This window comes from Lagopus leucura, unplaced genomic scaffold, assembly GCF_019238085.1.
Source record: "Lagopus leucura isolate 7727_CA_CO unplaced genomic scaffold, USGS_WTPT01 Super-Scaffold_73, whole genome shotgun sequence".
NCBI lineage: Eukaryota > Metazoa > Chordata > Aves > Galliformes > Phasianidae > Lagopus > Lagopus leucura.
In genome coordinates, this window is record NW_024962252.1 from 80,802,829 (window position 1) to 80,947,007 (window position 144,179).

Genomic DNA, 144,179 nt, shown 5'->3' on the forward strand with positions numbered 1-144,179 from the left:
GCTGCTCATGTCAAATATATGTTAAATTGTACATATTATTTTGCTGTTGTAGCTGAATGGCTCATTTTTCCTATTTTGCTGAAGTTGTGTTGGATGTTTGCTAGTATTTGAAATTATTAGCCTGATTTCCCAAGCAAATGAAGCTTATGTGAATGTGTTTGCTTTGCCAAATGCTTCTGCCTGTCAAAGCTGAGGGGAGCCTCAGCTTTCAAACAGTTGATCTGGTTCATCAAGATCCCAGCGATAATTAGGTTCCTTCTAGTTTCATGGAAATGAACTTCCATGCGGAGGAAAGAGAAAATGAAGTTAGTGCCCCCATTGAAGAAAAGGCCAAGAGAATCAATCTGTTGTGACATTTCATCATTTATACTTTTTGTTTGGCAGCTTCATGACTGTCCAAACAGCACACGCAGAGCCCTGGAATAATTGCAGCATGTGCTGCTGTCTCTGAGGGTGTGATGGGGGTGGACTAAGGATATTCCTCTAAGGAGGGAGAGAGGTAACTTGTCAAGGTCTTTCTCTGCAGGAATCCTCCTTCTTTCATTCTGTTTCTCGTCAAAAAACAGGTATGTCCACATGGATTTTGGATTATTTCTAGCACTGGAATTTTGCACAGAGTTTTAGTTTATATTTTCTGTTGTTTGCAAGACACAGCAGTTTGCTAATAGGCACATTTTCTTTGAAATTTCCTTGCATTTCTTTTCTTAATGGTACCAACTGTGTCTTCATTACCCTTTTGTTTCAGAACAGTTCAGGGCAACACAGCAGAATTCTGTTTGCCTCAAGTAACCTGTGCTGGTTGAGCTCTTAGTGAGTTGTACCATTAAAAATCATTGTCAAACTTATCTGGCCCTGAAGTTTGCACGTGACACATGCCTAATTGAATGACAGCAAAAATAATAGGCATCAAAATCCATTTTTTAATTTACATTTTCAGTTTTTATTTCTGTAACAGATGCAATACCCATAGATCAGCAATGTGAAACCGAACAAAATCTTTGCACTTTGCCATAGCTTACTGGTCTCTTTCCAACAGTATTTAAGTTGGAAATCTGACCTCATGGAGCCTTGTATTTGACAGAAGGAAGGTACTGCTTGAAACATTGAAACATTCTTTTTGAACTTCTCAATCATTTATTCATGAACATGAAGTCATATGCTGAGTGGTATTTGGCCAGATCATTTGCTTCAAGAGTCAGGTTTATGATCCTCATCCAACAACAGCAGACTTGAGGGTATGTGGTTTATTACTCTTACAGATATAGTGAGGCAGTTCCTGACAGAGTCTTTCCTAATCTTCCTCTAAAAAACAGTGAGAAGCTAAGGCTGAGAGTCGCAGATTGTTTGCTTAGTGCCAACAACCTGATTGTGCAAACCTTAATATTAAAAGGTCAGGTATTTAATGTTCTAGTAATGAGCACTTTGTGTGAAAAACTAATCTGAACAGACGTAAGTTGTTAATTTGATTGGCACTGTTCACAAAATCGCTGCCAAAATTCTTATGGAGAGATGCAAACTGATATCCCAAATCAATTAAGGGAACAGCACTGTATTATAAACCTTAGCCATCTTTTCAGCTGTTGGAGCAAACATAGCTTTGAAAGCTAACAGTTGAAGATACCTCAGAGGTCAGCTTTTAACTTCAGTGTTCTGATTTAGAGCTTTTGGGATTGTCTGTTTTGATGTTGCTGCACCAGATATTTTTACACACCTTTAAACTGCAAGGGTAAAATGCCCTAAAACTGCACGTCATTCTACTTCTCACTGGAACTTTTGTAAGATCCCTGGTTTTAAAAAACAACCAATGAAATAAACAATTCAAAAACCCCAAGAAACAGAAGTTTTCATCAGTTCTTTCAAAATCTGTTTTTATTCCATACTGGAAGACAACCAGACAAAAGGAACACACACACAAGCGTATGCACACATGTGCATATAAATACAATCTTAGAACACCCCATTAAGGAAAATTTCAGTAAGAGGTTGAGTTTTCTAACAGAAAGAGTTTATTTTGATAACATTAAGATGGTACATTTAAATTTCAATGTTATCTTAAAATATAATAAGTAAAAAGACTTGGAAAAACAAGCTTTTTTTCTGAAATGAAATACCTTGCATATGCTCTCAACGTTGTCCCTCCCACAAGGATTTCAGTGAAATCATATATTTGCAAAGTAGCTACAGATCTGGTTGAAATGGCAATGTCCCAGTGAAAAATGTATGTCCAGCTGTTTGAAGATTTCTTCTGCTGTTTATTTAACTGTGACCCCATTTTGTACACATCATGACAGTTATGGGTAGGATATCTGCCTGGCATTTTGATGAGCAGATTATTAATCCAGGTCTGCTACCTCTGTGGTTACTCATAGTCTGTGTTTTTTAACCCTTTAGTTAGACTTTTCATTCATACACTCTATATTTTCATTAAGCATAGGCTCTTTAAACATATATTTTCTAATACTGTGATGGGTATGGCTAAGGCAGTAGAGAAAATCTGGATAGGTTTGTTGTTGATCATGCCTTAAATGTGCAAAGAATCAATTTATAACGAGGGTCAGATAACTCAAAATTCCAGGGTAATCTCCCTGTAAAATAAAAACAAGCTGGTTGTGAGAAAAATAGTTGCAGAATTCTACTTAGAAAGATCAAATATTTTTGTGTAGCTCACAAAGATTTAAGTAAATGACAGTACTAAGATGTAAGATTGTGTCACTATACCACATCTATAAAACTATATCATATCATATATATATCATATATATCACTATATCGTATCATAAAGGCCGCAGACAGAGGGTGGTGGTCAATGGCTCTATGTCCAGGTGGAGGCCGGTAACAAGTGGTGTCCCCCAAGGGTCTGTCTTGGGACCGGTGCTCTTTAACATCTTTATTAATGACATCGATGAGGGAATTGAGTGCACCCTCAGCAAGTTTGCTGACGACACCAAGCTGAGTGGTGCGGTTGATACGGTGGAAGGAAGGGATGCCATTCAGAGGGACCTCGACAGGCTGGAGGGCTGGGCTCGGGTGAACCTGATGAGGTTCAACACGGCAAAGTGCAAGGTTTTGCATTTGGGCCGGAAGAACCCCAGGCACCTGTACAGGCTGGGAGGAGCGGTCCTTGAGAGCAGCTCGGCAGAGAAGGACCTGGGGGTCCTGATGGACGAGAGACTGAATATGAGCCAGCAGTGCGCTCTGGCAGCTCGAAAGGCAAATGGGATCCTGGGCTCCATCAGGAGAGGGGTGGTCAGCAGGGACAGGGAGGTGATTGTCCCTCTCTACTCGGCTCTTGTGAGGCCCCATCTGGAGTACTGTGTCCAGGTGTGGAGCCCTCAGTACAAGAAAGACATTGAGATTTTGGAAAGGGTCCAGAGGAGGGCAACTAAGATGATCAGGGGGCTGGAGCACCTCCCCTATGAGGACAGGCTGAGGGAGTTGGGCTTGTTCAGCCTGGAGAAGAGAAGGCTGCGGGGTGACCTCATGGCAGCCTATCAATACCTGAAGGGAACCTACACCCAGGAGGGGAGTAAACTCGTCAAAAGGGCTGACAATAGCAGGACTAGGGGAAATGGTTTTAAGTTGAAGGAGGGAAGATTTAGGTTGGATGTTAGGGGGAAGTTCTTTACTAGGAGAGTGGTTAGGCCCTGGAATGGGCTGCCCAGGGAGGTTGTGGATGCCCCGTCCTTGGACGTGTTTAAGGCCAGGTTGGACGGGGTCCTGGGCAACCTGATCTGAATGTGTATGTTTGGTGGCCCTGCTAGGCAGGGGGGTTGGAACTACATGATCCTTGGGGTCCCTTCCAACCCGGGTGATTCTGTGATTCTGTGATATCACATATGTATACTTAGATAATAATGTATTACTGTCCTTGTTTTCACAGTATCTGAGACCTTCATGACTTTTAATGGATTTTTGCTCATGCTAGAGTTTCCAGCAGCTTTTAATATTAATCACCAAAGTGGCTTCATGTCAGTGCAGTGGGGGAGCTTCTGTGTAGGCAGTTTGTTGAAAGCTTTAGGGTTTTCAGGATAAAACTTGTATATGTACATCGGTTAGCGGGTAAACCTGCTGTTGGCAAATATGTTGTCACAACAGGTGATGTTCTTCCCTTTGACAGGAAAATAGTGGCAAGCTGCAAATCATTTGTATGCCCTATTGATTTACTGAAAGTCACCCTTTGAGCTGTGAATATCACACTTTTTTGCAAATTTTTGCACTTCTGTACAGCTGGCAGATGAATAGCAGCACATGAAAGTACCTTCAGCTAAGAGTTGCCCCTGGATTTTGTAGAGAGTCTCTGACACATTTAGAACTGATTGGCTGCATTCTCTTATGAGGGGAATGGGTGAAGCTACAGCTTGCACTGCTGCAATTGTACCAAAACCAAAATAGATTTGGTACTTTGTTCAGGATTTTTCCCTCTTAGTAACAAGTAAAAAATAAGACTGGTATGGTAGTGGGCAATAGTGTCTGATGTCTAGATTTTCAACGTATCCTTATAGAGCATTCCAGGATGTTAATTGCAAACACAAGCCACATAAATGTGACAACTCGTGAGGATCTCAAACATTTTTACAGTACTATTTTACATCTTGCAAACTGATCCCACATTTTCTACAGGTGTGTGGCTGGGATATTTTGCTGATGTTCTGACATCTGTAACTGGTAGTTCCTTTGTCCTGGGATACCAAAAGGGGAGGAAAAAGGGAAGAAAAAATAAATAAAGGTGAGAAGAACAACTCAATTCTTACATACTCAGTCCCACAAGAGTCTTGGTTCTTGTGCTGAACACAGTAATGCTGTTAGAAATATAGTGAACAAGACAAATTGTGCAGAAAACTTTAGGGCTGGAATGCTTTCTAGGAAAGAATAGGAAATTTTAGGGTAATTTGAGGTAAATGTCAGTGCTGGTACGGAGGACTGTATTTGCTCGTAAGCTTTGCTGGCATTTTCTTTTAAAATCCTTTTTACGGTTGCTTTAGTCTGGACAAACGCCTGTCCTTTGGGACACGTGTTTGCTGAGATCACCATTTTGCTCAGTCTGACTTTGCTTTTTGGCTCCCAAGTTGCTTTTTCTAGCTTTGGTGAGGAACAAAATTGAGAAAATGCATTCAATTTCCCATATGACAAAACATCTCTGAAGGTGGTTAGGCTGGAGGAGATTAATGTTTCCATGGTTTGAACAGCAAATTAACATTTAGGAGAACAAATAAATCGATACCAAAGATGCTCCTTCTGATGGTCTTAGTGAAAATTTCCCTGTTTGGACAGTTTATACATGAAAGCTGCTTTCATATATGAACATGTTCCGTTCCCTAACAGCTCCAAACAGTAACAGCACTGTACAAGCAGCTTTCCTGTGTAGCAGAGGAGTTTTGCATATGTGCTGCTTCCTCTCGTTTTTATCCACAACACAGTCCAGCCCTTCTGTTTGCCCTGTTTATCACAGGAGCTACTCAAAGATCTTCCTTCTTATTCCAAGCACCCCATGTTGAATGCTGCGTGATGGGGAGCAGAAAGACTGCAACTTTTGTTGCTTCTTTTGTAGGGGAGTTCTACAGGGTTAGAAGCAGAGCACAGAAGGCATCTGGGGAAGAACAGCATCTGCAGATCCTCGGAGGCTGCTCCGAGTGCAGGAGGTGATGAAGGTCGGAAGCAGCGATGAGGGAGACGAAGGACCTGAGACAGGTGGGACAACGCTCTCAGGAATAAGGTTTGAATTTTGTGTGGTCCCGTGGGTTGGGCTCCATGATCCTTGTGATTCTGTCAGAGGAAGGAGCAACCAGCGGGGCAGGAGCTGGAGGCAGGAAGGCGTGAGGGGAGGATGTGAGCCACAGCAAAGAACCTCCACGGTCCAATTCCCACCAGTCAGCAACCTGCTCCCCTCAAAAAGAGCTATGTACAGTACCACAAGGTTAACCCCTTCTAAATTCATCTCATCCCTTTTAGCATTATGTTTACTTCAAGCATTTGTGGGAGATAATTATGAATGTGAAGATGTCACATTCGTCTGAAGATGCCTAGCATGCTTGTGAACATGATTACCGTTTTACGCCCCTAAAACTGTAGGAAATAAGACACTATGGTTACAAAATGTTACAGTGGGAAACAAAAGGCACTAAAAAGTGAGAATTCCGGTGTCTTTATTCTCTACAAAACCGGATTGACTCTCAGACGCCATCTGCCATGTGCACCCAGTCAGTCAGAGGTGCGACAGGAGGGAGCAGCCTCAGTGATCATAATGTGATCGTGCAGTGATGGTGCATCGCAGAGCAGTGCAGAGGGGTAACTGGTTCTGATGTATGCTGTCTTGCAACAGCTTTGCTTAGGAAAAGGAGGAGATTCTCAGCACTGTCTCTGGAACGTGCAGCCATTCACACCTGCACAGGCAGGAGTGCAGCACACCTGGCTCAGGTGCTGCACGTGGAGTCGATGGAACCACGATCAGATGGAAACTAACACTTCAGCGTCGTTTGGCTCGACCAGCTATTGGGAAAATAATAATTTTCCCCCAGATGAGGAAATCGCGTTATTTGTCGGGAGAAGGAATCAACAATCTTTTAACTCTACAGCTGTAAGGGCGGAGGGAAGTCACGTGTACCCGCTACTCCACCTCAATCACTTTGGGAAGCCCCCCCCGGGCAGACCGTAGCGGGCGGGGCGTCCCCGCAGCCTGGCCATCGCGCACCTGCCGCCGGGGCGGGGCCGTTGGGCTCTCACGGGCGCGCGCCTCGCCCGTTCAACGGCCGCCGCTCGAGCGCCCGCGCGCGCGCGCTGGGCGGAGGGAGGAGTCACGCGCCCCGGCCCGCTCCGCCGACCCGCCCCCCTAAACCCGCTCCCCGCCACCCCCGCCCGGCCCCGAGCGGCGCTCCCGTCTGGCAGCCGCGGCGCTCGGCGGCGCCTCTCCTGCGTGCGCTCCAGTTGGTACGGCCCACCGCGGGGATCATGGCGATTGATGGTAAGTAGGCCAATAACGGGCTCCCCTCGTCCCCGCTCGCTCCCCTCCTCCCGCGGCCCACCTCCCCTCCCCCCGGGCACGAGGAGGGGGACGGCTGGGGGGGCGCAGCCGGGCTGAGGGGAGCGAGGGGCGCCTCCTCCGCGTCCTCCCTTCTGCTCAGCCCGGCGGCCGCGGGAAGGAGGACGGATGCCGGATGCCGGGCGGGCGCCCGTGGGCGCTGCGGAGGCGGCGGCGTTGTGGCCGGAGCCTCCTCCCGCTGCCGTGAGCCGCCCTCGGGGTGGCGAGGGCGGCTGCTCCGGAGCTCGGCGGCCCCGCCGGGGTCGGGGCTGGCGGGGAGCTGTGCCGGAGGGCTCTGAGAGCAGAGAGTGCCTGCGAGAAGCCCCGGGGGTGGGTGTCGGTCGCGTTAAGGTGTAAACGTTCCTCTCCCGGGGGACTTGGTGGGCTGCTTTACAACTAGCCTGCCCTTCCGGCCTCTGCCCGTAGCTCGGGAGTGCAACAAAGGAGTGAGATGCGCTCGGCACTTGTTGGGTTTGCTTGGAGATGGTCGCCGGGAAAGGAAGGGCTGTGTTTTGAAGCCTTCCTTCTCCATCCTGAGAGTGATTGTACGCTTCGCTTCGTCACATATCCTTAAAAAAAAAAATACCTTAGAACTTTAGTTTCAGGAAAACAAGGCTTTAAGATATGCTGCTGTGATCGCCCCAGCGCTTGGTTTTGAAAGCCTCTGATGTCTTAGCCTAAAGATTCTAGGGAAACTGTCGGGAAAATACACAAGCTGCTCCCCTTTGTTTTGCACGTCAGTTGCCTTGCATTAGTGAATCAGGCCTCGGGAAGGAGAAGTTGCGCTGCGCGGGCAGGGCTGCCTGTTCAGCTGCCTCGGAAGCTGTGCGCACCGGGACCGGAGCTGTCCAGTGCTGAAAAGCCGTTCTCGTGTTGGCGTGAAGGTAGCAACAAAGCCTGCTGGAGGTGGAGTTTTTAAGTAACTCAAGCTTAGAAAAACAATTGTCAGACTCTCAAAATCTCTGTTTCCCTCTTGTGCTACGTTATTCCAAAAGTCTTCAAGAACGTTTTTTAGAATGGAAAATATTCACGACAAATAAAAATTTGCATTTTGTATTTTCAGAGGATTTGGGATATTACTTCCTAAAAATTAAAATAAATGCTCATGAATGATTTAAGCAATCTAACTTGTATGAAAAGAATGAAGCACTTTTCAATGGGACCAGACTACAGAAGTAGAACAAATGTCTTGCAGAATTGAAGCAACCATCATAGGACGTAAGCTCTGGGGGTGCTCAAGGCCAGGTTAGATGGGGGCTTTGGGCAGTCTGGTCTGGTGAGAGGGGTCCGTGCCCACGGAAGGGGGTTTAGAACTGGATGGGTTATATAGTCTCTTCCAATCCAAACCATCCCGTGAGTCCAGAATTTGGCTTACAGTTTATGCAATTAAAGGTGAGGCAGGGATAAAAGTATCCGATCGTGAAACTGATCTGCTGGCTTTTTTCTTAATTCTCTTTCCTGGAAACAGAAAACAAAATGTATTTTCCTGATGTGTTCTGCAGCAGGAATCCTCCATGTTCTCAATGGAATAGCTGACTGCTGTAGGTTTGTTAGTAGGTGTTCCAATTTTTATTCAGTATACTCCTCCTCCTGTTTGTGTTACAGTATCCACCTTTGATGAACACTGATGTTTACTGCTCAGCAGTGTTTAAAAACATGAGCTTGGTTTGGGTGAATACTGACTTGAAGTCAGGATCACGCTCAAAGAAGTCAAAATATATAATTTATTTAATGACCAAATAAATATGAAAATATTTTTAATCAAGTAGATAAAATACTTTACATGAGTTTGAAGACTGTGCAGTTGCATAGATCTTTTGGAGGCAGAGAGGAGGATGTTTAATTTTTGGTGAAGCCATGTGAGATAATATGTGAGATATGCTTGAGTATAAACTTCAGATTGAAAAATAAATATATTTCACAATTCCTTTAGAGCCCAATGTATACGTTTTGTGAAAAGTGCATAAAATTAAAAGAGCTCAAATTAAAATATGATTCTATGATCTGCAGGAAATGTACAGCTTTTACTGCTTTTAAAAGTCTGTAAGCACTTTTTTCATTGTTGCTCTGTGAGAATACCGGTTTACATTGGTTCTGACACTAAAAACAAAAAAAGGCTTTTTGTATCAAGTGTTTGAGAGAACCAAGGAGGCATTGGCCATGGCTAGGGGCCTTTATCACTGTCAGTGACAATACTTAGTTACTTTTTTACATTATGGTTAGTGGTGGGCCTTTAAAAAGTAAGGACTCTTCAGGTGACCAAGCTCAAACCACTAATTTATCCATTGCCAGAGAAGTTAAATCTTTCTCTTTCGACAGTTAATGTCATGTAAAGTAATGTTTGTTTTCTTTGTGTGTTTGTTTTGTTTTGCTTGTGTTTTACAGGCATCAGGTACGTCATTTGCATAGTTTAGGCAATCCCAGATTTGCTAGGAAACAGCAGAGGGGAACCTAATGGGAAGATTGTGAATGTAAATTATATTAAACAATTTTATTTATGGTTCTTATTTCTGATATATTTCTCTTCATAAATGAAATTAGTGTTAGTATTTGGTAGCAGGTGTATTTTGAGATACAAGGTGATTTATTGCTTAATATTCCCACAAATTGTGGAAGAAGTAAATTTATTCAATGCAGAGAATATCAGGATGGGGAGGATGGCAAGTAGAGTGGGGAGTCAGACAAAACCAAGAAGAGCAGTGAGACAGAATGGCCAACAGTTTCATAGAGGTTGTCTTACTTACAGCTGTCTGGGCCTGGTGTCCTGTGGCTGTTTGTTGGGGTTGGGAAGAGTAAGAGTTAGGGGGCTGTTTCTGAGAGTCCTTCAACATCATCACGGTAATGTTCCTTGTAGCAGCAGTCATTTGGTTTTTTTTATCCTGTTCTGAGTAATAGCAGGACTTTGGTACCTGATTTAAGAGTTTTGATTTGATTCTGGGTAAGGAGCTAGCAACAGAAATCATATTGCAAGGAGGATGGAAAAGAAACATAAAGATCACTGTGGAGGCTCTATAGCCTGAGACAGAACTGTGTACCCTTGTAGATTTATTTCTGCTGCATTTGGACTTCACTTGAATAGGTAGCGTGGTTTAGGCTGTACAAAACAGTGCATTTTTCAAGGAATGGAATACAATTTAGAGGTGAAGCATTTCAGGTTGTTATTTTTCCTCGTGAGATTAGTGCTAAGAATTCAGATGTAGCATTGAAGAGAATAGTGAGCCATACAGACAAATTGATTTAGTAGAGAAGAAAGAGTTATAGCATAGTGCTCTAATTTATAAATTATTGGTTGAGTAATGAGACTAATGAAGATGGCTTTTCATATTTTTTCCTTGAGATCCCACCAGAATAATACTTTCCCACCTGTTTATGGTTCCTCCTGTAGTACATGGAGGTCGTCCTCACATGTCTAAGCTTTTGAATACCTTTCACTTTGTTCCTGCACCTCCTGAGTGTCTCTGGAGTGCCCTCAGCTCTCCAGTGTTGGCAAGCTTGTTTTCCCTTTCATTCCTCATCTGCCAGCTGTTTGATTGGCAGCAGGCTGGCTGCCTCTGGGCTTGGTAAGATCTGTGGCTGTGCTGTTGATGGTTGCTGATTTTTATGAAACTTCAAATCCTAAAACAAAGTTGTGTTCTGACAACTTTGTATCAATGTTAGCATTAATTAGCTAAATTCATCAACAATGGAAGTATGGGGTGGGAAACCAAAACCAGACTTTTTGGTTATGTAACTCTCACTTTCTTGAAAAAGAAGGCCCAAAGTACCAAGTGAAGCTAATTTTCATTTATGAATATAAGGAGAGGTGTTAGAACCCTGCTTCATAAGGATTACACTGAAACTATACATAGTCACAAGTTTCATAATCCAGACAAGAAACCAAGGAAAGAAGAGGGAGCTGCATGCAGCGCCTACATAGGGGGCACTGTGTGTGACCCATGGGTTGAATCTGCCTTAGGGAATAGCTTCATCTTGACTGCTGCTTTACTTGGGGGTATTGCTGCAATAGCCATATTGTGAGGGTGTAAGATGGCAAGGAGATGCTCAGGTTAGTGCTGACCTGAACAGGCTAACTGCTGAATGGGATTGAGTTGTGCTTCTGAATCTAAGCTGGTCCAGCCAAGGGAGATATCAAGGAGAAGCAGCTGTATTAGATAAAGCCTAAATGTAAGAAAGCCACATTTTTTACACGTTAGATCCACTTTAAATGCATTTGTTAAATGTGGAGTGGAACGATTGTTGAGGTATCTGGTTTTATCAGTCACACGGAATCTGTTTAATATTTTTTTATGTTCATTTGCTGTTCATAGTGAAAACTATTCAGCGAGAGTTATCAGGAGTTAATTTTTTTCATTTTTAGTATGGTTCCCTGCACTATTTGCTGATGACAGTAAAACCTTGCCACGTGCAAAATTAACAATTTCTTGGATGGATTTGTGTTACATCATCACCATTGTCCTATTGGGCCAAGTGAAATTAAAAAGCCGTTAGTTCTTTATCTACTTTAAGGTAATACAGTGGGGTGCTTTTTACAAAAAGTCCAACCTGTAATGCTCTGCAGACATCTTTTCGACGTACTTGCCATGGGCTGAGATAAAACTGATGTACTTAGTACAAAAAGAGGTGATCTGTTCAGAGTGAAATTCTGGAATCCAGTTCATTTTGAATGCTTGGCACTATTGCAAATTGAAGCTCTTGGCATTCAGGATGGACATGCAGGAAAATAAACACCCATTGTCTGCCTGATTAAAAGTGCTGGCTTATGCTGTCCATCAAAATACAGATTTATAACTAAGAGGAAAGAGTCTTGCTGTCTTCTGGAGATCTTTCAACTGCTATAACTCTTCGGTCAGACTTTCTCGTCTTGTTATTTCCCAGCCAACTCACTAGACTTCTTCCAGCTTTTTTAATGAAGGGTGGGAGTGACCCAGAGTTGACTCTCTCAGGCTTTCTCCTGAACATTGTCAGTTCTCGTGCTGAAGAGGGCAAAGGTCTTACACTGTGTGTCAAACTAAATGTGCATCTGGGGATTGGAGTGGGGATTTCAAGTTAGCTTTTAATCCTTGCCATTTCTGATCTTTGGGTATTTAACTCTTGGAGGTGAGAGATGTTTTCTGCTGTCTGTGTAAATTCATCTCTCGAGTGATATGGAGAAACTTGGGCATAATTATTTGTAAGACAGCAAATGAGTACTGAGTTTGTGGGCAAATATGTTACATTCTGCAGGGGAACATCCTCTGATGTGGGAAATGATAGGTTCGGAATGATTGACACATATCTTACAAGTATTTTTGTTTTGTAGTCTAAAATAAACATTTTTCTTTCTAACTGGAATCTTTTGAAATACAAATTTTTGCTAGCAATCTCTCTTTGTATCACAAGCTTACTGTTTAATCTGAATTATGAAAAAGCTGGTTACACAAGCTATTTCAATGAGCGTGTTTTTCTTGCAATTTCTTTGATTAACTAATTTATTACAACGTATACTTTTAAAATAAATTATGCATAAGTCCATGGATTATTAATCATAAAGATATGTTCCTTGGCTTGATTTCTGAAACTTTGCTCTAGAGTGTTGATTCAGTGGTATTAACTAACTAAAAAATGGTAAGAATTAGCTGAAAGTCATACTAATTTTTTTTATTTTCTTTAATTTTTATTATTTTGTTACTATCAGTTCTCATTGTTGTCATTTTTTATTTCCAGTGCATCTGATGGTAGTGCATGTGGATTGGCAGTGTTTATTCTGTCTTATTGTCATTTGCAGTGAGGTAACCATTCTTCCTATAGCTGCTGGTTCATTTTCTATTCTCATTAAAAAAAAAAAAAAAATGGTTTTATATCAGGTCTGACTGAAACCGTTTATATGGAATGTTAGTTATATATCCCCTACCTCTTCATTTCTACTAATAAGTCTTATTGGAAAAAGTACTTGACTGACAACAAAGTAAAATTGTATTTCAGTTGTCAGAGAATGAGAAAAGTGTCTTGTGATTGTGGGTAGAAAGGAAGCTGAGATAATATTTTCATGTTCTTATAACCAGTGGAGATATTTCAATTTGTTTCACTGTGGGTAGGATTGGACACACAGCTTCCATTTATTTTCAGTGTGGGTAGAATTGGACACACAGATTCCATTTGTTTCGGTGTGGGTAGGATTGAACACGCAATTTGTTTGGGAAACAGAAATGACCATGCTATTCTTAATTAATTGTCATTGATTGCTAACTCGTTGGTTATTGGCATTGGTGCTGTTGAATAGAATATCATTAAAAATTAAATATTTTCTCTGTAAAGAAAAAAAGAAAAAAAAGAAAAAAAAGAAAAGATGTCTCTGCCTTCATGGTCAGATAAAAAAATATGCTTAAGTCAGTGCAGACGGATGACCTTATCTACAGGCAAAGGAATTAATAGATACAGATTTTAAATGTTGCTAGCAGAAGAGAGATCTTTACAGTAGAAGTGGGGAATCAGTCTCCTGCTTTTATAATACATTTACTCTTGAAAACTTCTTATCTTGAACACCTCTGCTGCTGATTTAATCAGATACTTATTTCTCCTATTAGTGGGGTAGGCAGGGAATAATCATTCTTTATTTACTTGTGAATGTTCCCCATCCGTTTTTTGTTTTTTTGCAAGTCCAAGAATCTTCTTTATAATGTTACTCTGCATATGAAAAGTATCGTGTGTTTGTATGGATTTTCTTTTTCTGTTCATTATGCCTTCAGTGATTCTGTTTTATCCTATGAGGTCGAGTGATAGAGAGGAGACCCAAACGGCACAAAATATGCAGGGTGTGAGCATGTAATAGTTGCATGAAGTAGAATTTTTTTTTTTGTATTTGATGTCTCTTTACTAATAAATTCTAATGTTGTTTGCTTTTTAACCTATAGAGGCATTCAATTGTAAACATTTCATTTTTTTACATTTGCAGTATTGTAGACTTGTAGACTAAAATTTTAAAGAGTGCCACAGGAATGCAAAGGTGATTTTACACTGTGGGTGAGATGGGTTGATGAGTCCATGTAATTTTTTAAGGAAAAACACCATGCTGATACCAGCAATAGAGTTACCCTTCTGTGAAGTGTTTTTGGCTCTTTTTATTGTTTTTCTGTGGTTAGCTATCCATTCATTTAATACAGGATTTTTCACCAGTTATGCTGTTTAGCAAGCATGGCTTTGTAATTCTCCACTGGGAGATCATGGGTTAAAAGAAACAATTGTCTAATGTTGAGTAAAATATTAAGTGAGTGATTGCTGAAAGTTGTCCAAACTTACGAAAATGCTAATGAAAATGCAAACCTCAATCGGGAGGTTGTCACATAAAAAGTCTGCCTCTGGAGTCACACCTGATGACACCTGATGACAGACTTCAGTGACGTGATGTAATTCTACTGCAAGTACTAATGTGTGGATTTGCTACTAAACTGAAGAATAACTTGTTTTATATACAGCGTCCTGACTCGCACCACAAAATTGATTCTGGAATTGAGACTTAGACATATTTGTCAGAGGGATGGAATGTATCTTTGCTGAGTTTGTGTGGATGACAGCAGAGAGGGGAACAGTTAGTATGCAGGAGGGCAGGGATGCGATAAGGCATATGCTCAGCAAGCTGAAAGAATGGGCCATATGAAACTCAGCAGACAAATGTGAAGTCCTTCACCGCTCAGGACTGGCAAACATAGGCATCACTGCAAGCTGGCGGAGGGCTGGCAAGAGCACTTCTGCACAAAAGAGTCTGAAGTTCTGGTGATCAGCAAGTTAAAGATGGATCAGCTGTGTGCCTCAGTGTTAGCTGTCTTTGTAAAGGGCTGTAAACCCAGTCTGAGAGATACCAGCAAAGAAGTTCCAGCAGAGTGCTGCCAAGCTGGTGGAGGCTGTAGTACTTGGCATGTGAGGAGAGGTGTGCAGTGAAAGCATGAGGTAACTGGTGTGAGCTACTAAACATGAAATGCCAACTGAGAGTAAGGAAGGCGTTCAGAGAATTTCTTGCCGAGCTTGGTTGGCCCTGAGAAACATACTGGCAAGATGATCCTGCTCTGAAATCCCTCACAGAGCCAGAAGTCGCTCCCAATCTGATTACCTCCATGACAATGGCAATGCAACAAATTTTACAGTTTAATTGATGCATAATTCTGGTGTGGTTTTATCTGTGGTGTGTCTTTAATGCACACCTTTTCACGTTTTTGGTGTAATAATTGTGATAGTTGTATTTGCAAATAGAGACTTGGTGTACAAACCCGTATTTTAAATTGAGAAAATTAAAGTTCATCAAATGTTTCAGCTGCCTTTTGCTGTGCTATGTAGTTTCATATGCAAAATTGCTTAAACTTTAAATTGTTAAATAAAATATGATGCTCATAGTCAATATGGAGTAGAATTAATAACAGTTTATATCTAAATCAGACTATGAACTGTAGAACTGTGGTGACCTGCCACGGTGTTAACATCAGTTACTTTTACATTCAAGGACTGAAAATTTCCGAGGGTCATAGCATTGATAAGAGATCTATGAGCTAACCAAGACAAAAGCAGGCTACACCAATCTTTTCAGACTGCTGGAATGCTGAATTAACAGTTGACTTCATACAGTCATGCAAAATATTTTCATATTTATGGTTTAGTTTCTTTCAATCGCTGTTCATTATTATTCAAAGCTGAGAGCCTTCTTGAGAGCTTTAAGGACAGGAAAATTGTATTCATTTGTTAAACTGTGAATAAAAGCAAGATGTCAAATATGTATTAGTTCCGCAATTTTGAAGTACGCAAGGGAAAAGAAAAATCTTCCCGACTCTCTTGAGGATAATGTTTTGCATGTTTAATTAATTGCTTAAATAAAAAAGATGCTTTCTTTGACTTTATTTACAAAACATGTAGGTCACTTTATTTTTATTTAACAATCAGTTCCCATTTGAAAGCAATTTAGAAAAAGAGTAAAAGATTAATTACTTATTAGATGTGATACAGCATTTGGGAGTTTGCAGGAAAATAAACAGTCAAAAATTTAAATAACGAATTAAATTTTGTAAATCTTCCACATAATATCATAGTTGATTTAAAAGGCTTAATGCAAAGGCTTTATTTAGTGAAACCTCATCATGTCTTAGTATGTAAACAATTGAAAAAGATACCTTTCTTTATAAAACAGAAGGTACCAATGCAAAATCCATAACTAACATTAGTATTTTATGGGGGGATTTTGTGCTTGTTGAATTCAGTGACTGCAGCATACAATGAAAGTCTAATGCTGCTCACTGGTCTTCTCACAAACATTTCTAGGTGGATATTTTATGAAAAAATATTTTTTTATTAGTTTTTTTTTGTTCACTTCTGAATTTTTGTCTACTGGGAAGAGAAAATCTGGGGAGAAGTGTTTTGAAGTCATGGCTGCAATGACTTCAAAGAACATTCTGATCTCCTCAAATTTGATTTCTTCAATGGCATAAGCCAAGATTCTTTTAAACCTATTTTTTCTTATTCCAAAAAGGTTTTTGAAAGGCAAACATAAGAATGGCACTGGTCAGTCCTTAATAATACTCTCCTTTCAGTGTCTTCTAAATTGCTTTATTTTGTAATGATGATGACTACACAAGACTTGTGGTTTAGATTGCTGAGTATTAAAAAAACCAAACAAACAGAAACTCAAAATGAGGATGCTTTCTAACTTCATACTTCATAGGCATTCTGTTGTAGAAGAGTTATGTTTTATTCCACTTATTTGATCCATTTTATCCTTTTTCCTGTAATAGATGGATTTCTTACAGTTGTTTGTTTAGAATGTGAATTTTACTACAAGACATGTGTCCTCTCAAAACTCTTATTGTTATAAGCAGTTGGCACTTTTCAGTTATGAGATTTAAATATCAACTGATATTATAAAATCCTTTATTATATGGCATCAGTTCTTTATGGAATGAAGGAAGTGTTGTATAGCACACGTTTTTATGAGATGGGAACAATTTTGTTACCTACAATTTGTATTTGAATATTTTTGATATTGTATCATAATGTCCTTTTTCCATGTTTTCGTCAGGTGAAAAGTATTTTGTTACCTACAGCTTGTTTTAGAGTGTCTTAAAGCTTTTGGAGCCCTGTAGTGATTACTACATATGAAATAGGTTGTTTGTGGGTTTTCAGAACAGTTCTGTGTTTCTGTAAAGTTTCAGAGCACTGTGCCTAATTACGTATGTGAACAGAATCCTTCAGTTCTGTATTCCATGTGTCCTGGGATGTGTCCAGAGAAGGGCAATGAAACTGGTGAGGGGTCTGGAGCACAAGTCTTATGGGGAGTGGCTGAGGGAGCTGGGACTGGTTAATCTGGAGGCTCAGAAGAGACCTCATTGCACTCTACAATTTGCAGAATGGAGATTGTGATGAGGAGGAGTTTGGCCTCTTCTTGCAGGCAAGAAACAGGACCCGAGGAAACGGCCGAAAGTTGTACCAGAGGAGGTTTAGGTTAGACATAAGGAAGAACTTTTTCTCTCAGAGAGTGGTCAGGCACTGGAATGGCTGCCCAGGGAGGTGGTGGAGTCGCCGTCCCTGGCGGTGTTCAAGAGGAGTCTGGATGAGGAGCTGTGAGATATGGCTTAGTGCTTGTGGTAGCGGTGGTAATGGGAGGACAGTTGGACTAGATGATCTTTCAGGTCATTTCCAACCTTGTGATTCTATGATTCTATGATGTTCCTATTAAAAATTATTATTTTGTAGTCAGTGAAAACAGGCTTAGTAGGCATTAGGGTGTGGTTAAGGTTTGACTTTCAGGAATATCATTCCAAAATATGTCAATTTAAAAGAGGATAAGATCATGAATAGTGTAAATGTATTCAATATAAAGGAATCATAATAAAAATAAACTTTTTTCAGGAGTTTCTCAATATCATTAAAATAATCTCTTCAGCAGTTTTGCCAGTTCCTCCTTTAGGAGGATTTAGGAGTAGGTCATTTTGGCTTCTCTCCCACATGTGTCATGGGTGACATGAAAAGTACTGCTCCTTCAATATAATTGAAATGTATTCTTCCAATATTGTTCCTTTAGTGTCCTTACTAGGTATATCATGTGTTGTTTTCCTCTGTACTAGTTCTAACATTAAAATGCTTTGGACTAAAGTTTAGTATTTCTAGCAACAGCTTTGCTATTCCCTTATACATATCTCAAATTATTTATAGCTATTGTTTTGTTGTTGCTGTTGAAGTTCATTAAAAACAAAACAGCAACAACAAGAAACTTCTTGAAGAGAAATTCCAAGTTAGCTCTGCCTCTCCTATCTGTTACAGGCTCTCTCTCTCTCTCTTTCTTTTTTTTAATTTTTATTCTTCAAAATACTGCTGAAATTATTTTGGCATTTCATTGTGTTAGAAATATTTCTGATCTTTTGAGAATTTTTGTGTAGATGGTGGTTCCTTTGAAATGGGAAATTATGCTTTGTGCATCATAAATATTTTTAGAAGTGTTTTTGCTAATTTGATTGTGTTTTTAATTTTCTCAGTATTAATTTTCTGTGAAACTCTTACAACTGGATTGTCATTCACAACGCTAAGCCAAAGATACATTTACTTATTTAGCAAGTCTTCAGTTTATATAGAATACTCTTTGAATAAAACAATCATTTGCATTTTCTTAAATGATAGATTTTGCTGCTTTTTCCTTTCCACTGCTTACAAGTTTTATTAAGAAGCCAATTACTTTTAATTCATCAACATTTTCTAATGTTTTATTTTCAAATAGGTGGAGAACGAACCTGTGGTGTACATGAGCTAATCTGCATTAGAAAAGGTAAGCAACATTTTGTAAAAACTACTTTCCTAGCTTATGAATTGCATTTGTGAGTTATCTGCTCCTTAATGTTAATGCCTTATTTTTTTTAATTTTAGTGTTGTGTATTTGTATTGCAAAATCTTTTGATGCTGACACCGTAAATTAAAAAAAAAAAAAAAAAATCATGAAATAAAGTAGAATTTTGAAATTGCAAAATAAAACGTGTTGTCACAAAAAGGAAAGTATTTCCAATACTCACTGAGTTTCATGGGAGTTGTCATCTTTGTTCAGCAGTGGTAGGAAACCACAAAATACATAAACTTTAATCTCTGCCTTTTACTGTCGGAGTTTTGTAGATTGGTTTGATTTCAAGTAATGGTTGGATGTTGTGAGGATATTTCAAATAAGCGATGTAGTGGGCTGCCTGTTTCTTCCTATATTTTCTTGAGATCATAATGACTCATTCTATGAAAACAGCTTTATCAGTTATAAAACCTGTAATTGATAGAGTATGAAATAGGACTGTGCTCAAGAGAAGGCTTTTATGGGTTTAAAGCTATAGAGCTAAAATGACCAAAGTTGCAGTTTGATGGTAAGTTCAGTTCATAGAATGACTAGATACAGTTCTATGTTCTGCCCCACCCTTTGCCAGCCAAACACTCGTTCATGCCTCCTTTGCAGTGCTGTTGCTGTTGAGTTTTGTGTTCTGATCTGAAAGCTAATCTTATTTAAAAAAAATAAAATAAAATAAAATAAAATGTTTCTTCAAGGATTAGTTTGTTGAATTGACTCACCATTAGGTCAGAAGAATGTTTCCGTTGTAATTACTTAAGTAAAAATATTTATAAAAAAACCAAACTCATGTACATACTTTTTTCTACCCTAGAAGTTAAGTCTACCAGTTAAGGTAAAAAACAGCTTTATGGCCACAACTTGTCTTTTCCAAATAATTTATTGAAGGAGTGATATAGAGTTGTATGCCATTTGATTGTATTGCAATTAAAAATGCTTTTCTTTTAAGCTCTAAGTTATTCCATTAAAAAAAAAAAAATTAGAAACAACAAAACATCAAAGCCTTTATTGCCATCTCTGTCTTTCCATTGATGGATAAATCAGTGCCCATAGTGCTCTTTATTCCTTCTATAATAGGTTCTGTTTTTCTTTCTGAATAATGTAACTCATTGAACTAGAAAGTTCAGAAAGCCTGCTGATGGAGTTGCAGAGTCCATCAATCTTGCTCATCGCTATTTGTTTCAGGGTATTGTACTGAGTTAAGAAAAATGTTTTCTGCATACTTGGAGGCAGCAGTTGTTTGTTTTTTGTTATAATTGCTGAGAAGATCAATTGAAGGGATGGCATTTTTTCTTTTTAAGGTTTTAGATATTTTAAACTTTTAATAATAGTTCCCTGGAATGTATTTTAGCATTGGCGATTACTGGTTTACCTAAAGATAAGTGTGATTTAAAGAGAAGCATCCTGATAGTGCCATTTATACTTGTATTATGTTGGGTTCCTTTTTTCTTTAGACCAGTTTCCATGTGTATTCTTGTAGCCTTCTGTGCCCATATGCACAGCTAGCTTGCAGTGCCCATATGCGCAGCTACCTCACTGACAAACTTCTTGTAATGTGGGAACAGGTGCATTTTTTAATCTGTCCTTTCTCTCTGCTTAACAAGTAGCAAGTAAAGCATAATGCACTTGCCATCACACTGCATGCTTTTCAGTTGTGTAGTGTTTAGATTCCTTGCTTTTACTAAATTGGTTACTTTATCTACGACTTCACATCATCTGGTATGCATTCAAGATGTTTTGCTTTGTTCTGTCTGACACATGGCCTGGCCTACGGATGAATTTGTGTGCCAGGTGTCCAGGGTCTGGATCAGGATCTCAGTGCATGCTCCAGATTCATACTAACTACTCAGAACATGAAGGCCTTTCCAAACTGAGCACTTGTTGGAGTCTGGAGCAGGTCATATTGGGACCTTCTAGCTCTGTCCCTAATGCCCGGGATACTCATTTCAAGCTTATGTAGAAAAGAGCTGAAAAGTGCATATTTTGTGGCATAGAAATCTTCCACTTTGCAATATCTTGACCATGCTGTGAAAGCCAAGGCTTCTTTGGTTCATGAGCTCACTGTTAAAGTTTGATGGACAGTTAAGTTTTCAGACATAGGAAAAATCCCTGCAGTCTTGACTTGTTTGTGCAAAGTCATGTCTCCACTCCCTTTTCATTGGTGCCCGTGTGACTGTGGTACCAGGGGTGTACTCTCAAGCATTATTAGCATTTATTTATTCATTTTCCTCCGTACATTTGACAAAAATACTCTGCATTTGCTATTTGCTTGAACTTTCTAGTGCTTTCTGCCTGGTAGTGGTACCGGAATACAGCTACCCAGTGACTGTAGTTACAGTACCCAAGTGGAACCCCTGAAGGAAAGATTAGTGGTAAATAATAACCAGTGTGAGTAACCCAGTACCTTGTGCTTCATTTGCCCTGATTCTCATAGCCCTTCCAAATATTTTGTCAAGAAGCAACTTATTTGTCCTGTACTGAAAAGGGAAAAGCAAGCAAACCTGTCTTCAATGAATAATGCAAAGGAAAATCATTTTCAAGTGATGTAGCGTAATTAGAATTTATGCAAGGATTATAAAACTTGAAATACAGCTGTTAGTGGTGATTAATTTTTCATTCTGATTAGGAAACTAGCCTGTTCCTGAATTGTCTTTTTTTGCCAACTGATTTTTGCTGGGGAAGTAGGAACCTTGGGGTGACTGATGCTTAAATGGGGAAAGGGACCATAAATATTGTCAAGGCTAAGTGTGGCCACACTGTTTAGCTCAAATTATTCAGTTAAAACTTCTTTATATGTATATGAAGACATAACTGTAAAAATAAAGACCCAAAAAGAAACCGCTGCCTTTGAGGATATTCAGTTGTTAAAATTAAAATTATATGAAATTTCACTTTTTATTTTTTAGAGCTTGCCTTCATTACTTTTATTTTCTTAGATACTCCATGCTGCAGTACTGAGGCTGGAAACAATGCAGGAGGGTTGACTTCTCATTTCAAAACATCATAAAAGCTTCTTTGAAGTTAACAATTCTTCCACTGAAATAAAACTAATTTTGGTGGAAGATTTATTTTTAGCTTTTAAGACTTGAAAATTTGCCAGTACTGATTGTAATGCTTACTGAATGTCTGCAATTATCTGAATCCTGGTGTGAATATGATGTCAGTATGGTGCCAGTACAGAACTCAGATTTGCTAACCAATGGTGTTGTAATTGTCGTCTTTAGGACTTGCTCCCACTTCACATAATGTTGTTGTGGTTTCGTAGATGCACAAGATGGACTCTGTGGCAGGTCTGTTTCTAATCTGCACAAGAGGGTTTGCGGTACTTTTGCAGTGTCTTGCTTGTATGGTTCCCTTTTGCAGATTCATACATATTTGAGAAGCATGTCTAAAATATTGATGGTGGTAGGAAGACTTTTCTGGAAAACCTCAAAAACTAATTTGCATGTATTTTAAAATGAATGCTCATTTGAAGTATGTAACTATACTACACGTGTCTTGAAAATGTGCATATTTGGAAGCAATTATGTGACATCCAGTGGCTGCAGAATATAGAACCAGGTACTTCCCAGCTACAGGAAGTGTAATCAGTTTTTCAGAAATCTGGCATTGCAGCACTGAAATTTGTGACTTCTGTGTGCAATGTAGCTTAGTGGTTGCAATGTTTGTATGTCTTCAAATGGACACACTGTTGAATTCTGGAAGCTGAAAAATTGGAAAATGTATTTTTCATTGTATTAGAGAAGTAAACAAGACATTCATCTGTTTTTCATTTAATGCCAGTACATATACTTATTTTCAAGTTCTTATCTGTTTGACAGTGTGAGTTCACAGTGTGTCTAAGGAAAGAGGAGCCCTTCTTATCTCAGCAGTGGACTAATTTGCTTTGTTCAGCCTCTTACAATTCCTGAAGTAGCAGAAGAGAGGAACAAAGTTTTCTGAAATACATACATCTGCTGTTTATTCTAATATGGTGGAAGGTTTGCTTTTTTTTGGCTGGTAACACCCAAATATTTTTAAGAGAGTCATAAGAATTGTGTAAGCTGTTCCTTTGGTTATTTACCATGGACATGAAAGAGTCTGGGGAACTTGAGAACAGCCCAGAAAAATATATCTTTTTTTTTGTCTGTCCAGTGCTCTGTAGCTAGGCTGCTAGTTCAGCTTGGAACTGGCTGTTGTTAGATGTACTAGTGTTTTAATTGAGGCTGTTTTTCAAGTTCTGTTTGCACAGGTGAGAGACCGGTGATGAGTTTTTACAATATTGACCTGTAACTGAAGGGCTCTTCAATGTATTCTGATATGTACAATGTTCACTATATGATATAGAAGTTATATTAAAGCAAAAAATTAACGACCACAGTATCATTAGGTCTCTTTCACCTTTCCCTGTTCATTTATGTAGTTTTGAAGAAATGTAAAGTGATGCTTCTAACTCAGTAATGTATTTTGTTTAATTGATGGAAATGTGCATGAGTATGTGACTGAGGTCTGAGTTGCACAGATTTTTTTATAATTATTTTAGTAAGACCTTTTTACTTTTGCAAGATGTTCTTTCTATTGTTGTAGCAGTCTTACAAACAAAGGAAATTATTCAGCAAACTGTCTTTGTGACTAATAATGGAACAGAAGTGCTCTTTAATATGCAAAAGAAAGAAGTTACAAGGAGACTCTGTCTTTGGCTGACAATGTAAGATGTCACTTTTAATAATAATTTTGAAAAGATAAGAAGGTATGAATTTTTGTTTTGCCAGAAAAATATTCTAAGTAGAATGATGTACTCTTCAACTTTCTGCCCAACTATCCTCATCTGTTCACATGTATCTGAATGTTAAGTTGCCAATTGCATTTCACTGAAGTGGTAAAAATTAATGAGATTCCCTTTGTAACTAGAAACATACAACTACAGAAGTTAGAAATGGAAAGCACAAAGTTGACTATTTTATTTTTATTTTTTTAAATAGAGATAGAATTGATATCCTTGTATTAAAAGTCTAAACAACCCAGGCTACTTCTGTAATATACTCAGAAAATAGTAATTAACCCACTTGTTATCGTGTTGAGAAACATATCAAATTTCATTTGTTTCTAGCCTGAAAAAATATGTATTTTGTTCCAGGAGTCCTAAACTTAACACACTTAGGTGATACAAGCGTAGCTACACATTCAAAAAATGAAAGTAATGGCATTAGGATTAACAACACTAGAGTAAATGCTAAATCTTATTCTCTGTGGAAGGCTAACTTGGATTTATATATTTTGGACTAGTGAAAGTGTAATATGCAATAACTATTTTATCTGTGAGGTGATCGATGGCCACACAGGAAGCAGAGTATATTTCTGTTTCTTCTCCCATGCTTTTTAGTCTTCTGCAAACCAGCATCTACTGGGTTCTTGTAATTCAACTATCTCAGCTTCTTTTCTTCCTTAAACACAAAATAAACACAAAACCTGCTAAGAACTTTGCTATATCCAAATTCTAAGTTCCCAGCATTTTTTTTCAGATAACATGTTCACATTGTAGCTTTAACTGCACAATACTTTGCTATGTGTTCTATTTAGTTGCTGTGCTGTCTAGTGATTCTGGATTGTCTCACACTTCATTGTAGAGAATTTTTGGAAATTTTTCTTTTTTAAAGACTTTTATGTTGTAATTCTTTTACTGCCAGTATTGGTGGGTTCCTCTGTGGTAACTGTGAGGGCGTATACCACAAGTCTCTAGACCTGTGCAGCTCTTTTGGCTTTTGAACGAGGAGATTATTTGAGAGCTCCATTAAGTGTCTGTAAGCACTGCTGTTCTCTCATCCACCATGGGGAGAATACAGGCATCTAACCTGCTGTGTGATTGCAACAGATTAATGGGATTTGAAGGTAATCAAGTCTATTCAGTATATTTTTCCTAGGAGCAATAAAATGTTTCTTTTCAGAGATTTCTGTAGAGGTACTACTTACAAGGCAATGGATTCTGTACTGGAGGGAAAAGATACTGAGGGACTGGTAAATCAGCGAGGGTGGCAGGCTGAGCACTGGTCAGGATTTAGGAATGACAAGATTTCTGTCAAAAGTTTAAATCTGCCCTTTAGACTGTGGCTTCTGCTATTTCTAACATTTTTCTTAGTACAGTGATATTTTGGAGCCCAAAATTCTCCTTTTCTTACAGTGAAATTTATCTTTAAAAGACACTTTTAGCTTGGTGATTTAGAAGAACCAGGAAAAAAATTCCTGTAAATGACAATCTGCAAAGACAGCATGAAAGTTGCTATAAGTGTGTGGTGTTTTGTGTGAATGTGTGAGCAGTTAACTTTGAACCAAAACCTTGCTAACGCTAACTTGCAAAGTATGTTGAACAATATTTGAAGTAGATGTTTAGTCAAGTGATGTAATGAAAATTACCTGAATTACTTTTATTTTTCAAAGTAAAGTATATTCCGAATTTCTTCCCATGTAAAGGAAATCCTGGGGTGTAGACAATAAAACTACTATTTTCACAGTAGTGCTTGTAATTAGATGCTAAGAAGAAGAGGGGAAAAAAAGTCAGACATTATCTCTGTATCAGTGCAGACAGTATGAAGTGACATAAGCCAATTGGTGATAAAGCTGCTGTTATTCCAGATGGCTTTCCACTAGAATAAAGATGACACTTGTATTATGGCAGGGTAGCTGTCATGATACTGTAATTCTAGTAATGCTTTTCATGTAAACAAGCACGTTTCATTTTTTTCTTAATTTTTGTGTTTGACTTCTTTTTCTTTATAAATTGCCCTTTAAGTTGCATCTTATATCACTTCAGATACTGTCAGTTTTCTGTTTTACACAGAATTACTTTGAGAAGTATATAAATGGAATTTTTAAAGGATATTGCTATTCCAAATAGAGAATTAAATAAGCACTCTCATCCTGATTTCATTCTGTCTTTCAAACTTCTTAAAGGTTAGTGTTACCAAAAAATGTTAATAATTTTCTTATTAAGTACTCTTTCCAGTACTGCATTGAAATTCAGTTGTTTCATGTTTATCCTCACTTGGAGCTGCGTAATACTGGGTAACATGCTGGGCATAGAAATTTGAAGTGTTGAAATACAGGTATGTTGTGTTGCATATGCTTATAATTTGTGTGTTAAATTGCTGTATAATGAGATGGAGGAGAAAGAAATGCACAGGAAAGTATGGACTAAGACTGGCATTATAACATGCATTATCATAATCAGCTGACAGCCATAGTAAATGCCTAAATTAGGAAGTCTGTACTCCAGAAGGAAGGCAAATTCAGGTTTGAATTGAAGGGAGCAGGCATGATCTTTATACAGAAAAAGGTTGTTTTGTTTTGTTTTGTTTTGTTTTTAAACAAGTAAACAACAACAAGAACAAACCACAACAAACACTTTGATAGATGGAATTTAATTGCTTGTTTTGTTTTGAGATGTGCTCAAATACTTTTCCTGATGCTTCTTTTGGTGAAACGTGAAAGGAATCAGTAACTCTTAGAAAGGAATTAATACAGCTTTGGTGTCTCTGATGAGAGAAGAAAGGTTAACACAACTTGACACAGAAAACATGGGAGGTGTGTTTTGACTTTTGGCAAGTTTAGTAAAAACATCTTCTTAGATCTCTGAGTCTTTCAATGAGTTTTGCAGAAGCATCAACTACTCAGTTTTTGTGGTAAAGTTGCTTCTGGTTTTTTTTTGGTTTGTTTTGTTCTTTTAATACAGGGAAGTATTTTAATAACATCAGCTGCCACATAGAGTTTGTCCTGTTTGTAAAACAGTGCATATAGTTAAGAATTCCAGGTCTTCTAACACAACACTGTGTAAAGTATTTCCCTCTACGATTGTGTTTAGCCTAGGCTAGCTAAATTCTAGTAGGTTGCTGCCTTTCTAAATAAAAGATGAGCATACCTTTTTTTCATTTCAAATGCTTTTGTGCTACAATCTCAAAGGCAGTTGAATTTCTTTGCATCGTCCCCTAGTTACTTTAATTTGTGCATAGGAAGGATAGCATTGCATTTGTAAATGAATAATTAAAACATCTCTGGCTTTGTGCTGCACTCGCTAGGTGAGCAGCATGATGTGGAGTGAGAGGTCTGAAAACAACTGACTGGACAATACAGATATTAAATATAGTATAAGTTAGTGCATGTAGATATGTGGTAATAACCCTGCATCTTTTTTAGTATATCTGAGGGTTATTACTGGTGTTCTATGACATTTATTTGAAGATGTTCATGTTTTCTGAAGAGTCTGAAACTGTTTTTTTTTTTTAAAGAAAAATCATTAAGTGACAGGTAATATTTTTCTATTTGAGAAAGAGATAGTAATTCAGTATTTAGGATGAAGACATGGTAAGTTTCTGTTTTCTAATAATTATCATTCTAGTGATAATAACAAAAGTAAATTAAAGTTAATTTAATACTTCTGCAATGAGTATAACTTACGTCATTTCCATAGCCAGCAATTCAATTAATCCTAATAGCTTTGTAGTATGACATTTGTTCCTTTCACATTTGTAAAGCTCTGTTATGTTATAAATTTAAACATTCATTGCTGTTTTTCCTTAAGAGTTGAGGATGATTATGAAGTCCAAAAAGTAGGATGTTTTTTAAATTTGAATGTGAAAGATGACGAATGAAGAATTGCCCTTCTGCTGCTATGTGGTTCTAAAAGAAACTGTGGGGAATCTCAGAGCATTTTAAGAATGCTTTTCACTCTACAGTCATTGCCCAAACCAATTTTGAATTGATCACAAAGTGTTTTGGATCAGCCTAATTGCTGTGATGAGTGTGGCATGGATGGATTTTGCATGGAAGCATATATATTTTTTTCTTCTATTTACATAGTATAACTGGTTGAAATGTAACTTCAATTGGGAGAAATTAACTGAAGGGTTAGTGTGATATATAAAAAACATTTGTTCACAGAATCTGTACACATTTATATGTGGAAAATTGAAGTACAATTTTTTTCCTGGCTACATAATGGTATTTTTCTGGCTATATGTGGTATTATAGTAAAGGCTTTGACTTGATGATATATTTAATCTGTGAACAAGCATTTTAAAGATTCTTTATGTGGAATCAAATTGAATCTACAACATAATTTTTAAGTCTTATGTTCATGCTGATTTACATGCGCTGTTAGTGAAGCTGCAGCTAAAGTTACATCCTTTCCCTTTTACAAAGTATCAGCCACTGTTTTATTTCACTCCAGAAAGATGTCATCAGATACAGTGTTTCCATAGAGAGCCACACAGTTTGTGTACAGACTGCCTTTTAACTAATTTGTATCCAGGAAGCACTCAAGAAAAATTAAAAAGCATTGTGTTTTCAAGCTACTTTTCTAATAAGGTAACAGTTAATCTAATTAAAGAAGAACCTTCCTTGCCCTTTATTGTGAGTCATAGGCTCATGGAATTATTGGATTACTGTTGTCTCCTGCTCGGTGCATCTCTGGTGTTGAATTTGGACAATGTTGCTTAGAACGACCTGCTTCAGTAACAAAGCAGTTGTATTCACGGATAAATTTCTGTGGTCTCATTTGCTTTATCTTTCTCTTCCACCTGATCTGTCTGTTTTCACTTTTCACTTTCCAACTTTTTCTGTGCACTCCATGCTAACCTTAACTCATACCTTCTATTTTCCTGCTAGGCCTCATTAGCTTGCGCCTAATTGCCTCTTTTCGCTTAATTTTCACTTCTTTTGGTGCCTGGTTTCTTGTGTATTGCAGCCTCCTCTGTCTGCCTCTGTCTTTGATAGATATTAGAACTGGAAATTACTGAAGAAAGGTGCTCTGCTCTCAACCCACTCTCTAGTCCTGTAAGGGTTAGAATCAGTAACTCAAAGAAATTGAATGTCATTCTGTCAACCCTGGGCATTATCAGTCATCCATATACTGCCTTGGGAAGGAATGGAGCACGTTTCCTCCCAGCACAATCTTGGGAGATTTTATCTGTTAGACTTAAAGGCAAAACTGGAAGATAGCAAACTGAGGTTTTTTTTGTTTTTGTTTTTCTTCAAAATTTCAAAGCTTTTCCATATTTAGGAAAGCTTCTTGAAGATGATAAAAGGATGCCTGACATGGGCCAAATTTACCTTGCTCTCAAACAGGGAACACTAGGGTATTTTTTTAATTATTATTTTTTAAAAAGTCCTTATTTTCTTCTCATTCTTGGTTATAACACAGTGATTTTTTGAAACTTAAACAAAAAGAAAAATCCTTCAGTTTGAGGCAGAGTTGCCACTGACTTAAGCTGTAACAAGTGATTTTAATTAAGTAATAACTCCAATCTTTGAATAGAGTAGCAGGTGATCCAAATAGAAAGTACTACCAAGACCTTTCATAACTCAAAGTATTTCTCTATTTGTTCAGATTAATGAAAACATAAATATAGCCTTCTTTCCTCTCTGGTCTGGACTGGAATCCTACCTTTTACACCTTGATGCTCTGTGTGATAGCAGAATGTCTCATCTTGAAGTACTAATGGGGAAATTTGTAGCTCTGTAAATCTCTATTTCTGTTATGCTATCTGAAATTGTAAATATGTCACACCCGCTCTCCCCTGTTGCACTGTTTGTTTGTTTGTTCTACTCTACTCCTATTCAGCAGTCATCCTTTCTTCTTATATTTCTTGTTTGTCTTGGACTTTAATGGTTTGAAAGGTGAAGGTCAAATTTCAAAGCTTTCCAATCATTTCTAGCTTTGCCTTCAGTTTTTCACAAGACAGTGTTCCCAACTTAATCGACTTAATTAAGAGTTGCTCGTGTTTTTCCTAACTCTTCTTATATAATCTAATAAAACATGAAAAGCACTTACTGAAGTTTGACTAAATAGAGTTTGACTAATAGAGTTTTAGTTTAATCGGGGTTTCTACTTCATTCCTTTGGGACTATTTTTCTTGACATTTTGGTATTTTTTTCAGAAATTTTGCCCAGTTGGGTTCTTTGAAACTATTGGGAAGTTCATTCTCTTCTGAATTTGTTAAGTAGAAAGGCAATGAATTTAAGCACAATATTACACAATCCCTTTGATCAGAGATAGCAAATTTCTTTCTTTTTTTTTTTTTTCCCCAATGTTTCAGATAGGCCTGGATGTCCTGCTCAAAGTTTAGTCAAAGTTCAAATCAGACCAGTTCATTTTAGATTGTGAAAGGTGCATTTTTTGTATCTTTTGTTTTTGTGTTTTTGTTGCTGTTGTTTTTTAAAGAAACAACGTGACAATAAAAAATGGTCCCTATCATCTTGCAAATGACACTGCCAAACACTGTCAAAACTGAGGGGCTGGTGGAACTGTTTGTGTTTCTCAGTCAGCACTTTTGCAGAGATGAGTAAGCTCAGATTTACTAAGGTCATAGGCAGATGCAGAGAGTAATTTAATTTGGAAGACTCCTGGGAAAGGCACGTGCAGTTCAGCCTCTGACTCAAAGCAGGACTGACTTTAAAGTTAGGTTCTGTAACCTGTCGAGGGCATCTGGTCCAGTGCTGAACACCTCTTATTCCGGGTTTTCCCCCATCCTATATCCAACTAGAGCTTTCCTTGTTTCTTCTACTTGTCCTTTTTCAGTACATCTCTGTGAATACAGTCTGCTGGTAAGTTTTCTTTAATATTGTCTCCTTCTATATAATGAAAGATGTTGGCACACTCCTAACATGAAATGCTAGGGACTTCACCAATGGAATTAATAACCCTAATAAATCCTTATAAGTCTTCTCTAACTAGCAAAAGGCTCCTACAAATAATCAGATTACTCCTAAGTACTTTTGTCCCCATTTGTCCCATTTGGTACATCCTTTCCCAAATTTTGTATTTCTAAAATATTTTCCTAAGTAATCTTGGCCATTATGTCGTTACTGATGTACTTAGGTCCTGATGGACTTGCAAGATTCTGTCCCTGCAAAAGGTGCCCTGAAGTCTCTTTCAGTTATCTGCTTCATCGTGGTTACATATTTTTTATTTTATACAGTGAGACGTGTCAGTCAACTTCAGTCTTGATTCCACTACCTATTTCAATGAAGTATGCTTTATCTCCATCTGCCTTACCTCTTTCTCATTTTATATAAAGTGGCACAAGTACCATGTTAAAGAACATACTGTTACGTGGTTGATTTGTTTTTGGGTTGGTTTGTTTGTGTTTTTTTTACTTTCTGCTTTCTTGCTCCCATAGAATCCTGTTTGTCAGGGAGTGATGAGGTCCAGCTGGCTCTTAAGGAAGGAGGAGCCAGAAGCTGAATATAGCAAAGCTGGCAGAGGCAATGGCCTTACCAGCAAGGACACAGTCCCTTCCCTTTTTCATTTTCCTTTTTTATCCTATTGTGCTGTCTCCAAATCTCCAGCCCCTTCCAGGGAAAGGGAATGCTCTTGAATCCCGTATGCTGCTCTTCCTCAAGTGCTCCATAAAAAATTTCAGCTTGGTACATGCTAACAATATCCTCATTTTCTGCAGAGGCCCAGTCTTATTACTGGGGTCCAGTAGTGCTGCAGATCCTCTAGCAAGCTCTTACAATGTCAGTTGTCCCTTACTAAGTCTGCATATTTTCTGTTCTTTGAAAAGATGACTGGAAGAAGAAGAAAAGCTGTTGAGATTCAACAGTGTTAAATATGTACTGAAACGGAAAAGCTGATATTTCAGTTATATCATATGTATTTTGAATGTTAGTAGTATTTACTAATAACCAATTCTGACAAATATAAAAACTTCTGCAAGTTGCACTTACAATAGACTGGTTTTTTATAATGTGTCCTTCTCTGTTTCTTTTAGTATCTCCTGAAGCAATTGGATTCCTGTCTGCAGTTGGGGTATTCATTATCCTCATGTTGCTACTTTTCCTATATATTAATAAGAAGATGTGTTTTGAAAATGTTGGTGGTTTCCCTGATCTTGATTCAGGATACCCTACGAGAAAGAATTCACAAGATAAGCTTTGTAAGTATCTGAAATAGAATGTATTGGACATCAAGTTATAAGAGCCTGAGAACATTGTTGTGGAAATACACAAGTAATCACTTGATTGAAGTGATGAAATAATGCAGTGTTGACTTTTCCCTGTGATTTTGCACTACGTAGAGGGGAGGAAACCTTTATAATCACAAACTGGAGAAAATCAACAGATTTATAACTGGAGAGTTCACATTTACTTATGGGAAGACATTTCTTTTGTGCTGTGTGAATACTCTTGAATGCATTTTTAACATCATTTAATTATGTACAATTAAATCTGAAGTAAGTTTGTGACTGGAATTTGTTTTTTTTCCATTAAGCTTTTTTGAATTCTTCGCTGACTTTTTGTATAAGGTGTTTACTCACCTGGAAAATAATTTTAAAGATGTAAAACATCAGAAAATAAATCAATCAAACTAATAAGTTTTTTCTATACTTTTTAAATATTGTCCTTGGAAATAGTATTGATAAATGAGAGAAGAGCAGACCTACTAGAATATATTGAGGGTTAGTAAAATAGCCCCATCTGTACTTCTGGGCTGCAGATACTGAATTGGCTTTGTTAGCTGTCTTGAGTGGAAGATACAGGCACTAGAGAAGAGAATGGGAAATTTGAGGCTTTTTGTCTTCTGCCTTTTTGAAAGGCACAGCTCAATTTTCGAGGTTTGGTGGTTTTTTTATTTTTATTTTTATTTTTATTTTTATTTTTATTTTTATTTTTATTTTTTTTTAGACAGAAGTAATTGTTGCCCCTGAAAGTCAAATATTCTTTCTTAAATTTCTTTTTGCTGCAGAACAAGTCTTCATGATTTGATATATGTTATGTAAAACACAACAATAATTTTTGGGGTCAGGAAGTCTCCGTGATGTGAGCTTTTATGCAAATAGTGTGTTAAAGTGTTATTGTACTGTGAAAAGTGTATTGTTCTTGAAAGGGCATCATTAAATGTCTCACAACTTCTTCTTTGCAGGTTAGAATAAAAATACATGTTCCTTCCTCACACAGTTGTCTTACTTTTGAGAATAATGGATTTTATTATGGCTAGTTGATGCTGCAGATGATGAAAGACTGTCATTTTGCTGGTTGATTATGGATTCATTTCAAGATATTTATTTATGCTGCTTTCTGATTATTTTCAATGCATATTGAATGGAAAACGCAAAGCAGCAGCCTCCCCTGGTAAACATAGTGAGTTTGAGGTAGCAAAAGAAAATAGCTATGAAATAGAACTCGAAGAAATGGAGTTGATCTGTTTATGAAACAGAAGATCTTCCTGTGCAATTTTTTTTTTCTTTTTTTCTGCTGAGTAGATTGGAAAAAATGGCATTTTTCAGAAACTTCCACCAAAATCTGAGCCTTCCTTCTGTGTCTTCTCTGGTGGACACTCTTAGCAGTGCTGTGGATGATCTGACCAGTGTTGTTGGAGAAGTTGGCTATAGTGTAGCTGATTCAGTAACAGAACAGGTAACAAACATGATAAATGGCCTTCGTGCAGAAGATGAGAGCTCCAAAATGCGGAATGATAAACCAGCAGAAGATAGAGAAGAAAATGCACCATGGTTAACTGAGCCTAAGGAAATTAATATTAAAGCCAAGAGGGATATTGCAGAACAGAAGGAGATTCAGTATTCCAATTCCTTTGAAGACAGAAATCAAGATGGAGTATTCAACCATGTTGTGGGTGAAAACCAGTACCTATTAAAAGGCAAAGATAGTGATGATTGCTTAGAAGATACAGAAGTACCTTGGTATTTTAAGAATGCGGGAAGACCTCTTAAGAGGGAAGTAGTAGGAGGAAATGACTATTTAGAAAATGATAAGTTACTGAAGGATAGTAGCCTGAAAAGTAATAAATTTACAATGCAGGAGTCTATTGAGAATCAAGGCAGTTGCCTACATACAATACCTAATAATTCTAAGAATCACTGGCATAACAAAATCAAGCCATGTTCTCATGGAATTGATTGTAATGACTCTGAAGAAGTGCATGGTATGAATGTTCCTCGAGATTTAGAAACAAAATTTGTTGAAGTACAGAAGCAAAAATTATCAGACTCCAGTTTGAAGATATACAATAATCTCCCCAGTTGCATTAATGAAGTCAAAGAGAAGTCTGAAGCCTTTTCTGACAGAAAAGAAAAATCTGAAGGTGATGCGTCACCTACTGTTGCAAAAGTAGGTAACAAGAAAAACTCAAAGAAATCAGAAAAGAAATCACGAGGGCTGTGTAATAAGAAGACAGCAGGAAAAGGTGAGAAGTCTGTCAGGAAACTGCATTCTTCAGCCTTTCCTGAAACTTATGGTACTTCCTACTTTTTTCACCTAACTTACACATTTCACTTTAATATTGATGTTTCCCATGGATGAAAGTAGGTCTGTTTTGTCAGGGCTTTATTCTGTAATTATACTGATATCTCTTGGAAGTTAATTACTCTTCAAGTATTAGTCGAAGGAACTGACTAAGAAATGTCTTTCCTATATTCTAACTTTTTCTGTATACAGTTTGTCTTGCATTTCCTCAGTTTTCTTGTGTGATTTCTGATGAAAACTAGGGATTAATTAATACTGGAAATTAAGACCTGTTCTGTTGCACAATTTGTTTTGCATATTTTAAAAACATTGCATAAAATGTGAAAAGATGACAGAGGGGAAAAATTGAACTTCTGTTACATTGGCATTATACTGGATCTTCAGAATGTATTTCCAGCAAATGTAACATAATTTTGAGGCAGAATGAATGACAAGTGGCAATTAAGTGATTTTAAGTCAAAAAGGAACTGAGCAAGGCTTGTCTTAAAGAAAGTTATAGTCTTACAGAGAAAACCTGTATATTGTTGATATGGATGCCGTGTGTGCTGTCTTCAACATCTAATTTTAAACATTATGACGAAAGGGTTGTGATGAAAGCTCATGAGCAAGAAGTGAAATCTTACATTTTTACAAAACTCTTTTACAGGCCGTGCAATGAAATTTTAGAACGGAACGTAAAATGTCTGGAGATATTTTAGCGGAGAAATGAATAAACTGATCAGGAAAGGTTTTTTTTGTTTTTTTTTTTTTTAGTGTATGTTTGTTTCTTTGTCTGAAAACTTCAGCTATTAATTTTTTGTTTGCTTGATTTAGTAGGTGATTAGTGTATTTGTATGATAAACTGTGATGCTATCTGTTGATACCTCATGAAACAATGTTTGTGAAGTAGTATGTTCTCTATTGAAAGTTGCCTTTGCTGTAAATAAATAGGTGTCAATAGTTTAATAATGGTATATGTACTATTAGCCAAACGAATGAAGGTCTTTAATAAGAATATGCAGTCTATTTAGGCAGCTTTCCAACTAAGATAAAAATTGTAGGACAAGTGGCAAGGAGAGGCGTAAAACCTGGAGGATTTTTTATTTTCATGTTGCAGTGAGCTAATTTTTTTTTTTTTTAAAGAAACTGAAACATCTGCATTGTTTATTTAAAAAATGGTTCCATGAATAGCTTGTGTCTTAACTCTAAGTGGGTTCTTAAGTCCTCTGAAGAAGTCTTTTTTCACGTCCTGTATTAGTAGTATACATCCTCTCCTTTTTTGTTCTGTTATGCTGCTAACTGGAGCAAAAAGTTTCTGATATCACTGATAACCTCTGGATGCTTACAAGCTTTGATGTAGTTTTAGTGGTGTATCTTTCAGCTCTTGTTTTGAATATGCCGCTAACATCTTTTAAACTGTTCAATTTTTGGTACTTTATTTTGACTAATGAACCAATTTTCATATTTGCAAATACGATAAATGATGTACCTGATACTGATGACTGGCATTATGTCTGAGTCTTGGCATGCCCTGTTTTACTTACAGCAACGGAGATCCTCATGAGAGTCATATGAGATACAAGATTTTACTCTGTGTAGCATTGAAGGAGGTGCTTTCTTCTGAGCAAACTGGTAGTGGATCTGCCAGCTAGAATATATCCAGCTTGGAGTGTTATTCTCAACAAATGAACAGTGGAATGGAACTTGCTTATAGAGCTGTCCATACAGTGGGAATCACTGTACTTGTCAGACTTGAATTGAAATTGATAGCCTGAAGTCTTTTAAGGCATCGGTTTTCCAACAAATGTTGAATTAATATACATACATTGTATGTGAAGTTGGTGGCACCATCTGCAGTTAAGGTTTCCTGACATTTTCCATTTCATGACATTAATTCCAGTTGCTTATAATTATGTTCCAGATCTGAAAGACTTGGGGTGAAATTTGGCATGCTTTCTCTCCGAGGTGAAGCTGTTGGGCTTTTTGTGTGTGTGTGTATGTGTGTTTGTGTTGGTTTTTGTTTTTGTTGTTTTCTAATTTTGCTTTGCTTTGCAAGCCATAGTTGAAATAATTTAGCTGTTTCCAGTATGGAAAAACAGCTTTGGCACTCCTGTATACTGTATGACTTGAAATGTGGGAATTTACTTTTCCTGTATCAAAGGCGTATCTCTGGGAAGTGATCTTGTTCATCTACTCTTACAGGCTTTGATAAAAGCGGGAAGGAAGAACCTTTGTGGTAGGAAAGAAGAGTAAAAAGCTTGGCTGTAAAAGAGGTGTAGATGGCTAGTGCAGGTTGAATTAGTCAAGTTTCAAGTGCCTGAGTTCTGAATAAGCTGAATCTCTTTGGTTCAAATGCACAGAAGGAGGAGTGAGACTGGCTGGTGGTGAAGACAGGAACTAATTGGAGCTGAAATGGGGCTGGACAAGGGCTAGGAGGGGGGCATAATAGGAGGAAGGGGAGTAGCTCATCTTAGTAGGACCACATATTAAACAATATCCCTTGAACAACAGCACTATGGACATCCTGGAGTTCTGTATTCAGTACGTAATGAAAATCTTTGACAAATCTTATACTGTAGACTTTCTCACATAGAGTAGTAATGCTGAACATTACTGAGCTTATGTGTGCACTTTCAATGCCTGTTAGAATTTGAGATCTACAGAACTAAGGATAGCATGTCAGATTTGTACAGAACCCATTTGAAATTTGGAAAAGGGAGGAGGAGACTTTCCTTTACCGAAGTAAAATACAAGCACTAATTGTGAATTCTAATTGTGATGGAATCTATACTTGAGAGAAGTAGCTGGATAAAGTTGGCCACTGGCATGGGCACTGTAGTGAAACTGGAATAAGAAAATCAACTAGGCAATTTCCTCTGAGCACCTTTAGCTGTTGCCCAGTGTCTTAGAATCTGCTTTAATTTCAGTTATTGAGCAAGGGGCTGTTTATTGTAAGTTAAATAAAATTGTGCATGTGAACATCTGTTACTGACATTTTGCCATTTGTTGTCATGAGTTTAAGCATTACTAACATAAATATCCTAAAATGGCTTTGTTGTAGGCTTTGTAAATCATTTTCATTTCTACTTGTAAATCATTTTCATTTCTATTTCATACTGCATTCTCACAGAAAAACTCAATTGGGGATGGTGCATCAAAATTTGCCTTTTTTGATAAGTTAGGTATCCAAATGTGATAGTGAAGAAACCTTGAATTTACTTCATGAAAAACACTTTGAGAATTTTCTTCCTTAATGGAGAGTTTCAAGAACTTCAGTGTATACTGCCTTACAAAGATGGATCTGTTTTCTACTAAATATATTTTCAGATAATTTGGAGGCTTAAAGATCTTTCAGGTTTTGTATTTAAAAAAAAAAAAACCCACAACGCCCTTAAATTACAAAATCATGTAATATGTCAAATTACAGCGAGATGATATTTTTTAAAATATTACAAAATTTTTAATTGAAGTTTCTTAAATATCTTCAGTGATAACCACTTATGGTTATTTTCTTGTATTCTGTTTTGAGCTGTAGTAGATTTGCTGTATTTTATTCAAACAGACAACTCTTATATGAGTAAAGATCAGCATGGTTCATCATCTGAGAGTGAAGATGAAGCACTGGGTAAATATCATGAGGCCCTGTCTAGAACCCAGAGTTCCAGGCTGCCAGTGGTGGATGGCAGACAGCAAAAAAACTATGTATGGGAAACCAGGCAAAAATATAGCCCCCTGTCTGCAGAATATGATGGATACAGTAGTGAAGCCTCAATAGATGAAGGTAAGATTGATTTAAAAGAATTCATTTTATTCCAGATTTCAGAATTATGTTGTTAAGTTTAGACAGAAAAAGCTTGATTTGCAAATAATCAATGTCAGCAAGAAACATTCAGGTATCTTTTGTATTTATGCATGCTCCAAAAAAAATTAGCATCAAATTGTTTGCACATTTCCAGCAATACTGCAAATGATATAATATCTTAAATGAAGTTTTGTAGAATTTTATTAATAGTCATCATATCCTCTGAGGGATTTACTTTAAATTGTTTTTTTGTTTAGGAAGGAAATGTGGGTACTCTTGATGGATTCAGTGATATTATCAATAGCTGATATGCCTTTCTTCATAAGCTGTCATAACAGCGAGTAAACTGAGTTGGTTATTGGTTCTGGTGCACATGCATATTTCACTATCAAGTAATGGAATGTTCTTCATCTTTTCTATTGATATCACAGAAAGAAATGATTTGATTAATCTGAATTTTCTATGGAGGTAATAGCTCAATGTAAACAAAAGAATGTTTTCTTTTGTGTTACATATCTTAAGATTTTAACTAAGAGTGACAGCAACTGCCTGATACAGAGGTTGAAAAATCTGCTATCAATATTTAATCAATATGCTTCTTGTGCTTGAAAATAGCTGCATGGGAGAACTGTATCTGTAGTCGTTTTCTAATGCAAAAACTGAGCTTAGTTAAAGGTGTTCATAAGTCAGGCTGTAATATAGGTACTGTATTATGGTAAGATAAGTGCTGGACTCCTTTCAATATGTTGAAATGCAGTGTGTTTTAGAGAGTGGTATTTTCTAGTAAAAAGTGGACACCTGTAATAAAAAAGTCTACATTTAAACATTGCATCCAGTCCAGGAGAACTTGAAAAAAGGTAGTCTTTGTATTATGTGTTGTAATTCAATTATATAAAAGTTTGCTTGTCACTTGTTTGAAGTTTGAAATTAGCTCATGCTCACTCATGATTCCTGTGATTAAGACACAAAGGACATGGCATTCCTAGGCAAATAAGTTGCAGAATATGAAAATTATTTTCTGATTATGAGGATTTTCAGTTTTTTTCTTTGCTGTTAACTTGTAGGAAGGCAGGAGACAGCATTCCAGCAATCAGGGAAGGAGATGCGGAAGAGAGATCAGGTTATGGGGGCAACAAGCATGAGGGGATGATAGAAGTATTTTGCTTTCTGGGTGGGGGTTGTTTTCCTAATAGTGTTTTTTAATGCCCACTGATATCTATTGGCAGTACTGTTGAGATAAATGTGAAAGATACTTACTTTTACAGCTGATGTCCTTGTTGGTATAGAATGGTGATATATATCAGCAGGAGATGGAAAGTTCAGTTCTATTTATTAGATTCTGTAAGAACGCTTGGTTATCCAGAGTGAGGTATTTATCAGTTTTCAGACTGTTGAGGTCACTTGTTGAAATATTCATGCTTAAAGGAACGTGTGGCATTCCTCTTTGTATTTCACAGCTGTACAGAATACTGATCGTACGTAGTTCATCACACAGTGTTCTCACTCATCTGAGCTTTTCAGTTTGGCCCTGTTGAAGTTAAGCTCCAGTAGCATTGTCTTAGCATGTATCTACTTTTGTTGTGATGTTTAATAGTTGTCTTTTTGTCATCCTCCCACATAGTCAAAATTCACACTCAGTGATTTTGTCATCTCCTGGGGATTAAAAATTCCAGGCTGGAAATCTTTATTATAGTTAGACTGTAAGGCAGAAGAACCCTGTTGGCAAATGCAGCAAGAAACTAACAATTGTTTCACTCCTCTTTTTTTTTTCTTCCTTCTTTTTTTTCTTTTTTTCTTCCTTCTCTTGCTAAATATATCTTTTACCAGTTGCTATCCCTTCTCAACAGTTTCCATTCAGGAAGCTTGCTAGATGCAAAACTCATTTATATATAATGTACACACACACTTGCTCTAAAATTAGCATGTAAATTGAATTTATTATAATGAAAGAACGGTTAGGGTTTGGGGAGGCGAAAAGAAGGAAGCAAAAGCTATCATAACTTACACCCTAACTTAGAAAATTGTACATTTTTAACCACATGCTTTCAAACAGCTTTAGTACTGTCTGTATTTTACTTTTGCTACTTCTTGATAGCATTCGTTCTCTTCCAACGTCAGCAGTATTATCTGATTGCCTGCAATCATTCTGCATTTGCAAAAATCTGTGCAAGATTGCTTTCAAAATGCTCTCAAATGAGACTGATGATTGTGACTCGTTTTTGGAATCATTTAATCTCAACAAAAGATGTTTGATAGTATTTAAAAAATAATAATGTTGCGTGATATTGGGCTTGGCAACAAGTTAACCAAATATTTTTCACTTTTCCATGACCTGAAGGTGGCACAGTAGAGTAATTAGTATATTTTTTTGTTCTTTGAGTCACACACCAAGAATCGTTGCACAATTATAAAATTTAAACACAGCTAGACTGAAGTAGGCCTTGATGCCAGAGTGTAGCCAGAGTAGGCCTGGTTGTGTCAAGTACGTAATGGAGGAAAAGCTGCCCAGCCAAGGACTTGAATGAAAAGAAAGCATGCAGTGAAAAAAGAAGAAAGAAGGAACTGACCAATGCTACCAAGGAGCTCATGTGTATTCAGAGAAACACTTTACGTATCAGATGAGGTTAAAAATCTCTTGTTGCAAGTGGAGAGCATCACCATTTTCAGTGTTTTCATGTAATTTTTTAAAATTCAAAGTTTTATTGTTTTTTAAGGTTGTGGCTTAAATCTATGAGATTTGATGCCATAGGAAACTTGAGATTTTTCATTAAATTATTGTATTTTTATAAGAAGTTTAAAGACAAATGATAGAACTATTTCTTTATTTGCAATTACAAGAAAGGCAAAGTTTTCTTATATACTTTATTTAACATGAGAAACAACAGCCAGTATGCATGGTGTTTGCAGTCTTCTGTTTTGTTATATGTGCTTAATCATTTTTATTTCTGAGACTCAAACATTTAAGCTGCACTGCCAACCAAAGGCACCAGTCATGCTGCTTGCTGACCAGGGCTTGATAATACTGCAGTACAGTGATGAGAGAATTTTTTTCTCATTGCTGTTTTCTTCCTTCTCATCAATTCTTGTGGAATTAAAAATGCCACTGGAGAGAGTAATATGAGTGGTTAAAGCAGGATATTTCATTTTCAGAAAGTTCTGTATTATCCTCTCTTCAGTAGTTTATTACAGTTGTATTTAGCAATAGTGTGCTGTGTGTTTACAAAGGAGTCAATGTATTTTTTTTCTGATTTTGCAGTTTATTGTGCACAGCAGTCTCCACTTTGAAAGCCTGATAATTTTTTAGACATGCCTGCACTTAACAGTGCACACACAATATTTTACGTGAGACAAAAATATAATCTTTTCTTTCTTAATATACCTTGTATTAAGAACTTTCCTCACCTTGCTCAAAGCATTTCTAATGTATACCACCACCATGTCCAATCAAATTATTTTAAAATTCACTCACTATCTATTACTTCACTGCATGCGTTTTCTGTCCATGTATCTCTAAAAATGTCTTATTCTGAAGTCTGAAAATGTGTAGCATGCTTTCACATCATTCTTTTGTCCTCTAGATGGCCGTATTAATCTTCCTTTGCAACTTATTTATTTCAAACTGGCATAGCATTTTTTTTAGATCTTTTACTCATTAAAGTAGGAAAGCAAGATAACTTGAGGGATTTTTTGTTGTTGTTCTAGGAGTGCTGTAGGCACTCTGTTTCAAAATTTCTCAGATACCTGCTTATGTTCAATTTCTGAACCACTTTATATATTTATATATAATGGATTTGATTTGTTTAGATTCTGATGAGTTTTAATATCTCTTTTAAGTAGACCAAAAAAAAAAAAAAGTACCCAGATGCAAGTATTTCTACAGATTTCAAGCTATTCAAAATGTTTGTTTCTTACTCCTCATTGGCAAACTTACTTCTATGGTACACATAGAAAAATAAAATGGTTTAGAAAATATTTGTGCAAGAATCAGGCACAGCCTGACTCTGAACTGTTAATCACAGTAAAGAGAGAAACCTTTGTAACTACTATATTTCTTTATTTATATGTGGACTTTATCCAGTCTTTGTGCTTAGGCACAGAATTCTAGGGTTAGCTGAAGGTCAAAAAATCTTATTCTTTTCAATAGTATTCTTTGTGTTCTTCATCTTATACAATAAATTATAGATATTGAAGTGATGTTTTTCCTCTTACATCCTGTTTATCCTAACCTTTCAGACGTTATTATCATGTTGAATATAGTATAGGATTAATGTAGGCTATGATGTTACACATCTCCTTCAAACAACAAAAATAGGGGGGGGAGAAAAGTGCCAAAATAACTGTAATTTATTTCTGCTAGCTAGGAGATTATGACAAAATGATGGTCTAAATAAGGAAGTGCTTTTGTTTACAAACTTTTCATTTGAAGTCATTAGTTTTTGGGTTTTTTTTTTTTTTTTTTTTTTTTTTCACTTTGGCAACTTTAGTATCTGTACCGATATGATCTTAAATGGACCATGCTTTCCAAATAATTTCAATTTCCAAAGCATTTTACGGCATTAAATGAGCATCTTTCTCTCCAAAGTAGTGGCTACTTCCTGAATTTCACAACTCGGGCTTTATATGAGCAAATTGTTGTGTCTTTGTTATCTCTACAGCTTAATAGGCAAGTACAATGTATTTTCTTTAAGGAAATAGTCTCTTAAATTCCTTACAATTGAAACTTTTAGGGGTGAAAGTGTTAGGGTAAATGTATTGAAATCAGGGTTTTGTGGGCAGATGTCAAATCTGAAAGCATGTCCTGCTCTGTGCTGTGCAAAGTATTGAATGTCAGCAAGCAGATCAGGGAAATTGATCCCAGTTCTGAAATAGAATAACTGACATTGTGATAGAAAAAGTGGAAAACTTGCTTTGCAAACTTAAATGTACTTTACTTAGTTATGTATTACCAGCTCAGTGCAACTATAGGTTTCATCTTCAACCTGTTTTGAAGTCTTTTCCTGACATCTCAATTGATAAAGCCTTGTGGCTGAAAATGTATTTGTTCAGAGGCTCTATTTCTGAGAATGGCCCAAGTGCCTTACATTTCTCAAGGTTTTTAGGAAACATATGGAAGCACTAAAAGACTGCAGTGAGAAAACATAAGTTCTCTTAAATGAGAATCTGCTGCTCTAGCAGGCATATGCTACTGGATTTTATCCATCTTCTCCATATTGTGAAGGTAGAATATGATGTTATTTTTGTAGTTTATCTCCTCCACTTTTATTCTTCTCTAGGCTTTCAGCACTTTATGTTGATATGCCTGTTGGACATATGTTTGCCTTGCTCCTCAGTGTCAATCTTTACACGTGAAGGCGACTGTTCTGGAATCTCTTGGATCTGATTCTTTTTGCAGCTTTTTGCCTTTTCTTTCTCTCTTTCTAGTTTACATGTATTGGGAAAACTCTTTCCACTGCACAACTTAGGTATTAGAGAGCTTTTTTTCATTCTCTGCCCAAAAGCTCTTTCATAAGCACCTCAGAACTGGTACACAGATGAATCTCACTAGTTTGCTAAAGCAATCTGCAGTTTTTTTTCAGTAAATACCTTCCTCAAGCTAAGGTGGAAGCCACTGGACCGACTGAGAAAGGATGGATCACTCAATGAATCCCTTGATAATCACATGTCTTTCAGTTTAATTTCTAACATTATTCCTTGCACACAAGCAGATCTATTTTCAAGCCAAATCTGAATGAAGAATTACTGTTGGAAAATTGGAGTGAATGAGAATAAATTAGAAGTGTTCTGAGATGTTCTTCCCGTTATAAAGTGACCACATGTTTTTGTCTGATGTTTCTTTATAGATTAACTGTGAAATTTCTCGGGTGTGCTATGTGTTGGAAGAAAATATTCTTTTTGCCCTGAGGCTTTGAGTAGTCATAGTTCTTAAAACAGTACATCCTTCAAGATACTTTTGAAATGATCTTCAGTAAATACACTTAAAAAATCTTAATGTTCAGAGCAGTAATTCCCAGATGTTTTATAGTACATTTTGAAGACTGAGTCATGTTACAGCTATGAAGTGCTCCAGATACTCATAGTTAGGTACCTCAGCTGATATTACTTGTGTAATATCAGTTTATAATTCTTGGTGCACTTTTAAATATTTCTAGGAGAGGAAAAAAAAATTCTTTTTTTAGTGACAATATTTTTTTTATTGGCTCCAGCTTTATTTTATTTTTTTTTTTTAAACTTGGACACCTCCCCTTTAATTTTTTTTTTAATTTTAAGGGTGGATATAATACGGGAGAAAGGGCAGTGATACAATGCAAGGGATTAAAAAAATAATAATAAATCCCTGATTGTATGTTTCTGTCTCCTATTCAGTTGTCTCCTTTGCCTTCTGACAGGATCCTGATAGTAAAGGAATATTTATTCACACACTAGAATGTGATTGTGTTGTGGTCATGGTTCTTTAACCTCATAAATTTCATACAAGCATGTTGTTTACCAATAGAATCTAGAGGTATGGAATGGATGATATACATGGATAGAGATAGGAAGTACATGTGTAATTCAATGTTACTGTAGTTTTCTCGGGGAATGTTATATAGCTGTCAAGAGTTAAATATAGGAAATAAAACCACAGGAAATTCAAGGCTGAGCTTAACTACAGTTTGGAAGAACACAGAGTTGCATTGGGAAATTCTGAGATGAAATTTTAGGTGACATCCCAGTTGTACACAGTATTTTGTCAACCAAAGGAAATTGAAAGTACCGGTAACTGGGTAGAATGAGTTTGAATAATTGTGAAATAATTAACTATGTGATTAACAGCAGAGGTGCTGGAAAAGGTTATTGAAGAGTGCACGTCATCTACTGCTGAGAGAAAACTGGTAATGAAGCTCAGTGATGATCAGGTTTTCAACAAGAAAATTCCTTTTTCAGCTAGATCACATCCAGAAGGGGAAATACAGCCCTCCAATGGGAAAGGGCTTTTTTCCTGATATGTGCGGGTGAGCCAAGCAGTCTAACAAATTAGGTTCCTCCTGCCAGCATTTTGAGGCCTTTGAAGAAAAACCAGTTTGCAGTGACGTGAAAGCTTTGAAGAAAGTCACCCTTAGCAATATGATGTCTCTGAAGTGATTATATAAATCATACATTAATAATTACAGGAAAGTTTCCATTTTGTTTTATACTTAAGTTACTCATCTGTTTGCATCTGGAATTTATGAAAGGATCAAAATCTGCCATTAATTGGGAAAAAATTATGTGTAATTCCTTGTATTTGATATCGGTGTTCCAGATATGTTCAAGATATGTGATGTAAGAGGTAGTACTATATCAACCAAATAGTCACTTCCGTGATGGACCTAGCAATTCTGCTGATCTGAGATCTCACACTGAAAACTCTGTATTTCTTTCATTAATATGATCTAAACACTGCTGGGCATGGACATTTTGTTTCTTGGGATTAAGGTAATACTTGTGATTCTATGGAGATACTCCAGACCCATCTGGACACCTACCCATGGAACCTATTGTAGGGTACCTGCTTTAGCAGGGTCTCTTTAGGTCCCTTCCAGCCCCTGCAATTCTGTGGTTCTGTGACTCCGGGAACCAGATTCTTTACTCTTTGGTTAAAGATCTGTTACTGTTAGGACCTCCAATCACATTAGAAGAACATGTTGATGTTGTAACTGAAATCTTTTTGCTTTGTTGCATAGTCAGTGTGGATTATTTTCCATATGCATATACATATTAATTTCATAGATATAGATGTAGCTATGTCCTATATTTCCTTGGAATAATCAATATATTCTTTTTTTTTTATCATTAAGTTAAAAAATTAAGTTAGTCTTTTGTTCACAGCGACTTTAATTGTATATATTTTTTGGGACTTCACCATATCTGAGTATATGTCATGAAATTATCTGTGTAGCTTCTGTGAAGGCAAAGATCTGTCTTAATTTTTGTTTTTCTTAGAATAAGCTTTTTTTATTATTTTTTTATTTTTTTTATTTAAATAAGTGCTATATACGATACTTTGATGATTTAGTTACCCTAACTTTTAAGACTTGTTGGAAAATTCTCTCTGGGGAGAAGGGTAAGTTTTCATGTTATACAGCATGTAAATCTCATCCCATCTTGTCCCTGCTGTTTCCCCCTCCCCCGGTTACTTTTCTTCTACTTTATTTAGGCTAATCTGGTAACCGATTCTTAGCATAATTGCCATGCTTCTAGTTATTTCAGCGTGCTTCAAGGTTATCTGCTGTGATGGAATAATAGCCTCATGGAAGCACGCTGGGAGAACCCAAAAGGAAAAAATATTTTATTACTGAAATTCTGGTTCTGGTTCTTAGACAGAAGCAAGCAGACGTGCTTAGCTGGGAATAGGAATTTCTGCGTGGAGTCACCTATTCCCAATTCAATTAAAGCTTGATCTTTAAGTTCGTAAATTGGAAATCCTATGAGTTCACCTTCTGCACCGCTTAATATTCCGACATCGTGTGTTTTTATGTATACATTTCTACAAGGTGTTTAAGAAATATGTAAGAATTACCCTGCTCTTTATTTGTAACCTTTGTGCTCGGTCTTGTTGAACCATTCTAAATTCAGTCCTTAAAAATGTTTTTAAACGATGTCATTATCCTGATATTCTGTTTGTTTCAATTTTTAAAGCAGATTTGTGACATTTCTTTGCAAATGTATCAATTTGTCAGATAAAGGTTAAAAATTATATACGTTTTATTCATGTTAAAGTCACACCCAGCTTATTTAAAAGGCAGCTTTGACTTGGAGTTGCAAGCCTGAGGATATTGATTTGAATTATGCATGACTGTCTGGTATGCAGTTCCATTAGCCTTCTGTGTGGATAATGTAAACATGTTCAGAATTTTAAGTATCCTATATGAGCGGCAGGTTAAAAATAGAGCTGATAAGAGCACGTGTATTTGGAAAATCCAAATCTTGGGGAATAAAACTACAAAAGGTTTGTCTCTTCAAGAGGCTGACTTCAGGTGTGGTTTTCCTTTCTTTGAAAATACTCAGCCCAAGCAAATGCCACTTATGTGACTCGAGCAGATGACACGGTTGCTGTTTCTTGCTGCAAAGAGTTGACATTTGTACCAGAAAACACATTCAAATCTGAGAGGTCATATGTTTTTTGAATGGCTCGAGATTAGCGTGAGTAACGAGACCAATTTTTTCCTATCTTCAGGGAACCTTTTACATGATTTTGCACAAACTTTTGTGGAATCCAGCTTAATCGTTCTGTTTTTGATAACTGATCTATTTGGTTTTCCCTGTATCTCAGCAATCTGCAGCTTGATAGTATGCACAGTGGGACTTTATTTTGAAATCCTCAGCACTAAAACCTCTGTGTTGATAAGATTTCAAACAGCTAGTATCTTTTTAGACTTTTCTGAGTTCTTTTGAGTTTTCATTGAAAAAAAGACAACTCTGAAATGAAAAATAAAATGTCATCTTTGTTGTATTTTATTAAAATGTATTATAGTTTGAGGAGTTTGTATTGTCTCTGTATTGCAAATGTATCAGCTGTGGCAATCTGATGAGTGAAAATTTAAAAATTTTTTATTGCTTTAAAGCAATGGATACAAAACAGAAAACTAGTCTGATTTTTTATTTTTTTTTTTTTTACTCACAACAATCTTTTAAAAATTATTTTTCTTGAAGTGCTTTCTACATGGTTATGTTAAATTCTGCTTGTAAAGCCTGAAGGGAACAATTTTAAACTAATTGTGGGAGAGTATTATGATGCATTTTCCCTAAATTTTAGAGAGCTTATTTGCTTACCTGTTTAGAAATAATCACATGAAAATTTGCACACCAATATATGGCTGAAAAGATCTTTGTGATGATGAAGTTGGTTGTTCTGCTCTGAGATCTTTTTTTCATGTCGTAGGTAGATCATGCATGTTGCTCTGTTCAAAATTTGAACAACAGGTAACTCTTCAGTAGATCTGGTAAACTTGGGAAAGATAGTGAAGAGTTGGTGGTCGTATTTCCCTTTTAACTGAAGAATAATTCTTCTGTTAAGAATTAATATTTGGTGCTCTCCTTCAGTGAAATTGATCATACTGTTTCATAATAGCTGCTATCAGAGCAAAATTCCTTTCCCTGGCAATAATAACCTATGCTTGGAGTCATCTGCTTTTCCCAGTGCCATTTTCTACCTGTTGACAAAAAAGAAAGAAAAAAAAAAAAGAAAAAAAAAAAAGAAAAGAAAAGCTTTAAAATCAGAAAATATTTGGGAATAAAACTATTTATTTTCATTGGTGTTGGGAACAACCTGTTGTTCTCAAAGGTACAGGGAAGAGCAGTGGCCAATTCTTGACATCTTTGAGATTCTGTGAAGGAAGAGGTGTTTGTTTCTTTTGAATGAAGGGTGGTGACCACGGTAGTTAGCCTCATTATTTCTTAATTAAAAAAAAAAAAAAGAAAAAAAAAAAAAAAAAAAAAAAAGATTATGATGACCAGGAGTACAGAGTCACTGTGCGAATATCACTGCTGTTCAGCAGTTCTGTGTGTGTGTTTCTTTTTGCAACGTTAAGCTGATTAACTGTTGATAGTTTGTTAATACACATGATTTAGCATAAATGCCATGAAGTATCAGCTGATCTTCAGTTCCTTCTCTTGTTTACTAGCTTTCCATTACTTTTAAAAGACGTTTCAGGAAAAAAAAATAAAGAAGTGATGTTTAGTTAGACTTAAAGTTGGATTCACAGTGGAAGTGTTATGGGGATGTTTTTCATCACCAAAATAAAGTAACATAACCTGAGAAAGTACAAAGTAAAACTGAAAAATTAAAAGAAATTGCATCTTATCTAATCCAGACAAACAAGGTTACAGACCTACATTGACACTGTTTGGAAAATGATGAAGTTTAATATGCCTTTGGTATACATTTGTTTGTGGAAAACTTAGCAGAATAATACAGTTCACTCATAATGTTTATAGAAGCAAGAATAAGAGGCTGTGTTTTATGTTTCAATGTCTCTGGCTTCGATATTAAGCTTCAAAATCTGTAAATTTTAAAGCAAGGCTGAGCTTGTGGATATAAAAGAGTCAGTTAAGTTTTTGCAGAGTGTTTTGTTATATTGCTTAAAGAAGTTCAGATAACTGAGGAAAAGGGGCAAGAGGAGCATTTTGCTTATCCATCCTCTTGCTTGCAAGTACTCAATTACTTTTTTGGCACCCATTTGTACGTAACTGTTGTATTTTTGTAAATGTAATGGAGTCAGAGTTGATAGATTGTTCTTAAGGAGTCTATACTGAGTTCATGTGACCGTATTTTTTTCCTTCTGGTTATTTGCCTTCATTTCTCATATCTTCATTCAAATCATGGCAATGTCAGCAGTTTGGTTTTGAATCCTGTGTGAATTTTGCTGTGTGGAGACGGCCTTTTGGTTTGAGGAACAGGTCAGAATGTGGGAACATAATGGGGGAATAAGTTTACTAACTGCTGCCTTATTCACTGATCATTATTAGAAATTATTCCCAGCTTACTGGAATACAATTTCCATTTGAAAATGCCCATAATAAATTGGTATGGAGAGGTGAAACGATTTCTATTATTTCTATTATTTTCTTAAATTCGTGCATAATCTCAGAGTTGCATACGATATTTCTGCAACTCTTTTATGAAATACGTGCAGGAATTGGTTACATTTTATGTTTTCAGTGTTCCAAGCAAATGTGGAATTAATCTGTGTATTCCTATTTTCGCTTTAATGTTGCCCCGGAATTGATCTCAGTGGATTGTTTTGTGTCTGCATCTTTTCATTGTGGTTTCCTTGATTAAAAAAAAAAAAAAAAAAAAAGAGCCTGCCACTTTATTTCATTACAAGCATTGTGTATGGTGTACCTCAATTTTTCGAGAGGAAGGAGGGAAGGAGCACTTCCAAGTGGTTTGATGTTCGTGCCATATAGATGGCTCCGATTCCTACTGTGCCAGTTTTCTGGTGTTTGATAAGGCACACAAAGCAGTTATGGGAGAAAGCATATCACTTGTATCCATGGTAACTCGAAAGATACTTTTGAACTCAAAAGGATAGAATAAGCCAGAGTAATAGGTCTCGTCATAAGGGCAAAATACAAAAAAGGTTCATGCATGTGCTTTTAATTAGTTGCCAAAAATAGCTAGAATCAGAGATGATGCAATGAAACAGTAATTCTTAGTGCTAGAAATGAGCAACGTTTAAAGTCTGAAGATGTGCTCAACTGAAAGGCTTTTATCTTACCATCTTATGGGTACTCAATCCATGAATACTAATAGATTTTCTATCATTTCCTAATCATGCTTAGGACATGAAAATGCACGTTGATAAAAGCTCAATCAAGTCTCATATGCCTTCAAGTTTTAAAAGTTCCATGGTGATATTAATTCTTGTGGCAGAGATGAAGCTTTTTATGAATAGCGTATGCAATGCACTCTGTAATGTTTTACAAGTGTACCACTGGAAAAAATAAATGTAATGAGTGCTTCTTTATATGAATAATAAAGAAAAAAGATTGAAAATGCAGTTTAGTTTGAGATCAAAGGTACAATATTTTCCAGAATAGCTCTCTTTAATTAATTTTAAAATGGGAAGGTAAGCAATAGAAGGAAAGTGTGAAAATGTAATCTAAAACTTGAATAGATGCACTAGAATTGAATCTTGAAGAACCAAAATAGAACGAAGTACATGGTATAGGACATCTGAATAACCTTTTTAATAGAAATATTTTAATACGATGAATATTCTTAAAGTTTTCTATCTGAACAGCAGCGTTTGTAAGGAATCCATCTTGCATTGCAGTGCAATTCTTCACATTATTTCCTCTGTTGCTATAGAAACTAATTCTAGTGCAGCTGTGATCGCTTATCAAAATTCTAATGTTTCAATACCCATCTCTTATTTTGAGTTATTTAAATAGCCTTATCTTACTTTGAATCAATCTGCACATTTCATCACTGTGGAATTGTTGACTGGTCAAAGTGTTAATGCAAAGAGATAGCAAATGCTGTTTTTCTCCCTTTCTGCCATCTAAGTTATCATACTTATTGTTAAAGTTTGAATAACAGGCAAATTAAGGCTTTTTCACTTGATAAATAATAAAGGTCAATATTTGCCGTCTAACATTGTCATTTTGATATGGATATTACTTCCTACGCGTAGTCTTAATTATATTTAGTATTTCGTGAACCTTACATTTTTCTAGCTATTAATACATGGTCTTGGGGTGTACCTACATGTGTACTTGTGTTTACAGGTATGCATTTAACAGAAAAATTATGCACAGATATAGTTTGTGAGGTTTGTTTGTTTTTTGTTGTTGTTAGTGGCTTTTACCTAAAACCTGTATGTTTATGTAATCAAGGTAAAAATGTCAGTGTTGCAGACTTGTCTACAGCTAGTCAGCTGCAAGGTGTACTGCAGTGGAACTTCACCAATTAACAAAGTATTCTAAATTTCTTTTGCATCTTGTTTTGTTTTTTTGTATTTTTATTTTATTAAACAATGAAAGGTTATACTGGTGAGATATTAGTATATAATAAATCAGAATGCAGCAGTGTAATTAATTTAACATATGTACAGAGACAAAGCTAAAAGTAGATGTATTCACCTGTAAATTCTTAAACTACTGCATTACAGAGGAGACTTTATACATTTGAGGTAATTCTGTACCATATAACCAAGGACAGGAACCATTCTTGATCCCCATATGTTGTAGAACATATATTGTACAATATATTGTACAATGAATAATGGGTTAAAAAAGACTCAGGAGTCATCTGGTCTGATCTCCTGATTGAAGGAGAGCAGCTAATTTCAGGCCCTAGCTAGCAGAGCTTTTAAAACATTCAAAGAAGAAGGTAATGCAGACTCTGAGCAACTTCTGAGTAACCTCTTCCAATCTATAACCACTCTAATTCCTAAGGTTTTTTTCCTCTCATATTTAATGAGAATTTCCTGTGTTGCAAAGTGTACGTCATCATCAGTTACATACTACTTTTATGTATTGCTTAAAAATGTAATCTTATTAAATCTTAGTGCTGAGATTAAAAAAAAAAAAATTGACAAAAAATCCCACAGAAATAGCATTCTTGGTGTGAACTGTGTTAAATATCACCCTGCTGTGTATATTTTCTGTTGTAGTGATCTAAAGACCATGATGACAACAAAAACAGGTAGGATGATAATAGTTCTCAAGACATATGTTGTAATACTTTCTAATCCCGTGGCAGATTCTGAAATGCTCCAGCAGTACTTTTCAAAATAATCGCAGACTTTATAATGAGTGTTCACTAATTTCATGTAGAGAGAAATAAATCATTTTCAATTTTGAAATTATCATACAAACATTTTGCAGCTGTAGATGTCAGACTTTGATTGCTAATTAACTCCTGCTTACTACCTTTAAGTCTCTTGTTCAACAAGCAAAATTAAACAGTAATTTCAGATTGTGTATATTTTTTTTACTAATACAAGAAAGGTTCACGTGAAACATTTTTTTTTTTGTTGGATATGCATGTTTTTATTCTGTAACACTGCCTAATATGTTTAACATTTTTAAGTACAGAACCATTTTCACATCACAATTTTCCAGTTAGTGTTTTGTGCAGAATGATATGCTGCCCTACAATCTGTTGGTTAGCATGATTGTTTCTTTGGGTGAATGACAGGGCAGAGTAATTCATCTCCTACTGTTTGATGAGGGCTGAAGCATCATCACATAGACCTTATGTGTGCTGCAGTACGCAGCTTAGCTGCTGTTCTCTGACCCTTGTAAGCAGACATCTTGTGACTTGTAGCTATGACTGAATGAAAATATCTTCACCCACAAGTCACACGTTCGTTAAGTGTTCTCAAAATTCAGAAAATTACCTGTTTTGTGAATTATATTGTGACTATAGAAGCATAGCAACAACTTAATCATACTTGACTCATTAGCCTACTAAAGCAACTCATCTGTAACAGTAGGAGTTCTGGAAGCAATGCAGAGAAAAGCAAGAAATTTAGTTTTGTGTGATCATGCTTGTGCGTGCCCTGAGAAACTTGTTTGAGGCTTTGCTGGACCGAGTGGAGTAGATTCACAGGCTCCCTGTTGCTTAACCCGTGCCTTTTCTGTGCATCTTCCTACTGGATGCATGAAAGAAAGATTTCTTGGTTTGAAAGCTTATCAATTTTCTATGATTTTACTATGTCTATTTCTCCTTTCTTTTTATGGCACATGGCTTCTGACTGCTTTTCATTCAGTAAAGTTATGGGATCTGTTTCAAAATGAATTTCTGAATTTTTTTAGGATTGTTTTTGTGGTAATACTCCAATTACTGTAGGAAATACAGTTCATTTTACTAAAGGAAGTCACTGAGCCGGTGTGTCAAGGAAACAAGAGGAAAAAAAAAGTACCTGAACTGACAAGAGAAACTGAGCTCCTTTGGAGTCTCAAAGTCTGAATAAACAATTACCGTCGTCTCACCCTCATTAGGAGAAATAACTGATGATAATTGTATAATATAAATATAAAATAAAAGTCTATTCTTACAAGTACCTTTCTAATCCTAAAATATAACTAGCCATGTTCTCTAGGTTGCATAGATTTTCACCTAGAAATATGGATATTCCCACCCATTGTCTTCTCAGATTTCTCTTTTATCTCTTTACTCTGTTGACATCCATTTTTTCTCAGATCTGAACCAATTTTTTACATGTCATGTGTTGTTTTATTTTCCTTTTCCTTCACCTTTCTTTCTCTGTCATTTTTTGTTCTGTTATTTTACATGTTAGTAATTTTCCTTCCTGCTTGCATCTTTTTTTTTTTCCACTGTTTGCTCTTTTTCTCATTTTTTATGCCACGCCGGTGAACTTCTCTCCCTTTATTTCTCCTCATCCCTTTGCTGATTACTAACAAGCTGTTATGTTTGAGTCATTGTGCTTACTTTTTCTTTTTGCCTTTTTTTTCCTCTTCCCTTTTTTCCCCATGCTGATTTTATTTTTCTTTATTTTTTTCTTTCTCTGTCAGTGCAAAGCTGATGGTAGTAGAAAATTCTGTGGGTTTAGATTTCTAGCTAGTGGTTTAGAAGTTTATGTGATTCTGGCATTAAACAATTTGTGTTCTTAGATTAATAATAATTTAGAAGGCTTGAAGTAAAAATGAATTAAAACTAGAAGAAACATCATGGGTGCTAGACTTCAAGGATTTGGTTTTAATTCTACACTTCTGTGAAAGGTTTCTGTGTGGCTATGAGCACTTCAGAGTTATATTCACAGCAATCTTTATTGCCTCTCATTTAAATCTGCCCTTCAGTTCTCTATCTGTAAAGTGCTAAACACATTAAATTCTACTATTTCATCATAATATTTGTGTATGTTTAGTTATGAGATAACTAAATCAGCATAATGTAAGTATCCAAGATTGCTGGGCAGAAGATTTAGCACATGCTCTACTGAAGTAGTCAATGCAAAATCATTGTAGTGCTGCTTTTTGTTAGTGCCCCATGCCAGCATTACTTCTCTTATTTGTTCTCAAAATCGCTATGAAAGTAACATGAAGGAATTAAAGCTATTTTTGTGTTCTTATACTGGAAGCAGTTCTTCCTTGAAAATATCTTTCCTGGTTCATTATAACCAATCAGGGTAGCAATACATACTACTGAAGAGAGAGCTGAAACGCATGGGAACTCTGCAGAATTTTTGGAAAAGAATTACAGAATGGGGTTACTGAGGTGTTTTTGTTTGTTTGTTTGTTTGTTTTTTGTAGGGGAAGTTATTTTAATCTGCAGAAAGAGTTTGTGCTTAGGGTAGTAGTTATGTCTTATTTAAACTGTTTAAAAGTAGGAAAAAATGGAGGAATTCTGATGATTTTGTGACACATTTAAGTGCACTGTGTACTTCTACATGGATCTATTACTATCAAATTAGAAATTACCATGAACTTAGAGGTCTTTTCTGGTAACGTTTGGAAACTTTTGTACTTCTTGTTAAATCAAAAATAGATGTACCTGATAAAATAAATCTTAAGTGTTAATATGTTCAAGAACGCTATACATGACTTAATCCTGCCTTCTAAACATACCTTTTCCTTTATTTGAGACTAGAACATTACCAGAACAGTAGCTGTGTATTATGGTAGTTTACTAGTATTTGGTTTCCAGATCTCAGTTTCACCTTTTCCATCCTTTGTTCTGCAGCACAGCTCGTGTATTGCATGAGTAGTATTAGTACTATTAAACTAGACTGGAACTTGAACTGGAATTTGAAGTGGAAAATGTATTCAACTGAAGTATAGCAATGACAGGAAAAGATTTTCTACAGTCCCTGTCCAGCTACTACAGTACACAGATTCGTCAGAAATGGAAGTTCTCATTAAGAATCATTTACAGTATGTAGATTCTTCAGAGCCTTTTGGCTGTTAAACTCAAAATTCTCTCTTTAGCATTTGAAAATGCTGGAAAGCTGAAGTTCGGTAAGGTTTCAGAGAGATGATGAAAGCCATTTCCTTGTCACCATGTCTAGAATATCTATTCTGAAGATTTCAAAGCTGCTTGTCAGTCATCTTTGGCAAAAGTGACTTACGGTGTATTTTAAAGGAAAAAAAAGAGAGGAAGTATTATGAATTTTATTTCATTTTTTTTGAGAGTGGTAATCTTGCTAATTTGGAAAAAATTAACAGTAAACAGAGGTGTAGAAGAATATCTGTTTTTTTAGGAAGTTAGCCAACACAGCAATTAGAAGTGTAAAAAGTTGGCTACTTATTAAAAAAAAAAAAAACAAAAAAAAAACCAAAGTGAAACCAGAATCTAAATTAAATGAAGTTTTTCTGGCTAGGATGTTGAAGTACTGTGGTTATTACAAATACTTTGCCTAAGGAAATACAATCATGGAAGAGATGGCAGGCAATTTTATGATTTCGTTTCTTTAAGGCTTTACAGAGTTGCATATAGCCTCAGAAAAGCAGGATTTTTGCAACCTCTTTTAAAATGGTGAAAAAATAATCTTTGGGAAAGATCAGCTTTATTTATATTGTATTATATTTTATTATGTGTATTATATACATCAGTATGCGAGTAACACGTTGAACAAATAGTTCAGAGTCTTTGGGGTGTATTTTGGATAGCTGTTCAGAAAAAAAATGAATTAAACTATTTTCTATTCAAATTACTAAAAATACTTTAAAAGAAATCAGAGAATGATAGTAAAATTGTAAGAAAATGAATTCAAGCAATGCTACTATATAATTTTCATTCAAAGACAACCAAAATATTTGGGAGGGAAACAAAAGGATTTCTTTGACAGTTAGTTCACTATAATGTTTTAATAATGGATTTGTAGTTAAATGTTCTAATTTAGGCTAATTTTAGAAAGAGACTGGAGTTCTTCAGCAGTGTCGCAGTTTTCTGTTATTTTTATTGTAGAAGAAATATTTCTTCTTGTCTAGTGGACTGTCTCACAAGTCAGTAGTGTAGTAATTGCAGGTAAGAGTAAATTCTTTTTGTCAGCAAACAAAACCAAGCTGTAGTTCTGCAGTCTCATAATATGAACAGACAAATTACAAAAAAAAATTTCTATGCAGGTATCAGTAGCTTCAACTCATTTTAGACCTTTTTTGAAGACAAAACTTGAAAGCAGTTTGAAGAACTGTATATCTATAAACACTGTTTTAAGTGTTAAGTTTAAATCTGGGGTCAACCTCACAGGGTATGTAAATTTTATAAATATTAGGAAATAAAAGAAAACTTTAAAACAGGACAAAACAATGTAATTACCTGTCTTGTTTTTGAATGAATTGCTTGAGTGAGGCAGTAGTTCTTCTGTGAATAAAAGTCAGAAATGTGTCAAATAGAAGAAGAATGCTGATAAGACTTTGTTCATTGCCCTTAATCACTCCATACCTATTCTGTATTCCCTTTATTTCATTCAGCAAGACTGATGCCATAACTTTCAGAATAGAAATATAGATTTATTTTATTGTAAAATACATGGGTTTTTTTTCCTCATAAAGTTGCATGTAAGCTTCATTTTAAAGAGAAGAGAGCCCCTAGGTTTCATTCAATATTTAATTTGGATTTTATACTGCTCTTAACATGGAGTAATTCAGTCAACGTAATATTTTGGATGGTAAAAAAGTTCAAACATGAAAATTCCATTTGGACTGTCTGTGCTGCATGTCAGAAATCTCTAAGGGTATTTAATCATTCAGAATAAGAAAGGTTTCTTTAATTTTTAACCAAGTATTTCATTTTATGTTTTATTTAAATTGTCTTAACATTTACATAGAACCCCTTGAAGGCTTGAAAAGTTGAAATTTCTTAGACAAAAAAAATGTTTTTGAAATGTATGTGGAGATGTAGGAAGAAAATGTAGTGTTTGAATATGAAGATACTCAAGGTAATTTCAAAATGTGGCTTGCAAAATGATTAATTTATATCACAATTATTTGTTTAAAAGGAACTAGAAACCAGATTCCCCAATAATTTTTTTGATAATGCTGCCTTCCAAAATAGCATGAATATTTATGAGTGATATATATGAGAAACTCAAAGTTGCAACAGGGAAGTTAATTATTGCTTATGAGACAAGGGAATTATAACCATAGGGATAATTTCTCTTCCTTATGATGAGATAGAAATTCTTGGAATTATTCAGGAAACATGGGCTAAAGAAAGTTTACTTTCTGCTGCTGCTAATGACAGCTTTTAGGAAAATTAATGAAGATAGCAAAGTCTAAACATTTCAGCGTGTTTAACATCACCAGCTTCATGGTAAAACGTTGTACAGCCTAGTCTGGTCCACAAGGAAATGACTTGGCAACATTGGGTAAGTGTGGGATGCAGCCCTCAGCGAGTAAAGTGGTGTGCACTATCTGTGGGAGAGGAAAGGGATGATCCCTCTGGATGTCCTGGAACCCAGACAAACCAGCAATTCTGACTACCAGAGGTGCTGACTAAGCTGAAGGCTTGAACTTCCAGTCAGGATGGGGAACGTAACAGCCTTTCTCTCTCATCATGTTAATGCCAGTTTGAAGGCTGTGTAGCACTTTACCAGTTTTGGCTAAATAGTGTTGTCCAGATTTGGCACCTTCTTACTTCCATCTGTTTGGGCCAATGAAAGATGAGCTGCATGGGCAACATTTTCCTAGCAGTGACGCTATCATAACAGCTGTAAAACACTGGATCACTGCCATGTTTGCAGATTTGTACAAGTGCAGCATAGAGGCTCTTGTTCATCACTGGCAAAAAATGCATAGCTACTGGCAGTTGAAAAATACTGATTTGTAGCTATTGTATTTTCCTCGGGGGAAAAAAAATGGGAGGCATTACTTTTGGAGCAACCAATGTATTTAGGGTGACAAAACATTTCTGAGATCTTTATCCTGTAAGTTTCTTTTCATCTTTACTCTTCCAGCATTTCATGGCTGGGAGGAACCTCTGGCTAAACTTGACAGGATTTCACTGTGTTTATTCCTTTATTGCAAGTTTAGGATATATGTTTGCTGGCTGTTTTTTGTTGTTGTTGTTTGTTTTGTTACTGAATTGTTCAAACTGATACTCTAATTTAATATGCTTATGCTCTCTGAATTGGCACAATTTATTTTCTACCTGCTGTGGAGGCGGAAAGTGTCTTGTTAGTCTTGTGTAGAAAAGATGCTCCATTTAATTTTAGTTTTTCACTATAACCATTTGCTGAAGAATAACTCTTCAGCAGCATTCCGTGGTCTTTGGAAAGCATTCTTTGTGTGTACAATTTAGGGCAAATATAACAATGTAAATAAAAATACCATGTATATTTAAAAACAATGATTCTGTAAGTAAATATACAAACATTTCAGAACATACTTCCTTTTCAGCTCCAAATGTCTTTCTCCAGTGCAATCAGGGATAGATCAGCAAGCATTTACTCTGCTTTCTTATTTTAAACTTTGGTATGTGAAACATTGTTGAATGATTGATTATTACAGTGGCTAATTCTATGCAGTTTTAAAGGAAAAGCCCAGTATCAGACATTCAGTTTTGTTGTATTCTCTTCTGTCTATAATATCTTTATCTTTGATATCATCAATAATCATGTAATCATGTAATTGAGAAATTTCAGAGAGCCATAACACCATATCATAATTTTAGTGAAATATTTACTGCTGGGAGGAGGAAATTAAGTAAGACTGAAAAGGCCATTTAAAAACTAACTTTAGAGAAGCCTTTTCTGCAAAAACAGGTCATGCTTGCTGAGACAGAGGTGTCCTTAGATTTTTAAAGCTGGTACTGGCTTTTATTTATTTATTTTCTAGAACTTGTATTTCTGTTTAGTAAATAAGCTTTTAAAAATATGTAGATAAAACCTGCCCCTGTGTTTCTACTTTTCAGAGATTTTAAAATCACAGCTGCATAATATTTCTGCTTTTTCTCACTTCTTCCCTGCCTACCTTTTCTGTCATGCAGCCTGTGCAGTTTTCCCATAGGGGCATATAATAGAGTTCATCAAAGTGGAAAAAATGAAGTGAGTTATGCAGCCATTTGTTTACTCATGTACGACAGTAGTGGTGTTGATAGTTATCCAGAAATACTTTCATTTCTTTCGGCTGCTGAAAAGCTGGGCGTTGAAATGTCTTTTCAGATGAGACTCCAAGTAAAAAAGGATTAAATGGTGTCATGCTATTTACTGTCTTCTTAAGGCTGTTTGTTGCCTTGTACAAACTATGAGCAGGAATTCTTTTGCTCTGAATTTGATTAAATATTTAGGTAAGTAATGAAAAGTCCTGTTTTCATGGTATAGAAAGTCAAAGGATATTTATTGTTTTGTTATGATTAAAATATCAATTTATATTCTAAAATGGTGTTTATCTAGTTTTACAGGCACAAGCAATTTAATCTCCCCCAAAAAGTGCTGCCCTTCATGTTTTGCAATTAGTTTTTCCCCATTACTTCCCTGTGTGATTTCAAGATTCTGATTATCCTACTTGAGAACGTCTTTTTATGTGTAAGGCTGTATGTGTATCTACTGAAATGATGACTGCAGTTCGAGTGTAGGATTCCCTGCCTGCTCATTTTTCGTTTCCTGCTCCGTGGGGCTTGAGTTTCAGGAGCACAGAGCTAACAGCAGAGAACCTTCTGCATGAAATGCTGTAACAGTGTGCAACAGTAGCTTGGAATTGCTCTGATAGGGCTGCCTCTGATGGGTTCATCCCGGGGGGGGGGGGGGGTAAGAGAATTCCTGACAGCACGATCATCTGGTAGGAGCACTTTGCATTGTTTTTGTTACCAGCTTGTCTTATCTAAAGTTCAGAAAAGCTCACTAGGAGCCCAGTGGAATAGGGAAGAACTCTGCATTCCCCAAAAGAGCTGGTCTTTGAGGCCAGAGAAAAATCTGTGCAGTAGATATGCTCCATAATGAGCTGTGCTGTCACAGCTTTGGAGATCTGCAGTGTGTTGTGGCTTCCTTATAGCCAGCGGGTCTGGGTTTGCTTCCCTTGAACAATGTGAACCAGTGTGCTTGATGGTTTGGGCATCCATCAAGCCCCAGAAGTGTTTCTGCATGCTCAGATAGATATGGTCCAGTCTTCCAATGGAAAAGATACAAAAAAGGGAGCTTTTCACTTTTTATTGCCTGAGAGCACCACATTATTATACTTTCAACGTTGTTTCATGTAAGGCTAACTCTCTAACTGTTTTGCATAGTTTGTCCAGGTGATACGTTGAACTGCTGGTTGTTACGCTGAAATGATTAAAGGGTTGTATACTTTATAAGAATTTAGAACACGGACAGGACAATTCTGTATGCAGAATAAAATTAATGATGAAACTAAAACATGCCACCTTTGTCATGTGGGAAAGAAAAGCATTTTCTGTCTTAGTTAGAATCTGAAATCAAGACTTATGTCATTCTAAAGTTCGAACTTCTGTTAGCTTCCTTTCTGGTAGATTTTCCTATATATGAAAGTGGTATGTCTGACAACAGAAAATATTATTGCTTTGAAGTTTTTTTTGCATAAGTTATTTCTACATGTGTGTGGTATTGAAATCTTCATTAAAACTTCCATAGCTGACATAAGCAAAATGTGATGCATGTTTTAACCTATCCTTGGTATTAATTTCATTTCATGTACTGCACGTCTCACTGTCTTCCCATCGCTGTGTAATGTTGTGTAGTAAAATCTAAGACCAAAAATTGAAAATTATTTGGAATTAGCTTTCTGTATCCATAGCTGTGCATCCTGGGTTGATTTTCTGAGGACACGTTCCCCACAGTTCCATCTGTCCAGCTAGTGTAAGTGTAAAACAAAGATGCTGAGCATCAAGCATTCACCCCAAGCACTAGATTGCTCATGGTGCTATTTTCAGTGGCTGGACTACTTCTACCTTCTTAACACTGGGTATTCTACAGTGTAGCCATTCTTAACAAGTGGTAAAGAATCTGTCTTGGAGTCGCTGCTTCTTTTGTTAAATTCAAAATGAGCAGAGTTCAGTGATGTGAAAAGGCTCCTTGTCACCCTTTACTAGTAACTTATTTGTCATCAGAGTTTGATTTACTATCTCCCTGGCTGAGCAACTGCATGGGAGGTAATCAGAAGTTAGATATCATGGCTTTAGGAAGTGTGTTTTGTTTCCTTAATTGGTTTATATCCCACGTGTGCAGAATGTGACTCAGGATACCAAAAGGTTTTTGGAAGGTAAGCATTAAGGAATTTATACTCAACGTTTTTGTCATATCATATTTGTGCTATATTTATTTTTATATGATTTTCACAGTTCATTTTTACTATATATTTAATAATTTGCTTTTTCCTACATTATTCATCTGAGAGATCATTTCTTTCGTTTTCAGTGAATGTTTTTCAGTAGTACTTTTATCTAGTTTCTCATGTGAAAAAAAAAGACTGTTTTAAATACTCTTTAAATACTCTTTCCAGATATTTGGAATTAGCATTTTCCACAGAACTATTTCAAGAGAAAATAATCAGCAAGTAAGTAAAGAATTTTCTCTTATTCTCAGCTAACTGCATTCAGAGAATGAGAAGAACGCCTCCACTAGATGAACTGCAGCCACCTCCGTATCAGGATGATAGTGGTTCTCCTCATCTATCATGTACACCTTCTGAAGTTGGAGACAGTAAATGTGAATTTTCCCAGTGTAGCAACAGTCCAAGATGTTCATATAAGTGTCCAAGTGAGGGAAGCACAGGACATGAAATAGAAAGCTTCCATAACAAAGGATATGAAGAGGATGTACCAAGCGATAGTACAGCTGTCCTTAGTCCAGAGGTAAGTGAAAATGGTCTGAAGTGTCATATAGTACAACCTTTCTGTAGCTTTTTTTCCTAAAAAATAGTGTGCAGAAATTTGAGCATTTGTGTTACAGCTTATCCTTAAAAAAAAAAAAAAAAACAACTGTTTGTCAGAAAATATAATATAGTTATTGTTATGATGTCTCAACTTTCAACCGAGTTCCCAAAGAATGCAGATTATTTTGGAACCAGACAGAAACTTTGTCATTTTAAGGATTGAAATAAAAATTCTTTTTCTTCCACTTATTTTTTCTAACCTAATTTAAATCTAATCTTTTACATTAAAGCAAAAGCCGGAGAAACAAAAAGAAAAAAGGGATTAGCACTTTCCATGCTGAAGCAACTGATTATGTAAAATATCTCAAATGGTGAGGGGAAAAAAATTACAAAGGTTTTTTAAAAAATAGTTGATGATACAATGAAGATTTACGCCACTTAATTTCCCCCTCTTCCATTCTAAGCTATAGTGATATTTATTAATCATTGCTACAAAGAAATAATCTATCATTGACATGTCCTTGATGAGTTTTGAACAACCAGTTACTGCGCTGGTATGTAATGGGTACTGTGTTAACTGCTGTAGTGTGCAGAAAAGGCTTTTTTTTGGTATAAATCTCCCTTTTGATTTTTTCTCAAGTTTTGAAATGCGTGCCAGGGAGCAATGCTGATGTGTCAACAGCTGTTTCTGTCTTAGGAAACCTTTTGGTAAGCTGATGTTGCATTCTGAGGTGCTGGTGTAACATATGGAAGGCTCACCTTCTGTATGGAAGCAAGGTCCTCCAGCAGATAGCTGCCTACACGTGTCTGGTGGTCAGCTAGGGAAACAATCTGTGAATTTCATTGCTGAAAAAGACGTAGTGTGTACATATGATCCTCAAACTATAATAAATTACAGCAAATCTCTTTTTTCTTCCCATTATGTGTCATGCCAGTCAGTAGTGTAAGTGTATGTAATAGGAGAATACCATCAACATTTTTTACGGACACTCAGCAACTCCTACAGTGAGGTTTTCAGAGGAGTGAGTTATGAGAATAGCTAAGTAGCATCCAGCTTAAAATAAGAATGTAACATTTTTAGATCAAAAAGGCCATAAAAGATCTGGAGGTTGGTGGCCCTGCCTGTGGCAAGAGGGTTGAGTCTTGAGGATCCTTGTGGTCCCTTCCAACCCAAGCCGTTCTGTGATTATATGTCGTAACTATTTATAAAATCAAGCATAACTTTGAGAATATGGAAATACACAGTAGATATGTTTATTTTACATATTTGGGATAACTTCTTATGTATGTAGGATGTTGATCTCTTGTACCTATTGTTTCAGTATTGTCATCAGACTGGCTTTCTTAAAAACATAGCGGATCAGTCTTATTCCAAATTTAAAGTGTCAAGAAACAGTTTTAAAAATTAATTTTACAGTGTAGTTTCAGGACTGATGCCGTTTATGGAAAGTCCAGAAACTCCGTTCAGAACAGACACATCATATGCAGTGTTAGTAAAATTTCATTAATCAAGTCGTGATAATTTTTGGCACATCTATGGAACATTTTTGTAGCTGCAAGTGCAAATAAGTATTAAAATTCCTATATTCTTTGCTGGCATTACACCATGCACTCAGTCACCAGCCAGGTCTTAAAGTACCACAAAATGTTAACATAAAATGTGTGTATACTTGCACGAAAGTAAGGTAATTATATCTTGTAACATATGTGTATGCATTTTAGCATGTGGGGCAGAGAAGAAGAGATCGTAAGTATTGCCTAATTTAATCCAAGCTCTGTCTGATTGGCTCATGGCTTTTGTCAGTATTGGCCAGGTAAAGTCTTTTGATTTTATTTTTTTCTTGGATGCTAGTCAGCATCTCTTCAGGCTTTTAGTGTTTAATTACCTTGTTTATGAAATAAACAAAAAGATCACAGTCACTTCATATAGCTTAGAGAAAACCACGTATTTCCATGCTAGATTTAGTAATAGGATACAACAAATAAATAAATAAAAGCTTTTTTTTTTCTTTTTCAGGATATGTCAGCTCGAGGATCGTCTTCACAGCTTCCTAAACCTTTTGATCCTGAGCCAGTAGCTAAATATGGCACGTTGGATGTGACTTTTGACTATGACTCACAGGAACAGAAGCTTTTGGTGACAGTGACAGCTGTCACAGACATTCCCACGTACAGCAGGACAGGTGGAAGCTCGTGGCAAGTACACCTAGTTCTTCTCCCCATAAAGAAACAGAGAGCGAAAACCAGCATCCAGCGGGGACCGTGCCCTGTCTTCACAGAGACATTCAAATTTAATCACGTTGAGTCTGAGATGATTGGCAATTACGCAGTTCGCTTTAGACTCTACAGTGTACGTCGCATGAAAAAGGAGAGGATTGTGGGAGAAAAGATTTTTCACTTAACAAAATTGAATCTTCAGGGGAAGATGTCAGTGCCAGTGATATTGGAACCTTCTTACAGTCTGTCTGTGAGTATCAAATGAAGCAGAATAAGAATGTGGTGATATACATTGTCCTGAATTTTGTAACAATGGTATGTATATTTATAGCCGTCACATTCACTGGATTTTTTTTTCAACATTCATCATACTGGCAGAAAGATAATTTCCTTAAAGCTTCTGTAAGTACATTTACTTTCCACCTGCAAAAGCTGCCTGCATTTTTCTTTTTAATTACTTAGAATTTTCTAGTCTATAAATAGGCATGTGTATGTATGTATGAACACATATTACGTATATATACATGCAGAAGTATTGTCTTTACCCTGTGACCCACAGACCTTTCAAAAAAAAAAAAGGCTACCTACCTGATGAACAACTTTCCCCCTCAAAAAAATTTAACTATACTATTCTTAATAAAGCAAAGAGTGTAATTAAGGGCAAACTTAAACACCATCAAAAACCAGGAGTTTGGGCTGTATGTGCTATGTCCAAGCATTTAGTGGTGAGGGTGGCTGCCAATGGTACAGTAGATTCCAGATAAATCTTCTTTCTTCCCAAGGGAACTTCAGATTGCATCTCCTATTTTTCAGGAGATAAGATTTTAAGATTCATTTTAACAGTTTTTCCATCTCTATGGGCAGTATATCCCTTTTGATTTCTTGCAAATTTTAAAATAAGCTTTTGTCTAGAATGAGGTGTTTGTAATGTTCTGGTCAGGGCTTCATAGACAAAGAGTACATGAGTGTTGGTTGCCTAAGAGATTTCTGTGTTTTAAATAGACTTTGGGGAAAAAGAGATGATTTAGCAAGGGAATCTTTATTAACATGGTTGCCTGTTTGTTATTTTTTAACTAAAAGAGAAGGAGAAAGAAAGGAAAGCAAAAGGTATTTTCCCAGTTATGAACAAATGGAGTTCATTCTGCACTTTCCAAAAAAAGTTGAAGAAATTGGCATTTCTGTCAAAAACGAGTATTGCAAAAGACATTCAAAATAGAACGCTCTTTTATTTAGTGGCTAAAAGTAAGCCAATTAAAATCAACAACTGAGACCAAAACTCGCATCTGATAGAGTATCAGCTAGCAATAAAACAGCATTTCTGTTATTTGCTAAGAGGTATGAATCATTCTGTTTCAAGGATGAAGTGTTTCACTTCAGTAGTGTGAACTTTGCTAATGCTGAGTTTGCCAGTTCTGTAGCTAGGGAAATTAATGCCCCATGAAACACATGCACTGAATACTCTAAATTTATTTGCTACGTTTGTTTTGTATGTGTTCCCAATAGGGCCATTTTTTTTTTCTTACCAAACTTGGAAAGAAAGAGGGTAATGCTTTTAATTGATATATCCCTCAAGTGCATAGACAGGTTTTGGTGGGTATATCCATTTTCTACATAGGTTGTTCTTTATCACTTTCTTGAGCTTTTGTGGCAATGGGAGTGTAAACAAATTCCAGGAGGCATCACAGACAATGAGACTGGTTTTTATTTTCTGTGATGGTAAGGGCTTCTCTATCTTCTCTAATCTTTCCATTCTGGGGGAATGAACACAAATAAGGAATAGTGGTAGGAAGTGAAATATTCTTCCAGAATTGGTTACTGTAGTGGTGTTTAGGCAAATTTCTCTTAGGCCATTGCTTGAAAGAAATCTTCATAGTCTTGACAGCTTGAATAAGGATCACAGCTTTTTTTTTTTTTTTTTTTTGAACTATGCAAATCAGTTTTTAAAACTTTAGAAATTAGTTCCTGTGTTCCCTATAATTGCTTTATTATTTGTGTTATTATTTGTAAGCTATGTAATGCTCATATCATGAACAGATCTACTGTTTTATTTTGCAACAGTCTAAAAATTTGTCTGTTTGTTTTTTAATGTTTTACTGGAAGCAGGGGACCGTCCTCAGTCATTGTGTTCAAGCTGTTGTTATTACCAGCAGCCAGGTCAGCTTGATCACAGATTTGTGAATTTTCATCAGTAAACATCTGGGTGTTTCATTTCCAACCTGAATTTCTTCATGACTAACTTATACTAATTTATTCTTATCCAGCATTGTCATTCAACTTAATTAGTTCTCAGGTGTTTACCTCTGGGTGCAGCTATACACTGTTTGCATTCTTTCTCAACTGTGCTTTTACTAGAATGGAGCAATGATTTTTGTGCCCTTCTAATTGTAAGCCAGGCAGCAATTACTTAATAGGAGAAGGTAAGTGTTGTTTCACCTTGGAGACGTTCAGGAATGTTTGTAATTATTAAATCCATGATGAGGAACATTGTAAGTTCTGAATTTAAATTTATTTTGCTCAGTGGAAGAGTGTTGTTTTGTATTGAGAAATGTTTGTATTTGATAGCTTTTTATGAAATTAGAAATGGGCAAATGTCAGTTACCCTGTTTTTTTTCCACTGCTTCTCATTATACAGATTTTATATTAAACTGAGATTTCCTAATCCATTGAAACATCTGACTACTTGCTAACTACTACTACATGCTAACTACTTCTGCAGGAATGTATTTTATTTCTCTGTCTGTGCCTCATAAAATATTAATGTATTTTTATTAGCTAATTGTCTGCCTTATGATTGTACAAGAAGTTCATATCCTGTGAAGTTTAGTACTTGTTTCAGTTTTACCCTAACACTATTCACAGGAGAATCTGAGTAAGGTGAGGCAGCGAGTTTAGTGCATTTCCAAAATAGTGGTATGTTCACGAGAGCTGGGTGTGCTGCTTTCTCTGCTTATTGTTAAAATGCGGACAAGTACATGACATGGTGAATGTATATTTGTATGCTCCTTAAATAGATTTCAAAGCTCCACAAGACTTCAAATTTACAAATATATTTACAAATCTTCTTACCCAAGATTTCAGCCTGTTCGTCACCTTCTAACATTTCATATAACATCTTGTATTAGCAGCTTTTGCATAGTCATTCACTGAGTTGTTCTTGTACCATGAAAAGGTATGTTTCCATTTAATAGTTCCTCTTGAAAAACTCCTTTCTTCCTCTGCGTTGTTTCCATTGCATTTATTCTATTCCTTTTCTGCTTCTATAGTTCTGACTCTTCCATCATGTTCCCCAAGACCACTTTAGTATATGTTTGCTACAGTTCTCCCACGTAACCAGGGAATTCCTCTTCACACACTATTTTCAGCTCTCATCACACACTGACTGAAATATCTCAGGCTTTCTTCCACATTCAGTATACAGGCAAGAAGCAACAGAACCAAAATGAGCTAGACAGAGTGTATATGTTGCTGTTACCTGAATCTCCATGACCCTTTTGGATTTAATAGAAATTGTCCATCAAAGGTAACATATCAGTGTTACCGTTACTTTGCCTGAGTATAGTTTGCTTAGGAAGACCTGATGCTTTCAGAGAAATTCTACATTTAACACAATGTAGTCAAATTTTTGTTCTTTTGTATTGGAGTTCTGAATCCATTGCAATACGGTTTGTTTTTCTTCAAGAAGTCCCTGTGGAATTATTCTCAGTTGCACTTTGTTCTTCTTACTCAAGGAAATTTTCTTGAGAGTGAAGCACAGCCTCTACTGTGATGTGATAAAAAAAAATCTTAATTGCATTTTACTGAGGAAAATCCATTTGGAAATGATCAAAAAACCAAATGTAGTCCTTGTCATCATCTCACAGGTTTCTTTTCTGATGCAGAATGAAAACTAACGATGGTGTGTTTTATTTTTTTTATTTATTTTGGAAGTACAGTTTAGAAGATAAAAATGCTAAGCAAATCTAGTAATCTTTTATCTTGCATTGTCAATAACAATATGTGGAGAATTAAATTTAACTTTCTTTCCAAAGAAAGTTTTGATATACTGAACTCCTAAATGTGACCCTTACGTCGAGGAATGAATGGTATGAGCAATCATTTGTGCATTAAGGATTATTTTTGTGTATCTTCTCTATAAATAACCAGATTGTCTGAGAAATGTTTTAATTACATTTTTGAACAATATAAATATTTCTTCTTGCAACGTATAGAAATACTTTCAGTGTTGAGAATGGTGGTTGTTTAATATGCTTGTTTGTGTTAACCATCTCATGTACACTTCCTTATGTGTTGTGCTTAAGGAATTTTTTTCTATGTTGCTCTTTGTGTGGCGCATCTTCACTATTCTTTCTAATGGATGTTTATCATTTCATAAACTGATGAAAAAGAACTTTCAGAAGGCCATATTTTTCTTGGGAATTCTTGGCCACTGTAGAGTCGAACTGACAGGTTTTGTGTAAATCCAGTATTTTCGTCCTTTGCTGCTATATGCTTATAGTATGATCTATTCAGGTTTTAATTTGGAAGGCTAAATATTAAAGTTTGTGTGCAATAGTTGTATTTTACTAAACTGTAGCTACCATTTTGATACTTTAAATCACTTAGTGAAAAGATAATTGTGACTCATCTAGGAAAGAGATGATTTTTTAATAGTATTTTATTTATATTTATATATGTTCCCTTTCAATATTTAAAGGAAGCTTATAAACAAGAGGGAAACTAGCTTCTTATATAGCCTGATAGTATTAGGACAAGGGGGTTCATTTTGAAACCAAAAGAAGAGAGATTTAGATTAGGTATTAGGAGAAAAATTTTCACTTAGAGTGCAGTGAAGCAGTGGCACAGCTGCCCAGAGAAGATGTGGGTGCTCCATCCCTGGAAGTATTCAAGACCAGGTTGGATGGGGCCTTGCATAGCCTGAGCTGGGGGGAGAAGCCCTGACCATGGCACAGGGTTGGGATCTCTAAGGTCCCTTCCAACCCAAACCATTCTTTGATAATGATTCTATTATTCAATTAGAATTCTACAAAAAAGGATTGGTTCCAATGTCATGGTGCATAAATGCTTCCATTTAGCTTGTAAACATTATATCCATAGAAGGAAGACTTAATTAAGCATCAAACACATTGTTATGAGGGGAATAGTTGTCAGAGTTCATTTGAATAAGTGGTGTAAAACACCAATCAAAACTTCTTCTTTTACACAATAAGTCTGCACTTTTTTGAAGGATGTTATAAGATGATTGGAAAGTGGTGCTCATGTCGATGCAGCTGGAGAAGAACTTGACAATATTTGGCAGATGAAGAAGTCTCCCCAGTGTGGGGTTGGTTATGCAGCATTTCAAAGCAGTGTGCTAAGTAAGGACTCTCCAATCAGCAGCTGTTATCTTGTCAGTGCCGTTATTGCCTCAACTATCTGTGCCCATTGTGTGGTGTACTCACAGCACTGCTCCTGTCACCTGAGTCTCCTTCTGCTTGAGTCTTCTGGATCTGGTGAGAAACCCAAAAATTAAATAGAATCTGGTCAGTTCATACAGGCCTATCACTACAGGAGTTCAGTGATCATGTTTAAAAATGAATTTGCTTTCCAAATCCGTGCTGTTTGTATTTCCTGATTGTTTTGTTAGTACATCTAACCATTCATGACAATTTGTGGCATGTCATTAGTCTATTCATCCAAGAAGCTCTTGACTAGACATTGAGACTATGAAGCCATTTGAGTACTCTACAGAATAAGGTACATTTCCATGACTCTGAATGTAGGATATTTGGGGAATTCTTTGAATTTCAACTATATGTCCAAGTTCTCGATTAGTCACATTTCCAGAACAAAGAGTGTTCCTCATGTCTGTGTCTTAACATATGTGCACTGTATAAAATAACAGTTTAAAAATTTTATCCTTTGCCTTTAATCTGTGAGTTGGTGGAGAAAACTTATTTGCTTAGGTGGATTCGCAGTCTACTTGCTTAGGTGGATTCACACAGTCTTTGATGTTTGCTTCAGCAAATAATCAAAACTATGTTTCAGACAGAGTATTTCTATTTTTAATGTTGTGATAATACTTCTCAGTTTGTAAAATGTCCCAGGCTGTGAATGACCATTCTGTATTAAACTATTTGAACAATACTCAGTTACCTCACATAGCCAATCTGTTGGTGACAAATGTATTACTTGAAACTATAGGTTAGTTTTGGTCACTATGTTTTATTTATCTACGTAAGGAGAGAATACTCCTAGAATAAATCGATACATGAAGCTACAAAGAGTGTGAATTCAATCAAGTGTCTGTGAAATTCTGAGACTCTCATTCTCTGTGCCATAAGCATGATTTTTCAACCCTGATCATAGTTTAAGAGAGTAAGCAAAATAAAATTGAAAAGCATATTATAAATTTCCTAGACGTAGTTTTGTAGGAGTTATAAGAAAATACTATCAAGGTTATCACTAACACGAAATTTCATCTGTTGGAGACTACAAGCTGCTCCTTAAATCTTCCTTAGTTATTTCAGTGGAGGTAAATTCTTTAACTTTGAAGCCCAAGAGAACTTTGTTTCCTTTTATCATACAGAGCTTCCCAACTATTTTATTTTCTCATTCTTTGTATTTTCTTGCTTGTCTGTATTCATATGTACAAAAATGTGTTCTTTTAATACTGTCTTTCAAGGGAAAAGGGGAAAACACAGAAGCCGTTACTGTTTGCAGCCTTGAGCACCTTTCAGCAAAAGCATGTGTGCTGTTTTCTTCCACTGAATTTCCATTAGGGGAAACAATGATCAGAGTCTGCACAAACATATCTTTACCTACCCTGCAAATTCATAAGTGAAATACTTGTGAAACTTCTAAAGTTAGTTTTTGGTTTAATTTGCTAAATGATTCTTTTCCAGAGTGTTGCAGTGTAACATAAGTGTTCTGAGTTAGCATTCTTCATTTTGGACTTAATCTCCAGGTAATTGCTTTGAGGAATATACTGAGGCTGCCTGTGTTCGGTGTCGGATAAAGATCCCTTGCAAAAGACACCCTATGAACAGAATTCATTTTTTGTCCTTATGTTAGCTTCTTGTCAGGTGTAGCCCTCAGTGCCTGACCTTGAGTTGCATCTTTCATGGTACAGTTTGTCTTTCTTTTGTGCTCAGTCGGCTGTCAGCTGGTCCCTGGAGAACCTAGCTTGTCTTCAGTTCTCACCCTTCTTTGTAGTTGCTATGATAGCTCTAAGAACTGAAGCAGATCCCTTCCAACTGCAGGCGCCCAGTGATCCTCATATCCTGAGATTAAACATGACCTGAATAAATCAAAAGGGTGCCTCTAGCAGTCATAATTAGAGCTGGGTGAGCTACTAAAAGCAAATAATTTAATTGACAAATGCATCATAAACATGTGTTTTATGTTATAGATTTGGTCGTTGTGAAAAGCAGTTGCATGACAGATTGCATGTGCAATCAAATACTAATCCATAGATTGACTATTCATAATTTATACTTACTGTTTGATCACTGAATCTTTTTTTCAATTTGGAAGAGTGTAATCAAGAGGAAAAAGAAGGGAGAAATCAAACTATTAGCCACTACTCTCTCCCCAGTGAACATATTCTATGGAATACCTTAAAAGATGAACATGCTTAGGAGGCTTTCTAAGCAAGGTGGCAGAGCTGGGTAATGAGCCTAGGTGCTCTGAAAATGGTTTTGGAGCTGTAAATGTAGCTCCGTCTGCACAAAGTATGGCCATCTAAGAGCTCTGTGGTCTCCAGAGCTGTCTGACAATAACATCTCTGTTGTCACATGTTTGACAGGGAGTAAAGAGAGGAGATGGAGTGGGTCTGGGCGGGAGTTGTTAGCATACCTTCATCAGGAGTGCATGTATAATGTCTGCATTTTGTGTCAGGTATTCTGAACTAAGCTGCTAACACAAGCTAACGGCTTTTAGTACTTGAGTGTTTCTTTATGTCTCATGTCTCAATTAAGAAAACAGAATTGAATTTCTTTCCTTCTCTGATGGCTGTATAAACAGCAAACAGACTTTTGCAATGCAAAACAGAACGTTTTTGTAAATGCTGTAAATCCCATTGTATGTTTATTTTGAATTCTTTCCGCTGCTCAGGCGTGCTGTGCAAATTTCAGGCCCGTTAAGTCTGTGGAACAACTAGGTGCGTTTTCACAATATGGCAAGGAAACCAAAGCTGTAATTTAAAATGCAAACAATCAAGTCACAGTAAACTTAAAATGCTTCCGTACCTGCAGACAGTTACTGTTTTGTTCTGCGGAGTTTAAAGAACTTTCAGACGAAAAGCACTGCTAGCAAATTCTCATGAAATACAAAAAGCAACAGAAATGCCACTGTGACATTGTTTAAAGTCTTTCAGGAAAGTGGAATTCTGTTTTGCCATTACTAAGAATTTTACTTTGTCGTTTTCATCATCGTGTATCTATGCTTTGTAACTTTGTAGTTTCTGAGGTAAATTAAAGCTGTATATAAAAAGGTAAGGATTCCATTTCTTGCTGTCCTGGTTTCAGATGGGTCAGAGCTGATTTCCTTTGTAGGAACAATGTATGTCCGATATGATGCTGTGTTTTGGCTTTAGCAGAAAGGCAGTGTTGTCAAAACACCAATGTTAAATGGTTTTTATCTCAACCTATGAGTTCTACTTCCTTTTTTTTTTTTTTTTTTTTTTTTCCAGTTGTATCTCATTGGAGGGTTGAATGAGTGAAGGGCTGTGCATCCAGCTGCTTGCTGGGTAAAACCACACTTGTCTGTGGTGTTCGAAGGGCTGTCTTTTCCAGTTGATCTTCCAATGCTTCACTTATGGATAAACAACTTGTTTTATAAAATTATACATGCATGTAAAGCTTTTGATGAGATAAGTGAATTTTATCAGTTTAGATACTATTTTTAATGACATGAACAATAGCTTAATAATTTTTTAAAATCCATATTTGATTTTCTAAAATCCATATTTGATGTGAAGAGTACCATTAATGTTGAGTGTATTTCCTGCTAAAGTCTTTCCAATTGGAATTTGTGAATAGGGCATCCTGGTAATTTTTAAACATACCATTTTACCCGAAATCAGTATGAACTGTTTACTAAAACAAAGCTATGTATTGGAAATATTATCAGAGTATTTAGTGTCATGTTAGTGATTAAGTTGACTTAGATATCAATACTGTAAAGTGTTTAAGTACATGAATAAAAATACACATCATACCTAATTGGAACCTGTTTCAAGGTAACAGCTGAGCAAAAAAAAAAAAAAAACAAAAAACAACACAGCAAAACAACCCAACAGATAAAATACCTGCCATAAATCATTCCTAAGCTTGAGTCTGTGAGAAGGATAACACTGTTTATTTGTTTCCAAATTCCTGTTACTAGTTTAAAGCAAAATACTAATAAATTGTGTGTTTTCTTATTTGGACTGTATAGGACTGGCCACTATAAAACAAACTGAAGTTTTTTCCCTAATGTGTTGTGAGGGTAGGTAACTTGATTTCAAAAGCATTAGATTTCTTTAAAATAAATAAATAAAGTGTTTGTACTAGATTATGCAGAGGTTGACAGGCACTCAAAGTCAAGTGTTCTTAGAAACTGTTGGCGCTTCAAAATGACGATGAATACAGTACAGGAAGAAACCTAAAAAAAACCCCGCATCAACCCTTGCTATTTCCTTTAATTATTTAATTCTTCCTTTAATAATAATTTTGCAATGTCTTTGCTAAACCTTATCATTGGCATTACTATTAATAATCTTATTTCAAGAATATTTAATAGTGTTATATCGATGATGTGATTCTTGAGTTCTACTTTTAAAAGCAAAAACTTGATACATAGGTATTACTGTCCAGAAAGAGTATTGGTCATTTATTTTAAGGAACTGTTTTGTTACAGTCTTTGTATTTTTAAGGACTTCCAGTTTTTATGTATATCCATCCTCACAACTCTTCCATGAGCTAGGGGAAATAGGATCACTGTCATATAAGGATTGGGGAATTGAGGCCCACTTTGCCAAGCGGTATCAAAGCATCCTCTATAGTATGCAAGTGAGTTTTGAATACTAGAATCCAAAATTAAAATGCTCCTTTTTTTATTTTAGTCATTTTTCCCAGGAAAGATCCCAATACTTTTTGAAAAGTATTTTAGGTTTGAAACATGCTTTAATAAAGTGCTTAGCGCTTAAGTCAGTCATGAAGCGTGTGGAGCCTCCAGTTTCGGTTTTGTGATTTCAGATTTCAGAGATGTTCTCTCTGATTCTCATAACAGATACAGATGATGGGCTCCATGCTGATTGCTGATCTGGAGACTGTGCGGTGCTCAGGCTCTCATTGCCTTCTCAGGGAGCTTTTGCACCGAAGCTGACCAAGAGTGTCAGCATTCAGCCGGTGATTACGAGGTGTGAATGCTTTTGTCTAAAATGTTGGAGGCATGAATTCAGTTCCTGCTTTGCCTAGTTAGGATTGAAATTTCTCTAACCTCTGAGTTGTTTTGCTATAGAAATAGAAGAAAGTAATGTGCAAAGAAGTTATTTAGAAGATAAGTGGTATAACGCTCACATTTAAAATTTGACAAGTAACATGCTGTGAATCAGATTTTTTGTTGCTTGAAGGATTGTCAGCAAGGTTTCATCTTTCCTGTGTATAGTTTGGAAAGCAAGAGACTCAAATGTTCTTGTTTTGCACGCCTAGAGAGGCATGATTTTAACCTGTCCAATGAGAGAAATGAATTTCTGACTGTCCTCAGAGCATGATCCCGTTGTTCTTTGTGATCAGCTTCATTTGGCTTAAAAGAATTTGTAAGTAGAAATTCAGAATATACAAAAGTAACAGTAGGATATGAATATGTAAGTAACAAGTACCCTCTTTCAATAAAATTATGTTGAAGGAAGACAAATGAATTCTTTTTACATATCTTGTCATTGTTGCATAGGTTTCTCCTTGTTGTGAGGGAGTGCAAAGATTATTAGAAAATACATCTTAGAGGTTCAGATTTTGCATCATGTATGGCGTGTGTTTTGTTCTGTTGGCTCTAGTGAAAAAAGTGTTATTTTTAATTACTGACTCTTGTACACTAGGAACGTATGAAGTAGAAATACCATTTTATGGGAATGTTTTATCAGGTATTTATTAACAAGTGATTTTTTTTTATTTTTTTTATTTTTTTTATTTTTTTTGGATAAAACAGGGAGAATATTTTGGAGTAATTATGGTTTTGTAGAATATAGTATGTATTACCCCTACAATGCAGTGAAAAGCAATGATTCTTGTAATTGTTGGTCAAATAAAATCAGCTCAGCTTTGTCAGTAAGTACTGTCCTGCAGTGTGCATGTTACAAAACTGAAGGTGAAAAATTTTTCTTCACTGTAGTAAGACTGAACTTTGAACCAAATATTTGGAAGAGACTTCACCTAAAGTTTTTTGTTTGTTTATATTTACTGCTAATAGAATCCATTTGCTATGGCTACATTGAGGAAAATAGGTTAGAATTTTAGCACTGATGTTTTGGAAAGAACATCAAGATGCATTTCAGCCCTTTGTACTGTGACAAGATCATCCATACCTTGTCATTTCATCTAAGTTCTTCAGGCTCTGCAGTGAAGTTTTTTTTTACATTTCTTAGTAGCCTATTTTGGTATTTCAATGACCTTAAAAGGCATTTTCCTATTATGAAACCTTAGTCTATTTTTCCTGCATATCAGACTACATGCAGTGTTTATAGTGAAAGAGAGGGAAGAATTATGAAAATCAATTTATATAGATAGATTATTTCAAACAAGTGGACACTTTGTCTCAATATTACATTTCTCACAGTGAAACTACACTATCAAAGTGAAATAAACATAATTTAAAGCTGGATCAAGTGCAGATTTATACACATTAAAGCAGCCTGGTAGTACTGTAATGTCACAATATGAAAGCAAAGTATCTATTCATGTTGTACCTGTTAGAAATTGCAGCATTAACATTTTGTAATTTGGCACTTGATCTTGAAACTTATATTTTGAATAGGTGAAAATACAACTTCCTTTCTTGATGTGTTAGTGCTCTTCTTGTATTTTGTCTATGTAAACAGGAAAAACAGACATAAAACCAAACTGAATTTGGAGGAGACTGTTATATATTTTTAAGTCCCAGTGCAGCTTGTGGACTTCCACACAATTAAGGTTAGTTACCTGATATTGGCTGATACTGATATCACAGAATACCTTGCTTAAAACAATGAAGGGCTTTCCACAGTTTTCCACAGTTTTACTTCCACAGAGAGTCTTTCCATTGCTTTCAAAGAAATCCTAACAAAATATGATCTCACCTTCTTCTTCTCATTACCTCATATCTTTTAGCTATTTGCCCCCCAGTTCTGCTTTCTCCCTTATTACAGACACAGAAACTAGACATTTGGTATATGTTGTTTAACCTTGTTTTGACACAACGTTTTCCACTCCACATCTCACTATTTCATTTTTCTACTTCTCTCATTTTCTTTTACGTTAGAATTTTCCAGTTCAAAACTGAAAAAATATGTTTAATTCATTGTGAAATAAAAGGTTTCGAGTTTTTTGTGCATGTCTGTGAAATGGTAAAAGAAACAATTTGTTTAGTTTTTTTCTGCAGTGATTTTTTTTTCAGTTGTGTTTAATTTTCAAGTCTTTGAGCATGTGGAAGGAAAGATATTAATAAATTAATTACATCCTGGTGATAGAACAGTATTCTTTATGTTTGAAACCTTCCTCCTGATTGAAAATAAAAGGCAAAATATTTTGTTTTAGAAAATACTGTAGAAGAGCATTTAAGTTAGAGCCTCTAGTTTTTCGTCAAGGCTACATCTACACATTATTTCTGCTCTGCAGCTCTAAGGTACAGCTGTTTAGTTACATTTCCCCCCAGTTACAGATCCAAAACATCAGCTAAATTTCCATAATCTCTCTATTCAGCCATTGACATCTTTTTCTCCGGCCTTGGCAAGTGCATTCTTGTCATACTCTCAGCCAGTCAGGATTCTGCTGTGAAGTATAATATTTAAAGTATAATATGCCTCATCCTTATGTAATTTTGGAATATCACACTTAATTTTTCAATTGTTTCCTCTTTTCTCTGCTATATTGCACAGAAGCTACTTGTCTTCCCATTCAAAGTACTTCAGGACTTATTCCCATTCAATCATGTCTCATTTAGTATTATCTATTACTAGAATTTTATTCTGATTGTAACCTGTTCTATTGTAATCAGTTTAACTCTGCGTAAGCTTGGTTAAACTGATCCCTTTTGGCTGAGGAGCAGTAGCATATTGCTATCAGTACAGATAAGTCACGTCCAGGGAAATGTGCTATCATCTCCTTGGTACAGATATCACAGCCATTGGAGGGTTTGGGTGGGAGTGTTTGCACAGCTGCTTGCCTCGTGTTATGTCTTTCTATGTGGGCTTACAGCGCGATTGCAATCAGATTAGACAACAGAGCTTTGAACAGTCTTTTGAACAGTCTGACTGTGTTTAAATTCATGGCCCCAAAAATAGTATGACTAAGCACCATAGGTACAACGTGTTAAAGTTTTTGAAGACTAGATGTAAATAATAACTGCAGTGACAAGCTGAGATTTTCAATTGTGTGTGCAGTAAATACTGACTGCTGGATCAAGAGATCGTTCTTTTCAACTTTCCATTTCGATGCTCCTGTTGAAGTTCAGAATCAAAAGTTTCCTGTTTTGAGGCTGCTGTGAACAAGAGAATAAAGCATAATTAATAAATCCATAATTAATTTTCAACAATTTTGAATGTATAACCCATTTTAAATTTATTCTCAGAATTGAATAAAGAACTCTGAGAAAAATAATCAAAGATTTTAAATCGGAGTTTGCAGTTTGGAGGATGGAAGTCAGCCAATTTTCTCCAGGTCCTTCTTTAGTTGCAAGAATGTACTTGCTAACACCACTGGATGTTTAGAGACGAGGGGCTGGATTGCTACTTGAAGTTTCTACCAAATCTATTGGATGTGTTCTGTAGAGAAGACCTAGTTAAAATGTCAGTGTGAAGGATATTCTAGGTAGATCACTTATTTTCAACCCTTTTATAATTAGAGTTTCTGAATGAATTTGGATTTTTATGTTGAATTAAGTTACTTGCTTTTAAAGTTAACTTTTATCTTGATGAGAATGGGTGCTGTTTAGATTACAGGACTGATCTTATGCTCATGTCAGCTGTTGCTGGAAATGCTAGAGACATTTGGAATCAGGAATAATAAGCTTCACAAAATCATCATGACTCTTTGAAAGAGTTCTGCCAGATTCCCAAATGAGTCAAGCCATATTTGAAAAATCTGTGGATTAATTTGTGTGTCTTTTTTTCCCCCTCTGATAATCATAAATGGATGTTCCAATAATTCAAAGTTCTGTTCTTAGCTGTCAACAGAGGTACAACAGAGGTACAGTGTGCCTGTGCAAGAAATCAGGAAATGAAAGTAGAAAAAACTGTTATGATAGCATGGCAACTTACAGAAAGTTCTGTTTGGCTGATTTATTTATTTATTTATTTATTTTTTTAAAGGAGGGATTAAAATGATAAAAGTGAATATTAGAAACTCCAGTCAAAGATTTAACATAAGGAGAATGTATGTGTGAGAGATATGAATTGTCTTGGAGCTTGCCTGGTAGAAATTAACTCATCATTGCTGACTGTTGGGGTAACGTTCTTCCTTTGCCACCCAGGACAAAGGTTCTGTTACTATTCTGTAACTCTGGATCAATTAAATTCCTTGTAAGCTAGCTAATTTATTCTAGAGAGAGTGCATTTTTCTATTTGCACATATTCTGTTATTTTACAAGTCAGAAATTCTCGGTCTAGAGAATAACATTTACAAGGAGTGAACAAGAATTCCCTGCATTTTAACTTCAAAATTCCACTACTGTTTCCCATTCTTGTGAAGTAAAGGAAGGCTGCAACGTTTACATTCTCCAAGAAGCTAACTAATAATATTACGTCTTATCTTATCAATTGAAATAAATAGGGACCATGAAAACTGCTTTTCATCTTCTACAATTATTTCTCCTGAATAATGAAGCAATGGAAACACAAAATTAAGAACTATTTTAATTCCAGACTACTTCAAGTTTTTGTTACCTCTAGCATGTGTGAACTGATAGTATATTAAATATGTTTCTTCTTGTGATCGAATGGAACTTCTGTTACTGTCAGCGAGCTTCTCTTCTAGTTTCTAATGTGTTATTCTAAAAATTATCTTCCTAATAACAGTAGAATTCATAGAACTTCTTGTGTGTTTTGTAGGGTTGTGACTCTCAAATGAGCATGTCAGAAGTATCCTGCAGTGAAAGTACCTCCTCTTGTCAGTCTCTGGTGCATGGCTCAGCTCCAGAAATCCTCATTGGCCTCCTTTACAATGCTACAACTGGAAGATTATCAGCAGAAGTGATAAAAGGCAGCCACTTCAAAAACTTGGCAGCAAACAGACCACCCAGTGAGTGAAAATCGTTTTTCATCCTAATGCTTCTGTACTGGTGGGGCTCTTAGTAGTAAGGACTTCAATGCTATCATTTAGTCTTCTCCAATCAAAATGAAATAGAGCGATCATCAACTAATCTGTTTCATGTTTTATATTTCTAGTCAGTTGGGAAATAGCAAAACTCTAAAATTCAAAATATTAATTGTACGTTGACAAGCCTGCTTTAATTTTTCATGATGACTGACTAATAAATTACCTTTATCATACTAATTAATTGCTAAATTACTAATGCCTCACATCACAGGCCAAGAATAAAAAGTTAGTGTTTAAAGAGAAAGTACATGCCAGTTGATATTAACATAAACACTATGAACAGTTATTGCTCTTCCTAGAGGGTTTGATAGTGCAGCCTTTGATTGCTTATGTGCCTACATATATGTGGTAGAAATGTATTTGATTTAGGAATGTCAGCAAAAACAATGTAGAAGCAAATTGAGACCTTTGGCATATATACTGTGCAGAAGGAAGATTTATAATCAGCATTTGTTCAAAAATATGTTTGTCTGAAATATCTGTGAGCTTTCTATAGTCTAAATTGAGCCAGATGGGATGTCACACGCAGAATATTTTTTACTGACTCTAATTCTTTGATAAAGCTTGAGAAAGCTCAGTAACAAACTTTTAAAATTGCTTTGTAGATGTCGAGTCTGATTTACATTAGTTGTAGCCAGACTTACTTACCTGTTCCTCTTGGTTTGGTCTTGAGGCTCAAGTTTTAGCCTGTCTTTCTGTTTCCTAATCTTCAGATTTGTATGGCACTATTAGATTATCCAGCAGGCTGCCAACGTTTTGTAAGTGGTTTTCACATCTCACTTTGCCTTCGGAATTTAGGAAATAAGCCAAACAAGTTGAGACTGATGCTGTCGTCTTTCTTTCTTGACCCACGTTTTATTTCAATCATTAATTACATTTGGCTCAGCTGTATTCTGTTTTGCTCTCTGTATATTTTTCATGCTGACTTAGCCAGCCTTCATTAACATTGCAGAGAAGGAAAGCCAAAGATGATTCTCAAATACATTTTTATAACTAGGTAGCTCCCCCAGAATCACCTATTTGCAGACAAAGTGAGAAATAGATGGGAAAACCCAAGAAGAGCCAAGGACAATGGAATCTCTCTAGGGAGAGTCAAGTTTTTCCATTTGGAATATGCAAATTAGTTGGGAGTGGAGAGTCTGTACTTGTTTTGAAGACAGACAGGCTAATTCTCTGGTAAGATAATTCGCAAAGTGTGTGCTTGTGCTAACAATTATGCACACAACTAGGATCAAAATTTTTGGTTTCAGATTGCATAGAACATGACACACAGCCCTGCATGTTCTGTCTTACCCTTTTTGGAGGAAAGATTTCTTGATGACAAAAGTTTCCAAATAACTACTCTTGCATGTTATCTTTTGTCATCCCCTCTGCAAGGTAGGAGGAGGTTTTGATATTCATAAGTCTTCTTGTTTACACAAATGTGGGTTTGGAGTTTTATTTCTAGACAGCTGGAAGGTAGTACACCCTTTAGGTCTGGCAAGACAGTGCAGAATATTGTGGAATTCAAATTTCTCCCATGGATTGTTTTGTGCATCCCCACAAAGTGAAAACTCCTTGTAAATTCCTGGAAGCAGGTGCGTGTTTGTCATTGGCTATGCACCAGCCTCTCATAATTTCCACAGAAGGCACATAAGGTTGTTGATGAAATACTCTGACCTCATTTTTTCTTGAATCATCAGTGGTCTGGAATCTTTAGGAGTGCTGCAAATCATGTGCACGGGTCAGTTTTTGTTTAGGTCATGAGAAACTGCAATAGGAAGGGTAGCGATTATTCTTTCCCTCAAATAATCCTTTTGATATTCTAGAGTTCATTAACTTATTTATTTTTTGTGAAATGCTTCTGCAGCAAGTAGCACTGAGTCCTACATTTCTGGTTCTTGGTAGTCTATATTCCTCTGTGGCATGTTTCTTATTTAGTGTTTCATTTAGCAACTAAGTACAAGCAAATAGGCCAAATCCTGTAAGCAGTCCAAGCATGTTAGAATGTGTCTTGGTTTCTCTTGTGACAGTGTATATTTTGTCTGAGAAAAGACTGTTTCCTAGTATATCCCAGTATCTCTTAAATCTTGAAACAAGGTATGAGTTTTTGCACCTTAAATGCATGTGTATATATGCACACGAAATCCATAGAAATGAGTTTTAATAAGTGAGATCTGTACATTTTGTATAGAGAGAACCATATATGAAATTCACATTTAAACCTCCCTCAGCTTTTTCTAAAGCGTGGATTACAGTCATTCTTATGCCCAACTCCATCACCACTCAAGAAGTATTACAATCATGTAGCCATAACTGTAACATCTAAGAGCAGTAGAATCTTATTTTTTAGTACAGTGATATTTTGCTTTATTGCTTTTCATGTAAGAATTATAACCACTGTGTGCAGTTTTTCTAATATGCTGGAGTTTGCATGAAAAAGCATAAGGGTTGATAAAATGGATAGTGTTCTTTACCTAGTCTTCTATAACCTAATCATTTTCATGATTCTTTCTGTGTTCTGTGTGCTTTAGAACCCAGTAGCTATAACTGCTAAGACAATCCATTATACAAACAGTGTAATTTCTGTTCAAGATTACACAAAAACTGCACAAAAGTATCATTTCATGAAATTTTACCCAACAATCCTTTTGTTCAATCCTTTTTCTGATCTATGCTGCTAAGATTTTGTGTTCTTCCAGTCCTGTGAATAGTGTTTCCTCTTAAACTTTAACCTTAGATCCTCTCTCACCCAGCTATTGACATCTGGTCATTATTTCTTTTACTGCTTTCCACCCCCTGTTGTCAGATGGACTGTTCTGTTGTCTAAAACACTTGATAGGTGGACAGGTTTATATAATTCGAGGTGAGTTCCTGTAGAATCTAATTGGATGTTGTCTTTTTCATGCAAAGAAAACTTGCCAGCAGTAAAGCTATCCACAGCTGCCTATCATACTGGTTTATAAATGTGTATGCTTATTATTTCTTGCGCTCTCTCATTCACAAGTTGCGTCTATCTCTGATTATGGATGGTGGAATTTCAGTGTACCTGCAAAGTGAAAGTGTGCAGTGTGTTCCTTTTTTAAAAAAACTTGAATCTTCTGACATTATTCAGTAACAGTAGAGTTACAAAGAATAAAAAAGAAAAAAAAAATCAGATTACTTAATACAGTTGTATGTTTGTTAAAGTCAGTTATAACTTCATGAATACATATCCTTCTGCAGGACTTAGTGCTTCCAGTCATGTGAAAACAGATCTTTAAAAAGAAGCATTTATACCCATATACTGGCATTCAGTGTTTGCTAGCCACATTTACTTGCAATAGATTCCTGTATCTACTTCCTAAGATCACTAAACAAGCTATGATTTATGCTAGCGTACTGAATTATGTTAAAAAACAAAAGTGTATTATTTCATGAATTGAAGAATTAAAAGCTTTACTGTGCAAAATTCCATCTTTGGATGCACTTTGCAAAGTTTTGGTCTTAAAAATGAATAAACTCAAAAAGCCCAAAGTGAGAACCACATCCATGCAGAGATTATTCTTAAGCACTTAATTTTGGCTGTTGTGATTTCATCACTGCATAGCAACACATGTTTTTTATTTTTATTTTTATTTCTCTTTTTGATTCAATTTTTGTTCATTTTATTCTCTGAAAATTCAGTGGTATGCTTTACAGTGTTGTGGCTAGTTTGAGCTTGCTAAGTATTAATGCAACTTAAGTTTGCTTGGAACAAATGGGGACTGGATGGGAAGAAGGATTATGAGGTATACCTTTAATTTAAGCCATTTACATAGTACTGAAGCCAGTTAATTTGTTACTGTGTTTGTAATATTTTGCTTACATGCCATCTTTTTCATGTGTCTAGTCTGAGCTGTGTTCAGTCAGCCTGGTATACACCATATCCTTGAATCTTGCAAATATCATCAAAAACTCTAGTTCTATCTGATATTCCAAACTATGATTTATTTTGCAGATACGTATGTTAAATTAACACTCCTGAACTCCATGGGGCAAGAGATGTCCAAATGCAAAACTTCAATCCGACGAGGACAGCCAAATCCAGTGTACAAAGAAACCTTTGTTTTCCAAGTGGCGCTGTTTCAGCTCTCGGATGTAACGCTCATACTGTCTGTATATAACAAGCGCAGCATGAAACGGAAAGAGATGATCGGCTGGATATCCTTAGGTCTCAACAGCTCAGGAGAAGATGAACTCAACCACTGGACTGAAATGAAAGAATCTAAAGGACAGCAAGTATGTAGATGGCATACTTTACTAGAATCTTAATGAACAGTTCAAAGCGCAGTCGTGGTTTTAAGGGAGCTTTGCCTTTCGAGATGATGATCATTTCACGTCACAGTCTGCAGATTTGGCGCGGAAGTGAAAAATGAAAATTGAGATCAACATTCCATCTTAAAGAGTGCACAACCTGCAGAACAGTGGGATTTAATGTATAATCTTCACTTAATATCAAACACTTCCTTGGTGTCAGAGGAGCCTTGCTGTATGCAAGTATGTTAGCAGTCCCTCCCCCATCCACCTGATGCTGTATTTGTTTGGATTTGTTTTGTGTTTTTCAATTCAGTAACATTTTACGTGAACTTTTCCAAATTGATGCAAGCTCCTTATTGTGTACTTTTTGTAATGCTCTAAATACTGTAGCTTCTGACCTGCCTGCAATCAGACTAAGGGTCAATAATTTGCACTATGAGAAAAAGTTGATGATCTGTAAAGCAAAAAACAAACAAACACCAATACCAAACAGGGAAAAAAGAACCCACCCCAGGGGAGAAGAACATTTAGTAATACGGCATATATGAATGCAGTGTTGTTTTACACTGAGCTTCTTTCCAGGAGCTGAGTACAATTAAGTTTTCATTTTTGATATGCAGTTGGTTTGAAAAATACTAGCATTTGGGCATCAGGTGAACTCTGACGTAAATGTTTCTTCAATATGTGACAGGAACGAGCTCTATATATGGCATAAATTGGGTTTTTCCCCTTTGCCTGTACTTCTGCCTAATCCAAAGAGACCAGATCAGTAGTTTGGTCCCTTCCAAATCTCCTTAGACAGGTTGTACTGTAAAACTATGTAACTTTCTGTTGAAAGCACCTCCTGTGTTCATGTATTCCAATGTAGGAAGCTCATACAGCATGATTTTACTAAAATATTTTTGTGTTGAACAAATCAATATGGGTTTCTTTAAAATGTCAGCAGTTAGAAGCTAGCTTTGAAAGACTGAAGATTGCAGCAGCAGCTGAACAATGCAGAACAAATGAAAAATATTATGACTTTGGTTAAAACAGATCCATTTGAAACTCTTCTGAGCTGTTTTAGGGACTACTCAATGCTGTGTGTGGAAGTGCAGAGCAGACCAGGAGTTTTTTGCCTTTCTTCTTAGAGAAGACAGCATTAATGAGTTTTTGGGTCTTTGTTTTTCTTTTTTAGTGATTTGCCAACTATTGAATGAATTTTCATGCCCAAAAAAGAAATTTTCATTGTTTATGTTCAGGTTGGGAGGCACAGCTTTCTAACAACACAGTTGAGAAGCCACAGTATCACAAGGAAGTTTCTCTATCAGATAAACACTTCTGGCTTCCACTGAAATTAGGAAAATGACTGTGCGCCCAAGACTCCAGTTTGTTCCAAATATTTTAGAGGGAATCACACTAATTGTCTAATTGCTGAAACTAATTCAGATTAGTCAAATTGTCAATTATTGAGTAATTATTGTTTTTAAAAGCTTCCCAATTCAAATATTCTAGTTGCCTGCAGCGATGTTTCGTTTGCTTTTATTACCATGCAGAAAGTAAGCATATTTGTTGTTCTTATAAAGAATGTTGATGTCTTGCTAGTATGAAACCTCACGGACTGTTTTAACATGTGGTAGGTAGAAGAGTGAAGTTTAGGATTTTGTTGAGAGAATTAGTGGTAGCCTAGAGCGTTCTGATAAGGACTTTTTCTTTTAAAGTTGCATTTGTTTATAATACCTTTGAACAATCCTGGCTTTAGGATATGCAGTCGAGCACAGTGAGATTGGAGACAGCAACTATAGTATAAGATATTTCATGTGGTTCTCAAATTCTCACACCAGTTAACAATTTCACTAGGGCCTTTCTAAGGGTATTGTAATACCACTTAGTTTATTTGGTGCCTTCTGATGGGTTTATTTGCAGTGGCAGGTTTTCTGGTTTTAAAGATTTAAGATTTAAATATTAGCAGGCCTTTTTTTTTTTTTTTTTAATCTTATATTGTGCTGCTGCTTCATTTATGGAAGATTTATTTACTACATAGAAATAATCCAAAAACTCTTTAACGTGGAAAGATCTTGCAGTGCTACAATACAGTTTGTTTCTTCTAGTCCTTGTTGTTCCTCAATTTGTGAAGTGCAGTGTTGAGTGTAGCCTTTAATTAAAAAAAAAAAAAAAGTTAATTTTATGTGCATAAGGAAATTGCTCAGATTTTTCCCAATCCTGTTCTCTTTCCTACAATACAAATTCTGACTTAAAAGCTGTTCAAAAGCAATTTTTCAATGGACATGGAACCATTTTCACTCATTCTGTTTGTGGATATTCTGATGCTTTTTTTCTTGAAGCTGAAATGTGTCTCTTAATTATTGTCTCTTTGAACAGGTTTTGCTTTGTAAAATAATGTACAGTATTTAACAGCAGAAACGGAAGAAGTTAATTCTAATGGAGGATATATTTAAAGTTGCCACTGAACAAATGAAGAAGTCAGTTTGCAAGGTGCAGCATATGGCCTCTTACAGAATCTAAACTAAACCAGCTATGTCATGACTTCGGTTTCTGTTTGTAGGTTGCTCTGTTTCAGTTTTACATGCAATCAGTCAGATTTCTAAGACACTGAAACCTCAATTTAGACACAGCAGAGATTTATAGTAATCTCTGTTGGACACGTTTGGGAAAAGGAATCTCCTTCCACATTATGTGACTCTACCCATGGTATCTAGTTCTAGTTTTTGCTTCACAGAGGAAAGTTTGGCTAATTTGGGTTTATTCAGTGAAGGCTGGAAACTGTAAAGAATATATAATTTTGAATGAATATGAATGAATATATAATTTTCAGGTGGTAGAATATTGATTTTCTGTGTAAAACCAGCCACAGCAATAATTGGATTCACCCTGGCATTTTTACAAATTAGTTACAGTATCAGTGCTGTCACCTTGTTCTTTCTTCATAGATGCCATTCTTATGCTTTGTTCATAATTTTGTTCATCTGGTTGTTTTAAGTGAATCAATATTTTCCCATTTGAAATCTGCCTTGGATATGTAAGACCCTGCATAGGGGTTTATTCATATACTGTGTTTTTGTGCATTCAGATAAGTCTCAAGTGTGGAAGAGAATTTCTAAAGAACAAAGTGTTCAAAACAAATTGGAAACGGGCATTTGTGTTTTTCTCAGATTTGTCTGTGTTCTTCATAGCTTTTTATTGCTTATCTTTATTCAAAAGTACAACTGGTACTTGGAAGAATTTACCAAATTGTTTAATTGCTTTTCTGTTTGTCAATATACTACATAGAGATGAAAACTCTTGAATGGAATGTTTCCTGCCAGCAACGGTTTAAGTGTAGAATAGTGAAGTTTTTACAGGCTCTATTCTTGAAAATATTCCATCCTTTTTGCATATAATCTAATTGTTTTGATGTTAAGAACATTTCACATAGATCTTCTCAAAGGTAAATTCTTTCTGAAGATAATAAATATGGAAGGAGATGGGTTAGTTCCTTTCACAATCTGCGGTACGGGCAAGATTGCAATCTGTACAGAAGCATGAAATCTCTGTTCAAGAGGATGAGAGAGGACTTGCAGTCCCTGTAGGACATTGCTGTCTCCCACATATTCAGAGACATGGAGTAAGCAGAGCCGTGCTTTCACTCCCTACTCAGCGGGTAGCGCTGGTGAGATTCAGAGGTTGGTACCTGTGGTGCTGCTTCAGGCAGCCACGCTGTAACTACACATTGAGTCCGACAGCAAAGGCAGGAGCCGGGCAAGGTGTAAGTTCTGCTATTGGAGAAACGTGATGTAATTCTTCAATCCAGTTATATTTGCAACCCTCTAATCTAATGAATAATTAGATTACAAAATAAGGTGAGCCTTTAGGGTTAATGTATTTGCTTTTATTGGCGGGAAAGGTTATTTATCAATGTAGAGAATACTGAAGCTGAAAACTGTTTGAGTTGGGTTTTTTTTTTTTGTCATTTGCTCTAGGAAATACTTTCACCTGTAAATTCTTGCAACCGTTCTGATGCAAATGCAGTGCTTTTTTGGAGTTTTGAAGCAATGTTTTTGTTGTATAAAAGTTGTTTGAGTTACTGATTTATTCTCTTTACTCCCCAATGATTTGCTCCTGCTTCGAACACCTTGAGAAGCTGTCCGTGGCAGTCAGTGGAACTTAGAAGTCAAGGGCACCCTGTACTCTTACCATAACGTAATAGTGCAAAATCCTGTCCAACTCTCTAAGTTTTCTGAAATGTAAATCATCAGTTCTAATATGATGAAGCAGAAGACAAGGCAAAAAGTTTTTTTTCATGGAGACTTTCTAATGTATGAATTGAATACTGATTGCACTTAACATGTATGAATTCTAACAAAAAGTCTGTGCTAAAATAAGAGAATGATGTTTGATGGGAAACTTCTTGGCCTGAGCTGTTCCAGCTTGAAACTAACAGCACAATGCTTTTTCACTTATCCAGGAGTTGTGCTGAGCCCTTATTCATCACACTTTTCTGTATGCAAAAAAAAAATGCTATCTTGTCTAAAGCAGGCTTTAATATTACAGCTTGTCAGTTGCAAGGCAGATTGACTTCATCCTTAAGCTGAATACTCAGTAGCAATTCAACATTCATTTAATTCTCTCACAGATGTGCGTGTATACCTGCCACTAACATCAGTGAGAGGAACCTATGGGATCATCAGGAGAGAAGACCTGACCCTGAAAGTGTTACGTGTGACATGATCAGTAGATTAGAGAAGTGATACAGCATGGCACCTGCAGCACAGGCAGATGAGATTCCAGTGATGAATAGATGTAAGAAAAACAAATATGAAGGTACCACCACAAATTCATTATTAAGTCCTTTACATATCTCTTATTTTTGTTTCTTCTTTTCCTCTGGATATGGAATATCTTAAAAACTTACTAGTAAAAATGTTAAAGCAATCACCAAACATCTTGATTGCTTGCACTGGAATATTCAGCAAAGTTTATTGTTAGAACAAGCTGTCAATAATTTTCTATTTTGTTGGTCTACTTAATGAGTAGCCAGATCTTGTAGTTTATCACAGCTGTGTTTCAGACTACTTTGTTCTGGTAGTAATTTTTGAGGGGAAAGTCACAGGAGCATTTGTTTCAGTGAAATGATGCCTGATGAAGAGACGTCATCTGAGAGTGAAAGCATTAAAATAAGAAATGGCTTCACACAGTGGTAGGCTCCAATTCCACTTGTGGAGCCTTGTGGTCCTTGGAGGGCCCTTCTCATAGAAAGTGTCATGTGCATTGTAGGAGCGTATACATGCAAATCTGCACGTGCTGCTCTCTGTGGGATCCCCAGGGCTTTTAACCTAGCATATTTTACAGAAAAAAGAGAGTAGGTAAGTGTTTATGGGCATGGTGAGTACAAACTGGCCTACAGTGATGTGGATTAGTTTAGCCTTAAGAACTTACCACTGCCCCTCCTTAAGTTCAAGCAGGGTTTCTTCCTTTCTGCAGACTATGCAGAAATCTTCAGCACTTAATGTATTTGTTTATGTTATGCCTACCTGAATATGGCACAACTGTTCTAATGTTAGCAAGCTTAGTGCATATTTGACATGGTGTGTCTGAACTAATAGTTGGTCTGACACTTGCTGGACCAGGCTTTGCTATGCAGGGTTTTGCTTGTATAACATAGAATAAAATCTGTGTGGGGAGAAATAGGCCAGGATTTAGGGAAGTGGATAGTATTGCTGCTTTAGGAGTGAAGAAGAAACAGCTATCCCCAGGGAGTGGGCAGTCATTCGCTTCTTGGAAGCATCTGCTGATAGAGCTGGCACAGTCCTGCCAAAAGCTGCCCATCTCTGAGGATAACGCTCAGGAGAGCAGAAGCAGTAATGCCATGCTACATGGAATACCTCGTGGACATTCAGGGATGTAATTGATGTCATCCTTTTTCTCTTATATATGAGGAGTCTTGCCCATTGTATCAAGTTAATTCCTTTGCTGCATTTTGCAAATTCGATGGGCAGTCACTGCATGCCTGGGGTTTAAAATAGATTGCTTTATAACTTTTAATTCATTTTCAAAGCATGATTTTGAATTTTCAGGATTAACCAGAAGCATTATCATAGCTTTAAGATGTAAGGTAATTTCTTGGCCGTAACGCAAGCAAAGGGCAGAGCTTTGAACAAGTTTTGATAGGAAGTTTTGCAAATGGCTTATTGTGACATTTTAAGAAAATTTCTAAGCAGTTGAATGTATTAGGGAATATTTACAAAAAAAAAAAAAAAAAAAGAAAAAAGAAAAAAAAAGGAAATAGAGCGATGATCTTTTTTTACTACACAGCTAATTTGCTGTCCTTTCCAGTAAACCACAAGGTTCATTAGTGCTCCGTACTGTTTTGTTTATGATGATAACTGTTTTTAATGTGATTTTCCTGACAAAGTGTAATTAGTGAAACCTTTTATTCAATTTTTCCCTTTCTTTGCTTTTCTAAGGAGAAATTTCTCCTTATATAGTATATATACTTTCTTACAGAGCTTTCTTACCTATTTTTCTATAAGACGATTTAACAATCTGAAATTAAATGCTCTATGAGCAAGCTATATCACTGTTACACCATCTAAAGTGCTAATATAATGACTAAGGGCCTGAACCTACTGCCTTTCACTCAGGTTTTGGTTTAACCACACTTCTTTCACATTGTGTAGTACCTTTCCCCATAAGCAGCTCCATCTATTTCTCTGGAGTGACTCAGAGAAAGGTACTATTAACATGAGTAAAACGGTGGTAAAACTGAGCCTCCTCTCCATTCTTAGCGGGACATCTGTCATGAGTAAAGGCTGCTGGCTCTGCCCCAAAAATGTAGTTATAGATTATAGTTCCCTTGATCTTCAGTAATTTTGAACGTGTTTTCTGGTGACTATAAGCTAATAACTGATTGTAGTGAATACAAATAGTGAATTGTGCTGTTGTCAGCGAGGTTATTAAAATGTGCTTCACATTTTAATTCATTCACTGGGATATAAGGAGTTGGGTTTGCGAAGCATTATATTACATAGAGATAGCACACATTCACCACATTTTTAATAAGTGTATGAAATGAACAGTATGTAGCATTTTCTTGCATACTTTTATACTGCCTGTACGCCACCGATGCACTCGGTGCCTTGTTTCTTATGAGACCAATGTGTAGAGAAACTGATGTATCATGTGTAAGCAATGTTACTGCAACCCAAGAGCTCTGATTATCCCTAGGACAGGAGGTTTCCAATAGCGGTACAGTTTGACACAATGCATTTCCTTGAGATTTAGGCTTTCCCCTTCACTCCCTCATCCCTCCTTTCCAGAAACCTCCTCACACGACTGTTCATCCCCAGCTGATTCCTGTGTCTGATGTAAGTCACATGGTGTTAACCAAAGAACCAAGGCTGTTTCTAATTCTTCGGACAAACAATGTTTTGACTCACCATTATTTAAAGAGAGAAATGACATAAGACATCTTTTTGAATAAATACAAAATGAGCTTCTGTAAATGTGACTCACAGCTGAGAATTTGATACCTCTTTTCTGACTGGTTGTGCATTATTGTATCAGTAGCAATGTGCTCGATTTCTATTTGTTTGTGTTTTTTAATCAAAGCCGCATCACAAAAACATAAGTCAGCGCTGTCAAATGAGCTTATTTTACTCATTTTATACATAGATCTGAAGTGTGCAATTTTGAGAACAGACTCAGCTTTTGTCTGAAGTCCTGGTGTTGTACAGTAACTGTCTAGCATTTACTGGTCGTACGGAAGCAGACTCAAGTTGCATTATATGTACATTTCCTACCGGTGTCCTCGTCATTGGATAATTTATGTAATAGAACATGGTTTTCAACTAATGTTTCAACTTGAATTTCCTTGAAATTCAGAGCATGTGTAGCCTTAAACATTGAAGACACCAAGCACAGTTTTAAAGGGAAGAGGTTATATTTGCAAGTCCTGTTTAGCACAGAAATGCAAGAATTATTTTTATATGTCAATCAAAGATCATAGAAAATGGGTATTATGCAGTTGTGTTACCAACCATGCTCCTAATTATATGCTTTTATAAAAAGCACTTTGGCTGAACTTTTTAGACATGAAACATCAGTGCTCATTTTCCTTTTTGAATTTGCTGATTTAGTTGTTGTGCTTTCATTTTTGTACAGAATCTTGGAGTCTGTGTTTTCTCTGCTTTCAGGATTCTCAAGCTTCTTTTCCTACTCTGTGTTTTTAAGTTGAATAAGCAGTAATTACAATTCTACAATTCTTTTTTTTTTTTTTTTTTTTTTAATTTATTTTGATAGTAACATCAAGTGAATGACTGTTTTCAACTGTTTACGTAGCTTATTAAATTCTTAAGACTTTGTTTGAATCTGTCATTATAACCCAGATGAAGACATTCCTTTCATGGCATCTCAGTCCACAGCAGGTAAAAATGGAGTTCTGGCAATGAGTGTGTGGATCTGCATATTGGGTGTCAAATAGCAAATCCCTGGAAGGATTTATAATTACGTGTCACACTGCATCTACAGCATCTCCAGTCGTGTGATGTCAGATACTTCTTGTTTTCTTTATTATTAACTAGCAAAAAAACGACTTTTATCATTTTGTGCTAGTGTATATTCAACTTGAGAGTTTCCAGTGTGCAAGGTTAGTGTTTTCAGCATTCTTTCTGTAAAAAAATAAAATAATAATAATAATAATAAAAAATTAATAATAACTACAAAGCTGGTCTTTCAACGTATGCATTCCACTACTATTCTGATTTTGGCAAGAGGCAAAATGTCACCAGCCATTTGTTGTTGTATTTACCTGTACAGCACGGGTAACTTTAATTCCGTGTTGGTCTGATGAAAACATGCTATGGTATACTTTCAGACTGTGGATCTGTCACATTAAAATAGTCATTTTGCATACCTGAAGCTTTGTAGCTGCCATTTTCTATTTCGTTTGCTCTCTCTCTGTTTGCATTGATTACTCTGTGAAATGCATTTCTGTCAGTGTTGGGACAGGAATGATATCCTTTGGTTAATTCAAAATATTTTCTGTGCGTGGAATCAGCTTTTTGCATGTCGACTTCATTCCTGGAAAGTATTTGAGAAAAGCAAAAAATATTTTTAAAACTCCTTTGGAATTCATTAGATCTTAAACACACATAATAGGCTTCATTTTTTAGGAGATAGTAACACTTTGTCAAGTATTTGAACTGCTGTATGCATTAGAAGAAAAACTTAAATTTACCTCTGTTACCCGATTTCCTAAGTTTCCACAGTTCCTATCCATTCCTCAGTCTTTATTGGTGTCATGGATCTTCTACTTGGAAAATTTTAGATTAACCAGTGTGATAATGTTCTGACAAACACAATGTGTATACTGGCAAATAAAGACATGCTCAGGTGACAATTCTGACTGACTTTGGAAATTGGCTTTACACAGTTCTCTTCTGGGGTTATATATGATTCTTTGTCCTTCCTTGTCCCACATGTATTTCTCAGGAACAGTCACAACTAAAATGCTTCCACATTCTGCAGAAGTAGGCTGAAATACTGGAAGTTAAACATAAAGAAGCACTTTCCATAAGTAACAGTTATAATGTCATTGTGAACCAGCTGAGATCTTCTATTCTACTTCTACTACTTCTATACTACTCTGATATTTGTGTTATCTGTTAGAAAAACGTTTTCTGGGCTCTTATGGCAGTTCTGCTTTACAGTGTGCCCAGATGCCTGGATATATATGTATATTAATATGTATTAGCAGACATCCCTATCCTAAAACTAGGAAGACTTGGGATAAAGAGTTTGTATTGTTTCTTCCCATTTCTGCAGATGAAAGGAGCATAGCCCAGTGAATCATCTGGATCCACCCTTGTCATCTGTGCACATCCTAGGACTTCTACAAACTGGATGATGTGACACTTGCTAGTTTTAAGGTTGGCATTTTCAAAAGGCAATATACTTAAAAATAACTTGCCATTCCATATGGCAACTGGTACATATTTGATAGTTAAGAAACTTCAAGAAGAGCACTTAATGTGTGTCCGTTTTCTTTAGTCAATGTCATAAGTATTTGATAACTCTTGTCAATATGGGAAAAAAATGGTACAAGACCTACTAAAACATGATTCATGTCAGCTATCAGATATTTCTTTAAAAACTGAGGATTTATGAAGCTGTGAAAACGTGGAAGAAATGAAAGGAATATGTAGTCAATATGGTAATAGGTGTTCACCGTTTCTGAACAGCAATGTTCTATCCAAAAATCACAACCTAAAAGAGTTAATATACATTATGTATCAAATCCAACTTGAGCTCCATGTGCGGCACCTTTTAGTCACCTATGTTCCACACAGGTAGCTGAACAGAATTAGGTTAATGCTCGTAGTTCCTAAATAGCTTGTTGTGCAGGGGCACATGTTTCAGAGCCAAATTGCATCATTTCTATGCAGATGTACCTTCACTTGTCAAAGGCTCTCTCTGAATAGTTGTCTTCATACAACAAATTCCACATTAGGTATTATTTGAGAATCTCTTTGAAGTCACTAGCTACTCGTTTCCCAAAGCTCCTGTGGGAAAGGGCCGTCTCTCATTTTCCTGCTGAAATCTGTAACCTGTATTTTCTCTTTGGTGGTGTTGTTTTTAGAGTCCAGCAGTGCGATTCTAATTTAGTGTTCAATTCACATTAGACGTGTGTTTTACTTGTAAATTACCCTATTTTTCTTGAATCAATGAGAGCAATAGTAAGGCATTTAGTTACCTGCTTATCATTTTAAGTAGCTGCATTTCAGCGTAGGGGTTCTAAAAAGGCAGATTTGCTATTGGGAATAGTAAGGATAAAAGGAAGCAAGGAAGCCTAAAAATGTACAAATGAAATAAATTATCATCAAGTACGATCACACAACAAATCACTTGGGGTTTAGATAAATGATTTATTATTAAATTCAAAACCTAATAGGTTTGTGTGTTCTGAGTGTAGTTTACAGTGGTTTGTTTTCCACTTAATTAGAAGCCTTACATTTCATCTTATTAATAATGAAAATTCTCTTGTCAAATAGTGTAAAATCATGTTGAACTAATATGTATATTTTAGAGGCAGAATAAATCGGGGGGCCCCCCCCCAATTGCATTTCATATTATTTCATTGCATTATGCAAAGGAAAAAAAAAAAAAAAAAGATATTCTGCTTTTAATTTTGCTAGGTCAAAATAAGGAAGCTCAATCTTTCATTCACGTTGGAGAAACTCCAGAGCTGTAATGACAGTGGTTCAATCTCTGTAGCCACTGTTTACAATTAAAGGTTAATTGTAAGCAGGAATCCAGAACACCAGGCCAATTCATCTCAATAAATAATAATATAAAGGATTTTAATCAGTAATTAAAACTGATCCTGTTGTACCAGTTCTGTTGCAGCAGTGTAACAGTTAAGAAAGGGAACAGGTGCCAATCTACCAAAGGAGATGAGGCTTGTATCTTGTTTGATTATCGGAGCTAGGAACACATTTTCCATCACGTCACAGCATTTGCACCTGCCTGTGCTGAGACTTAAAATACCAGTAGGCTAAAACACTGGCCACAAACCTTTGACAATAAATGCTTTACCAGAAAACATCTGGTATTCTTAGGAATACAGGAGATACAGAGCATAGGGACCATTCATATTTATGAAAAGAGAAAAAGCAACCAACCGTTCAACAGAGCTCCAAAGCAGTCAGCCAGGTTAAGGTCATGAAAGCGTACCCAGATCTAAGTCCTGGGGTCAAATCATCACACCAGCTTGTTGCAGCTTTCTGAGACTCTAAAACACGTAGGTGCATACGTGTCAGGCCAACAGGCTAGGGAACAGCACTAACCATTCAGCCTTCACCATCTGCTCCGTGTACAGCCGAGCTGACAAACGTGATGAGGTAGTTCTATGTTTCCTTATTTCCAAGCACATGGTTTCTCTACTGGACTACACAGAAGGTATGCCAGCAGACACAGACTACTGCCATTGACAAAACTGGTTTTATATTGTGAAGTAGCAGCACTTGTTGGGAAATAGCAATCGGGCTGATTCCAGCCTCTTGAACACACCTTTAAATAAAACAGCATGAGGGCAAAGTGCTATGTGTTGGTCTAAGCACAGGGCAAGAAAGTGGGAATTGCATTTAATTTCCTATTTGATACAGACTGGCTTTGTAGCCTCAGCTGAGACCCTTATTTTGCCTTCTTGGGCCAAAATGCTTCTTGTCCCTTGTTTTCATTCCCAAAATTCCAGTTTTCTTCCATGTCACTGATAAATCCAGGCACTGAATGACCTGCTATCATATGAAATTAATCTGTAGGGGTGATGTGCAGCTTCTGCTAAAAGACAGTGTCTCTAAAGCATTGTTCTAAAGAAATTGTAGCATGTGGTCTTATATGTTGAAGAATGCTTTTCTGTTTGAAGGTACCAAAGATAATGCTGAATACTTGCGTTGTGTGGTCTCTTTGGGATTCTCACTACCAGCAAGAGCTGCTGAAGGTTCGGGATGAACCTATCAAGATCTTAAAGTGCAGTTTTCAGTGGGACCAGTCCACCTGTATGACTGCATTGAGTGTGGAGGAGTGCTGGTGCTAGCACAGGGAGGGGAGAGAGAGCATAGGGAAGGGTCAGCACTTGGCTAAATACGGCTCTGAAACCACCAGTTGAAAAAATATATGGATATGGAGGCACTTTACATTGATGACTATTGCCTGAAAGGAATGTATCCAACCTTTTCTCATCTTATTTCAAAAAAATCTTGCCAAACTTGTTGAAAATTAAATCCTAGGGGCAGACAGAACTGATTCCAAATAAGTTTGGAACATCACAGAGTGTTGTCTTGAAATTGCTATTTAGTTGAGGTATAACTCATCCCTTCATAAAAATCAATTAAAATAGAAAATACATGGGAATGCCATCATTTAAAATGACGTACTGTCAATGTCGAGTTGGAGGTTCTCCTGAATCTCCAGTAACAATCCCTCTTGTTTTCCTCCTTCTGCCCCCAGAATAGAGGTCTCACAGCAGGACTCGTGTGGAGCCCCAGGTTGCCCTGAGGGCTCTGTGCACAGGGAGCTTCTCCCTGTGCCCAGGCCCCAGGAGAGCCCTGTGAGAGGGAGGGTGCTGGTGCATGGACCCACATGGGAGCACCAGCAAGCTGAGAGGTGGTGATTGGTGAAGGCAAGTCTGAAGCAGGCACTTCTGGGCAAATGTGCTGGTAACTCACCCATCGCACATCTTGCACACTGATCTGCTCCTCCGCTTCCTTTCTGGTTGTTCCAGAATTGGATGGATTTTCCAGATGGATTGATCCACCCTTAGGTAAGTGATTCACTGCCAGAAATATTTCAAAGAATTGTTCTTCCCTTAGCGCTCATCCCACCCTCTCTAATTATGCATAACGTCTCACTGAAAGCCTTCTCAAAAGGTAGACATGCCACATAACATCTATTAGATTGAGAGCCTGAAGACCAGAATACACTTAAACTGTTCATTGTCATTCTGGGCAATCCAAATTAAACATCCCTGGAAAATGCTGCATTCAGAAGAACAAAAGCTGTAGAATGATTCAACAAGTTCACAGTCTATATAACCACTGTGAGACAAATGTTTCTGCCTTGCACTAAGGATGGAAATGTTCTTCTTTATGTGAGGGTGGATTCTGAAGCTGTGAACCCAGCGCAGTGGTTTGTACTCAGACCTTCAGCCTTTGTTTGTCTCTGGTGATGCTCTTTGTCAATGGATTTCTTAGTAGGTCACTGCGTATAACTGGTTCAGACACAAGGTGGAGTTATGTTTTTCACTTCAGTGGTTACTTTTGCAATTGTGTATTGAGGCACTTACAAGAACTACCTTGTACCTTGTAGGTTAGGTAGCCCTGCACTGATGGCCTTATGCCATCCCTGAGCAAGGCTGGTGTGACGCTGAAGCCTACAGAGCTCTAAGCAACTCAGGCCATTGCTGAGAGCAGTTCAAAGGAGGAGACAAATACATCGCTCCTAGTTTAATGGGAGAACTTCTAGGAAGATAGTTTCTGAGCTGGAATTTGGCCAGCCTTGAGGTTAAAGAGCTGTCTCTTATATCTCTTATAAAATGTTTTATAGGATCTTTACTGAATGCAAACAATTCTGATTGTGGTTTCATCTCTTCTGCAATGGGGAAGCAGCAAATGCTTGATTCTTTCCAGGAATATACCAGGCTGCCTACTACCTGGCTGGGCACTGAAAAACACACACCCGAAACACCAGGAGCGTTTTCTGCACAGCCACGACCTCAGTGTGGCTGACCTGTAGGAGGAGTAGCTGCCTCATTTATTAACCCTCATGTGGAGGCCAAGAAACAGCTGCTGAGCAAGTAAAGAAATCCTTAACGAACTGAGGTGAGCTACACTGAATTCAAATCTGTTAGGTTTTTCATCCTTTTTTTTTTTTTTAATCTCACAAATCTTTTGCAAAATAATTTAATTTGAATGGCAGGGGATGCGTACCTCCTGGCATGCAGATGGGGCTGCAGTGCTGCAGGATGATCGTGGCCATGCTGCTCACACCCATGTGCAGAGCTGCCCAGGTGACACAGGTAAACCTGCTTCTGCTGCCTGGTTCCCTGGGAGCAGAACCCAGGTCTACAATCTGCACTCACATTTAGATACGTCATCTTGGGCTTTACTGATTACTTCCTTCATACAGGTATATATGAGAAATAAGAGATGTTCTGTATTGCCTGGATCAGATCTAGAGAGAAAAAAACACAGCTGTTTAAAAACATATACACTATATAAACTGAGTAAGAAACTTGCTTTAGTGCCCAGACTGACTCCTGAAATTCCCCAATGCCTTTCCTGTGTACAGACAGAGAGCAGAACCTGGGCAAGTGGTTGATTCTTTCAAGATGACACAGACCTGGAATCCAGCAAAGTCATATTCCTGATTTATATTTTATTTTTGGTACTTATCCTTCACTCTTGGAATAATTCTGCTTTCAGAATAATTTCAGACAACAAATGCAGCCTACAGTTTGACATACTGTGACCCACTCTGGCTCCCAGAACCATTTCTCCTACCAATTTATTTCTCAATTGTTGGCTGTGCTCTACCTTTTTTTTAACCCATTTTCTGCCCTTTGGATTATGAATTGCAACCTACATATTTTTCTTAAGAACCTCTTACTTCTGATTTACTGTGCTACCCTAAGCAAGGAAATTGCTCTCCCATTGCAATGGAGCTGTAAGAAGCCACTAACGCTTTTTGAGAGCACAACCACACTCAGGAGGATCATATAATTTACTTTGTAATTGAATGATATATTCCTCAGCATCCAGATTTTTAGCTGTTGGGCTTTCTTTTTTGAGATGATATACCCTGTAGAGGCTGATTTATTAAATACATGTGGGGTGTGTTTTCCCAGCTCATAATAATGAACTGCACAAGTCAATTATCAACAGCCAATGACCCTTCCAGCTCAGGGTGATTCCCAGTGGCCTTGTCCAGACCTCTCCCAGGCCTGCAATAGGAGCTTGGCTCCACTCCTGGCTGTCCCCAGGTTGGGCTGATGCCTCCCAGTGCCACGCTGTATCCCTCTGGGTTTGTTTCCCTTTGTGCTGACCAGTCCTCAATTTACCAATATTTTGATATTGCATGAAAAGTCAATAATTTGAGTTGTACGATATTAGCTGCTCTATAATACCACATGTTATCACTTCTATGATTGCTATATACCTTATCAATGGTATCACAGTAAGAATTACCTTGGTTAAAGAAGAATGAATTCTGATAGAACCAGAATTGGATTCAGCATGCAACAATCCAACACCATGCATCATCCGGCTCGCCCTGAAAGACTCTTAGGACAGATGGAGACCAAAGTCATGGACTCAGTGAACACCATGGATGGCCCATAGACTACAGGGACGATATTTCTACGTGTATATCACAAAGCAGGAAAGGCGATGGTAATTTTGGGAATGCATGGAAAAGTATGGAACCTGCACGATCCTGCTGTGCTGCTGTACTGTCTGAAACAGTCCGACTCCATGCTAGAGTCCCGTTTGCTTCATCTCAGTTTGGAGTGATTAAATAGGAGTTTGCAAAGGTAATGATCTTTAATCTTCTTTAATCTGAAGGCATTGTCTAAGCAGAACTGAGCTGCAAAGGAATTCCATGTGAAAGATGCAAGTGTGAGAGACGCAAGTTGCTCTTGTCTACCTAGATTTACATTGCCAAAAACAAAACAAACAAACAAAACCCCAAAAGTAACATGAGAGAGCACTGGAGCCTTTGAACATGTGCATTACAAGGGATGCAGAGAATGCGTTTATGATTCAAAATCTTAAACAGCTGAGAAATAAATATGCTAAGTAGACGATTCTGTTTGCAGATGGTAATGCTGCCAGGATGCCTCTGCTCAGCTGTCTGATCCTTCAGTGCCTGATTTCCTGGTTCCTGGGGTCCCTGATTAAGAACTACAAGGTGAGGAGGCTCAGTGTGGTTACCTTTGCACACCTGGGAGGGCAGCTTGGTGGCTGAGCACAGATACCGGAGGCTGCATCCAACACAATGTCAGGGGATTGGGAAAAAAGTAAAAAACAAAAACAAAAAAAAAAAAAACCAAAAGGGCCCTGCCACCACCATCCACCCTTCACACATACATCAGAGCTGCTGTGTGGCACGGATGGGAGAAGTTTATTTTGCAATGAGAGGGGTTAGCATTCTGCTAAGGGCTTCTGCAAAGACTGGATCCAATTTTCAGAGCCTGTTGCCAATATTTGTGAGTCATTTCCTTGGAATCCTACCTTTAGTGTTTATTTCCCTTAGAAGGAAACTTGTAAAAGAATAATAATAGCACTCATTCTTCATGGAAAGCAGCGCGGGCTGAGTAGCAGACAGCTTGCTCTTTGTTCCCAAGCACTTCTTGTTTGTGCTGTTTACCTTCTTCAGTGGACAGAAAGTGAAGAAGGTGATACAATTAAACTCCACAGACACCCAATTTGTGATGCCAGAAGGCAGTGCAGCCAGGAGGCAGCCTTCCTTGGCACCTCTCTGAAAGAAGGAAAGCTGCTCTGGGGCTGGGGAAGCCCCCATGTATGACACTGGGCTCTGCTGCCTCAGCCCAGCCTGAAGCTGTCAGCTCTTCTCTCCACCACCAGGCACCATAACTGCACCCAGCCCCTGCGCAGAGCCAAGTTGTCCCAAAGGTAAGCCAGCAGAGGGGCTGTCATTGCAGCAGCAGGAGCAACACTTGCCACCAGGATGCTGAAGTGCTCTGCAGACCAAATGGAATATTTGGGGGAAGGTTCAACCTCTACAGCCACACCACCAATATCCGCCTCTGACACTGTGGGCCAACATTATAAGATAGAAGGCATTACTTTTGGAGCAGCCCTCATATAAGGAAAGCTCTTTCTATCAGTACACCATGGAAATCAGAAACAAAGAAAAACAACTGTTAAGAAGTCAAATGATTTGTTTTCAGTTTTTTTCTCTGACAATATGCTTGCTAAGAAAATTGGGGAACCTTGACAAATTGGGGTCAAGAAACTCTGAAACATTCCTATGGGAAGAATCATAGAATCCATAGAGCTGGAAGGGACATCTGAAGGCCATCTAGACCAACTGCATTGCAATGAACAGGGACACCACAGCTAGATCAGGTTGCCTAGAATTCAACCTGTAAGAATTAAGAGAAAAAAACGTGGGAGTTAGGAATGTTAGAGAAGTATTTGCTTGGAATTCCATATTGAGAAAGAGACATCAGAGCATCTGGGCTCGTATCCTTGAAATTGGGATGGCAGAAATTGAAGACACTTTTGAAACACTTTCATGGGAAGGCCATATCTTGACACTGTTCCTGATGTCAAGTGAATTCCCTTTCAACAGAGCAGTAAGTCCTGCCCCTGAAGAAAAAAATAAAACCCAGTGGATTCCTTGAATTGCCCTGGAGTGAGGACTGGAAAGCACAGGCAAGAATGCTGGGGCTGGCACTGGTCTGTATCTCATCTGTACCTCAGGGGGTTGAGGAGCAGCACTACCTCTGCTGGTGCCCAGATGCTGTTCTGCCAGTTCAAAACCAGCATGACCCATGAGCTGGATGTTCCAGGTGCTTTCCCACCCACCACGGTGCTGGTCCTTGCTTTCAGAGCCCTGATGCATGGATCGCCTCTGGCTCTCTGCTTCTGCTCACTGTGGTTAGGCCGCTGTGGTACACTGTGAGTCCCTGATCCCACAGCTTCGTTCACAGCACTGCTGTGACTCCACGTATACCCACATGAACAACGAGCATTTTAATCCAGGCCCTTTAATCTGCCAGCTCTGTGACTTCCTCCTCCTCAAAATTCTGGCACATCAAGGCACGCTGTCCATGTACTCCCAACATCCGCCTGCCATCCACTGCTGCAATCAGAATCTGTCCTCTCTCCTCAGGACAAGAGCAGTCATCCCAAGTCCATTCTCCATCCTTCATGTCACAGACCAGCAGCATCATCCTAACAGGCATTTCATATTTGTTGGTTTCTTTTTTTTTTCTAGAGGCATTCTGGATGTGCATAAAAAGCCCTTTTCACTGCCATCCCATCAGGCTTGTTATATGTGAATGGCATCATTACAGCTCTCTCATTAACATCACAATGGCTGCAAAGGAACACCCCAGCGAGTGGAGTAGAGCAGTGACTGGGAGTAGTCCCACTGTGCAGTTGTGTGCTTGTGAAGCTGTGCACTGTGAAGTTCAACCTTGGGGCTGCTGTAATGTCTTGGCGTGTCAGAATGGCAGCAGAGGTGGTGGCAGTGGGTGCTCACTGTGCTGCTGCAGCCATGTGAGGCACCCAAATGGCTTTCCAGAATGGGACAAAGGCCCAAGTGTTGGCCTTTCACTGTGATTTTGTGTGGCGAATGCATTGTATGCACCAATGTGAATCTTTCACCCTTTATTTCCAGTGGTGTTAATGGCAATGGAACAATGTGTGTGCTGTTCTGCACAGTCTCACTGAGTTGAATAGGATTTGGGATGGAGTCCCTCTATTGCCTACAATGACGTAACCCAAAGGGGATGGGTTGATGGGGGCACGATGGGCTCTGGCTCTGCTTGCAGCCCTGATCCCCACATGCTTTGGCTGAAGCACTCAGAAGGGGCTGAGAGTTCAGCCCCTGGCCCAGCATCACCCTGGCGTCACTCTGACCTTCCCACATGGCCACAAGCAGCTGGAGACTGGCACTTCTGGAAGCCCAGTGGACATATGGAGCCCTGGGGAAGGCTGCTGCTCTGCCCGCCTGCAATTCCTTGGCTACAAAATGGGGCTCCTTTTGTAGCCAAGTGGCTTTGCAGAGCATGCAGAGCATACCAGCTCGCTTTGGGATTTGGGCTTTATATTTTTTCCTCCTCGGGAAGCTCTGTTCTTTATGCCTTGTTTCTGCTTCATCTGAGCACGTGGCAAATTCACAGGGCAGGCAGGCAGCTGTCAGCGGGAGGTGGCTGCCCCGCCTCGGTTCCTGCTGTGCACAGCAGAAGCAGCCCGGCTGCTCTCCAGGCTGTCCGGAGCAGCCTCTTCTTTAAGACAAATCAGCAGAGCTGTGCAGAGGGCACCCCAACACTTCCTTCCTCCCTTCCTTCCCTCCTGTGTGTCTTTTGAAGCACAGAAGCACCCACTGGCGATGAGACATGTAATAGAAGGCACAGCCAAAATTCTTGACTCTGATTTCATTCTCATAAAACAATCCCACAAAGGGATGCTGAACCCATCCAGAGGAGGTATCCTGACCTCTCCCTGGTGCAACGATCAGCTGCCCCCAGCCCTTATTCCTAGAGGGCGAGTGCTGGATTTCAACGGCTCCCTGTGGGCAACTCCTTGCGCAGACTGAGGAGAGGAGCCCACGGGTGCTTCTAACGGCAGCAGAACCCTTTGGAACAAGAAACACGCGGCCGCTCGGCGGCTCTCAGCAGCTCTCTTGGCCCCGCTTTCAGCCAACGGAGTCAGCCAGCGCTCCTCGTGCCAGCACTCCACCGGGAACAGAAGGTGCGAGGGGTGCGAGGCCCACGCTGCGCACCGGAGCTGCTCATGGGCTCCCCGTCCCCGCGTCCGCGGTTCTTCGCCCAAGGCACAGCCCGATCGCGGCAGATGCCGTCGCTGCATTCCCCCCTCCCGCCGCGGTGCGTTTCCTGGAGCCGCCCGCGGGGTACTGCCACCTGCGCGGCCCCGTCCCGCCGCGGGGGGCCGAGAGGAGAAAGAAGAAGAAGAGGAGGAGGAGGAGGAGGAGGAGGAGGAGGGGAAGGGCCGCGCCCGGCTCATTGTTCCGCGGCCGCGCTCAGCCCTCGGCCCCGCGCGAAGTTCGCTCCGCAGCCGCCCCCGCCCCGCCCCGCCCGGGCCGCCCCCCCGGGGCCGCCAGCGGCGGCGCGGAGCCGCAGCCAATTTGGTGCCTGTGTTTTGCCTTGGAGGCAGAGCCAGCGCGGCCCGAGCGGGGCGAGTGGAAACAACTGCTGGAGTCTGTGCTCCTCTCCACTGGGAGGGAGGGAGGTTGGGAGGGAGGGAAGAAGGAAGGGAGGCAGAGAGGGAGGGAGGCAGAAAGGAAGAAAGAAACGCGATCCTCGCCGCTCCGCGCCCTCCCGCACGCCACAACACACGCACCCAACCCGCGCCCGTCGGTGCCGGCGCGCCGTGCCAGCCGCAGCGGCGGAGGATGGGCAGTGACTGAGCGGGTCCACGCCGCCGGGTGAGCGCCGCCGGGGCCGGGCGGGGGCGGTGGAGCGGGGCTGGGAGCGGCGGGAGGGGGCTCGGGGCGTGCGTCTGTCTGACATCCGCCTGTAGGTGCCTGCCGCGGGGTCGGGGCGGCCAGGAGGAGGGGTGCCGGGGCGCTCACCGCGCTGCTTCCTTGCAGGAACCGGCGCCCGCCATGACCCTGGTGCTGCCCATGCAGCGGCTGGGCCGCCCCAGCGCCGCCGAGGGAACCGCCGACCTCGCCGCCTACCGCGCCCTCTGGGAGCCGCCCGCCTGCGGCCGCCCCGGCCCCACCGCCCCCGGCCCCGCTCCGGTCGCCGCCGGTCCCCCCGCCGCAGGTAGGCGCCGCCGGGCGGGCAGCGGGCGGCGGGGAGCGGGGCGGCCCCGCGCAGGTGCGGCCGGGCCGGAGCGGGGCTGCGAGTCGTCCCGAGGGCGGGGAGAGGCCGCGAGATGCGCGAGGTCCGCGGGGCGGGCGGGAGGAGCGACGCGTCCGGTGGGCGCTGCTGCGGGGAGACGTGGCGCGGCCGCGGCGAGAGGGGAAACGGAAAGTGTTTTGTTTGGAGAACCTCCGTCAAACTGCGTGTCATTTGTCGTGTCTGATTTATTGCCCGCAGGATCGCATTACAGGGGAATTTCAAATCCTGCAGCGGCATCCAAGATCGCATACTTTAAAAGGAAATATGTGGAAGAAGAGGATTTTCACCCGCCGCTCAGCAGCTGCGCGCACAAAGTACGTTTCCCAAGAGCCGCTATTTTTACCCCGCGCACTGGGCTGGGACGCGCCTGCAGCCTGCACGCAGGCAGGTGGCCGTCACTCGCTGTGTGCTCCGTGCTGCGGGCATCGCGCTGCCCGGGGAGCGAAGGCAGCCGTCTGAGCCTAAACGCTCAGCTAACTTTTTTCCCCAGATTCTTTTGTTCCTGGGTAGTTCAACCCATGCGTACAGAAGTAGGGCTGGAACGCCAGTCGTGAGAAACGGAGCAAATAGGGCCCTGCTTCCTTATGCATCCCACGCCTTCCCCTGGGGAGGACACTCAGCAGGTTCCCTGTGGGCTGCAGATGAGCAGAGGGCTTGGCAGGCAGCGCCGCACCTTCCATGGTTAATCCTGTTTGTTAAAAAGCCAATGATTCCGAAAGAACAGAATAGTAAGGAAAAGAGTTTTTTATTTATTTTTTAACAAAAGCCATCAAGGGAGGGATTACAGCAAACACTTCCCAGGCCAGTGAGTACCTAAACTGAAATCAGACTTTTTGGTGGGAGGTTTTGTGCTGGTATTGGTAAGGAGCTGAGCACAGGGGTGGGGTGCTTGGGGACAGTGCAGACATTGGGGCACCCAAGGTACCTCAGCGCAGCCATGCGCCTAAAGCTTTTCCAGCACCTCTGCTGCATCCCAGAGACAGCCTGAGTGGAGCAGGTCCTGCCAGTGCCCAGTGCCTGCCAGGACAGCGTGTAGGGCCTTCATGGGCCTCATGCTGAGGAGGTATGGGTGGTGCTTCCCACATGCCTCAGGGCAGCCGAAGGAATTTCCAGCTACAGATAGCACTGGCTGGGAATGAGCCTTCAGCCGGGAGGTGGAGCAGAACACTTTGTCTGCTTCCGGGGTGATGTGCACCTAGCATGGAGGGTGTTAAAAGATGCCCTCTCCCATGTGTTGCACCGATCTCTGTGTTCCACCAGCTTTGTTCTTGGGTAGTTGTTGGGTTCTGTATGGTGAAGAGGAGGAATGGTTGGTTACCTGTCCCCTTCTGGTAGTATATAGTACTTGGACATGGACCTGTTGGAGTGCATCTGGAGGAGAGCCACAAAACTGATCCAAGGGATGGAAGCACCCCTATGAGGACAGGCTGAGATTTGGAATTGTTCAGCCTGGAGAAGGCTCTGGGGAGACCTTTCAGTATCTAAAGAAGGGTCGTAAGAAAGAAGGGGACAGACTCTTTAACAGGGCCTGCTGTGACGGGACAAGGGGAAGTGGTTTCAAACTAAAAGCAGGGAAATTTAGATCAGACATAGGGAAGAATTTTTTACAGTCAGGCTGGTGAGGCACTGACTGTTGCCCAGAGAAGTAGTGGATGTCCCATTCCTGGAGACACTCAAGGTCAGGCTGGGGGGGCTCTGAGCATTTGATTGAGCTGTAGGTGTCCCTGTTCAGTGCAGGGGAGTTGACCTCAATGGCCATTAAGGGTCCCTTCCAACTTCAATGATTCTACCATTCTGTGGTTCTACTATAGCACATTAACCTTTAGGCTTAATATTTAGAAAATTACTGTCTAACAAAGAAGAGTTTCAGCTGCAAACTTGCTTGCTTGGAAGCAGGGCCAATTTTTGCTTTTACGAGGTACTTTGCTGCTTCTGAGCCCTGCAGACAGGACCAGGCTGTGGAAAGAGCTGCAGGGCTGGGAGAGTTGAATGGATGTGAAAAGCAGCTGTGCTCTGAGCGCTTTCAGTCCTCATAGCTACGACTTCCACTCTGCAAAAATGCTGTAACCATGTGGGAAAGGGAAGAATGAGCAAGGCACGGGTGGGGGGGGGGCCCCCCCTAGAGAGCAGCCTGTCTTTGTGCTGTGCTTCTCTCCTCCTACACAAACCAAATTATTACTAAAAATGAAAATTAGTTAATTCTGCATACAGTAGCGTGTGTTACCCCCTCTCTGTTTTGATTCCTGGGGCAGCAACTGCAGTGTGGAGTAGGGGCCCCCCAGGGCAGTAACCTGCTCCTGCTGCCAGTGCTCAGAAAGCGAGCCCCCGTGGGACTGCAGCAGGGGGAACCGATCTGTGGGCTCCTGGCCAGGATCCCTGCAAATCCCCGTCCTCTCTTTGTTTCCTGACCTTGTCCCTGCCTCCCCGCATTCCCACCGGTCCCATGGAGTGCGCCGTGTCGTGCACGGGCCAACAGCTGCTCTCCAGATGCTGCGATGCTTTGAGATGGTTTCTCCCTGCCTCCCTGTGTGTGTTCCTATATGTGAGAGCGGCGAGCGAGGGCTTGGCAAATGGAGACCTCCTCACCGAGGGCCCCTTCCACCAGCACTGGGTGAAATGTTCTGGCACTCATTGCTGGCTGCATCCTGCAAAGCTTTGCCTCTCCTTGCTGCAAAGAGGCTGCAGGAAGAACCTGCGCCTGGCTTCAGGGCTTGGTGGGAGCCCCACAGTGGATGGGACTGGGTCCGTTCACATCAAAGAGACCCCATCACCAAAGCAAAACAGTATGACAATTTTGTTTTAACCCCAAATGCTGAGAAAAAAAACACGTTCCACATGGGTGTGCAGCATGGGAAGCTGGTTTTAGTTGCCTGAGGAGGAGAAGGAGAAAGGCAGTGGCACAGAATGAATACCCTGCTTCATTTTCTTTCTCTTGCCTGGAGCAAAGCCGGTTGACTTCAGTTCTGTATCTTCTGTCCTTTGTATTTTCAGACAATCTCAGTGTTTGAGGAACGAGCCCATATTCTTTACATGTCTTTGGAAAAGCTGAAGTTCATTGACGATCCTGAAGTCTACCTGCGGAGATCCGTCCTCATCAACAATTTAATGAAGCGAATCCATGGAGAAATCATCATGCAGAACAACTGGTGCTTCTCCGCATGCTCCTTTGGGGCTGCCTCGCCGCAGGAGTGGTTCGTGCCTCAGGACTGCCCCTACCGAAAGCGTCTTCGGATGGCCAAGGAGGAGTATGAGAAGCTCCACACATGCTGCTTCTATCAAGAATGCGGCAGTCACTACTTGAACCTTCCCTATTCGGTCAGTGCCAGCACAGAAAATACTTCTTCCTCCTCTCCCTCCTCCTCTTCATCCCCCATTTCATTGCCGAGCTGTTCTCAGCAGGTGGATTATGACATTGGCAGTGCCCCCTCTTACAGGAGTGACGAGCAGATACCTGCAAGTGAAATATTTGTCACTAATGCCAGGCCTCATGCTAATCAGGACAAGGCCAAATTCACTGACGAGAAGGGCTGCGAAGAACCTGAACGAGACAACGTGCCCCTAAACTGTGAACCTGTACGAGGCACTCATGCTTTTGAATGTAAAGGCAAATTTTATGACTATTTTGAGACTGGGTGTAATGACAAGAGTGATGTAAGCGAATCTTGGAAAAAATCCTTACGGAAAAAAGAATCTTTACCAAGTAATAAAATGTGCTGCAGCAAAGGAAGTAAAATATGAGGCATCTTTCTTGCTCCGTCGAAGCATGTGCGCTTGTCTATCAAATTTTTATTTTGAATGGATTTTTTATAGTTTTCTACAAACGATACAATCACGCCACAAACAGTAGAGTAGTTCTAAATGACTGGGGAGCAGATTGCGTAGCACGGTGCTCTGATCTGCATCAGCGGGCTATTTATAAGTGTGGAGACTTCATAAAGAACACAGTTGTGTTGCCACTTAGCGCTGTAGTCTGTGCAGCTATGGTGTGGCTTTTGTTGCTGAAAATACCAATCAGCCAGATGGGGAAAACGTATCGTTGTATACATCGCCGCCCCCAAGAAGTCTGCCATTAATTAAGAAGAACCTCCATTATGTTTACGAAGGAATTAGAAGTCTGGTAAACAAATTGATGCTACCAGCAAGGGCGATGTGCTCCCTCCGACTCGGTGTTTGCTCTGACAAAGGACTGGCTACGGGGACTGAGTTATAAACCGTCCTTACGCGTTGTACTGATACTTCTGAACTCCTGGATTCAGCGTCTTGTTCAACTGACAAAATGGGACATAGCATAAGGAAATAACCTGTTTGTGAGATCTTAACCAGAAACACAACATGCAACTCAAGCACTTGCGCGTTGTCACCTTGGCTGTAGTAACTAGTGGCGCTTGTTCTCCAGGGCAGGTTTTTTTTTTGGTGCCTTACTTTTTGTCTTAATTTTTGCCAGCGTGAAAATTAAGTATAAATCAGTGATACAGCAGGGATTTAACCTAAGCAGAAGAAAAAAAAGCACAGGGTGGATCAACATTATTAGAAACCTTTAACCTTTGAAGTACTGAGTTCAACTTCCTATTCAAACATCTCTGTTCTTCCTTTTTGATGCTCAATTGCTTTTTGATTTGCCATCCTTAGGAAGGGATTTAAGAAACAATAGAGAGATGTCTCTTGTAAACAAGCATTCGATGCTTGAGTGTTTCTATGGCAACTGTCTGTTGCTGGGGCTCTTTTTTTTCCCTCTTCGTATAATGAAGTTCATGAACCAGTGGCATGTTTTATACTTTATTCTGTTTCGCATAATTTCTCTCTTTTAGATTGCAAAAGCATGCGGGAGTTTTATATTACTTTTGCTGTTGATTTGAAAAAAGTCAACAAAAGAAAACAGAAAGCACAATGTTAATTAGTAATGTGGCGATAAACATGATTTTATCTGAATGAATGTAAGGCTTTTAATTTTAAAAAAGAACATTTTGGAGAAATGAGCTGAGGTTTCTGTGGCTAAGGACAACATTTAGTCATCCCTAGGTAGACTGTTTGCAGAACTGTGCTGTTGAAAATGCCCAGAAGACATTACCAGGATTGGAGTGAGCATTGTGAGTCCTAGATGTACCAAATTAATTAGTTCCCACAGTCTCCCTAACAACTGGCAGGATGTGCTCAGCAAAATAGCCACATCCAAGCCATGGCGGGCTCATAATAGCTGCCTGTTCCCACAGCATCATGCGTCCAAGTGGCGTCTTCCCTTCTTGGTTCATGTCCAGAGGGCAAGATCCACCACAGTGCAGAGACCTCTGGGCTGTGATTTTTTAGGACAGCATGCACACCTCACTGTCACATTTACAGTCTGGGCAGCTTTCATGAGTGAGTGCAGTGGTGACAGGGAACATGGTCCCTGCTTCCGAGCCAGGTGACCATAGGGAAACGTTGAAGACGTCTTACCACTGTTACAACCTTTGTGTTGGCTGCGTGAATGGGAACTGACAAGTTTGTAAGGGTCATCGTTGTGAAGAATGAGAGTCTAAATCTCACCTGATTTCTCCAAGACAAAAGCTTTTTTATTAATAATAATAATATTAAATATAGATCTCATTCATACAGTGTATGAGTAGGATCATCATTTAGACATTTGTCCACATGGACCAATTTTTAAAAAAAATTGATTTTTCTTGTGTTATATCCAGATAGTCCAGTAATGTCTGCTCTTTTCCAATATTTGATAAACACTTGATGTTTTAAGCTTAAATATTAGATGCTTGTATACTAATGTGTTGTTGTAGTAAAGTGAGATTTCCTTGATATATATTTATTAAAATGACCAAAATTCATTTTAATTTTACATCTCCAATGGCTACTGGATCCTTTCCCTGTGCTCCCCTCCCTTGCCCAAGGAAATCCCATTAATCCATTTGGAGCACCGCTCCAGTGCTGAAGAGGTTACACTGTGGTTGACACCCACTCCTGTAGTGGAGGCCAGGATGGAGCTCAGCATCACCAGGTCTCAGAGACCTTTAGGACAGGCTGAAGGTGCACCAGGAAGCAATAGGCTGCTCTGTGTTTAGCCAAACACAGCCCAAGGCAGAAATTGGCTAACAGTTTGCGGAGGGCTGAAAGCTTTTTGACTGGAAGAGCAGCTTGATCTTCAAGAGCAAGCCTGCACATACAAGGTATGGCAGTTTTTGGGTTGAATTTGCACCAGCTGAAGTGACATGAACTGACCACTGTAATAGCTCCTTCAGTTCCAGGCTCACGTAGAAATGAATCCATCATATCTCTGGGCAGTCCTGCTGAGTGTCATCAAGCTCTGTAAGGGGTGAAATATCTCATTTCAGAAGGTCAGCCTAAAGTTAGGTGATCTTTCTGTCTTTTCCAAAGCCTGCCTCACAAAAATATTGAATGTGCTGCATTGCACTCAGCACATTAAGTTACCCTATTTCCTTCAGAAGAGTCAGAGGTATCTTGTGTTAGTAAAGGGAATTGGAAACACCCCTGTTCAAGTGCCAGAAATGCAACAGCTCTTGACAGGCTTTCTTGGGCTAGTAGGGATTTTGTAGCTCAGTTTTGTTTCGATTTATGGCACATGGAGTGTGCAAACCAGATTAGATAGGCCTTTTTCCCATTGCGTGCTCCAATACTGGGAACTGTTACTGTCACAGATTTACAAGAAATTGTTCTTTTCTAGGCTGATGTGAAGCCTTTCATCCATATATTCTGTGCATAACTACTATTAGTGAATCATCCTGAGCTTGGTACCGGTCTGTCTGCCTGAAGAGCTCTTTGACAAGAACTTATCTCCAGGGTGATCATTTCACTCCCTGCCTAAGACACTTTGTTCCTGCTGTTCAGCAGGCTAATTCCTGCTTCCATCGGTACTTCCATAATACACGGAAAACAAAACAAAAAAATGGTGCAAGGATTGCACTGTATTGCCAGGGAAAAGGATTTCACGTGGAGTTTTATTCAGCGAACGTGACTCAGAGACACCTGGCCTTCGTCCCTGCATGTCCCTTGCTCTGCAGCCTGAGAGGCGGGGGCTGCCCTCACCTCAGGGAGATGCTCAGGGCTCTCAGCAATGGTCCAGCTTTTTCCCAGCTGTGTGAGGCACCCCTGGGGCTCATCTTGGCTGGAGAGCTCATCCAGGACATGCCAGAGAGGATCCCAGTGGAGATGGAAGAGAGGCATCCCATGTCACAGCCAAGCCGCTCTGCCGCAGCCGCCTGGAATACACAGTGATTTCCTGTGTTTTTTCAATCTCACTTTAACTTCTCTAACAGATGGGGAAAGATGACTAAACCGAGGGAGTTTACAAAAGTTCGTCTTGTGGTGTTTGCAAACTGTCTCTGTGAGGTCCATTTGCTGTAGTGTAAACACGGCTGTGGCAGGGTGCCTGGTGCCTTCACAGCAGCTAATCCTGCTCAGCTGAGGGCCAACCACGTGAGCTACAGTGGAGGGCCAGGTCTGCGTGGGGAAACCAACACCAATCAGCCCTGGGGCTGAGGGCCTTAATATGAGGCCTTCTCTCCTCCACAGAAAGCACAGAGCAGCTCTGACTGGGAGACCAGATTGAACTCCGCACTAGGCTTTGCAACAGGGAGCTGTGGTCAGGTGCAGAAGTCTGGATTAAACACCAGGGCTGTAATCATGCAAAAATGGCCGCACCTGGGGCTGTAGCTGGCCTATGGCTGCCCTCCCTACCCTTTTAGTCAGGTGGAGGAAGTAGGCCCAGCCTTGGGGAAGGTGGAATTTCAGCTCCTCTGCTTTGCAAAAGCGGTGCAGGCTGCAAAGTGTGTGAAGTTTTCTCATCAAATACGGCTGGAAGGGCAGGTAAGAAAGTACTTTAACTTCTTTTAATGTCTGTGCTTGAGTTCCCCTTCTGAGGAACACAGGGGCACAAAGAGAAGTCACAAGCGTGGTCTGTGTGTGCTCAGAAGCAGGTGTATTCAGCAGAAACAAAGCAAAAAAGAAAACCTCAACTAAATCACAAAGCAGTGAGATGCTGAATTTGAAAAACAACTTATTTTCTAAGGCTAGCAATTCCTCTCAATTAGTACAACATCATTGTCCAATTTACTGCAGGGAGCATCCAATCTGTCATGCCAGGACTGCAGAAGTAAGATAAATGGCCTGTCTCATCAAGGTCACTCCTCTCGCTCCTACCTCTTACAGTGTTTTCCCTCTGGCACGGTCTGCCAGGCTCATCGTTCCACACTGTGGGCTGTCTGCCTCCTGAAAGAACTGAAGGCTCAGGCAGTTGTGGAGGAGGTGACGGGATGGCAGGGCTCCCTAAGAGCCTGGCCTACAGCCACCAGGGCTCTGCTTATCTGTAAAGCATGACGGCACTTCTCAATGGTGCTTCCACCCTTTGCTCGTCCCCTCGTGTTCCTAATGCAGAGTTTTCTCTCTTCTGTCAACACTGAAAATCCTAGTAAATTTCTTTGCTTCCATCTATTCTTGGGACAGAATCTCCTATACTCACTGTGTGGCCAGGCCCCGTGTACCAGCCACATCCTCTCAGCCATATGGCTGAGTGAGGTTGCATGGTTTTGGCCTGAAACACAGTTGGCCTTTCCATTAGAAATCGATAGTGTGCTCGTATTTTGTTGCTACCATTTAAGTGTGATGTACTTTCAGCGTGTCTTCCCCAAATCTCTCTTCTGCGTGTCTCAACAAGTATGACCAAGCTGACCTACATTTCTGAATTTCTGTAATAATTATCCTGAAAATATGTTTTGAATAATTTTTTAGTCTTTGGAGGCTGAATGTGCTTTGTTCCTTCTTCAACCCCTTTCTCTACTTGACAGCTTGGATTTTGGTTTACCAGGAGAGTAATTAGTGTAATGGTGGCAAATTTCATTTTGTGTTTGCTCTGAGAAGTAAGATGTGCAATGTCAGTGCAATTGTGAAGTGTGCCTCCATTGTAGAATTGCTCCAGCAGATAAACCTCAAAATAGCCTCTACAGTCATCAGTCACGAGGAAAATCTTCAACTGCAAGTAGGGCATAAGCTCCTGTCAGATCATTTTCCTCGTTCCACGTGCAGGCTGAGGTGAGCATTTTTTGTCATATGAATTTACCCACTCCTTGAAAGCACCTCTTTTGCTAATTCTGAGGCTTAAGGATGATGGTGTAATATCAGCTTCTGAAGTATTTCACTAGTGACCGTTGCAAAACAGACATCTATCTAATGAACTTGCCCTGTGTTCCCAGGGGTCTTTGGAGCTGCTGGCAGTCCCCCTCTGGCTGCTAAAACTCCTTTCCTCTGTGTTACCAATGTGCTACCAATAAAATATCTTCTGAGCCTCTAGTAACACAGGACAAGACAGATCTCTTTTAGCTGAATATCAACATAAATGATAGGCAATCGAATTGTTCTTTTGAATTTAGATATATGAACCTTACTTTTCTAATACCATTTGTAAACTTAATTTTAATTTAGATAATACAACTATGACATTTTCAGGCTGTCATCAATAAGACACCCACACAAAGAAAATCCCAGTGGGTACCAAAATAAGAATCTTGACCGAGCCCACAGGGTTTGCCTGGGAGCCTTCTTACTCTTTCCCCTTTACTCAAGTGCTGAGAAGACATATATGGAGGCGAAAGGGGCCTGAGGGAAAGCATAAATCCTGGCAAACTGACTGTCAGGAGGGTATCATTTTTTAATTCCTGGTTTGTGCTCCCAGTGGCAGTGAAGCTGAGATATGGAATTGTTTTGTTCTACCTCCGCTTTGTTTGTAGGTGCTGGAGCAGTGGCAGCCACAGCCCCTCTGGCTCAGAGGTAAGGGACCACGCAGCAGCAAGCTTGCCTGGAGGTTTTGTTCTCATTTGATAGGTCGCCCTGGCACTCATTGCAGGAGCAGCTGGGAAGGCATAATTAGCATAACAAAGAGCTGTATTATAATATTGCATTGTGCATTTCGAGCCTTCAGATACCTTGACACATTCAGTTGCGTGTTGCTTACATCTAATTTCCAGGTAGAACCAGACAAACACTAAATGAAAAAAATAGACCCTTCACAGCTTTAAAGTGCAAAGAATATGAATAATCCCAAATGTCTCAATGTTTGGGTGCAGCCATGCTTCAGGTACATTCCTCCAGACTAGGTCACTGCATGATGGCAAGGGGAGTGCAGTTCTCCCCGGGCAATGGGACAGCCCTGGGGAATGCAGGGCCAAGTCTTCCTGATGCGCTTGTGGGCATGTTGGTGACTTGTCCCACTTTAATGGTGTGAGGTGTTGTTACAAGCCCTGCCTGGATGCTCCTGGGCATGCAGCCCTGCTCTCCCTCCTTGCTTGTCTGCTCTGCCTGTGGAATTTGCAAAACCTGTGGGTTCATGAGCTGCTCTGTGCTGCCTGCCTGTGCCGTGCCCACCTGCGGCCCCGCTGCCCACGCACCTCTCCCTCCTCCTCCCCTTTCTGCTTGGTTTTTGGCTGATGAAAGTTACCCTCCCCAGGAGCTGGAGAAATGCAGAGAAAAAAGGAAGCGAAAATATCCCGGGGAAGGTTTTTCAAAGCTGATCCTCCCCTGGGTCAGATGTCTGTCAGATGCGCTTGCAGCATCTCGCTGTCAGAAAGAGGGATTTAAAGCCTAACCTGCAAATGCAGCTCTCCTGCCTCCCTCAGATCGAGAGTCCCTGGCAGGATGTGAGAGCAAATCCCAGTTCTGCCAGCCCTGCAGGCGCTCTGCACTGTGGCAGGGAGCTGTGTATGCTCTCATCCACTGTTTACTTCTGCAAAACCTGGATATGCTTCTCCTAGATGTTTGTACTCAGCACAGCCTCAGCAAGGAGAGAGCTGTAGGGAAATGAGCGAAGAGCACAGAAGATCCTGCTGCTTGGTCATGGTTGTGCATGGGCAGAAAGACTGCTGGAGGGAACGGGAGAGGGAATGGGCAGAAACAACATTGCAGAAACATTCTGTGCTTCTGAAATGGCTGTGGTAGTTTTACAGAGCTATAACTCATACTGTTACTAAAAACACAATGTTGTTTAGGTTTTATGCCTTTGATAGTAATAATAAGGTTATCAGAGAAACATTTATCAAAACTAATGAGACTCTTTACATTTAAAACCCATTGCTGTTGTGTTACACCTCCCTGCATAAGTGGTATCTAAAATAAGAGTTGCTGTTGAAGGAGGTTTTGAGAGGAAAAATGGCACAGGTCTGTTCTTTTGTTTACTTCGTGTGCCTGACAGCCCCTAACAGCCGGGTTCTGCGCGCTGCCTGTGCTGTCTGCCAGTCAGTTTCTGACATTTGTTTGAGCCTTTCGCATAGCAGCAGAGAAGGTGGAACTGTTTTTACAAGGAGAATACTGCCGTGGAAGCACAAAGGGTGCTGATGGATTTGGTGGCAGGGAGTGTTGTGGAGGTAATGCTTTACATTCATTCATTTCATTAAAAAACAAAACAAAACAAAAAAATTGATTTAAGAAGATTGTTTCTTCTTAACAGCAGAAAATGCCTCTTTGTAGCCTGACAACATAAAACACCACACAAGGGCACTGATGAAAATTTGAAAAGCAAGAGCTGCAAAAGCAAGACTCTTAGGTGAGCTCCCCGCAGGTTTGGGAGTGCTGGGTTCTGTCAGTCCCCAGCACTTCAATCCTGTCCTCACAGTGCACAGCACAGGGGTTTTGAGGCAGTCTCTTTTGTCAGTAGCAAATGAAATTCACCATACATATGAAAAATCTTTCCTAGCATCTGTAGTGGTGCTTACTGTGGGCTTTGCGAAGGCACCATCAGGTCTATTGCCAGAGCCTGTTTCAACCGTGGCTTCAGAGGATGGTTTGTCCCTCTCTTTATGTACCATATAATGAATCAGCCATATGTAATGGTCAGCATCCATCAAATTGCGCTACTTGCATGCGCAAACAGGCTCTGCTACTTCACAGAATCATAGAATGGTTGAGTTGGAAGAGATCTTAAAGCATATGGAGCCCCAGCCACAGGCAGGGCTGCTTCCCCCAGGTCAGGCTGCCCAGGGCCCTGTCCAACCTAGCCTTGAGCACCTGCAAGGATGGGGCACCACAGCTTTTCTGGGTAGCTGTGCCAAGACCTCACTACCCTCTGAGTAAAGAATTTCTTCCAAACATCTAACCCCAATTTTCCCTTCTTTTAGTTTAAAACCATTCCTCCTTGTCCGATCGTTCTCAGGCCTTGCAAAAATTCGGTCTCCCCCTGCTTATAAGCTTTCCTCAAGTAACTGGGAGGCCATAAGCCTGCAGCCTTCTTTTCTCCAAGCTAAACAAGCTCAGTTGCCTCAATTTTTCTTCACAGGAGAGATGTTTCAGCCCTCTGACCATCTTTGTGGCCCTCCTCTGGACTCACCCCATCATTCTCATTTCACTCTTGCATAGGAAGTGCCTTGGAACATGGGAAACTGGAGGTGGAATGGTAGCGACTGAGTTACAGCCTCAACTAGTAATCTCAATTTTGCATCAACATTGCTTTGACTTGTATCTTTCAAATTACACATCAGTGGGCAAGAGCTGCTGCCAGACCTTCTGCTTTGAAGCAGAAGAGAAACTCCTCCAAAATTTCCCTAGCCAATACCAGAGTATAGAAGAGGTCTGCCATGGTGCATGGCCTGATCCTGCTTTGGGGAATCACTTAGTGCCGCTTCTGTTTTCACAGAGCTCATTTACCTCTCCCTAACTGCTGTAATTTCTTAAGAGTGCTATTCAAGATGTTAATACGAGTACCTTCAAAAATAATTTCCATATGCAGATTCCCAGTCTGAACTTTGCTAAAGCTATGTGTGTTGCTGGAATACATTTTTCTGCAACCACAATTGTCTTCTTTTTATCCTCTGTGCATCATCCCCTCTGCTACCTGCTCCGATCTGCTTTTCACAAGTTGTGAGCGTGAGTCTAATTTCACTCTTCAGTAAGCAGGGAATTTAGAAAATTCAAAAGTGCTGTGATCAACGCCAGGCACTCGCATTTGTGATAGCTCTCAGAGTGCAAACTGTGTGTGCAGCCGCATCGCTGCTATGCCACTGTTTTCTCTGAGCGGGAATCTGAACTGCCTCAGAAGGCAGCTGCCTGTGGGTGTACAGGCTGTGCCTGGTGTGCTGAGAGGCTGAGTGAGCTCGTTGGAGGACATGCACATGTGCATGCATTTGTTGGGTTGCTTCCTGGAGTCCTGGCTGTGTTCTGTCTTGTCTCTGGGCTCTCTAAAGCAAGGGTCATTAGGGCTGCTCGCTTTGGCATGTGTTCATTCCGCATCCTTCAGTGTATTAGACAATGTCTACCTTACAATGTCTGATCCTGGTCCAGCATAAAATATTCCATTAACGTGACTTGAAAAAAGAAACTTATTTTTCCTGGCCTCAGCCTGTGGATTTGGTTGCAGCGTGCTGTTCTGTGCAATATGGTTGGATCAGGCAGCCTCTTACCGGCACTGGGGAAGCGCGTGGTGCCAAAAACCATGCTGCAGTTCTGTTAAGAGGAAGAAAACCTACGGACCCAGCTCAGAGCAGGAGCTGACCTGGAGCCATCCTGGGGCCTTGTGTCAACTGTGCATCTATCTCCTGTCATGCTAAGCTGTCACAGACAATTACCTTTAGCAAACCTCTCTTGTGTCGTTACATCTCATTAATTGATGGGTCCTGCTCTCTGTCACTCTGATGCCTCATAGAGAGCCAAAAGGGGGAGCAGGAGATGACATGGCGTGTCAAAGCAACAACTGTCAATGTTGCATGTCCAGAGAAAGGCTTGGCTGGTTTTGTGGAGGTTGGAAAGGGTATGGCATACATGGGAAATGTGCTATTTATTCTCTGCTGATCTTGCTTGCAGGAAATGAAAGAAAACAGAAAAATAGATGTGAGCAACATGAAGACAGCCGTGGGGATAGAAAGGGCTATTTAAGATGACTCTTGGCTATAGAGTGGAGCCAGATGAAATTAAATATCAAGTAAATATCAGCAAGATCTGCTTAAGTGTGGAACAGCCTCCAGGAAGAAGCTGGGAGAGCCTTTGCTTGAGCCACTTCCAACTAGCCTGGACAAGGTGCAGGGAGAAACACTGTGGAGAACAATCCTGCAGCTGCCACTGGGCTGCAATGATCTCATAGCTCTTTCCCACCTTTAATCTTTATGATCCTGCAGTTAATCATCACATATTCATTGTGAAATCCTGGTTCAAACCATTTGTTAAGTCTCTAACTAGTGGATTTTTTTATTTAGAAAAGGACAAGTCTAGGAGTTTTAATCCAAAGTTAAGCCAGCAGTAGGCTTGGAGCCATGATTTTGCAGGCAGAGGTTTGAATCCAGGTCCAACTTTTGTATCTCTGCAGTGGGCAGGCTGAAAGACAGCTCATTTGTTTCTGACTTGTGCTGCTGTAGAAGCTTCTGCCAAGAGATAGAGATAGTGCATCAGAGCTTTTTTGTTTTGCTTTTTCTCTAGGGCAGTGATCAGTGATTAGAAATAGCACTGGGTATCTTGAATGGGAGATTATGAATGGTGGCTATTTTTCCCTATGCTGTTTCTCTTCAGACACCCTCCCCTATCATCCCTGTTTTCTATACAAGCACCAAGGATGGGATTCAGGTGTGATGGGGACGGAGGTGGCCAGAAGGGAGTCCAGACTGTCTGCATGATACAGCCACCTTCTTGGAGCTTCAGAAGTGCTTCCTCCAGTTTGTCAGCTGCAAAGCATTGAGGTAGCACAAGCAGCTGTGATCCAGAAATTTGCTTCTGACACTGTAAATGATGATTACAGCAGGTCTGTTAGCAACCCTCCGGCACTATTGTAGGCTTGCATAGCAATTACTTCTGCAGTTACTTCTACATCACCCTGCTGGTTGTAAACTTGAAGAATAGTCGCAGAATAACATCAAGATTTGGGGCTGATGGGCTCCCAAGTGATGAACTGTGGCCTGTTGATCTTCTTCACTTGTGGAGCAGGTGCAAAGTTGAGCAAATAGCACAGGTGCTTTCTCCCTCATCAAGAGCTCGTTGCTGGATGTTGTATGCAAACCGGAGAATGTGGTGACAGCAGGAGGGGGAAAAATGTGCTGTAACTGGAACACAAATTAACATTTCCATGAAATTTGCTGTCTTTCTCTCCTCTGACTCCATTTACAGACAGGTAGTTTCTCAGATTTTTCCATTTCTATCCTTCATTTCACCTCCAATTTCACATCATGCTTCCTTTGGTTCCCCTTAAGCCAACCTTCTCCCCAGTGGTGCTTTTCCATACCTAAGAATCAGTCCTTGTTCCACAGAAGCAGAGTCCTTACTTGAAGCACATCTTTCTGAACGTCTTTATTAACAGTTCCTTTTTTCTTGCTTCATGAGCCAGATGGTCCAGATGAATTGGGTGACTGACTTCCCTTGCAGACTTATTATTCCATACTCCCTACATGCATGGATAAAATAAGTCAAGTTTTTGCATCAAACTTGATTCTTTTTTCCTATGCTTTCTACAATGAATACGACAGGATACAGATTCAGGAATGCTCGAAGGTTTTGATGACTTTTTCGTCCAGATTATGCACATTAGTAACAAAAGCAGTTCCTGAGTATGAATAGATGAGCTTCTTATGGGATTTTTTGCTGCGTCAATACCATGGGAAGCAGGTGAAGCTGGAGAAACTGGAAGGAAGCAGTTTTGTCTACAAAGACCATCATTCTGAGCCTGCTTTTTTTTTCCACCCAGAAACTTCACGATTGAGTTTGGCAAGTGAATTTTGTGTACAAGTTCATTTTCCCACCCAGTGTTGCTTTTGGGATACCAAGGAGAGGCTGGGGCAATGCTGGTGATACTGTCTGCCTTCTGCAGCCCCTGGCTTGTTGTGGGTAGCTCTGGGAGAAAGAAGAAGCCATTGTTTGTTTGGGGACTGCTTCAGGAAAGGATCTGTACATCTATCTGCAGCTGCTGCAGATCAGCTAATAAAAGGTGAGAGGAAAAAGCTCTGCATAAAGGAGAAAACAGTTTAAGAGCTTTGTCTTACCCAGCGTTAACGGTGGCCCAGAACACCTACTGGGAGGCCAGGTGACCCATAAAGAAAAACAAAACACACTTCAGTTATGCCTGGAAATAGAATAAACTGAGATCAGCAAGAAAGCAGCTTTTGTACAAGCTGGGAGGATGCTGTAACATGCCAGGGTGTTTTGCTAGCAGTGCCTTTCACGGCTATGTTATGGCAAGTTACGTTTTGTCTGGGCTACGTCCAGAGATGATCTCTTTTTTGCATTTCTTCTTTTTGCAGTAATAAATTTTCTGCTGGGTTCAGGTGTTGAAGCGGGGGCTGGTTATGTGCTTGCCTGGCACTCTTGGGCAGTGTAATGGGAAGTCAGGGTAAGGCAGCCTGCGACAGAAAGGGCAGCGTGTCAGCATGGTAGTGCTGCATCTGCCAACACCGTGTGCACTGGTTAGCTAAGGATGTGAGCTAAAACCCACGCCAGCATTTTGTACTAATGTTCCTAGCAACCCTGAAGAGGGGCTTTTCGTAGTCTTTCAGTTAAGCTGCTAATTTCTGATCTGTGCCTTTTCTCATTTCTTTCATGCAGGATCCCTCCTTTCAGTGAACTTTCCCTGGACTGCTACAGAAAAGATTCTGTCCTACTTAAGAACACTATCTCTGGGCGGTAGGCACGGGTAGCCTTGTCCTTGCAAATAACTTTCCCAACCCACAAACTCAACCTCATGATGTACTTGTGTTGAAACGGGGCTCTGTGTACAGAGCAATCCTCAGATAATGGCTCAGTTCATAAGGGAAAGCATCATGAGCTCCAGGCTTGGACCGCAGTGCCAGGATAACTCTTCTTTTTGCCCCCTCTCTTTTCTATGGCTGCTCCAGCATGTGACTATGGTGAGCTGACCTCAGCTGGCTGCCAGGTGCCCACCCAGACTCAGAGGGAAACATAAGATGCAAAAAAGCTTGTATGTCAAGATAGAGAGGGAGATTGCTTGCCAGTTACTGGCACTGGCAAATCTATCTTGACTTGAGGAAAATTAATTTAATGTATTGCCTATCAAAATATATTTGGATAGTGAAAAAAGAGAACAATTAAAACAGCATGTTTCCTTCCTTTCTCTTCAGCTCAGCTCTTAGGCTCAACTTCATTCCCACCTCTCTCACTGTCCCCTCCCTGAGCAGCTCTAGGAGGGTGGCAATAGGGGTTGTGATCAGTCCGTAGCAATTTGTCCCTGCTGCTCCTTCTTCCTCCCACTGTTACCCTGCGGGGGTCTTTTGCATGGGCTGCAATCTGTCATGAACTGCTCCGGAATGGTCCTCTCCATAGGCTGCAGGGGAATGCCTCTTCTAGTACCTGGAGCATCTCCTCCCATCACTCTTTCCTGACTGTGAGGTCCGCAGGGCTGGTTCTCACACTTTTCTTCTCTGCCTCTATAGAGCTTTACCATTTATTGAATACTTATTCCTCAAGGTGCTGCTATCTTGACATTGTGCCCTCTGGTGGGGCCATTGGAGGTGGCTGTGCCTGGCATGGAGCTCCTCTGGCCTCTCCTTCAGGGTCAGTGCAGCCAGCCTCACTGCTACCACCTCACCACAGACACTGTGCAGTGAATTCCAGCCAGAAGGCCCTTTCGGAGGGGCTGGGCCAGAAAGAAGGACCGAGTTGTAGATCCTAGCTGTCTGCCTAAGGCAATATGTGAAAACAGGCAGAGGTGCTGCTGCTTCTTATGTGGAGTCCAGAATTACCTGGATTTTCTTTCTCTGGAAATTCTCTTTGCTGGATGGTGAACAATCACTCAGTTACAGAGGGGAGTCCTCTGTGTAAGGGCAGGTCTGTGGTGGGGAGCCTGTCCCACAGTGGCTTCCTTTAGAAGACACTGCCTACCACCCATAGCCCCCAATGGTCCCTGCGGCCAAAGGTTGTCCACACAGTGGTGGCCCATGAAAGGGTGGTGCTGAAAGGGCGTTTCTCAGGAGTGAAGCACTCGAACAAGAGGAATATTTCAAGTGAAAGGAGGGGAGGAGGCATGTGTGGCTGAGGCTTTTTGGATTTCCTGAAGCTGTGGGATGTGGGAAGCACAGAGGGTGACAGACTTGGACAGGGGTGAGGAAATGGCCTGGCGAGCATGGCAGGCATGGGTCCAGGGGAGTGTCTGTCCTCCCCTGCACTGGGCGGTGGTGATGGATGTGGTGTGCTTCAGCCACTGACGACAGTCACAGTCATGTTTAGCTCTGCTGCTGTGCAGGGCTGGGTCCTGTGATGCTCATGCAACTTGGGTTGAAGTTTTAGGTTTGCAGACAGCTGAAGTTTTGTTAGTAGTCACCAGCATGAACCAAACTCCTAGATCTCCATACCTCCCAACATTTAGATCTCAATCTACTGTGCTCAGAGCACTTCCACTTAATTATTAGTGAACCAGAATATTAAATGATATGAAACATGGCCATAAGCTAGAGATTTTGTTGGTGTGCTCTAACATTTGCGACTCAGAGCCAAAGCTTTGTATGCAGGAGAAATTCTAGGGTGAATGTAAATAACACACACGCACATCTGGAGGATTAGCTGTCTCTTGTCCAGATATGCCACACCTTGTAATTAAAGAAGAGGCTCTTAGTATGCGACATAGGAATGCAGAGGGTGTGGAACATCTCAGATTTACAGGCTATCAAGTTTATGAAAGAGACTAAATGCTGTTTAGTGTTACAAAGGTGGTGAGACCTTTGTTCAGCGTTGCCCCAAAAATCTGGCACACCTCCGATGGGAAAACATATTGCAAGTAAGATCTTGCTAGAAGAATAATCTGTAAGAAAAATTCAGTAGGGAAACTCCAATAGCTTTTGGAATGATTGCTTTTCTTTATGTACTGCAACAGGAGAATGGTGTGTAGACTGAACACAAATATACATGTGCAAGTCACCTACTGTGAACAGGAACGTCTGACTATTTTAACTTTACAAGTAGTCACTAAAATAAAAGTGCTGAAGTGAACTCTAGTGCCAAAAAAGTGCAACAAGCACATTTCAGTATGTGAAAGATCTTATCTGTAATTAAGATCCGAACATCTGTAAGCATGGGGCTGAGGAAATAATTTCAGTTGTGTCCTTTCCAGTAAGTTGCTATACCTCAGGATATTTATAGCTCAGCAGAATAATGAATATTAACACTTGTCATCTCACATCCAAAGTGTCAAGTTAAAAAGAGGGATTTGAACTCTAGAGATTAATGCAGTGAAAATTATGACAACACTAGGCTCAATGAAAGAAAAGCTTTGAGTTAAGCATAAAAGGCTCAAAATGGGTTCAAACTCAAGGAAAGCATCTTTCTTTTTTCAGCCAGGCCACTGCAGTCATTCTGTGCTGAAAGCCTTTGTGTCCACATCTCAGAATTGGATGAGGCTCCCCCCAGGATTCCTCTGCAGGTCAGTGATAACACTAATCACTAACTCTGAGTCTTGCAGTGCTTTTGGTGCTTGTGACTGGACTAGAGAACTGAATTCAATGCTTTAATAGGGTACAAGAAAATAATTAGAGACCTACTCTTGCACGGTCATGCTCACTAAAAGTTTGCACCAGGTCCCCTGCAATGAAGGCAAAGCAACAAAGACTGACTCTTCTTCCTGATTAATATGCTATCATCTTCATTCTTTTTCATGGGCAAAAGTTTTGCTTTTCTGAAAGAATTGCCTCCTTTCAAGGCAACTGGACTTTTAGTGGGATAAAGGAGCATTAGCTACAGTGCTCTGAGTGGAGGGGGAAGCAGCTGATTCAGATATCTGGAGTCTGGAGGGACACGATTATAATTCAAAACTTGACCTCCGGTTGGATGGTGCTTCTCTTCCATGCTAGGACTGGATTTGGTTGTGTTGTTACAGACACACCATTGTGAGGGCAGATTGTGCCCAGCTGCTGCATGGGTACACAAAGAGCTGAGAAAGCTGCAGGGAGTCTCTTCGTTGTGTGTTCCTGGACAGCAGCCAACCTCCCATCAAAGGTTGCCCATTTCTTGAGAAAGCACAGAGCTTTTTCCATCCCCCAGCAATGTCTCAAGCCAAAGGTGTCCAAATGGAGATGAACAGGGTATTTCCAGTTTCCCAGTTTGTGGGACAGAGTGTGCAAGGTGGGGAGGCACTGATAGAGAAGATAAGAACTGTCTGAATGGGAGAGTACTGCAAACCTTCTCAGGGACAAGATGTAAGGCATGATGGCTTTTAATGAGTCAGCTGTCATCAAATTTCTAGTAATCCTTAGCAGTGTGTTTCACTATAATTGATTTTTACGTGCATTTTCAAAAACTTCTGAAACTCATCTATAAGCTGGCTTGCCTCTGACCAGCACGGTTCTTTGTGTGTATTAGTTTGCATCAAATACAGCCTAATTCTTATGTAAAAATTCCATGGGAAAATCCAGGAATGACTGCATAACTGATTTGGTATGGCACTGGGCTATAATTCTTTTCAGATTTCAGTTTTCAAGGCCAAGAAACCAAAACCCTAAGTAATGTTTCATTTCTATCCCTTTGCAAACTGGGTCTCTGTGGAATGCACAACTGTAGCACTCTGTGCTGTATATAGAAAAGCACTTTCAATGTCCTGCAGATGTCTGCTCAGTAGCTTCCATATGGCAGATTACTTGTTGTTGGACCAGACTCCGCTCACGCTTGTGCAATTCTGTTGCAGTTGGCGAGGAGGTAAGGCAATCACAGCTCAATCTGGCCCATTGGGTCAAATAAACTCTGCACACTCGAGTAGGGGTTTCAAGCTGAATAATGTTGCTGGAACAATTTCCTCTCTGATATTGGTGCAGCCCCGCCTTTCAGAGAAATTGAAAAGCTTAGGGGTTTGGTAGTAGGTTGAGAGTGCTCTGGCACCTGAGTGCTGGGCTAAGATGGAATCTCTTGAACATTATTGGCACCTAAGAAGCCTTTATTGGTCCAATGCAATAAACTGGTGATCTTAGTGAGGCAAAGAATCAGATAATTATAGAAGCAGAATCTTCTTCCAGAAATTGTTCTCCCTGTTGAAGCTGAAACATTTTGGCAGGGGCAGTTTCCTCAGTCTCTCTTGAGCTCTGTATTTTTTGTGGCTTAACAAAACTACATTCATTTGGGGTTTTGATCCACCAAATTTTATTCTGTTTTCTATTTATAATATTTTCTGTGTTGTTTTTGTGAGACTTTTGTGTGTAAGTCTGAGACAAAGAGCAAATTTTGAATTTAGACACTATTTCAGTCTTGCCAGTGCTGGTGTCTGCAAACCCTGGCTGGATGCCCACTTGGTTTCATGCTGGTGGCACTGCAGCATGAGCAGGATATGTTTTGTGATGGCGTAAGTGGTGGCTGGAAATTTTCTTACATTAAAAACCATATTTTGAGACACCTTTGATGGAACTTGCTGGCTTCAGGTGAGTTGCACCTGCCTAGCTTAGATTGGGCTCAACCTGCATTGCTGTAAACTCTGAGAAGCCACCTGAGGATGCCCTAAGATTTAAAGATCCCTATTCTTACTGAATCAAAATCTTTGAAGTAAATAGATTCATTTTTTCTTCCAATTAGAAAAGCTGAATTTGACCTAAAGGTTTTGAATCAGTGTTCTGGTTAGAGAAGAGGTTGACCTCTTCTGTGATAGGGTACTAAGAAGATAAGGTGGAAATCTAATTTCTCCTAATTTCTCTGCCTTTCCAGCATAGACACTGGGGAGACATAAATAAGACGATTCATTCTTTTGGCTACCTTGCTTCAGTTTGCAATTGCAAATCATATTTGTAGCTCAGCTAATTTGGAAATGGCAGGGAACACCATTCTAGTGACAAAGAGACACTCACCATCTGCAGTCGAGCAGTACTTGCCAACTGTATGTTTGGGACACAGCAGTCTAGGCAAAAGTGCTATCATCTGACCCTAATATATCTATTTCTCAGTTTATAGTGTTGTAAGCATGTCAACAGAGCAGCTCTCAAACATGGCACATTTTGAAGCAAGTAAATTATAGCACTAATCTAATGGCTGGTTTTGTTTTTCTGACCTACTTAATTAAAAAAAGTGTCTAAAAATGGAAATGCTGTTTCGTTTAACGCGAAGACAGAGCTGGCTTTTTTCCCCCAACATCTGTGTCCAGAAAGGAAGAAAAATCCTGTTTTGACTGGCCTTCCTCCACCAGTCTTTTTTTTTTATTTCTTGTCTAAAGCAAAGTAAGTTACATAAACATTCCACCTCTTTCCATAAATTGGCTGCAGTTTCTGAACAATAGCGTTACTGTGAAGAGAAGAAAACCACAGACACACCCCACAACTGTTGGTCACACAGCCAAAGAGAACTAAAGACGCATTCTTTGAAAGTACCAAAAAGGAAATCCATGGTCTTAAGGCAAGACCTTTTATGTTATGTTTGGAAATGTTTCTCATTTCTCTCTTTCTTCCCCCACCCCCGCTTCTTCTTTAGCTCTCTTAGCTCAACATTTTTGAGGGAGCAAAATGTCTCCAGACAGAACTTTATTCTTTGTCGGAGATGTGTTGATAGTATTTGTCAGTACTCACTAACCTGGGACTGGAGAGTGAAAGAACATTGAAAAGTGGGATTTCAGAAAGAGGAAAGAAAACATGTTACTCATAATGCCTTTGAGGCGTATTTCCTCAGCATAAAAAAACAACAACAACAACAAAAAAACTTCAGAAGAAAAAAAAAGAGAGAGGCTAAGACAGAAAACTGTTTCAAGCAGATTGCTCTCAGTTGTAAAAGCAATAATTCTCTTCAGAGAACAATAACTCTGCAGAAACAATTGTTCTCCTCTCTGAAGCATCTCAGCGCGCTTTCCAGACGGGAATTCACGCCCCTTGCAGCCTGTGTTCCCAGCTGGGCAAGCTGATGCACCAAGAGGTTAGGCACTCCTGCCAGCACCGCACTGCAGCAGCAAATACACCCTGAATTACTCCCGGCTGCTGCCTGCACAGCCTTCTAAACACAGAATACCAAGTGGTTTGGCAGTGTCTGTCGATATTCCCTCTTGGAGGCTCTGGGATTACGATCTCAATGAAGGCGAAGTTGCCACTGATCTTACTGGGAGCTAAGCATGTGTAAAGTCAGCAGGATCCTGCAGGCAGCAGGAATGCACAACAAAGCGCTGCCTATAAATCAGTGAGTAGGTGTCTGCTGGCCTCCTGCCCACCGCTGTGTGCCGGGGCCACAACAGCAGCCCTGTGCGCAGCTGGAAAGCCCAGCTGCTGCCTTGCCAGCGGGAGGGCACGGCAAGAGCTCATGCTGGGGCAGCTGCCTGGGCTCCTGCTGCTCGCTGACCTGCCCTTGCAGTCCTCCGTGGTAGCCCCCACATGGGGATGCTTCCCCTGAGCCCACATCTCATGCTCTGGAGCCAGCCAGAAGCAGTGCTCTGTGTGTTATTGAACATATGTTGGCTGGGAAAGGTGCAGCAGTAAGCAAACACTATACTGTGTAGGGGGAAAAAAACCAGCGCCGCATCAACTGAAATAGCTGTTCTACTGTCAAGGTACCAGCCAAAAGAATGTTTGCTTTTATTCTAAAACATGAAACATTTAGAATAAACTTCAAATGCACAGAAAGAAGAAAAAAAAAAAAAAGTGAATATTAAAAAAATATATATGGATGATTCCCTGAGATTTTATTCGGTAGTTATAGATATCAGTTATTTGCTATGGCACTACTTTAAAATGGGATCAAGCCCCTCTAAAATACACATTCTACAAAAGCTGCTTCTGGGCCTCTAGCGTAAGGCAGAGCATAAACGAAGGAGGAGCAAAACAAGGTATCATAACCACTTGCGTACCACTAAGCCAGCACATACGGGGACTAATCTGCTTTTAGACCCTGCTGTGGCTGGTAGGTGCAGTACACAGCAAGTGGACTGAAAAAGGTTAACTTTTTCCTTTTGCCTGCCAAATTGTTTCTCTACTCCACCCTTGGTGTCCAACTTTCCAATCCCTGAGTCAGTGTCTGAAGTCAAAACAACCAGCTGGGCCCCACTGAACCTTTCACTGTGGGAAAGCTTTGCTCAAAATGGCTGCATTGTTTCTCTGTAATCTTATCCTCAGCATATAATATCCTTAGCAATTCGCAGAATTTTCAGGATTATGTTTTGGCCCTATGGGAAATGCTGATGTGAATGGTGTGAAGTTTTTGCTCTTACGTTGTAAAAGAAAATATTGTGGAATAAGTTAGCTATCCGTTCACTGTCTGTGTTGGTATGTTTCACCACCACTTGGAGCGGAAAGCTGCAGGATTGAGCCAAATGAACTTTTTTTTTCAGATTAATTACTTAAAACAGAATTGGTTAACCTGCTAAAATGAAAGACATGACTCTGAAAATGTATCTGTCATAGAGAGTGTCACTGTAGCATCTACTAGCATAAAGAAATTTGCCTAAGATTTTCAAATTGCCTTACAAAATTACTCAAGGGCAAAGCATGCAGTATCTATTAATGTCTAAAGATCCTTGCATAGGCAAAAAATTATAGTAATGATTAAGAGGTTTTAGGGCAGAGGAAGTATCTGTGAACAGGTTTAGGGGATATTATTGTGTTGGTAGCAACACTTCCAAAATTTTTCATGTTGAAGTATGGCAATACAAAGGCTGTGTTTGGGGAAAAAGAAAAAAAAAAAAGGAAAAAAAAAGAATCAAAAAAAGAAAAAAAAAGAAAAAAACATACAGGAGGGATCTATAAATATAAGGAAGTAAGAAATGTGGTGCTTTAGTATCAGCAGTGTGTTATGTTTTGGAGACTGGGGGAGCGTTCTGTACTTGCTGTGTAGCAGGTTTACAAGTGGCTTCACAGTGAACAGCCAGTTTCAGTGGTGCTCGCTAGTCTCATGGGTACACTTGCTGGAGTGGGTATTGGTACAGGTCTTGCAGGTTGGCAAGGAAAACTCGAAGAGAATCCCGCTAGCCCAGCCTTATTCTCAGATATAAGCTGGAGGTAGAAATCCTACTTTTGGTGGCAAGGTTTTGGTATCAGGTATACGCTGTGAACAAAGTCTTCAAAGTCAGTTGATAGATGAGAATGTGCTTGTGTATCAATGTATGCTTTGTTGTACAAACTACTCACATGGACCTCAAATGGCAGTTAAATGGAAATTAAAGAATTTGTGTGACCAAAGGGTTGGGATTGAGCAAAACCCCAAGAATCTGTTTGGCTTAAACTATGCTGTTCCCTCATTAAGAACCTGATGTCCAGGATGACCAGATTAAGAATGCAGTGTCCATGATGACCAGATTCTGACCATGATGTAGGAAAATCCTCTACTGAAGAGACTCTGTGAATCTTCGTGGTTCTCACAGATGCATAAATGCAACTGGAAGCTCAGTCTTAAGTTGACAGCTGCATCCTTCTGCTGCTGGATCTTGATCCTTCCTGCACTTGTTTCTATCCCTTTTCATAGCCTTACTCCTATATATGGTCTTGTTTTTGTGGTAAGTATGTTTTGTTTGTGGAGCATGTAAATCTTAGAGGTGTAACTTTCCAATCGAATCTTGGGAGTAGGGGCTAGGTTGCATGTACTTGTGTATGTAGATTAGCTTCCTGCAGTTAGTGCATGAGTTTGAAAGATTTGGTCTCCCTGTTTAGGCTTTTTTTCCTCCTTTAGAAGGAAGGAATTTATTTTAGAAACCGTAGGTATCAGATGTCTGCTTCCAGTTTTCATTATTACTTAGTTTGCTAGAAAAATCACCAATTTATTCCTCTATGAGTCAGTGTTTGCACAGTTCCCTTTGTTTTGCTTATGCAGGGATCCCTCCTCACCAATCTGTAATTCAAGAGATCAGCTGTGTTACAATTGCTAAAAAAAATATATCACGACTGTGGCCACAGCAAATTTTAATGAAAGGCATGTTGCTGATCTATACAAAGAATGTCAGACTATTTGCTTTGGCGTTGCCTGTTGTACTCTCCTTGGGCAGTGTGTGAAGAGCATGCAGGCGCCATACGGGCGATACTGGGGCTCTTGGCTTTCTTGGGAGCAGTCTGTCAGATCACTGGGATTGTGCAACCGAGAGTTCAAACTGATCTGGCATGTGTTTTTAAGTGAAACTGGAATTGAGAAGATCGGTGAAGACAGATGAGACATTATGTATAAAAATCTACAGCTTGGTTAAACTGAGTTTCACAAGACAATAGGTCTCAGAATGACCTTAAAAGAGGTGAACTTTCCCCTCTACTGATTTTTCCTGCATCTCCTGTTCTTTGCACTGCAATAGTCCTGAGCCTTCTTATTGTCCAAATCCAAGCAGGTTTCATAGCAAGGCATCATATTTCATAGCATACATCATAAGATAATAGAATCCTTAAATCTAAGTAGTTCACCATAAACATCACAGCAACAAGTAAACCCTACAAACTCATCTGGTGGCGCAGTTGACACAAGGTCATGGCTGAAAGGCACGGACAATCTGGGAGTACGTGTTAACTGGACGTGTTGCAGGAACTAAGAAGGCACTGTGTGATCACCTTTGAGCCATCATGTTATTGGAAGAAATATCTGAGGTTATTGCTTAACAGTCAAAGCAGGTTGTTGTTTGTAGTGCTCTACAGCTTCTCAGTTTTAAAAACATCTTTCCTAGTGCAAAGTGGCAGCTTGCTCATCAGACATTCATCCAGTCATAGGCAAACACTCCAACCTTTTCAAAAATTGCTGTCTGTGTGATAGGCAGTGGGCCTGCCTTGTTTAGCTAGCTGAAATCCTAATGAATTGTTTTATCCAAATTACATAAAAATACTGTTTTGTATCTCATAATTCTATTAAATCTTCATTCCATTTCCTTGTCTGTTGAGCCAAGTGAGTTTAGATTGCCCTCAGCTGTATTGAGATTTTCTTGTATTCCTTGCTGTGTTAATTTTTCTCCCAACTATGTTATTTCCATTAGAGTTTTTACTTTTGCTTGTTCAGCTTTAGCCAGAAACTTCTACTCTTCCTATTTGAAGTCTCCAGTCATGCACGTCTATGTTTTTTCCCCAGACCAAAACATAATCTTTGTAAACCTTACTACCTTCTACAGTAACAAAAACACGTTGTATTTTCCAGCAAAATGTCTCAGGTGCCAAGCACAGCCAAAAGGCGGTCTGAAGAAACTGTCTCCCCAAAAGGTTGGTGAATATGTGCAAACATGAGCTGTTTTTCTAAAGGCAGTTGCCAGGGCCCTTCTAACACATCAAGTTTAGAAAAATACTTGGCATCAATCCCTCTTCCAGAATTTCTCCTTTTGTAGACGGTGGAAAATGCCTCCTTTTCATGTATTTAGATAATCCGTGTCAATGCATAAACAGAGCCTTCTATCTTTAGTTCAATGGCTGGCAAACACACCCGCTCTTTTAGCTCTTTTACTCACCATACCATTCTTGGTTCAGCTGGATCATCTCTTAGCTTCTCATCACTAAGGAGCGGATATTTTCTAGGGTAGGGTCCATGTGATAGTTGAAGTATTTTGACTTTTTTCTTTACTCATTGGGAGTATGGTCTTTTGCACTTCTGACTTGCTGGTCCTCCTTTGACCAGGAACTTAACAGCATTCCAAGACAGAGATCATGTAGCCACATACTGTGAACAGATTCAAAGACATAGAATAAGGATTTCTCAAAGGCCAGTGGGCATGAAGACTCACAGAGACGAAAGAAAATATGAACTAAGTTTACTGTTTACTGCCACTAAGCAACCTGGCTGTATTCTTGGATGTCTGTGTTCCTTCCCATCCAGTTTGCAGTTCTTCCTGTAGAATTCCTATTAAATTTCATTACATACTTATTGTTACCGCTGTATCATACTGCATGGACTTTTCCCATATTATAAGTGCAAATTTATCAAGTAAGCGTGGTAGAAATTTTGAAGCAGATCATGGTATATCCACACTGTGAAAGTCAACAGTGCAACACAAGTCTGTATGAGGACTTCTTCATTGTGCTTTTTGGGCATATCTGCCACCCAATTCTGAACTACAACAGAATATCACTAGCTTTTAAATTCCTTTGTAAAAAATGCAGTGTTGGTCTCCACTAGAAGCTGTGGACCCAGCATGTGGACTATCAAATTAGACTGAGACTAGATAATACTCAGATAATATTTCTGACTTTTTCCTGGCTTCATCTCTTACAACTCGCATTTAAGTTATGAAGAAAAACTCCTCTGTTTTATTTGCTGAAGCCAGAGTGCAATATCGATGATCTTCTGTTTCTAAAGTCCTCATGCAAAGTAACGTCTTGTTGGTGTTTTTTGGGTTTGTTTGTTTGTTTGTTTGTTTCCTTTTTCCGCTTGGTTTCCTTGTCCTGGCAGAAGCAGGTGAACAAAAAATGAAAAGAAAAAAAATCATTTGGGATTAAGTTCCAAACAGCAATTCCTGATGCCAGCCATTTATAAATCCAGCTGCTTAGTTGTTTTGTACATCCCATATGCACTGGGGACAATTTATTCTATGGCTCAAATGTCAGTTAGTTTATATTTACAGCACTTGGCCATTAACAACATCTGTGTGGTCAAGTTATCCTGCAAATATTTCACCAACAGCCTTAACGTTGTGACACTCCAGCTACTACATAAATAGGCCAATGGTCAAGAATGGGTTTTCTGCATCATTAATCAATTAACAAAACCAAGTACCTTTTTCTGTATGGAAGGGAAATCCTTATACCAGGTCTGCTAATGTATGTTGTGTTTCTTCATCAGAGTGAGTTATTACATAGGCAGGTCGTGGCATATTTGTTGCTACTAACATAGGCAAATTCATGATGCAAATTTGTCCAATGAAAAAAATTTCTGAGTAACATGGAAATAATAACTCAAAGTTATTGCCATGTGCTCTTACTGGTAGACAGCATCTAGAAGGTGTTTTTTTTTCTTGTGACTGATAAAGAAATGCAGTGCCTTCTTGAAGGATCTCTTCAGACGTATGTAGAGCCACATGACATTGCAAAATGCACTCCTTCCCTCCTAATTTACATCATTTTTGGCAGCTGTTTATCTAATTCATTCCTAAAAATCTACAAGGATGGCAATGTGCAGCCTCCCTTGGTAACCTGTGCCAGAACTAAATCAGCCCTTTAGTAATCCTGCTTCTTACTGCTGTGAGGCGCATTTGGCTCTTCAATTTGTTCGCTCCCCAAACATAGCAGGACACTGGTGACTCATTTTAAAGCATGCAGATAATACGTGCTTTTCAGGGAATAACATATTTGGATGAACAATCCGTAAGACTGATGTTTCTTCCTTTTTCAGTTAAGCTCTTCGGCAAAAATAGATAACAACTTTGCTTTCCTGTTTTAAAAAAACTCCTCAGGAACTCTGTGGGAGCTGATCCCACCCATCTCGTGGTAACCAGCTGATTGTCCCACACTCTTAGGTTCCCCATGGACCGCTTTGCTTTTCATGCCATTGCAAGTGCCCTCCCTGGTGCATGCGTGTGCCCTCCTGCACACAGCAGGAGTCGAGCTCTGTGTTCTGTCCCTCCTATGCATTTTGGCAGGGCACTAACTCTGCCCTGCCTCTGGGGGTGCGCAGACCTTGGGAGGGATGGACAGGATGGATTCCCCCTCAATAATAATGCCTTGCAATTCATAACGAGAACATAAAGCAGAGCATAAGAGAAAAAGCAGCAATAAAGAGGAGCTCTACGTGCCTGCCTTTTTGCCTGGTAACAAAACAGGGACTGGCTGTTTCACACAGCTCAGCTGGAGTCTGTGTTTCTCATCTGTTTCCTATAGTAGTTCCCTGTCAACTAGCAGATCCTTAAAAAGAAAGTCGCTCTTGTCCCTTTGTTTCAATTTCAGGGGCCTTTGTTATATCCTGAGTGTGGAAGTGTGGGTTTGGGGCTTGTAACTGGAGACTCAAAAAAAACCCCGCCACCCTTTTCCAGAAATTAAGCCACCACAACTGAGAGATGTCTGGAATTTTTTTATATGGTCTTTATACACGGATTGTTATGTGACTGTACTTTAAAGCTATTTTCTTAGGAGAGTCTTTTAATAGGCTCTTTTTTTTCTTTTAATATGTAGAAGGGGGATCCAAAACTCTCAGTGAGCTAAGATTTATTCAGCCATTTGTCAGAACTGGCTAAAGTAAAACTGAAGTTCCCTTAAAGTGCTATTTTCCCTGGAGACTTCTCTCTGTCACCAGCAGCTAAACAAGCAGTAGACAAGACAAGTGCTTCAAATCAGCTTGTTTGGGGATTCTCTCTACAGGCAAAGGGAAATACAGTGGGCTAGGGGATTCTGTGTTAGTTCCTCTCAGAAGGAGCATAGATAAAGCTGCGGGGCCGCTCAGCAAAGCAGTAACTTCCTTGAGTGCAAATGTGCTCCCAGATACCTCCCAGAGAAATCCAGATTGCTGCTAGACAGAGAGCAGTGGGTGGTGATGAGGGTCAGCATAGCAACCTGTGTGGCCCTACAGGGTCTTCACTGAGGGGACAGTGAGGCCTGGCACCTCCCAGCCTTGTCATCCTCAGAGGCATGAGATGATGTTTTGGTCACTGCAGCTCAGCAGGGAGCCTGCAGAAGTGATGCTATGACTGGTGTCACTTGCAGGCTGTGGCTGAGGCAGCAGGGGCATGTCATACTGCACTCCATGATGACCAGGAAGGGCGCTGGCAGGGAGAGAAGCTGGCAACCTCTTGGGCACTGTTTCCTCTTGCTTTGCTGCTTCTCTCATTGAAAGGCTGCATTTGGCAGCACCCGGATGGGTCCCCATGGCAGCAGGAGGCTGCCCAAAGGATCCGTGCCATGCTGGGGCATCTGCTTTGAAGGCAAGGACTTGAACAGGAGAGGAAGCGAAAACAAGGTAAAAAACGTGGAAAATCTGGGTTAAGAAAGAAAATCTGCTGTGAAAGAGGGCAGTGTAATGATAGAGGAGGTAGTCACTTTCACTGAACAAGCAGCCAAGACAAAGTTGTGATGAAAGAGAATAAACCCACAGCAGGTCTGGCTGGCGAGCCTTAATCCTCCTCACAGATCTGCTTTTTTCACTGCAGATCTAAGTGTGCAGGATCTTGTGTAAAGAAAGAACCATTTCCATTTTTCCAGAGGTCAGGAGACTGTACAGCACTTGCAGGGAGAGAGATGCCTAAAAACATTTATAGCAGTGTTAGCTGGAGCGTTTGTTTTTCCCAAGGGGATTACAGTTTCCATCGTCACACACTGCATTTAGGGTTTGTGATCTACAGCAATGGTAGTTTCACTCCGGCAGAGTTTTCTTCAAGTATCTGATGGGTGATACTGTAACTTAATGACCTGTTTGAAATCCTAGAAGTATGTTTTTTCCCAATTATCTTGAATTGACCATGTCATTAGGTGTATGCTGTTTTTCCTACTTCTTCATGCATATCCTGATGAAACGCTGTGATAGCACATTCTGGTAAAAGATTGGAATAATAAAAACATTTTTTTTTTTCTGTTTAGAGAGACCAACACTCCATTAGGAGAGATGTTGAGTGCTTATTCTTTACTACAGCTGGTCCTGTCAGGCATTTATCTAACTATGTAATCAGTTCTTGAATTACATTTCCTTCAGTCAAGCTACATGCCTACCTTTCTAAATTTACAGCTTGCTCAGTGAACACAGTTTCTGGTAGGAATCCATCAGTCTGCAAATTTGTTAAAGGCGTGATGTTATCAACAGTTCAGTTTCAGGGTTTTCCACATGCTGCTGTGCTGCACAAGAAAAGCAAAGCAGCAGGGGAAGCGTGGATATTAGAGAGAATAATAGCATAGCAGAAAGCTTCCTGATTCTCAAACAAGTGGGGATTCCTTCTGATAACATGGGATTACAGAGGATTTGCAACTAGGGTGTTGGGTTTTACTAAGTTAGCATATCAAAGCTTTCCCCCCTATTGTCAGTTGGTTGAGTGATGCTTGCCTTCTCCATTTCAGATGAAAGATTGGAAGTCGATATAGGACGCTGCCTGACAAATTTCAAGTCTACCCTCTTGTAGCAGAGAGCAGAGACTTAGGAGACACAGACTGTGTATGCAGGGCCCTGCTCCTCTACTGCTATTTGTGGATGTACTTAAATCATGAAACCTCATGCTAAAGCACAGACTGTATATATTCCTGTAGCATAGTGTTCTGGGGTACTCATCTACCATCATCTAGATGGGAGATGTGGTTTCACCCAGTCTTCCATGGCTCTTCCTTGAGCTCTACACCAACAACTCATACTTGGAGCTAACTGCACTTTTTTGTTCCATTGCCTGGGTCAGAATAGTCTTTTATATCCCATTGCTTAACTCTGTGAAGTTAAACTAAATGAACAACGCAAAATTAAAATACAAAATGGCATGAGTACTAAGTTGTGACTTTAATTCCAGGGCTGTCTGCTGAGGCAGACTGTGACTTCTCTTTTGTTTAAAACTTTAGACTTCGGGAGGCTAAATAACGAGTATGTGTCCAGCAGAATGAACAGCTAGAGGTCAGTAGCTTTGGTGTTGCATTCATTCACCCTCTACAGAGAATTAATTAAGCTTCACACATTCAGAAAAGTGAAGGACTGCAATGGTGAATGAGACCAGAATGAAAGGCAATTGCATGTTTTCTCACTATTGCTGTAAAATCCACTGGCTAAAAGACAGTCCACTTTCTCTCCCTTTTTAAACTAAGAGTAGCTGTAGTGGGTCAGACCAGAGATTTCCCCATTCCAGTATTTTGTGCATTATGTGGGCTAACAGCAGAGCCCTGAGTAGAAAGTTTAAATATCCGACAAGCATACAGTTTCATTTTACTTACTGTGTTCTTTTAGTTTCTGGAAAATCTGTAGCTGAGGTTTTCTTCAGCCAGTGACTGTAGCCACATTTCTGTGAGTACAACTGATGCGTATCAAATGTATCTCCATGGTGGATAGTCTTGATGGACTTGTGCAGGGCTCAGAGTAACTTCATTCACTGAAGCTGCCTGTGTTTGTGAGGATGGGATTGGATAAGGCTGCAGAAATACAAATGGCAAGTCCCTCAGAAGCTGGTGTTTTCCAACTCTGTGTTGTGGAAATAAGTTTCACTTCATCAGTGTTACAACACAGCTTTCACTTCTTCTGAGTTACTCATTGCTCCAAAAGACGCAAGTAGAAAATTGGATCTTTTTAATACATTTTATAGCTTTAAAAAAAGCAATGCCTATACATATAGCAAAAACTTACCAGAAGTACATCTGCTTAGTCTACTTGCCCTTTCCAAAGAGATGGATTAAACAGTTTTTGAAGAATAACTAAATAATTCCATTAAGCTAAATACAATGAGATGCAACATTTTATATTCCTTAATCATGCAAACTTTACTTTTGGCCCTATCTTATACATAATTCTCCATGTGCCCAGAAAAAATTAAAAAAAAAGATAATCTTATATACATCCAAAAGCCTTCCACACTCCAATATAGGTCTTTCTTGTGATGACTCTGAGGACACATCCTGACCACTGTCATTATCATAGTGCACAAACTCACTGTGCTTGTATACCTGCCGAAGTCCCAGAGATGTCCTCTCAAATCCGATCGTGTGATCAGATTCCATTTAAAATTCTCAGCCTCTGTGCTAATACATAGCATAAATACTGTTCAAGCTGGAAATATGATTTGATCCTCTACAGGACAGCAGAAATTTCAGAAGAGATGTAATGCTATTCTAATGATCTAGACTCAGTGTTTTTGTAGAAAACAGAAAATTGGCAGTGTCTTTTCTTTGGTAATTCTTTCTTGGAAAAATTAAGCTTCTTAATAAATCTCAGTAGCCACGGATGGAAATCCACCAACTGCAACAGTACTTATTGACCTTTTCAAAGAGTTAGATTTAAGTACACTCTCTAGTACAACCGCACATGGAGTAGTCAACTTAGAACTTTCTGGTATTTGTACTGATGAGGTTCTCATTTTCTTTCAACTTGACACATTCTTCACTTTGTTCCCAAGGACATGTTCACTCTCCCCTATGTTCTGGAAATGCCTGAGCTGGCTCAGGTACTGAGATGAATATAATTGCAGTGGCCTAGAGATGAGCAGAGAGCTTACCCCACTTCTTGGCAGGCTCATCTGCAGTTTGACTGTGTCTAGCATTGGATCAAACTCATTTAATGCCAGCTTAGCCACTTCTGCAGTATATTACAGCTGTAATACAGACATGCACCTCGCAAGTGCTTGATCTTTTCCTCATGTGGTCACTCGTAGGCCTACTGAGGGAGCATCTTGTATCAATGGAAATATTAACATGGTTGTCATGACAAGCCTCTTCTTTATTCCATTGTGCTTTCAGTGTTTAAAAAAAAAAAAAAGCAGCTGAAGTCAGTCCCACAGGGTATCTGTCTTTTCCAACTAATTACTATTACTAAGGAGAGGCAGCTATGGGAGCACTGTGATGAAAACATTTGGAGTGTCTTTGTCCAGTTTCAATCTTATGTATTCAGTCTTATCTTTCGACACAATATGGAGTAGGGAGTGGGAATCAGAAGGAAAAGTCTAATGTGACATAAAAAAACAGGTACTCAAACCTTTAGTTGCGTCGGTATGGTCAGTATGAATGCTTACCTATCAAATTGCTTATGGTATCTTTTCAGAATATTTTTTCACCTGAATACTGTCTGAAGTGATGAGATTAACTCTCCACACTTTAAAGTGGCATATAGCCCTATGCCTGTACACTCAACAACACACAAATCAGTCTTTCCACAAAGGTTTATTTAATTCTAGTGGTATAAACAGATAGTGTAATAAGGGCTACTAAAATTGCCAATCTCAAAATATTTGTACTCAAAATATTTTTGTGAATTTTTTTCTATTGTCAGTGTAGATCTACAGAGAGTGCTTCGATTGTTTCTTGCTACAGAAAATCTTATGTGCATGCATGTATATATAGAAAAATACATGAGTGTATATAGAGCTCCATATAGAGAATGAAGAAGTCCATTTGACATCTATTTCTCCAGAAGACCATATTCTGATAAGTGCAGTGATTTAAGTCTGAAAATCCTCAGAGATTTCTCACCACAGTGTGCTACAAATCAACCATATGAATGTGTCCATATGGTGCAGATCCTTGTGAGCTATTCAGCCTCCCTGAATGCTCTTCACACTCTTTTAGACTTTTCTAGCTTCCTTCTTGGAAGCTGCCATTTGTAAATTAAATCTATTGGAATATCATTTTTCAAATGGCACATTTGGGAAAAACTCCATCTTCCCAGAAACCTCCCAAAACTTGACTAGGCAAAGCTACAGCTCTTCTGAAGCACTGCCTTGAGCAGAAGGACATGCTAACTGCTGACCTTTGGAGGTTTCTTCCAACTCGCTTTTTGTTTTGTTTTGTTTCAATTTTCATGCGTTCATTTCACTATGTGGTATGATCTTCCCACTTTTACAATCACAATTAAGAAGCTCTTTAGTAGGTTTTATTCATTTAATTTTCTTCATAAGAATCTTCTTTTTTTTTTTCACCATATGATTTTAAAGTGGATACAGGATCCAGGGCTCTTTTATGATCTGGATTGATGGTTGCCTGCAGAAGGAGTGTGTTGTCTGTGTGTGTTCTAACCAGCTGTGGCCTCAGAAGGAATTTCAGGGTATTTCCTTCAGAACAAATTATAAGTTCTGCTGATAAAATTACCATTTTCCACTATTTAAATTAATCAAGGTGCTCATCAACAATAGCCATTCCTTTTTACGCTGAAAATTCTTCACAACAGAGAGTGTTACTCTTGTTTACCTAGGAAATCACTTGCTGCACTGTCAGATAGAAGTATGGCTTGCAGAGGACAATCTTCAGAACAATTCAGAAAAAAAATATTGATTATTATAAATTGGTAAAACACAGTAATGGTAAGGGTAAAGAAAACATTTCAGAATGGTAAACAGTTTTTCATTCCCCATCTGCTCAACCAGCTTCAAGGGGAGATCTTTTGTGGCTTTTCTTAATCTGGCTGAACCAAAACATTTGGCAAACACAATTCTTGATGATATTCCCAAATATTACTCTTATGAGGACTACCACAGCCACATGTGAGAACTAGTCACCCACACAGTACATACAGCCCCAGATTTCTAAGGCTAACCTTAGGTTTGTTGAGGGCATTGTAGAATCATTTGTGTTGGAAGGAACCTTTAAAGGCCATCCAGTCCAATTCCACTGCAATGAACAGGGACACTTACAGCAATCAGGTTGCTCAGAGACTGATTCAGCCTGACCACGAATGTCTCCAGAAATAAGGCATCCACCACTTCTCTAGGCAACTTGGTCCAGTGCCTCACCACCCTGTAAAAACCATTTTCCTTATATGCGGTCTCAGTCTTTTCTAGCTTGAAATAATTTTCCCTTGTCCTACCACAACAGACTCTGCTAAAGAGTTTGTCCCCTTCTGCCTCATAGCCCCCCTTAGATCCTGGAAGATTGTGCACTTATTCACAAAACACCTCAGCTAAGGTGCAGGTCAAAACCAAGGCTACAATACTGAAACCTTGTAAGACCTCACAGCAAACACTTAGGCTGACAGGAATTCACCGTGCCATGGCAAAGAATACAGTTCAGAATGAGCAATGACAAACCCACATATGCATGTGATACCTAGCTGGGGGTGGTAATCACACACTGGTCTTCAGCTTACCACAATGCTGTGTCCACACACCACAATGAAATAGTGTAATGCCTCTGATTTGTTTTTTCATTGGTTAAGTGGGCTGCCATTCGATACCCTGACAGAGATTTTTGGAGCGGGGGTGGATTGAGCCCTGCAAAACCTCAAAGTATTTTTTTTCCACTGTGGGCAGCTGAGTTAAGCTCGTATTAAACTCAGCTTTTTCTAATTTTGTAATTCACCTCCAGACGTTTGCTTTTGCTCCAAACACAATATTAGCTGTAGATGTTTGTCTGTGTTTGTGTGTGGGTCGTTCCATTGCTTCTTGTCTGAACTATACTTCTCTGTTGTCAGGTAGGAATTAAATATCTGATCCTGCTTTGCCTATAAAACAGCTGCTAATCATCAGAGTAACATTCCTGAATCCAGGACCTCACTGAGGTTTACTGGTGAAAAACATATGCATTGACATGTGTTGAAAGTAACGTGCTCCTGTAATCTTTGTTTGCATGCAGCGACACATAAACTGAACAAATTGTATGGCACTGAAGGAAAAGCTAGCTGAAATGAATTCATTTCAGTATTATTTCTGAATCCACCGGACCACGATTCTTTTTTCTTGGAAAAAGCCTTTTCCAAGCCAGCTGCTCAGAATGGATCAAGTGACAAAACGCAGATAGCAAACTGAGTGTTTGAGTTCATGCTCATTGCAGCAGTGTTCTGGAAAGTGTTTGTGCTTCAGCCTTTAGAAAACTCCCTTTAGAGATCAATTACTGTGGTTTGTCTCATTGCCGTGGTTAAGAGGTTCGGGGGGGCTGCTGTTGTTGAAATGTTTCCTCAAACTGAGGGCTCTTATTCAGGCAGAATAAGGAGAGAACAGGAAGCAGAACACAGTATATCTAAGGAAAAATAATAATTGAAATAGTCTTAGAAAAGGGAGTCTGCGACATTCCAGGTTCTGTAGGACCGTTTTGTGTGTTTTAGGCTTGTTCACAGGTAGTTCAGCACGTAGGTCAGCAGGAGGAGATGTGTATGAAGGAGGATAAGCACTGATAAGTTAATAGTCTTGACAAAGTTTTCTCACTATAAGGTTTCTGTGTAATCAGAACCAGTTTAGCATTTGAGGAAAGGCACCCTGAAATGAAGTAATGGAATTAGCTTTTATGTTTTTCCAGGAACCTAAACCACATTTCCTGTCACAACTGTATATTATTAATACAAGGCATCTGCTAAATCGGAGCTGCCCTAAAATGTGCACAAATACCATACATCTGGTTTAAATCATTTATTTTTGGCATTCACAGTGAAAAAAATAAAGCAAGATTCTGCCTTAACTCATTATAAAGAAGAGAATGATTTGGAATACAGCAAGTTTTCAGCATGGTCTCTCAGACAGATAATAGAATTCTGTTAATGTAGCATCCAAGACTGGTTCTGCCTGCTTTTTTATGTCTTACTTCCCTTTCATTTTGTATTCTGTGGTTTTGCAGCAATTAGTTTCCAGTCACAGAAGCAAATGAGCAGCTCATCTTCCCAGCTCTGTCCTTTGGAACTTGGAGAAGAAAGTTGATTTCTTGTTTTCAGGGGAGACTGTGAGATAAAAGTAATCTTTTCTCACGTTGTGACCAGTCTTGGCTTAAGGCAAAGGGCCCATAGTCTAATATCAAAGTGGGATCATCTTGGGAATTGATGTCAGGAAGATAATTTCCTAGGGGACTAATGCCCTACCCAGACATATTTCCACATTAATACTCACTCTGAAAAAAAGAAAGTCTATTACCACATTTCATTACAGATTACTTCAACATACAACAAGGATGACAGAGGCTTCTTTCGGAGCCAGACAAGCCTGGAAGTCTGGCACGGAGTCCTTAGACAGTGAATCAGGATGAGACTCAGAAATTTCTGTGTAGTTTCCCCAGCCATTTCCCAAAGGCCTGCATGAAGGGTTCTGGATAGTGTAACAGGTATCCCTGCCTGTTCTGCCCATGTCATGTTACCCCATCAGCATGATGAACAGTGTGAGAGCACAACTGAAATCCCACTTGCTTACACTTGATGAATTACCAGAGGCCTCTATGACCAGCATGAAATTCGGCCAAATGTAGTGTAAGCTGAGATAATGTGAAGACCCTGTTGTGGAGATCAGTTCCCCTGTAGAACTGCCCAGCTGGTTTTCCAACTCTGAACAATTCGTTTTTTACTTTGACAACTTATTCCTCTCATGCTGGTGGTAGCAGTGATGCTCAGCTGCCTCAGATTCAGTCCTCATGCTGTTATGTCCAACTTAGGGATTCTGAGATTAAAGGGCAAAACTCTTAGCTAGTTCATGTTGTTAGTGCTGTGCAGGTTTATAGTAGTTAAGGATCTGGGCTTGTAGATGCCAGAAACCCTTCTGCAGACCTACCAATTGGCATTTCATATGTGGAGGAGTAACCTGCCTATCCAGCCACACAGCTGGCTTGAACTCTCAGTGTCATGGCTGAAAAACAACAATGATATTCAGATAAAAAAAGTGA

The 144,179-nt window shown here is 39.2% G+C and overlaps 2 protein-coding genes and 1 long non-coding RNA gene across 3 annotated transcripts; all 3 read left to right on the forward strand.

Moving 5' to 3' along the window:
- The first annotated feature begins 18,754 nt into the window (after window positions 1-18,754).
- On the forward strand, window positions 18,755-84,131 carry SYT14 (synaptotagmin 14). The gene is made up of 8 exons (XM_042890328.1): window positions 18,755-18,788; window positions 31,586-31,750; window positions 37,618-37,836; window positions 61,827-62,095; window positions 64,133-64,582; window positions 79,592-79,781; window positions 82,648-82,704; window positions 83,818-84,131. Exons 2-8 carry the CDS (start codon window positions 31,639-31,641, stop codon window positions 84,129-84,131), a joined length of 1,611 nt encoding a protein of 536 aa, XP_042746262.1. The 5' UTR covers window positions 18,755-18,788; window positions 31,586-31,638.
- Window positions 84,132-104,966: 20,835 nt separating this feature from the next.
- Window positions 104,967-111,012, forward strand: SERTAD4 (SERTA domain containing 4). Its single transcript, XM_042885139.1, has 3 exons — window positions 104,967-105,129; window positions 105,406-105,521; window positions 108,199-111,012. Exons 1-3 carry the CDS (start codon window positions 104,967-104,969, stop codon window positions 108,943-108,945), a joined length of 1,026 nt encoding a protein of 341 aa, XP_042741073.1. The 3' UTR covers window positions 108,946-111,012.
- A 1,914-nt stretch (window positions 111,013-112,926) lies between these two features.
- LOC122192877 lies at window positions 112,927-122,167 on the forward strand. Its single transcript, XR_006182732.1, has 3 exons — window positions 112,927-113,022; window positions 120,860-121,099; window positions 121,714-122,167. It is a non-coding gene; the product is annotated as an uncharacterized LOC122192877 (long non-coding RNA).
- The last annotated feature ends 22,012 nt before the right edge of the window (window positions 122,168-144,179 follow it).

Coding starts and splice junctions, on each gene's coding strand:
- SYT14 (XM_042890328.1), top strand. CDS start 31,639: ATGTTGCTACTTTTCCTATATATTAATAAGAAGATGTGTTTTGAAAAT. Junction 64,583..79,591: donor AACCTTCTTACAGTCTGTCT/GTGAGTATCAAA, acceptor TGTGTTTTGTAG/GGTTGTGACTCTCAAATGAG. Junction 79,782..82,647: donor GGCAGCAAACAGACCACCCA/GTGAGTGAAAAT, acceptor CCCTGTTGTCAG/ATGGACTGTTCTGTTGTCTA.
- SERTAD4 (XM_042885139.1), top strand. CDS start 104,967: ATGACCCTGGTGCTGCCCATGCAGCGGCTGGGCCGCCCCAGCGCCGCC. Junction 105,130..105,405: donor CGCCGGTCCCCCCGCCGCAG/GTAGGCGCCGCC, acceptor TATTGCCCGCAG/GATCGCATTACAGGGGAATT. Junction 105,522..108,198: donor TCAGCAGCTGCGCGCACAAA/GTACGTTTCCCA, acceptor TTGTATTTTCAG/ACAATCTCAGTGTTTGAGGA.